At 45.0% G+C, this 144179-nt stretch overlaps 3 protein-coding genes across 8 annotated transcripts; 1 reads left to right on the top strand and 2 right to left on the bottom strand.

The window, feature by feature from the left end:
- Nucleotides 1-33224: 33224 nt before the first annotated feature.
- On the bottom strand, nt 33225-53601 carry LOC115641104 (protein mono-ADP-ribosyltransferase PARP12-like). Its single transcript, XM_030544207.1, has 8 exons — nt 53562-53601; nt 46443-46595; nt 44990-45110; nt 43630-43726; nt 42022-42100; nt 40950-41080; nt 35677-35828; nt 33225-33515 (listed from the first exon to the last, which is right to left on the bottom strand). The coding sequence occupies exons 2-8, from the start codon at nt 46524-46526 to the stop codon at nt 33235-33237; spliced, it is 945 nt and encodes a 314-aa protein (XP_030400067.1). The 5' UTR covers nt 46527-46595; nt 53562-53601; the 3' UTR covers nt 33225-33234.
- On the bottom strand, nt 53601-99333 carry LOC115641072 (cystine/glutamate transporter-like). Of its 5 annotated transcripts, none has more exons than XR_003998013.1 (12): nt 98366-99333; nt 92103-92229; nt 86540-86655; nt 85456-85581; nt 80981-81080; nt 80823-80867; nt 80506-80629; nt 79868-79971; nt 79238-79334; nt 78277-78426; nt 74664-74789; nt 53601-53628 (listed from the first exon to the last, which is right to left on the bottom strand). XR_003998013.1 is itself a non-coding variant. In XM_030544192.1 (12 exons), exons 1-12 carry the CDS (start codon nt 98559-98561, stop codon nt 53621-53623), a joined length of 1368 nt encoding a protein of 455 aa, XP_030400052.1. In that variant the 5' UTR covers nt 98562-99333; the 3' UTR covers nt 53601-53620. The 5 variants fall into 5 exon arrangements, 3 of the variants coding, with proteins under 3 accessions (XP_030400052.1, XP_030400046.1, XP_030400056.1); XM_030544192.1 differs by having other exon boundaries at nt 74664-74838; XR_003998012.1 differs by lacking the exon at nt 53601-53628 and adding an exon at nt 71821-73432.
- Nucleotides 99334-109832: 10499 nt separating this feature from the next.
- On the top strand, nt 109833-142684 carry LOC115641054 (cystine/glutamate transporter-like). 2 transcript variants are annotated; one of them, XM_030544170.1, is made up of 12 exons: nt 109833-110211; nt 116459-116585; nt 125011-125126; nt 126997-127122; nt 128034-128133; nt 129164-129208; nt 136634-136757; nt 137339-137442; nt 137980-138076; nt 140110-140259; nt 141115-141292; nt 142391-142684. In XM_030544170.1, the coding sequence occupies exons 1-12, from the start codon at nt 109995-109997 to the stop codon at nt 142453-142455; spliced, it is 1449 nt and encodes a 482-aa protein (XP_030400030.1). In that variant the 5' UTR covers nt 109833-109994; the 3' UTR covers nt 142456-142684. The 2 variants fall into 2 exon arrangements, with proteins under 2 accessions (XP_030400030.1, XP_030400036.1); XM_030544176.1 differs by lacking the exons at nt 140110-140259; nt 141115-141292 and having other exon boundaries at nt 142391-142472.
- Nucleotides 142685-144179: the final 1495 nt, after the last annotated feature.

Genomic DNA, 144179 nt, shown 5'->3' with positions numbered 1-144179 from the left:
AGCAGTTTCGTGTGAAAATAAAGGAACTGCGACAAGGCATACCAGAACTCAAGGGAGTTAAGTAGTCATAGAGTCATAGATTTTAAGGTCAGAAGGGACCATTATGATCACCTAGTCTGACCTCCTGCACAACGAAGGCCACAGAATCTCACCCACCCACTCCTGTATGAAACCTCTGTCTGAGCCATTGAAGTCCTCAAATCATGGTTTAAAGACTTCAAGGTGCAGAGAATCTTCCAGCAAGTGATCAGTGCCCCACACTGCAGAGGAAGGCAAAAACCCCCCAGGACCTCTGCCAATCTGCTCTGGAGGAAAATTCCTTCCCGACCCCAAATATGGCGATCAGTTAAACCCTGAGCATGTGGACAAGACTCATCAGCCAGCACCCAGGAAATAATTCTCTGTAGTAACTCAGATCCCACCCCATCTAACATCACATCACAGGCCGTTGGGTATATTTACCACTAATAGTCAAAGATCAATTAATTGCCAAAATTAGGCTATCCCATCATATTGTCCCCTCCATAAACTTACCAAGCTTAGTCTTGAAGCCAGATAGGTCTTTTGCCCCCACTGCTCCCCTTGGAAGGCTGTTGGAGAACTTCACTCCTCTGATGGTTAGAAACCTTTGTTTAATTTCAAATCTAAACTTCCTGATGACCAGTTTATATCCAGTCATTCTGGTTTGGCACCACAGTCATACTGCTGTTAAAAGGAGCTGCATGCTATCCTCTGCAGTGACACCTCTCCCTCCCCCACCCCGCCCCAGCCAAAGGCCTTGTGACTACATTGGAGGAGGAGTCACCTGCCACAGCAGTATGGTGACCAGATGTCCCGATTTTATAGAGACAGTCCTGATTTTTGGGTCTTTTTCTTATATAGGCTCCTATTACCCCACCCATCCCAATTTTTTATATTTGCTGTCTGGTCACCCTACACAGCAGGCAGTCCTGAAGACAAGGTGTTGGACAACAAGAAGGAAGATGAGAATGGGGGATAGATGATGGGGGATCCATAGTTGCAGCGACCCAGGAGCTGTTTGTAACCGCAGTGCAGTCCAGCCAGTTGCAGCACTCCAGCACAATTGCACGAGTGAGCATGATGCCGGGAAAGGATCCTCTGGTAAGTATGCAGTTCGCACTGATTTTGCAGGGCCACAGCTTCTCATTTACTGTGGTTACAAAAAGTAGTGAAATAACCAGCAGGAGGTAGAGGGCCTATCTGCTTCTTATTGCCCGGCACTACCAGGCAGAGGGAGCCCTGCGAAACAGTTTATGTGCCGGATCGGGATGTCACGTGACTCCTCCACAGAGATCTCAAGGAAACTTTCCTGTATGTACTCTGCAATCTGTTGCTCAAGGGAAGGCAGCCTTATTTCTTCCACTGTGGTAGGACACTTTCTCTCACCACTCATCTATTAAGTCAGTAGGCATCATTGCAGCACACAGACTAGCAGCATACAGACCCAGTCTGCAGCCGGATACATGAGGCAGCTGTTCCCTTTCTGTCTTCGTTACCCTAAGGAGTGAAATATCAGCTAAAGTCACCACTGCCTGTGGAAAATGGTGCCAGTATTCAGTTCAATTGCCTGAACAGCAAACCCTAGTGTCTATGTGTCATCCCCCACCACACCAAGACTGTACTCACTGTGGATGGGACAACCAACACACTGAATGAATACCTGGCCAAAAAGCAAATGCATCAGTAAAGGGCAGTGATTTCAATATAGCAAGTTTTCCATACAGCTTTTCTATGCACTCACAATAGCACCTCTGTGCACTGTAGCTTTTGCAGCTGCAAATATGGCCTTCACCTTACCCTCCACACCAACGAGGAGGCTCAACCAGCTGGGAGTAGAAGCAAGCAAATGTGGGATGGCATGATTTCAGACATCATGCAAGCCTCTGGATCAGCAGACACAGAGCAGAGCATGAGGAGGATCTCACTCTTGCACAAAATGGACATGGACATTCAGGACAGGAGAAAAACTCAAGAGGAAGGTCATGATGTGCATCAGGAGATGATAGCACTTCTGTTGGAGCAACAGACATGCTGAGGTGTCCGGCTGACTATCAGGTGCAGCGCCTTTGAGGTCTCCTCCCTTTGCAGCTCGTCCAGAACTGCATTCCAGCCCCATCCTACTGCCCCCTCCCACACATACATATCACGTGGCATCAGGGGACGGTGCCCTATCCCGATCACTCAACCCCCGGGGGAAGGTTCAGGCAATCACAGCAGCACCTACACTGATGTGTGGCAAGCAAGGTCGGTGCATGTGATTTTAAATAAAAAAATAATGTGCTTTTCCCCCTCCCAAGTTTATTCCTCAGCATTTCTAAAGTTTACTTCAGTCATGCATGGATTTGTTTGTGCATGCGTGTGCAATTAAAGACCATTTTTGGAAACTTAATTCATCTTTATTAGTTCAAAGCATAGCGGGGAAGAAGGGGATAGGGCAATTGAGGCATTGAGAGGGGGAGGGATGTGAATGAGGTCACACAAGGAGTCAGAGTCAGAGCTGGGGATAGAACCCAGGAGCCCTGGATCTCAGCCCCTATCTCCTCTAACCAATAGCCCCCACTCCCCTCACATACAGCAGCCTGTGGGGTGGCCCCTGTGTGGCATGAGTTGCTGGGTCTGAGCCCTGTCCCTGGGGGGACCGTCACATCAAGCAGTCAATCCTTACCAGCAGTCCCAGTGGAGGGGTCAGGAGCTAAATGGTGTGTGGGGACCCCCCTTCTCACCTAGGGGAAAGTAGTTGGAGGCAGGTAGCTCCTGCTAGCTGCCTCACTGTGGGGGTGTGATATGCCCCTGGGTACAACCTAGACTGCAAAACCACTGAGTTCCCTTAAACTCTTGAGCCTGGGCTGTCTCTCCCAGTGCTTTGCTAGTGATAAGTGGCAAACCCCTCTAGGTGCTGTGATCACTCAGCCATCAACAGATGGAGGCACACACCAGCTGAGTTGCATGAATGCTCTCTAAGCCACATGAATTATATATAGGGAAGCTTTAACCTATTTCCCCAGCCCCCAAGCCTTGCACTGCAGGGTTAGCCCATCTTACACTGCACAAGACCTTCTCTTGCACAGTGCAAGCACATTAATTAGTTCACCACTTCATCAAAGGAAAGTGGACATGCACCAGCCTTTGTACTCTGAGCAGTTTCCCCCCAGGTAGGTGTTGAGATGGGGGAGGAGAGAGGCCAAAGGATGATGTAATCAACCTTCATTTATACTTTATCTCCAGGTGCTAGAAAGATCCATGCCGTGATATGGAGGTTAGGTAGCCCATTGTGTACATGCTCTGTCTCAGGAGACGCTGGGATAGTGGATTCTTCTTGATGGATCATCAATGCTTGTCTAGTCAAATTAGATGTAAATCTGTCTTGTCAGTCGCTCCTTTGTTGCCACTGGAAGGCTAGCTGTGGGCATTTCCCACTTAACACATATTTCAGTAACAAACGTATTAATACCTTATAACTTCACATACAATGACAGTACCTATAATCCAACAGGATAGTAGTGTTCAACAGGGCAAGACTTTTTAACTGATACCTCACAAGGCATGCATTGTACAAAACATATCATATCACTGTGGTGATGGAAGTTCCAGGGTGCTATTTTGACATACAGAGTGTCACAGGGGGTGCCTGGGAAGGTGCGATCCTGGGGCTGCTGCCTCCAACCCAGCAGGAGGAGACAAGCACTGAGTACCCAGAGGCAACAACTCAGCAACACTGAGCATCCTCAGTGTACACCCTCCCCCCAGCTCATGCTGCGTCGGGGCAGAGACTTGGCCAGCTTTGGCAAGGGTGCGGGGTCTGGGGGGGGGGATTTGGGAGTTATGACTCTTGGGTTCTTGCCCCGCTCTGGGAGAGGAGTGGGATGTAGGGACTAGCGTGGGGGTGTGTGTGATATTTTGAGATCACAGCACAAGGTGCATTTGCAAGGTTACGTTACTACACACACAGCACTTACAGGAGAGTGTCAAAAACACATTGGCTGGCACAACACAACACACATTTCTGAGGGTCATTTTTAAAACCATCTTTGAAAGCCTTCCTGAGCTATATAGCTTCCCATTAAGTGCTTATTATAGCCCTGGTATCTGGCTGCTCAAAATCAGCAGCCAGCTGATCCCCCTTCACACTGGCGGAAACTTCTCTCCCTTTGCTCCACAGATATTATGATGCACCCATCAGGCAGCTATAACCATGGGGATATTTTTTTCACTAAGGTCTAACCTAGTGAATAAACTGCACCAGTGCCCTTTGAGATGGCCAAAGGCACATTCAAGAGTCATTCTGCCCTGTTCAGCCTGTTGTTGAAGCACCCCCTGTTGCTGTGCAGGTGTCCAGCTTCATGAGCCCCGGGAGTAAAGGGTAGCCTGGGTCTCCCAGGCTGACTACGGGCATTTCAACATCTCCAATGGTAATTTTGTGGTCTGGAAACAAAGTCCCTGCCTGCAGCTTTCTGAACAGGAATGTGTTTTTAATGATGCATGTGCATGCACATTCCTGCATTGGTGTCGATAAAACATCCCTGGTGATACACCAGTGCTTGCAACACCATAGAAAAGTAGCCCTTTCTGTTTATGTACTCTGTGGCAAGGTGGGCTGGGACCAAGATAAGGATGTGCATGTCATCTACGACCCCACCGCAGTTAGGGAACCCCATTGCAGTAAAACCATCCAGTAGCTCCTGCACATTGCCCTGAGTCACAGTCCTTCTTAACCCTAATGTTCCTGCATACAGAGATCACAGCAGCGCCCATGGTGAATTTCCCGACTCCTAATTGATTCCTGACTGATCAGTAGTAGTCAGGCATTTCAAGCTGCCACGCAGCAATTGCCACTCACTTCTCCAATGTCAACACAGCTCTTATTCCAGGGCTAGGGAGCTCTGTACAAAATTCTAGGAAAGTGGCCTTGTGCATACGAATGTTTTGCAGCCACTGTTCGTCATCCCATACTTGCATAATGCTGTGATCCCACCAGTCACTGCTTGTTTCTTGGGACTAGAACTGGTGCTCCACTGTGTTCAGCTGCTCCACAACTGCCAGCAGCAACTGGGATTTTTTTTTCTTTCCATGGCTTCCAACAGAGCTTTATAAAAGGAATTGCCATATTCTGCCTGGCAGCTCCTCTGGTAGCTGTGGAACTACTGCAGGATCAGGCGCATGGTGTTCACAACGCTCACCACAATAGTGCAGAGCTGTGCCAAATCCATGCTTCTCTACAGGTGGCAGACATGTGGGTGATGTTAGGCTTTTGAAAACAGGCATGAAATATTATGGGCTGTAGCTGAAATTAGGGGAGGGAGAAAACTGCATCATGGGTTATTCACACCATGTTCCCAGTCATCCCTGAAAGAATGTTTTGTCCCCATGGGGCATTGCAAACCCTTCTCATAACACCTTGCACTAGATGGGGATGAGTTGCACTGTGGGATAGCTACCCACAGTGCACTGCTCTCTGGGTCAATGCAAACACTGCTACTGAGGAAGCACTCCACCAACACAAGTCGCATAGTCACAACTAAGTCAGGGTCAGTGCAAGGATGTTTCGCGCCCTAGGCAAAGCTTCCTCCTTGTGCCCTCCCCTGTCCCTGAGCCCCTGCCCTGAGGCACACCCTCTCCACGGCAGCTCCCCCATCTGCCCTGAGGGTTCTGCCCTGTGGCAGCTCCCCACCCCTCACCTTCCACCCTGAGACACCCCCCGTCGCCCCAGCTCACCCCTGCTTCGCCTCCACCCCGAGCACGCCATCGCTGCTTCACTTCTCCTGCCTTCCAGGCTTGCGGTGCCAATCAGCTTAGGTGCCGCAAGCCTGGGAGGTGGGAGAAGTGAAGCAGCCATGGCGTGCTCAGGGAGGAGGCGGGGCAGGGGTGAGCTGAGGCGGGGAGTTCCCCTGCACGCCCCTCCCCTTACTTGCTGCAGGCGGTCCTCCCCGCGCTCCTCTGCCCCAGCTCCCTCTGCCTAAATGCTGGCAGCAACTGGGGAGGCCGAAGATCCGGCCACCACGGTCACTGCCGAAGAAAATGGTGCCCCCCAAATCCCAGCACCCTAGGCGACCGCCTAGGTCACCTAAATGATTGCACCAGCTCTGAACTGACTTACTTACTGTGGTGGCTGCATGTCAACTTAAGTCGATTGAATTGTGTAGCATAGACATGCCCTATGTCATTTAGGCCCTGAGGTTGTGCTCTGTAGGAGTAGTATGGTTCCATGCAAAATATCCTCCATCCCAGCTCCAACTCCAATCAAGCAGGGTGGTGGGTAATGGGCTTGGTTAGTGCAATCGTTGGGATTTCTGAAGTCTCAGGACAGCACCCAGGTATATAGACTCTACTATAGAGACGTCCTGTATGACCTTACATAAGTTACTTGGTCACTGTCTGTGCCTCAGTTCCCCATCTGTAAAACAGGGACAATACTATTTCACGACCTCACAGGGACATTGTGAGGATAAACATGTTAAAGATTGGAAGGGGGGCCATATAAATGTCATAGTGCTCACAGCTTCCACATTTGCATACGCCTAATGGCCAGGAATTCCCACCTCTAACAGGGGTGGAACAGTACTATAATTCTAATACATAGACTGCACTAAAGGGACTGTACTTGCAACCCCTTATTCAGTTGATCAAGTTAATCTCCTCTAGCCCTTGCTCAGTCCCCATCCAAAACCCATTAACATAGGCTTTGTGTAAAGGGATGAATCTCACTGTACAGCATAGAGGGACTCATGATATTTAGACATTAATTTTGTCAGTCTGGAATGGCTATTTTGACTGTTCTTTACTTGGTCAGGTTTTGAAAACAATTCTGAGTAATTTTATCTTCTTTCTTTTAAAGTCCAGGGGTTGTTTAATGACAGATTGGAGCCATTTAAATGAAGGCAATTCAAAATTACTTGATTTTACACAAAATAACTCATTTTAAAATCAGATTGAGGCTTTGTAAAACTATTTAAAAATTTGTGCTATTGCCATTTTATATTCTATTTATAATGAATTAAATTATAAAGGCTTTTTTAAAAGTATGCTGCTAATGGTAAAGGAACACTGAATTTTACAAAAACACTATAAGGCAAAAGACAGTGAAAATTAAGGTCCAGATCCAGCAAACAGGCAGGTACATCACTTTACTCACAGGAATAGTTCCATTGACTATTTAGACTTTCAATAAAGTTGGTGAATATTTTATATACGTGGGCCAAAACTTTCAAAAGGAGCAGCTTAATCTTAAAATCCTAAAACTATATGTGGGCACCTAAGGGAGGGATTTTCAAAAGCAGCTAAGTGATTGAGAAGCACAAGAGCCCACTGACTTCAAATTGCAAATGCTGATGGAGCAGTAGAGCCTGATCAACTATTTCAGCTTTCTTAACTCGTGGAAGTTCAATCTACTGGAGGGTGATATTGGTTGCAAATATATCATGGGCTCTTTATCGGTTTTATGGCTGATTTCGCTGTTGTTTTCACAGTAAAGATACTGATGAGACCTTGCACTTGTCTTTCACAATACAGAAGAGCTTTCTAAGCATGAAACTTCTAAGTAGATTAAAAAAAATCTATGTAAAATCTGAAATTCTACTAACAATTAGGAATCAAATTGAAGGACTCTAAATTCAGCAAACTGGGGAAATGTGGTCTAAATTAAATTATTATGAAGTGGGTGCACAACTGGTTGAAAGACTGTACTCAGAGTACTTATCAGTGGTTCATAGTCAAATTGGGAAGAAATATCTAATAGTACCACAAGGGTCAGTCCTATGAATAGCAAGGAATATAATTTTTAGAACCAGTTTATCAGGGTCCCCATAGTGAAGGTTCTGGATTCAACATCTGAGACTCCATAGGAGCACTCATAGGAGGTAGGGGAGTCAATCTTATGACAAAGAGGAGGAAGCCCCTTTAGATTCTCTTTTTGATGCTTTTCCCAACCATTTATAAGCCTTAATATCCCTAAGAGGGGAGTCTGAGGAGGACAGGGACAACTTGGCAGGGGACTTCTGGTGAGTAATGGTGGGTTTATCGCCTGGGCTTTGGGATAGAAAAGGGCAGGAGGGAGGGGTCAATGAATGTGGAGCAATAGCAACTGGATCCCTCCTGGTAAGATCCCTGGGAGGGGAGAGCACGCTAAGATGGGTTGCGTTGGGTTGGGTTGATCTTTTATTGTAACTGAAAGTAATTGTACCTGAAAAATCTGCCTCTTTTATTACAAGAAATAATGGAAGTTCTTGGTAAGGAATCGGGGTACAGATTAAAGTACTGTAAGTCAGAGATACTATACCTTGTTTCCAAAAGATATTTGAACCATGACAAAGGCCCACTGAAAAAACAGTAGATAACTTAATTAGCTAGTTAGGCATTAATGTATCGGGGAACTGTTTAAATTAAATAATGATCAATTAATAACAATTATTTACAATTACTTAGACAGACATTACCACCATTGACACTTATTGATAAAATTCAAGTATTTAAAGCGAATATCCTCCTGCCCAGGGTCCTGTATCCTTTTTCTATGAATCCTTTTATACACCCAAAAATGTCTTCAATAAATTTTTAAAAGTTATCCGAAGATGCCTATGGTCAAATTAGAAACCAAGAATCCAAATGGAATGGCTGGAATGGCCCACTGAGATGGAAGGCCTAGTGCTACCAGATTTTAAGATATATTATAAAGTGGCACAAATCAGCCTGCTAGTGGAATGGATCTCTGCTGGAAAGAATCCATCGTAGATATAGACAGAAACAAACTGGTAAACCTAATCTCATTTAATTGTGTGCTAGATCCAAAATCTAAAATTCTAGCATCCATAAAACATAACCTTTTACCTAAAAGTGCACTTACTAACTAGGCATATTGGAGGCACTTGACTGAAGAAATATTGGAGATCACCATAATTATCAAAAATAAAAAATAGTGTTTTCATACCCATGCTGAGTAAGAAAGTATTTAGATGTTGGGGCAATTATCACTGTGATAAGTGGAAGAATTTCTTTAGAGATGGACAACCCTTAAAAGAAATAGATGAAAGTGATACACCTCTACCCCGCTATAATGTGACCCATTACAACACAGATTTGCATATAGTGTGGTAGCAGCGGGGCTCCAGCGGCGCTTTAAAGGGTCCAGGGCTCTGGCTGTTGTGGTGAGCCCTGGGCCCTTTAAATCACCACTGGACCCCTGCCTCCCCTACCCCGGGGTTGCGGCAGCAGGGCTCCACCAGTGATTTAAAGGGCCTGGGGCTCCCTGCAGCGGCTGGAGCCCAGAGCTCTTCAAATCACCGCTGGAGCCCTGCTGCCCCTACCCCGATATAATGGGGTTTCAGCTGTAACGCGGTAGGGATTTTTGGCTCCCCACAACCGCATTATAGCAGGGTAGAGGTGTATATGAAAAAATGCACAATACAAGTTGATACAGATTACTTACTTTATTGAAAATCACTTTCAGAGAAGAAGCAGGGTGACCATATTTTTCCAAAGAGAAAATGGGTCACCCCATGGGGCTGGCTCAAGGCCCCCCTCCCTCCCTAGGCAGGGACACCCAAGCCTGCCCTTCCTCCTACCCGCACGGGCTGGTCCAAGCCCCTCTTTCTCCCCCACACGTGGGGCTGGCCCAAGATCCGTCTCCCCCATGCCATCTATGGGGCTGGCCCAAGGCCCACTACTGCCTGCCTCTGCAGGGCCAGCCTGAGCCACTCTCCCGAGTCCTCCGTCCCATGCGAGACTGGCATTGCTGCTTCCCCCTGCACTTTCCTCTGCACCCCACTAGGGGTCGCACCCCACTTTTTAGGCAAAACTCCATTTGTCCAGTTTGCCAAAAAAGTCAAAATGCCTGGGACAGGGCTTAGAAAAGGGAGTGTCCCAGCCAAAACGGGATGTAGGGTCACCCTAAGCAGAAGGGAACCAATAAAGCATTAGAAAATTTCATACAATGGTTGATGGCCTCTTGAGGTCCCTTCCAGCTCTATCCTTTCTATGATTCTGTGATGAAATCATGAATTTAAAACACAATCTTTCAATGAAGTAAAAACTAAAGCAATGCAAACCATAATCTCATTACTAAATATAAGTAATATGGTGAATTTACATCTCCCACAGGGAATGTGCAAGGAAATCCAGTTTTATGTTATTTTCAATTGATTTGAAATGAAATGTTCCAGATGAATTCGAGAAAATGAAACATTCCAGTTCAGATTTGACACCCCCCCTCCCCAAAAAAAGAAAATATATCATTTTGATTTCCCCAACAGAAAAAGAGGGGTGTTTTTTTTTGGTTTGTTTGTTTTTTGTCTAAACTGACATTTTCCCATGGCCGATTTTGATTTTGCATTTTCTGATCGAGAATTCCCGACCAGCTCTATCTTAGAATTTGTGGAGCTAAAGAGTATTAAAAAAATCTGAAATTCAATAACAAAAGAAAACCACAACCAAAAAGAAATATAAATGCCACAGTTTAGGAACACAAAATTGCTGTTCATTACAGAATCACACAATCTGACTCTTCTATACATTGTATTATATATTCTGGATAAATCCAATGTTTCTTAAAGATGACAAAAAATAGAGACATCAGATACATTGTTCACATACTTGTCACAAAACTATTTGGATTGTTAGCTTTAGCAGAAGGATGAAGATAGCTGGAGTCTCCAGAAGTAATGTCTTCCACTAGAACTCTAACTACCAGCATGAGCTCGAATTTGGAGTCAGCCTGACAATAGTGACTAGAATAACTGGCATCTCTGGCAAAATAAATTCCTGAATAACAAAAAAACCCTACAAAACAATTAAGAATTAAACCACTCTTATTTTAGATGCTAACCCAACATTAAGGTTAAGAAACCAGCCTCTCAGAGGTTAGGGAACTTCTATTAGATAAAAAGCAACAAAGAGTCCTGTGGCACCTTATAGATTAACAGATGTACTGGAATTCACCCACGAAAGCTCATGCTCCAATACATCTGTTAGTCTATAAGGTGCCACAGGACTCTTTGTTGCTTTTTACAGATCCAGACTAACACAGTTACCCCTCTGACACTTGACTCCGTTAGATAAGGTTGCCCTGACAATACTTCAGCTAATTTGCACGTCATAAATTTTATGGTATATCTTATCAATAATACAATAAGCTTGTTAAGGAAAATAGAAAAAGCAAATAATTATTTCCAATTTGGCCAAGTTAGCATTGTCGGAGGGACCTTAACAAGGGTAGAATGACAAAGATACCTGGCAAATGGCTCATAATTTTGCTCGGTCCAAGGGCAAGCAATGATTATTTTAAGATATTTTAGCTCAAGAAACAGCAAAGAACATTCTAAGCTATTAGTAAGTTAGAAAGCGTAGGTGATAGCATGCATACTGTCTAGACTGACTTCTCCCTTCCTGTCTCCCCCTTCCCATTCTATGAGCCCTGTTATTTAATATTCATCTTGAGGGCTGATCCTGGTGCTTCTTGGGAGCAGTGTTGGGGTGGGTGGCTTGTGTGTAGGCAAGAAGTCCCAGTGAGTGATCCTACTGAACTTGCTACTTTGACCTAATTGGTAGGACCACTATTGAGAAAAGTTTACTCGTACAAAAACGTAAGTACAGGTTTGCAAAGTGTTTCCTAGCCCTGAGATGACACACAACATTGAACCTATCAGCATGAGTGTCCTCATTTTTATTTTTTACATGTTTTATTACTAGCTGTTAGTTACATAAGATTCCAATAATTTAATAAAAAACGTAATTTGTGCCTCAGTTGCAATTCACCCTTCCAGAACAGTGTGAGATGCTGCTGCTGTCATCAAAAGCAGTTCCTAATTCCACATTCAAGAACTACCACCACAGTCCTATTGGGTTTTAAATGTCCAATATGTTCTGAGCTAACTTCATTAGGCAGTTGTAGCTTCTTTTGAACATGAAAACTAGAAAAGTTTAGAGTGTCGTAATAGGAGAGGTGAATTGAGGTACCTGAACAGAGGAGGGGAGAACTGTGGGTCAAGGGGTGCATGGTGGAGCTTTCTAGAGAAAGTGGGACGTTTCAGTTTCTGGCTGATTTTCATGGAAACTGCTGATTTGACAGGAAAATGGCTGTTCCTTCATTAGCTCTCTGAAAACTATATTAAAAAGAGGATGTCAGTGAGATTTTTTTTTCTGGCTATATTGTAGATTAGAATGAGAAGGTCTTTACAACAGCAAGGAACAAAATTATCAGACACATAGATACACATGATATGCTGGAGAAGAATCAGAACAGCTTTTGTGAAGTAAAATAATGCCTCACTAATCTATCAGAATTCTTTGAGGGTATCAACATGCATGTTTGCAAGGGGGGCGGGGGAGGTGCTGTCCTTCAGAAACCCTCCTCAGAAAGCTGAAGGAAAATATTGATGGTTAAAGCAGTTTTGAGGAGAAAACCCTTGAGGCCAAACAAACAACTGGAGACATTTAGTTAAAGAAAATCTTTTAGAACCCCGTGAAAGCTCTGCTACAAAGGGAGCCCTGCAGGAGTGCAAGTAGAGTGGTAGGCTCCAGTACCGGCAAGAGATTTTTGGCAGGTACGAGGTACTGGAAAGACTTGTAGAGGCTAGCCCTCCCCTCCTCCTTCCCAGATGGGAAGGGTGTAGCTGCACTCTGCTTGTTAAAGGAGTAGAACACAGCTAGGGAGAGCATTAATTCTTTATATGGGTTTGACTACTATCCCATGCTACTCATCCATGTAGGCACAAATGATACTGCGAGGTGTGATGCTGAGCAGATCAAGAGTGACTACAGGGCTCTGGGAGTACGGGTTAAGGAGTTTGGAGCGCAGGTGGTATTCTCTTCAATTCTTCCTGTTGAAGGTAGGGGTCCGGGCAGAAACAGATGCATCGTGGAGGTGAATGCCTGGCTGCGAAGATGGTGTCGCCAGGAGGGCTTTGGCTTCCTCGACCATGGGATGCTATTTGAGGAAGGACTGCTAGGAACAGATGGCGTTCACCTTTCGAAGCGGGGAAAGGCCTTATTTGCGCACAGACTGGCTAACCTAGTAAGGAGGGCTTTAAACTAGGTTCGACGGGGACAGGTGAGCAAAGCCCACAGGTAAGTGGGGAACAAGACCTGGGAGATGGGTTGGAAACAGGAGGGAGCACGGGCTATAATGGCAGAGAGGAAGGAGGGTCAGGGCAAAGCTGGGAGGCGAGATCAAACCAGTATCTTAGATGCCTTTATACAAATGCAAGAAGTATGGGTAATAAGCAGGAAGAACTGGAAGTGCTAATAAATAAATACAACTATGACATTATTGGCATTACTGAAACTTGGTGGGATAATACACACGACTGGAATGTTGGTGTGGATGGGTATAGTTTGCTCAGGAAGGATAGACAGGGGAAAAAGGGAGGAGGTGTTGCCTTATATATTAAAAATGTACACACTTGGTCTGAGGTGGAGATGGACATAGGAGACAGAAGGGTGGAGAGTCTCTGGGTTAGGCTAAAAGGGGTAAAAAACACAGGTGATGTCATGCTGGGAGTCTACTACAGACCACCTAATCAGGCGGAAGAGGTGGATGAGGCTTTTTTTCAAACAATTAACAAAATCATCCAAAGCCCAAGATTTGGTGGTGATGGGGGACTTCAACTACCCAGATATATGTTGGGAAAATAACACCGCGGGGCACAGACAATCCAATAAGTTCCTGGACTGCATTGCAGACAACTTTTTATTTCAGAAAGTTGAAAAAGCTACTAGGGGGGAAGCTGTTCTAGACTTGATCTTAACTAATAGGGAGGAACTTGTTGAGAATTTGAAAGTAGAAGGAAGCTTGGGTGAAAGTGATCACGAACTCATAGAATTTGCAATTCTAAGGAAGGGTAGAAGGGAGTACAGCAGAATAGAGACCATGGATTTCAGGAAGGCGGATTTTGGTAAGCTCAGAGAGCTGATAGGCAAGGTCCCATGGGAATTAAGACTGAGGGGAAAAACAACTGAGGAAAGTTGGCAGTTTTTCAAAGGGACACTATTAAGGGCCCAAAAGCAAGTTATTCCGATGGTTAGGAAAGATAGAAAATGTGGCAAAAGACCACCTTGGCTTACCCTTGAGATCTTGCGTGACCTACAAAATAAAAAGGCGTCATATAAAAAATGGAAACTAGGTCAGATCACGAAGGATGAATATAGGCAAATAACACAGGAATGCAGAGGCAAGATTAGACAAGCAAAGGCACAAAATGAGCTCAAACTAGCTATGGGAATAAAGGGAAACAAGAAGACTTTTTATCAATACATTAGAAGCAAGAGGAAGACTAAGGACAGGGTAGGCCCACTGCTCAATGAGGAGGGGGGAACAGTAACGGGAGACTTGGAAATGGCAGAGATGCTTAATGACTTCTTTGTTTCGGTCTTCACTGAGAAGTCTGAAGGAATGTCTAGTATAGTGAATGCTTACGAGAAGAGGGTAGGTTTAGAAGAGAAAATAACGAAAGAGCAAGTAAAAAATCACTTAGAAAAGTTAGATGCCTGCAAGTCACCAGGGCCTGATGAAATGCATCCTAGAATACTCAAGGAGTTAATAGAAGAGGTATCTGAGCCTCTAGCTATTATCTTTGGGAAATCATGGGAGACGGGGGAGATTCCAGAAGACTGGAAGGGGGCAAATATAGTGCCCATCTATAAAAAGGGAAATAAAAACAACCCAGGTAACTACAGACCTGTTAGTTTAACTTCTGTGCCAGGGAAGATAATGGAGCAGGTAATCAAAGGCATCATCTGCAAACACTTGGAAGGTGGTAAGGTAATAGGGAATAGCCAGCATGGATTTGTAAAGAACAAATCGTGTCAAACCAATCTGATAGCGTTCTTTGATAGGATAACGAGCCTTGTGGATAAGGGAGAAGCGGTGGATGTGATATACCTAGACTTTAGTAAGGCATTTGATACGGTCTCGCATGATATTCTTATAGATAAGCTAGGAAAGTACAATTTAGATGGGGCTACTATAAGGTGGGTGCATAACTGGCTGGATAACCGTACTCAGAGAGTAGTTGTTAATGGCTCCCAATCCTGCTGGAAAGGTATAACAAGTGGGGTTCCGCAGGGGTCTGTTTTGGGGCCAGTTCTGTTCAATATCTTCATCAACGATTTAGATGTTGGCATAGAAAGTACGCTTATTAAGTTTGCGGATGATACCAAACTGGGAGGGATTGCAACTGCTTTGGAGGACAGGGTCAAAATTCAAAATGATCTGGACAAGTTGGAGAAATGGTCTGAGGTAAACAGGATGAAGTTCAATAAAGATAAATGCAAAGTGCTCCACTTAGGAAGGAACAATCAGTTTCACACATACAGAATGGGAAGAGACTGTCTAGGAAGAAGTATGGCAGAAAGAGATCTAGGGGTCATAGTGGACCACAAGCTTAATATGAGTCAACAGTGTGATACTGTTGCAAAAAAAGCAAACGTGATTCTGGGATGCATAAACAGGTGTGTTGTAAACAAGACACGAGAAGTCATTCTTCCGCTTTACTCTGCGCTGGTTAGGCCTCAACTGGAGTATTGTGTCCAGTTCTGGGCACCGCATTTCAAGAAAGATGTGGAGAAATTGGAGAGGGTCCAGAGAAGAGCAACAAGAATGATTAAAGGTCTTGAGAACATGACCTATGAAGGAAGGCTGAAGGAATTGGGTTTGTTTAGTTTGGAAAAGAGAAGACTGAGAGGGGACCTGATAGCAGTTTTCAGGTATCTAAAAGGGTCTCATCAGGAGGAGGGAGAAAACTTGTTCACCTTAGCCTCTAATGATAGAACAAGAAACAATGGGCTTAAACTGCAGCAAGGGAGATTTAGGTTGGACATTAGGAAAAAGTTCCTAACTGTCAGGGTAGTTAAACACTGGAATAGATTGCCTAGGGAAGTTGTGGAATCTCCATCGCTGGAGATATTTAAGAGTAGGTTAGATAAATGTCTATCAGGGATGGTCTAGACAGTATTTGGTCCTGCCATGAGGGCAGGGGACTGGACTCGATGACCTCTCGAGGTCCCTTCCAGTCCTAGAGTCTATGAGTCTATGAGTCTATGAGACAGCACAATACATACACTAACAAACTTAAACAAAGACTTTGTTTAAATTTGTTAGCATATGTATTGTGCTGTTAAGTTGGTCAGGAGTCCTCAAGAGGGGAGGGGTTGGGTGGACTGAAGGTATTTAAACAGTGGTTTTGATTTCTGCTCCAGACTCTGGACTATGAACATATACTAATGGGAGCATTCTACCCAAGGGACTGAGGACTTCAAGGTAGTCTGAAGCCTTCATATTTCCTTGATCCTTTGCAGATGGACTTATGAGTTGGATATGGTAAAAAGACCATTCTAGCCTCATTGACTGCTGATTTCTCCCTTGCAATGGACAAAGATCAGATGTCTGCTGACTTTCTCACACGAGTCAGCAGCCTTTGATAACTGTGGTATAAGCAACATAGCCCTTGCTTGAGTGGTTTTGTTCTTTACTCTCCAAATGTCAAAGCCTGTTCCCAGTTAACTCAATAGCAAAACTTCTTTTGATTTCAATGGGAACAGAATTTGGCACCGAGAAATCAGAGAATGCGATGTTGATCAATTGCTTATCTGTGCAGAGACAGTTCTCACGTACATTCTGCTAGGCTGATTTTGATTGCCCATCCTGTATGTAATGCTGAGGAAAATAATAAAAAAGTTGGGGCTGCAGTTTTATCAAGATGCACATGGCACACACAGTTCTATGCCTCTTTTCTATCAAACCCAAATGGCACAGCATCTTTGCTTTCCTAGTGCCTGGTGGACAGCAATACTTAGGCCTTGTCTACACTGCCACTATACAGCACTGAAACGTTCTTGCTCAGGGGTGTGAAAAAAACACACACACACACCTGAGCGATGCAAGTTTCAGAGCTGTATAGTGGAAGTGTAGACAGTGCACCAGCACTGGAAGCTGCATTCCCAACACTGCTAGCTACTCCCCTCGGGGGTGGGTGGTTAACAGCCACGTTAAAGAGCTACCGCGGTATCAGGAGACATAAGGGAGGCACTGGTAGTGTGTTAAGGGAAAGTGGGGTGATTGTCCTTCCTATCCTTTCATTTCAGAAGTTTTCAGTTTGGGGTGCTGCTGGATCCTCAATGACACCTGGAAGTACAGGTGGCACCAGGGGCCCAAAGCATCATTTTACAACTGTTAAACAGATGCAGTTATAAAATTTTAGACAAGTAAGGGGAGTGTCGGAGGGGATGGGGAGAGTGTGGGGGGCCGGGCTGGATGGGGAGGAATCACATGGAAGGTCATGTGAGGTCACATCCCCCCTTCCCCATGTCCCTCCCATGAGTGCAATACCAGCAAGAAATGATTTCTACATGCACCACTGGAGCCCCACCATGGGTGCACACTTGGAGGCAGAGAGTTCTGGGCGGAGTTCTGCCTGAGGGACAGGGCAAAGGTCAGGCTCCAAGCAAAGATCCAGTCTGCTTCTAGTCACCAAGGAGATGGGAAACACCCCACTGTGGAGGTTGCCTGACATAGAGGGAACTGAGAGTGAGGTAAAGTGCAACTAGCCTATTCCATACCCCCCCCTAGTGCACCCCTCCCCCCCTCAAATCCCAAGATCTATGTGAATCTCTCTTTTTCTGTCCAGTACAAGACTGCTATACACAAGACATTTTCATGTTCAAACTGTGTTAGGAAGTCACATGCGGAAATTATGATATTTTTTCATTTATGGCCTCTAGTCTCACTTCTAGTTCCAGTGAGCCAGGACAAACCATTTTAACCACACAATTCAATTATGAAAAAGTTCTATATGTCTTCAAACTGCAGAGTTTGATAAACCATGTAAACTGTTTCTCTCACACACACAATTACATGAACCCACGTGAAACCAAACAGGCAAGGGGTTGCAAAGCTTTGGTAAAACCCCTCACAGATCGATAGACCTGATAAAGGAAGCCAGAGCTACACATTCATAAAATAGGAAATGTAATCTTTACACATCACAGTTTATATTTAGCACTCAGGAGACATTTATCATTTGTAAAAAGCAACAAAGAGTCCTGTAGCACCGTATAGACTAACAGACGTATTGGAGCATAAGCTTTCATGGGTGAATACCCACTTTGTCAGATGCAGGTGACATAATTCATCATTTGGTGACTCACATTAACAATTATCAACACATATGGAGGGAACATATGGAGCCTCCAGCATTTTTTTTGACCATGCAAATAAAAATTAAAATTAAAATAAATTAAAATTATTTACATACCACTGAAAAATTTGCCAAAGGGATGGGTTCTGAATCCTCTGTAATCTGTAGATCTTAGAGTCTCATTGTCTGCCAAAAAAAAGTCTATGTTTTTTGCATATTCACTGATCTGCATGAATTAAAAATTGTAAAACACAACAGAAATCATGTGTGTCAAAAAAATTTGTTTGAATTAATAGAACACCCAACCTCATCATATCAGACAGAGTGCCACTCTGCAAAGGTAGGATCTGAATTCAAAGTTTCCCCAAGTTTGTGGGGGAGATGAAGTCAGATAAGAGATTACGGTTTGGAGATAAACCAGATGTGAAGTTTGGATCTGGGAAAGTTTGGATCCTTAGTCAGGTGTTTTCAGATCAAGGAGTTTGTTTTAAACCCATCACTACATAGGCCAAGTACAATAGTTGCGATAGTTTTGTTAAGAGGCTACTTACCAGTAACTAAGGTTCTCTGACAGTTGCCTCTATATATTGACATTCGTGGGTGTTGCCCCAGTACTTCATAGATTTCAAGCCCAGAAGGAACCATTATGATCTTCTAGTCTGACCTCCTGTATACCACAGTCTGTAGAACATCTCCAAAATAATTTCTAGAGCAGCTGTTTTAGAAAAATATATCCAGTCTTGATTTTAAAATGGTCAGTGATGGAGACTTCACCACAACCCTTGGTAAATTGTTCGAAAGGTTAATTACCCTCACTGTTATACGTACACACCTTATTTCTAGTCTGAATTTGTCTAGCTTCAACTTCCAGCCATTGGATCATGTTACACCATTCTCTGCTAAATTGAAGAGCCCATTATTAAATATTTGTTCCTAAGGTAGATATTTATAGACTGTCACTCCTAAAGCCTTCTCTTTGTTAAAATAAATATATTGAGCTCCTTGAGTCTAGTTCTATAAAGCATGTTTTCTAATCCTTAAATCATTTTCACGGCTCTTCTCTGAACTCCCTCCAATTTTTCAACATCTTTCTTGAATTGTGGGCACCAGAACTGGACACAGTATTCCAGCAGCTGTCACACCAGTGCCAAATACAGAGGTGAAATAACCTCTCTATTCCTACTCGAGATTCCCCTGTTTATGCATCCCAAGATTTCATTAGATCTTTTGGCCACAGTGTCACATTGGGAGCTCATGTGCAGCTGATTATCCACCACCCCCAAATCTTTTTCAGAGTCATTGCTTCCCAGGAGTGAGTCCCCCATCCTGTAAGTATAGTCTACATTCTTTGTTCCTATACATATATGTTTACATTTAGCCATGTAAAAATGCATGTTTGCTTGCTCCTAGTTGACCAAATTGCTCTGAATCAGTGACCTGTCCTTTTCATTATTTACAGCTCCCCTAATTTTTAAGTTGTCATCTGCAAACTACCAGTGATGATTTTATATTTCCTTCCAGGTCATTGATAAAAATGTTAAATAGCACAGGGTCAAGAGCCAATTCCTGTAGGACTTCACTGGAAACACACCCACTTGATGATGATTCTCCATTTACAAGTACTTTTTGAGATTAGTTGCCAGTTTTTAATCAATTTAATGTGTGCCACATTATTTTTATATTGGTCTAGATTTTTAATCAAATGTTATGTGGTACCAAGTCAAAAGCCTTACAGAAGTTTAAGTATGTTACATCAAACACATTACCTTTATCAGCCAAACTTGTAATCCCATCTAAAAAAGGTATCAAGTTAGTTTGATAGGATCTATTTTCCATAAATTCATGTTGATTTGTATCAATTACTTTATCCTCCTCTAATTCTTTATTCATGGAGTGGCTAACATGGGACTCAATTATCTTGCATGGGATCGATGTCAGGCTGATCAGCCTAAGATTATCTGGGTCATCCCATTTAACCATTTTAAAAATTAGCACAATATTAGCTTTCTTTCAGTCTTCTGGAACTTCCCCAGTACTCCAAGACGTATTGAAAATCAACATTAAAGGTCCAGCAAGCTCGTCACCCAGCTCTTTTAAAACTCCTGGATGCTGATTTAAAAATGTCTGATTTAGTAGTTTCTGCTTAACTTACAGAAACAGAAGTATTTGCTAAACACTTTTGCCTCTTCTACATTATTATTGATAATTCTACCATTTCCTCCTAGCCAAGGAGAGTGGGGCATGTTAGCCATAGTACACGTGCACCATGTTCAGAAAAGATTGTAAGTACTGGCCTCCCTGAATGAAAAATTGTGTGAGATTAAAACATAGAATTTCCATAAGCTACAAAGGAAAACAAATATGAAAGGATATGGGAGAAGCCAAATATTTTTTGAATGCAGCAAACAGACCTGGGGCTCTAAATAGTGGAGGTGTCATAGAAAAATCACCTAGAAATAGCCCAACATGTTTTTTTGGCCTTACTAATGAAACCCTGAGGGAAGACTAAGAACATAGCATATGGGTACATTTGGGAGGACTGAATGAATACCCGTGTGACATCTAAAGTGCTCTGTCTCCAAAAACAGACAGCTGCAGAGGGAGCTGCCTGGCTCAAAGTGTTGTAAAATCATTTCTTTCCTATATTCAATCCATTGGCTGGCATCATACAACCAACATCAGTATACTCTATTGTCATGATAGAATACATGTGCTGAGTGACAGATACCAAAGTGGTGCAGAAGTACAGGTAATCTTCTGGTGGCTTCCTAAACACTAGTATTAAGAACAAAAAATTCAGAGTTAATATTCAGAACTAGAGCTAGAACTATATCTGCTTTAAACTTTAGGAGACTGGTCAGTTGCCTGGGGATTAATTTCTAAGATTTTTAGAGAAACCACTATTTGGTGGGTGAGGGCACGGCCGCTGCTGAAGGCTCAGGATCATCTGTGCCACTGGGAGGCAGTACCAGATCAGAGTTTCTGCACTGAGTGAACCCCAACTTCCCTCTTCCTCCTGTGCAAGAAACCAAATCCCCACTGTAAACTATCACACTAATGCATGACCAACTTGAGTATCCAGCAGCCAAACACACTCACGCTATTAGGCAAATGTGTTCCTGCCTTGCCCATTCCAAGTTATGACTCCAAGCAACTAATATTCTTTCCTTTTTTCTTACTACTTTAGTACATTGCAATCTCTTGTTTAACACTCTCAAGAAATATGCTTTCTAGTTATAGTATACATTTATAATTGGCTTTGTTTTTAGAGGATATTATTTTATTATCTACTACTGTGTCTAAAAAAATTCCAAGAATGATTTTCAAGACTGGTCCCTAGTATCCAATGAACAACAAGGAGAGAAACCTTTCAATGTTATAGACCTTAAAATATTCTAATCTAAATTACAGGATAAAAATTGAAGTGCAAAAATATTCCAGTCTGATTAATTCTGTGAACAAAAAGACTTACAGAATGATTGAAGATTTCTTTTAGTTTCATGAGTTGACAAAATTCACTATTTCAATTCTTTTTTCCTTATTGTTTCTACTGTATCTGTGTCTGCATGTTCCATTCCTCAGAAGAGATAATCTAGGCAGACCATAACATATAAATTTTACTAACATCCGTGGCACTCAGATGAATTCCCGTGACCAAGTGTTAATTAGCCTTGACATTTGATTTTTGGCTCTCAGGCTAACCTCCAGATCTTCTCCCTTCCAGGCACCAGACTATGACATTTCTTATGAGCCTCCATTCTTTTAGCAGAGCCAGCAGCTGTTATTTCCCAGGACAGCTACTAACCCCGTGGAGTCATTAGTTACACACTCCATGCATTTCCCATACTAAAATAAAATATTGATATATAATTACTACATTTCACAGGAGGCTTTCACTGGAGTTGAAAGTGATTTTACCTATTTGACAGTCTCCTCTCCCTCTTCTGGATTTTTAGATTTACCATCTTCAGATACCTCTTCTTCAAGCCAATAAAAAGCTATTTTCAGTAATTATAGTATCAGCTTCGATTTCAGTGTCATTTAAGTTTTGTCACAGTATCTAGTCAATGTGCTGCTTCATTATCTCCCCCTGAGCCACTAAGCATTTGGGTCACTGGGTCTGATGTTAGCCTGTGAATACATTTCTCATGTCCCTTTTTCACAGAGAGCAACTGATTTTAAATTCAAAAGGTTAATTTATAAAAGGCTCAGTAGCACTCCAAGCAGTACCCTCCCTTCATGATCAGATCACTCAATGAGAGTCTGTTCTGATGAGATCTTCCACAGAGCTGGAGCTTCTATGGGCACTAACAAAAGGGAACTCTGTCTTTTTGCTTTGTGCAGAATCCATTAAATCCAATGCCATTATATGCTTCATAAATGAAAGTGTTATTTTTCTAATGCTTGCAGACTAAGTACTCAAACTAATGCCATTTAAGAAATAAAAGACTATAGACATTCCCTGGAGAAGAAAAAAGGCGAAAGGATAGCCTACTTGGGAAAATGAGGCTAGATTATACTTTAAGAAGAGAGTTTTAGGACATATGAGAAAAATCTAAGGTAGCCCACTTAGTGCAGAGCAAGGAGATGAAGGGCTGTGTTCCCCTCCATGACTCAGCCCAGCGATGTTTGCTTTGTTAAAGGCCTTGTGACACAGTGTAACATGGCAGGTATCCTGACCTAAGATTCCTCCCAAACAGCTTTGGACACCTTGTGATTTGTTCTCACCTCTGTGAGTATTATTTGTTACCTTCCCCCAAACACCATCACCATCACCATCTGGTGCACAGCAGCAAGTCTATTTGCTGTTTTTTCTAATCCTCAGCCCTTTCTCCAGGGAGAAGGTGAGCTCTCACCACCCTGAGACCTTTCTTCCTCTAGGCTATACTAACCTTCCCCCTATGCACTTCCTTCCTGTGCTTTTAACTAGCATCCCTAGCTGGGAAGAGGGTGTAGGGGGAATAATTAGCTCACCAAACCCCAATCTACTTAAGCAATTAAGTACTTTCCTCCTCCATCAGGCCTTTTCTGGTAGAACTAATTAATGCTTACGTGAGCAGAGCGGCTCTTAGCACTCTGTCACAGATGGGGAAATTTAGATAAACCTGAGTTCTAATGTTTGTTACGGAGCATCTGAAATATGTAGTTACACACCAATTACAGCCTCCCAGTCCCTGAGTCTGCAAACACTTCCATGCATGCTTAGCTTTACTACCATGAGTAGCCCCATTGAGATCATTACTCTAGATTGTAAAGTTAACCACGTGCATGTGTGTTTGTAGGATCAGGGCCTAAGGATCCGTTCTTGTAATTTATACATCCCTGTACCTTACCTGAGTAGCTCCACTGAAAGCAATAGGGCTGATCAATTATGCACACATGTGAGCAATTATGCACAGGTGTAACTTTACTTGCAGTGTTGGGCTCTAAGGTCCCAGTCCTATAACTATATTCACACAGGCAGACTCCTATGCCCACATTGATCCATTTTCAGTACCAGGAATTAGTGAAATTGGCAAATGCTGGAATAAGAGTTGTCTTAGATCAGATTTAATGTGTGAGTGTACTGGGTTTGGAGCAGGGATGTTTGCAGGTTTATTTTTGGACACTGATATTTTGGCTATTACATAAGGTCAGGCGCAGAGACTTTTAAAAAAACAATCATACATTTTATCAATTAAAAAAATCAGTTTTCCTAAGTTCTCCTTTCCCTCCTGGTTACATGGAAAGTGCCAACTCCTGTTCATAGCTGCCAAGTGGGGGTAGGTCTGTGTGTTATATTTTGTACACATCAGTTAATAAGCTATTTGCATCTGAACATAAAATTCAGCTTATGATCAATAGATGCTACTCCTAACAGCAGCAGAACATGGAACTTCACAAAATTTGGTTGCTAAGAGTCTGGTTACATGGACAACTTTAATTCTGGCATTTCCTAAAGTTGAAGTAATCTAAATAATATTGCATCTAATTTAACTTATCATTGGACTTCCCTATTTAAATAAACAAAAAAACCCTCTGCATTATTAACTATAGCTATTTATAAAAAAATATATAGATATAGATATATCAGAAGTGCATAGTTTAGGGAACCATCCTGCATTCTCAAAGATATAGAATAGGTCTTTTTCCATCTCTAGCCTCAGATGGAGACCAAAAGAACGCTTCTGTTATGAAAAGATTAAAAATAGTGTTCAGTAAGGGAATAGTCCTTCAGCCTTTGCAAGGGCATTACTGTACTATTATGAATCCAAATGCCGGAAAAAAGTGGGCGTGTGATTCAGAGATTAATAAGATAAGGATATTAAAGAGGTATACTTGCATCAAGCCAGTGTCAGTGTTAATTATGGGGTTTTACACCCTTCCTCACCATTTATGTCTTATACTTTCTGTAACACCCACAAGGAGATTACCAAGATTCCTGGGGCTCTGTCTGCTGACAGCTCAGGGGCGAGGTGCACTGTCCCTGGCAGGGCCTGCTCCAGCTTTTTTGCTGCCCCAAGCGGCGAAGTAAAAAAAACAACCCATCACCAAATTGCCGCAGAAGACTGAAGCGGAGCGATTGAGCTGCTGCCGAAGAGGATGAAAGGGACTGAAGGGTCCGCTGCCGAATTGCCACCATGGACCCAAACGTGCCACCTCACTAATGGAGGGTGTGCTACCCTTTTCTTGTTGGCCGCTCCAGGCACCTGCTTCCTTTGCTGGTGCCTGGAGCTGGCCCTGGTCCCTGGTAGGGAGGGGGAACCAAGGCATACTTGGAGTCTGCCCAGCAACCAATAGAGAGTGAGATGCCCCTCCCAGGGAGTTCAGGAAAGGGGAGAAGCCATTTCTGTGTCAGTCTGGAGCCAGCCAAGGCAAGGGCTGGCCTGGGTGTGTGGGGAGCTAGTAAGTCCCAGGCCTGCATGCAGGGTTTCCCCTGAGAACTGGCCTCTAGGGACCTGAAAGCAAGATCCGTCAGCTGGGCTTTTTCCTCTCCACTGATGATTCCCAGTTTGTAGAGTTGCTGGGAAACTCCCCCAGCCAGGCTGAGTTAGCCCTCCAGCTCCCTAGGTGAGACCAGTCACCACATGGTCAGCTCTGCTCTGGCTGCTAGTGCAGGGCTGCTGCCTGCTCTCTGTGTGGGTGGCTGGGTGGGTACTGGGCTAGGAGATGACAGTTTGGATTTTAGTACATTAGTGTAATCTGCACCTTAAGCCCTGCACCCCTTTGTGGTGAGGGGAAATCCTGATTCCTGCCTGAAGAGGATTCCTGCCAGCAGAGATCAGCCCCTCTGCAGTGACCAATGAGTTCAGAGTAATCTCTGAACCTGAGGATCATTCATGGAGTTTGTGAGTGCACCATCTGTTAGTCAGTTGGGGAATTTGTTTTGGGGACCCCCTACTCCCAGAACTGTGTCCTCAAGTAAGGGTTTGGGGATTTTATAATCTGCTGCATATTAAACTTGTGGAGGGATTTACCACCTTCTCCTACTTATGAGTCCTTTGGGCTGTACTGAACCCAGTCAGCCACACAGCTAAACCATTGCAGAGAAGAATTTTGTGGTCATAGGTCATCAAGGGCCCCAACAAAGTACATGTAAGATTAGTGTCCCATTGATACATTTGCTACATCAAGTCACATGACTGGGGAAAATCACAGGTATTAGCAGCGTGGGCACCAGTGACCCTAACAATAGTATCAGAGGGGTAGCCGTGTTAGTCTGGATCTGTAAAAAGCAACAGAGAGTCCTGTGGCACCTTGAAGACTAACAAGTGTATTGGAGCATAAACTTTTGTGGGTGAATACCCACTTTGTCAGACTTTTGTCAGAAATGGAAATTTCCAGAGTCAGATATAAATATGCAGGCAAGAATCAGTCTAGAGATAACGAAGTTAGTTCAGTCAGGGAGGGTGAGGCCCTCTTCTAGCAGTTGAAGTGTGAACACCAAGGGAGGATAAACTGCTTTTGTAGTTGGCAAGCCATTCACAGTCTTTGTTTAATCCTGAGCTGATGGTGTCAAATTTTCAGATGAACTGAAGCTCAGCAGTTTCTCTTTGAAGTCTGGTCCTGAAGTTTTTTTTTGCTGTAAGATGGCTACCTTTACATCTGCTATTGTGTGGCCAGGAAGGTTGAAGTGTTCTCCTACAGGTTTCTGTATATTGCCATTCCTAATATCTGACTTATGTCCATTTATCCTTTTACGTAGGAACTGTCCATTATGGCCGATGTACAAAACAGAGGGCCATTGCTGGCACATGGTGGCGTATATAACATTGGTGGACGTAGATCCCTGATGATGCGTTGGAGAGGTTTAAGCTGAGAACTGTATGTGATGGCCAGTGGAGTTCTCTTGGTTTCTTTCTTGGGCTTGTCTTTTAGCAGGAGGCTTCTGGGTACACATCTGACTCTGTTGATTTGTTTCCTTATTTCCTCATGCGGGTATCATAGTTTAGAGAATACTTGATGAAGATCTTGTAGGTGTTGGTCTCTGTCTGAGGGGTTGGAGCAAATGTGGTTGTACCTCAGCACTTGGCTGTAGACGATGGATCATGTGGTGTGTCTGGGGTGGAAGCTGGAGGCATGAAGGTAGGCATAGCGGTCGGTGGGTTTTATAGGGTGGTGTTAACGTGACCATCACTTATTTGTACTGTGGTGACTAGGAAGTGGACCTCCTGTGTAGATTGATCCAGGCTGAGGTTGGTGGGGTGGAAGCTGTTGAAATCGTGGTGGAATTCATCATCTGGACCAATGGGAAGGAGACTCTGGAAGAAGATGCCGTCAATGTAGTATAGATAGAGAAGAGGTATGAGTGGACGAGAGCTGGGGAAGCGCTGTTACAGGTCACCCATAAAAATGTTGGCATATTGTGGGGCCATGCGGATGCCCATGGTGGTGCCGCTGGTCTGGAGGTATATATTGTCACCAAATTTGAAATAATTGTGTGTGAGGATAAAGTCACAGAGCTCAGCAACAAATTGTGCTGTGTCATCATCAGGGATACTGTTCCTGACAGCTTGTATTCCATCTGTGTGTGGGATGTTTGTGTAGAGATCCTCCACATCCATGGTGGCTAGGATGGTGTTCTCTGGAAGATCACCAATGCATTGTAGTTTTCGCTGGAAATCAGTGATGTCACGGAGATAGCTGGGAGTGCTGGTGGCATAGGGTCTGAGTAGATTGTCCACATATCCGGATAGTCCATCAGTGAGAGTACCAATTCCAGAGATGATGGGGCGTCCAGGATTTCCAGGTTTGTGAATCTTGGGTAGTAGATAGAATAACCCCAGCTGGGGCTCTAAGGGTGTGTTGATTTGTTCCTGTGTTAGTGTAGGGAGTGTCCTGAGTAGATGGTGCAGTTTCTTAGTATATTCCTCAGTGGGATCTGTTTTACCCTGTTATGTTATATTTGTCTCCTGTTTAATATAATTGTTGTGTTGAATATATTGTATGTGTTTGTGTTCTTTCTTGGAAGTCTCCAGCTATCTGGCAAGTAAGTGGGGATTATCCTGTGGTTAAAATTTTCCTCCCAAGCTGCCCTGGTGACCCTGCCAGAAAGGAGTGAGGAGGGTAGAGGCACCACCAAATAAATTCATAGGAAAAAATAAAGAAGACCTGCTGAGTGGGTGGCGGGATCCAGAAGAACTCAGACCTGTCCATCAAAACCTGTAAGCAAATTGGCATTAAAGAAGATAATCAGGTGGAGAGGGGACGCTACATGTTCCACATGAGGTTTTTTTCACAATTGAAGAAGGTGCTCCTTTACTCCAGTTTGACACATTTCTGTGATGGTAAATACTATATTGCTGATGCTAGTATGACAATGATTTATAAATTTGTTAAAACTTTCTAAGTTACAGTACTTAAGAATACTGTAAAGAACACTTCATATACAGTGGATTCTGCTTAATAGCAACTATTGACAACTATTGACAACTTTTTGTTTAACAGCACTTGGCTGGGAACCAATCCTGTCCCATTGACTTTAATGTTAGTTTAGATATTGCTAATGGCATGCCACCTATTAACATTTTTTTTTGTGAGAGAGGCTCTAGCAGCACTGCAACAGGCAGTAACAAACCCCTAATCTATGTCTGAGTTGTTGAAGTCCTCAAATTGTGGTTTAAAGACCTCAAGGTGCAGAGAATCCTCCAGCAAGTGACCCATGCCCCACACTGCAGAGGAAGGTGAAACCCCCCAGGGCCTCTGCCAATCTGCCTTGGAGGAAAATTCCTTTCCGACCCCAAATATGGCGATCAGCTAAACCCTGAGCATGTGGGCAAGACTCACCAGCCAGCACCTGGGAAAGAATTCTCTGTAGTAACTCAGATCCCACCCCATCTGACATCCCATTGAGCATATTTATTGCTAATAGTCAAAGATCAATTAATTGCCAAAATTAGGCTATCCCAACATACCATCTCCTCCATAAACTTATCAAGCTTAGTCTTGGAGCCAGATATGTCTTTTGCCCCCACTGCTCCCCTTGGAAGGATGTTCCAGAACTTCACTCCTCTGATGGTTAGAAACCATATAATTTCAAGTCTAAACTTCCTGATGGCCAGTTTATATCCATTTGTTCTTGTGTCCACATTGGTACTGAGCTTAAATAATTCCTCTCCCTCCCTAATATTTATCCCTCTGATTATATTTAGAGATAACAATCATATCTCCCCTCAGCCTTCTTTTGGTTAGGCTAAACAAGCCAAGCTCTTTGAGTCTCCTTTCATATGACAGGTTTTCCATTCCTCGGATCATCCTAGTAGCCCTTCTCTGCACTTGTTCCAGTTTGAATTCATCCTTCTTAAACATGGGAGACCAGAACTGCACACAGTATTCCAGATGAGGTCTCACCAGAGCCTTGTATAATGGGACTAACACCTCCTTGTCTTGACTGGAAATACCTCACCTGATGCATCCCAAGGCCGCATTAAGCTTTTTTTAACAGCCATATCACATTGGCGGCTCATAGTCATCCTGTGATCAACCAATACTCTGAGGTCCTTCTCCTCCTCTGTTACTTCCAACTGATGCATCCCCAATTTATAACCAAAATTCTTGTTATAAATCTCTAAATGCATAACCTGGCACTTTTCGCTATCACTCCAGTTTACAAGGTCATCCAGATCTTCCTGTATGATATCCCAGTCCTTCTCTGTATTAGCAATACCTCCCAGCTTTGTGTCATTCGCAAACTTTATTAGCACATTCCCGCTTTTTGTGCCAAGATCAATAATAGAAAGATTAAATAAGATAGGTCCTAAAACCGATCCCTGAGGAACTCCACTAGCAACCTCCCTCCAGCCTGACAGTTCACCTTTCAGTATGATCCGTTGTGATCTCCCCTTTAACCAGTTCCTTATCCACCTTTCAATTTTCAAATTGGAAAAGATGGGGATCAATATAACTAATAATTCCCCATGTGGAACTGTATCAAATGCCTCACTGAAATCAAGGTAAATTGGATCCACGCATTTCCTTTGTCTAAGCAGAGGCTCACTATGCAGCCCGCAACTGGATTCAAAAGGCTCTGAGCTGCCCGCAGAGGTGGGGAGCCCAGATCCATTTAAATCTCAGCCGCGGCCGGGATTCAAAGGGCTCTGGGCTGCTCGCAGCGGTGGGGAGCTCAGAGCTCTTTAAATCCCAGCCGCAGCAGGGATTCAAAAGGCTCTGGGCTGCCCGCAGCAATGGGGAGCCCAGAGCCCTTTAAATCTCAGCTGCGGACAGGATTCATAGGGCTCTGGGCTTCCCGCAGCGGAGGGGAGCCCAGAGCCCTTTAAATCTCAGCCGCAGCCAGGATTCAAAAGGCTCTGCACTGCCCACAGCGGTGGGGAGTCCAGAGCCATTTAAATTTCAGCCGCGGCCGGGATTCATAGGGCTCTGGGATGCCTGCAGCGGTGGGGAGCCCAGAGCCATTTAAATCTCAGCCGCGGCTGGGATTCAAAGGGCTCTGGGCTGCTCGCAGCGGTGGGGAGTCCAGAGCTCTTTAAATCCCAGCCACAGCCAGGATTCAAAGGGCTCTGGGCTGCCCGCAGCCGCAGAGAGCCCAGAGACCTTTAAATCTCAGCCACCAGGGCTGGCTTTAGGCCAATTCAACCAATTCCCCTGAATCAGCCCGCGCCTAAGAGGACCACATGCCCAAGCCCCAGTACGGTGTACCAGCAAAAGCCAGTGTGCTGTAGCTGGGTGGCCCAGCTTCCCCAGGGGGGCAATTTAAAAGGCCTGTGGCTCCCAGGCCCTTTAATTTGCCACCAGAGCACCACTGCTGGAGCCCTGGGGTAGGCCTGTGGGGCTCTGGGGGCTATTTAAAAAGTCCAGGGTTCTCGTCGCTTCTACCGCCCCGGCCCTTTAAATAGCCACAGGAGCCCCACCACTTCCCCAGGGTTCCCGTGGCTATTTAAAGGGCTGGGGCGGTAGAAGAAGGGGAGCCCCGGGCCCTTTAAATACCCCCAGAGCCCTGGGGTAGCGGGAAGGGGTTTGTGTCTCCAGATGCCTTTGCTGCCCTGGTCCTTTAAATAGCCCCTGGAGCCCCATCACATCCCCAGGGCTCCTGCAGCTATTTACAGGGCTGGGCAATGGAAGCAGGGGAGCCCCAGGCCCTTTAAATAGCTCCTGAGCCACGGGCTGCTACTGCTACCCTGGTAGGGGAGGCAGGAGGAGGGGGCACTCACCATACAGGATGGGCTGTAACCCCTGTACCTGCACCAGTTGCCCACAGCCAACCCCTGCCACACTTCCTGCCCTGCCTGCACCAGTTCCTGTCTGCAGCCAGCCCTGCACCCCCTTCCCTGTCTCCAGCCAACCCCTGCTGCACCCCCATGCCTGAAGCCAGCCAGTCCTGCACTCCTTTGTCTCCAGCCCTGCCAACCTATGCCGCACCCCCCCGTGGCCCTGCCTGAAGCCAGCCAGCCCATCCCACACGCCATCTCCAGCCTGCCCCACACCCCTTGCCCAGCCTGCAGCCAGACCCTACCTCCAGCCACCTCCCCCCCACCTCCAGCCAGCCCCATGTCCACTGGTGCCTTGTAGTTCCCAGAGAAGTACATATTCAATGAGGTGGGCAGGGAGCAGCTGGGACCCACACGTGCACCCTAGCACACCCTCAGGGAGTGGCGGAGCTCATTTCTAGTTCAGACACATCTTTTTAAAAAAGAACTTTAGGTAGGGTTAACATACATCTGTACTTTCCCGGACATGTCAGGCTTTTTGGATCTTAAAGCGCCATCCAGGAGGAAAATACGGATGTATGGTAACCTTGTTAGTACAAAAAATACATACTGTGGCAGAACTTTTTATAGGGAACCGGTTGCTAAGAAATGAAAGGCTTTTTTTTTTTACATTTTTTTTCTTTCAGTCATCCCTGCTGGGGCCCTGCCAAAAATGTTTGAATTGGGCCCCGCACTTCCTAAAGCCGGCCCTGCCAGCTGCAGATGGGATTCAAAGGCTCTGGGCTCCCCACAGCTGTGGGGAGCCCAGAGCCATTTAAATCTCAGCCATGGCTGGGATTCAGAGGGCTCAGGGCTCCCCGCTGAGATTTAAAGGGCTTAGGGCTCCCCGCCACCATGGGCAGCCCAGAGCCCTTTGAATCCTGGTGGTGGCTCCAGCGGATGTGCTGGGGCTGGGATTTAAAGGGCTCGGTCTCCCCTCAGCAGCAGGAGCTCTGGGCCCTTTAAATCTCTGCCCCAGCCCCACAAAGCTCTGGGTTCCTGCAGCCGCCAGAGCCCCAGGCCCTTTAATTTGACCCTGAGGGCTCCCAGCCACCTCTTCAGCTGGGAGCCCCTGGTTGATTTAAAATCAAGTATCACCTCCCCACCCCCAACCTTCCTTTTTGGCCCACAGCTGTTTTGGTGGGGTGGCGCTGGGAAAGGAGGGTTTGTTTCTGCAGGGCTGGGCAGTGCTGGGGCGGAGTGTTTCTGCTGGGCCGGGGTGGGAGGGTTGGGTGTTTCCACGGGGCTGGGGGTTTTTGGCCCTCAGCTGTTTTCTTTGGAGTAATGTGGCCCTCGCTGCTTTACAAGTTGTGCAGGCCTGGCCTAAAAGATCTGTTACCTTCTCAAAATTAATCTTTCAGTAAGAGAATATTGAAACAGTATCAAATCAGGAGTCCCATGAGACCTTAGTCTATATAATCCTGTAAAGGAAAGTTTATATTTGATCATTTTAGAGTTATTCATGCAAAGTGTAGTGTGTATTTAGCTACCCTTTGACAAATAATTCTTTGCTAGACAGCTGAACTTCTCCCTATACAAGAGAAGATTGTGCAATCTGTGGACACATTTCTTTATACGATACCTTCTCTGATGACTAAGAGTGAAGATTTCAAGGAAATGACAATTCTGCTTCTATCCTTCAGACACGATCACCCCAAATATGACAATTCCAACCCTGGTGCATTGTCTTTTGCAAGTCCCTCAGTCCAAGGAGATACTAACCAACTTTTAATGATTGTTTCTGGCTATCATAGTGTAATATAAAGCCACTCCAGTATTATGATCCTTGTTCCAGAGTATAGAATGTGCCTTAAACATTTGCTCAGGGGATGCTGCAAGTTCTATACTTTGTGTTTTTTCTTATGGGTAAATCCAGGCCTAGTCCCTGGAACAAGGAGAGCAGAGACAACCTGTTGTGGAAAATAGCTGATGAAGGATTTCATCTGAAAGCGGAGATACTGGACTGTGGCATGCAGTGCTACATGTACGCCAGTAGATGCCAGCTGTAGCTGGGTGCTAATAGGTGCTAGTCTCAAGGGGGCAGGGAACAGCGATACTTCTCCAAAGTGCAGGTTGTGAAAATGGGGCATGACTAAACTGAGGCCTCTACACCTCTTCCAGCATTCCTATGCATTATGGGAAACAGGCTCCCTTCTTCTCCAGACCCCAGCTCCTCTCCCTTTTGTGCAAGAGTAACCCTTAGGGTTCTGTATTTTTAATGTATAGACAGTTAATATACCAAAGTGCCAATAATCCATGATGGGACTGGCTACTTCTGTTTTGTTGCATTTCAAAAATTGTTTCATAACACAGGCACACAAAGACAGTAGTTCCAATAAATATATTTTTAAAATAATAAATATGTAAAATCATTTGACTGTCTCAGTGTAGGAAAGTGATATTGCTGTCCATTACAAGATCACACAGCTGTACCCTTCTGCATATTCTATTATATATTCTGGGTAAATCTGGTGCTTCTCAAAGATGACAAAAATGGAGGGATTCACTGGGCTGTCCACACAGCTGTCATAAAAGCTGTTCGAATTGTTAGGTCTGAGTGGAGGGCGAAGGTAGTTATTGCTTCCTTGAACAAAGTCTCCAACTAGCACTCGAGCTACGATCATGGTCTTGGAACCGGAGCCAGTCTGACAATATTGATGGGAATAATGAGCATCTCTGGCAAAGTAGCTTCCTAAGAACAAGAAAAAGCCAAGATAAGAATTATTTCTGTAGGCTTTATTTTATGATTGTATCTACTGCTGCCATAACAGTTGATGCTCTAGCTTATAGCATTTCAACAAGTGCCCTTAACACTGTATGTACCTCCAGGTAACTATAGATATCTCCTAAATCATATTCATAATGTAGGAGTATGATTTAAGGTCAATATGTAATCATGCTTTAAGACATCCTCGATCACCCATAGGAGTAAGTTAGTTAACTAACTAGTGCAACTATTTTGGCTTTTTAATGCGTGTTCTACTTCATGGACTGCATCATGCGCATAGTTAAGTCAACATTGGGGCTTGTCTACACATAGAAGTTGAACCACTTTAACTATACTAGTATACTTAAACCAGCACCAGCCCCTAGCATGGTTGCACTTAGAGTACAACTGTACCTTATTCCAATATAGTTTATTTCTGTACTAGAAGAGGAACAAACTGTACCAGTATAAGATACTAGTAAATTGTGTTAATCAGGGGTGTGACTTTTTCCCCCTCAAATACCAGTAGAACTCCTAGTATGGACGCATGTAAATAGGTATAATACTATCTTATATAACTGTGTCCACACTAAGGGCTGGGCTGTTATTTTGGAAATGAAGTCACACCCCTGACTGACCTAGTTATGCCACTAAATCAGTATAGACCAGACCTTAGCTGGTCAGGAAGTAGTTTTCTCCCCTCTGGGAAAACCTTTTTGTTTGTTTGTTTTAATCTGAAAAGCAAAAGCAAAACTTTGGCATGGCCTATACTTAAAAATGTGTACTAGCACATCTGTGTTGGTCAGGGATGTGAAAAAAACAACCACCCCCATCTTGTAACATAGCTATGCTGACAAAATCCTCAGTGTAGATGCAACTGTGCTGACAAGAGTCTTTCTGCTGGCATCGCTAACCTTGCACAGGGAGGTGGTGTTCCAGTACCAGCAAAAAAACACTGTTCGTGGATGGTGTGTCTACACTAAAGGTGCAGCTACATTGGTAGAGTCAACATAGGCTCCATTAGCATAGACACAGCCTCAGAGAAAAGAAGTCATTTTCTGCAAGAAGTTCTCGTTTTGTCAAAACCCCAATTTTCCAGAGAGAAAAAGCAAAAAATTTTGACCAGCCCCAGTCAATATCCAAGTTCCTATTGACTACAGTAGGAGGAGGAGGCAGCCTTTTCAACAGCCTCTAAAGCAATGTTTCTCAGCGTTTTTGATACCAAGGACTGATTTGCTGCATTCCTAAACTGTATCAGGGAGATCTCCGGGACTGGCACCGGTCCACGGACCATTCATGGAGAAACACTACTCTAAAGCACATGGTTGCCTCAGGAGTGTTTGTCAAACTTCTATTTCTTTGGACTTAAGAAAAAGAGCTTCTGCAAGAGTTCTCAATCCATTTCTTTTACAAGCTAGCCAACAGTAGTTGGCTACAAATTCTGCAGTTAAAATTCCAACAATGGAATCTTGAGACATCATGAACCATGAAGACAAAGCTACAGTTTTAAAGTGATGCACAATAAAAACCTAGTAATAATGTTAAACTTAAGAAATGATGGATTCAAATCAGAAGTTTCCAACAGATAAGGTTGCTCTGAAATTATACAGAACCAGACAAACCCTTCTGCGGTTAACTATTCACTGAACCCCTACCTGAAAGAGAGGATCCTTTCAATATTTCTAAATACCAACACAGAAACTAGTCAAACAGACCAAATGTGTTGCTAGAAAGCAAGCACACATTCTACATGCCCTTTGATATGCCTGACTACCTTCCATTAATATTAGAACACAATCCCGTTAAAATCAGTGAGAGTTTTCAAACTGAGCAAAATAGCACAATTGAGTTCAGAAGGATAGAACAGATCTTTTAAATTTGAAACCATGTTGCTCTGCACTCAGAGTAATCATTTACATCTGTAAAAAGTAGATATAAAATGACAGTTCAATAGCCTTTGCGCTCACTCTGCATTGGTGTAAGTGGCCACTAAAGATGCAAGCAACAGAGAATCAGGCCCAGTCTGTAGGAAGTTGACTTCTGCAGTATTAATTGAGTCCATTTCATTACATTCCAGGGAGAGAGAAAGAGAGAGAGAGAGAGAGAGAGTGTGTTCATGGTGCATGTACACACACTACCTCTATACCTTTTCCGTATAATGTTCCATGGGTCCCACAGATTCTCCAGTCAAAGTTCTGCCCGCAGATGGCATGCAGATGGGATGTACTTGTTCCATGGAATAAGAGCCTCTCATCCACATCTCTTCCTCTGTTTGTCTTCCTCATCTGCTCCTTTTGCCTAGTGATAGAAATGTGTCAGCAGAAAGCAAAAAAACCCAAAACATTTATGCTAGGGCAAAATGAGATTTTCAATCTTCCTCTCTGCTTCAACCATATTCCAGTTAAACCTTAAACTTAGAGAGCGGAACAAAAGAAACACTGAAGGGTAAGTGGGTTTACCTTGGTTTTCCTCTTCCCACATTATGCAATAGATCCCTTATACCACGTGTTATGGCTCTACCTACCAGAAAGCAAGGAGGCCACCGGTCAAGACAATATAAGGCAAGGAGGCTGCCAGGTTCACTTCAGTCTAGAAACTTCTACAGCAAGAACAGAAGTATGAGAACACACTGAGTACAAAGAAAGAAATGCCACCATGGAAGAACGAACCTCAAGAGGATATAGGAGAGACCATGACACACAATTGCTGGTAAGAGCTCTTGTTGCAAGTCTCCTCATCCTTAGCCCAAGCTTCCTTATACTAAAGATATGTAGCAATAAGCTAAGAAGAGAGAGTTTCTTTAAAACCAGCATGTGTGAGCACACCATTACAGTGCAATTAAGATCCCCAATGTCAGGGTATTCTGAGGTAGGGTTTAAGCCCACCTGAAGCATTCCAGTCCTCTAAATCGGTCTCCTATTTTGAACTAAGAAATATGGCAATAAAGTAAAAAGGCCTGCAGGACTTCCTGACAAATGAAATGACCCATGGCACAAAAGGACTCAGAGCAACTTCTTAATACCAGATTTCTAGCTTTTTAAGTTTCCTAATGGAGGAGGGAAGGAATGCCACCACCAGTACCCTGACTGAACTAGTTACAATGGCATTTGAAACAAGAATAGCAAATTCAGGTCAGAACTCTCTTTCTGAACCCAAGACTTCATCTCACACACATTAGAGGAACCGTAACAGGGAACCTACTCAGCTGAATACAGCTTCTGTTCAGCTATGGCATATAGCATGGTGCTCACAGATCAACCTTTCTCAGCTCCGCTTCTAATGCCAATCTTCCTGGTATCCATTTAGTTCAGCTTCAGGGATACAGGATTCAATTAATAAAGAATTAGAGGAGGATAATATAACTAATACAAACCAACACAGGTTTATGGAAAATAAATCCTGTCAAACTAGATAGATTTTTTTTGAATGAAATTACAAGTTTGTTGATAAAAAGTAAAGCACTGTATAATAAATTTTTGTAAGGCATATTGCAAAAGATTTTGATTAAAAAACTAGAATGATACAAAACTAACATGGCAGATACTACATGGATTAAAAGCTGACTAACTGGGAGGTCTCAAGATGTAATTGTAAAGCACAGAATCATCAAGTAGGTGTATTTCTAGTGGGATCTCTCAAGGAAACTGATCACAGCCCTTTGCTAGTTAACATTTTTATCAGTAAGCTGGAAGAAAACAACATTATTTCTGATAAAGTTTGCAAATTAAGTTTGGGAGTGCTAAATGATGAAGAGGACGGATACAGAGCAATCTGGATAACTTGGTGAGCTGGGTGCAAGCAAATAATATGCATTTTAATTCAGCTAAATGTAAATGAATACATCTAGGAACAAAGAATGTAGGCCATACTTACAGAATGGGGACTCTATCCTGGAAAGCAGTGACTATGAAAAAGATTTGGGAGTCATGATGGACAATCAGCTAAACAGGAGTTCGAAGCTCAATGACATGGCCAAAAAAGTTAATGCAATCTTTGGCTAAATAAACCAGGGACCTCCAGTAGAGTAGAGAAGTTACGTTGCCTCTGTCTGGCATTGGAGTGACCACTGCTGGAAGACTGTATCCACTTCTGGTGTCCAGAATTCAAAAAGGATGTGGATTAATTGGAGGGGGTTCAGAGAAGAGCCACAAGAATGATTAAAAGATTAGAAAACATGCCCTTATAGTGATAGGTTCAAGGAGCTCAGTCTGCTTACTTTCCCAAGAGAAGCTTAAGGGGTGACTTGACTTTACTACAATCTATGAGTACCTACATGGGGGGAATTCAGTCTAATGGAGAAAGATATTACAGGATCCAACAGCTGGAAGTCAAAGCTAGACAAATTCATACTGGAGACGGGGTGTAAATTTAACGATGAGGGTGTTTAGCCTTTGGAACACTGTAGCAAGTGTTGTGGATTTTCCATCACTGGTCATTTTTAGATCAAGATTGGATTTTTTTAAAAAAACAAGATATGCTCTAGTTCAAATGGGATTATTTTTTTGCGGGGGGTAAACTATCACCTGAAGTTCTACAGAATGTCAGACTAGAGGATCACATGGTCCCTCCTGGGTAAAAAGTCCCTTTAGCTTGGAGTGGCGCACATTAAAGGAACAGTTGTATCACACACGCACAGCTTCACACTAGTGTAGCTACACTACACTACGTAGCTTTTAGTTAGTTACACTACGATAGCTCTGAAAATGCACTAGTCAACATAAATACACATGCAGGAAGACAGTCCCAATCCTGAAGAAATTCTAATACCCCACTCTATGGGCAAGTCTACGCTACAGTGCTACATTGGCGCAGCTGCACTGATGCAGCTCTGCTGCTGTAGAGTGTCTGGTGGAGAAGCGCTATGCCGATGGGAGAAGCATAAGCTATGTTGGCATGAGAGTGCCTCCTGCTGACATAGCGCCGGCGTGGACAGCATGAAACTTGTGTTGCTCAGTGGAGGAGGGAGGTCCACACCTAACATACATTGCTCAGGGATCGACTTAAGCAGTAGTCGAGACCTGCCCTATATCTTCTTTGAGTGGCAATCAAATGAGTGAGGAAAGTATAACTGTCTCACTTTAGTTATCTTCAGACTTTTCATCTGGCACATCAAGGGTTACCCGGTATTTTCCACATGACTTGCTAGTTAGAAACGCAATAGCCTCTCTTTTTGTCGTTCTTCTCATTCTCCATCCAGCTACTTGAAATCCTAACTTTCCTGCTTTCCTCTAACTTTTTCCGTCTGAAGTGCTCACTTCTGGAATCCTAACAAGTACTGATGAACGGGTACAATGCCATCTTCACTAAGTTCTCAGGTCCAATGAGCCAAGAAACTTGTCCCTGGAATGATAGTATAACATGCAATATTTCAGGAAGAGGGGTTTATTCTGGTGCGGGAGATGGGAGAATTAAAGAGGAAACAAAATGTCCAGGTTATAAGGGGAAGCAAGCAAGCTACAGCCACTCCCTCTCCCTCTCCCTCTCTCTCTCACACACACACACACACACACACACACACACACACCTCTCTTACAGGGATAGGGACAATAGACTAAAGAGCAAAGTGTGGCCTTGCTCCCAAATAGGAACACTGTTGCACACATGCTTTTGCAGTTGTGCTTTCTACACCCTCAATCACTCTTCCCCAAGAGCTGCAGGTTACTAACTGCTGTTCTCCAAATCTTCATTTTTTTCCTAATATAACTGTCACATTTGCTTTAATGTTCATGTGCAGGTTAATAAGCAGATCAAGAGCCTCTGAAACACTAGTGCAAACCTTGACTGTATCAAATCTTCCTTGAAAGCTCTGCAATTTCAGATTAGTGCTTTCCACAAAGATTTTCACATCATCCAACCCTGCTGTCATTAGGTTTTGCTGCTGGTAGATTTTGCCAGATCAATCTTGTCTTCCTGGTCCAGCCTCTGTGCCACCTTCTCCTCTTCATGGCTGCTGCTCTTTGATTCAGCCAGGGTACTCCAAGGAAACATCTCTTCGAGCAAAAGTGTTTGGACTTAGCACAAATTACTTCTCCTGTCTTAGGGTTCTGATGTTTAAAGGCCAAATTCTGCCCACAGATATACCCATGCAACCCCATCAGTGTACCTAAGTGCAGAGTGTTGTTGTTTTTTAAAGTTGAAACAACTTGTCCAGATTTATGCTGTGGCTTTCAGCAAGAAGGAGAGGAAGTGAGACAAAATGAGTCTAATCAATACTACGCTCCCTAGTGGCCTCTAAAATCAAACCTTAGTGTGATCTCTCTCTCTCTCTGGGCACTGGCTTGCTGACCACAAGGAAATTTCAAGATCAAATTAGGTTTCTTTGGGAAAGGCACATGGAGGGAGTCATAGTGTTTTCTATTAACCCCACTTCTAGTTCCACTGGGTTAGTACAAACCTATCTAGCCACAAGATTCAACCATAAAGTAACAGGCTCATAGGAGCATGATCCTTTTTATATCCTGCAAAGCCACGTAAACTGTATTCTGACAAGAAGATCTACAGACACATTTTAAATCAAGCTAGGAATGGTTTGCAAAGTTTCAGTAGAAAACCTCACCAACCCATAGCCTTAATAAAAGGGACCCAGAACTGCACATTCAAGAGAAATCGGCATACATGCTGGAACTAGAGGTGCTACTTCACCCCCTGGCTTGACATGGTTTCCATCATATCCAGGGTTTACAGTTAGTTCAATGGCCCTCAGCACCCCCACTATACAAATTGTTCCAGCACCCCTGGAAAAAACAGTCTTGAGCTACTTCAGTTATGGTGTTTAGGGAGGATAGTTTCTTCTTGGTTAGAGTTAGTGAGACTCATCAGCACATAATGAGAAAGAGAACAAATTCTAGAGTTATCAGAATTACTCTGCTGCACCCAGTTAGATTCATAGACTTTAAGGTCAAAAGAGACCACCATGATTATCTAGTTTGACCTTCTGCACATCGCAGGCCACAAAATCTCACCCACTCCTGAAATAGACCCCTAGCCTCTGGCTGAGTTACTGGAGTCGTCAAATCCTGGTTTAAAGACTTCCAGTTACAAAGAATTCACCATTTACACTAGTTTAAAACCTGCAAGTGACCCATGTCCCATGCTGCAGAGGAAGATTAAACCCCCCCCAGGTCTCTGCCATATTTTGGGTTGGGAAGGAAGTTTCTCCCAGGTCAGATTGGCAATCAGTTAGACCCTGAGTATGTGGGCAAGACCCACCAGGCAGATACCTGGGAGAGAATTATCTGTAGTAACTCAGAGCCCTCCCCATCTAGTGTCCTGTCTCCAGCAGTTGAGGATTTTTGCTACTGGCAGTCACCAATGGGCCACATGCCATCATTGGCAGTCCCATCATACCAGCCCCTCCATAAACTTATTGAGCTCAGTCTAGAAGACTGAGGTTTTTAATTAAATAAAATGGATACAAACCACTGGAAAACTTGCCAAAGTGATGGGTTCTGAATCCTCTGTAATCTGCAGATTCTATAATTTTTCATTGTCTTCTCAAATAGGTCCTTGACTTCCTTGTATTCACTGGTAGTATCACGCAGCTCCACCAACTAAAAACGATAAGCATAACAGAAATCAAGATGTTAACGTGTTTTCAATGAGCTCTCCCAGGCCTTTGACAAAGAAAGCACCCAATCACACTGCATTAGAGATGGAACTACCCTGCAACTACACTCACAATTCAAGCTGCGTGAATAGTTTTTTATTTGAACCAAAGAAATCAATTTTTTTATTTCATCAAATTGAAACCATTTTTTTCTCAAGTTTTGAATCAAAATGTTTGAATCTACTCAAAATGAATTTTCTTCGAGTTTTTCATTTAGTTCTAGTCATTTTTGAGTATGTTTCACCCACGTGTGCAAGTGTGTATTTTAAACTGGTCAAATTTCAAAAAAGCAAGCAAGCTGTACTATACTCCAAACTTTCCCAGAGCCCACACTTACTTAGAGGTCTTTTCACACTTGAAAAGTAATACTAACTGTACTGTAGCAAATTATTTTAAAATAGCTTTGTAACCGTAGTGGCAGACATTTTAATGAGGAAAGCTTTGTAAGTGTCTCTACAATATTTTTTTACATGACTTGATAATCTTCAGAATTCCTCTCACTATGAATTCTTCAGTGTGTTCATTTTTTAAAGAAAAATACTGCTGAGTATTAAAAAAAAAATCTGCATTGAGCTATGGAGCATCACGCTCTAAGTCATTAGTTGGAGTCCAGATCAAGTCAGTAGTGACCAAAAAGTCATTATGATCTGATGGCTGTTCAGTCATGTGCTCTTGTGGAATGAGCTGGTGGTCTTAATTCGCTTCCCAGTGACATGTCTGTGTCAAACATGTCAACTGTATATTTCCTGCTTTCACATGTCACTGGAAACACCACATGAACCTCATCTCTTGAGTTTGAGGGTTGAATTTTAAGTAGTTTACCTTCCACAAGAACTAGTATAGGAAAGATCTCTTCCTGAGTAGAGCTAACCAGTCAAAGAGTACCTTGTACCCTATTTCAGGCAGTGCCGACTGGTCCCAGTTTGGAGGAAACAGATGAAATGGATAAGTAGTTTCCAATTGGCTGTTTGCAAACAAAAGAAATGAACAGGAGTGAGCATACGGCACTTCCACACGGATTATCCTGCCCTGGAGCTTCAATCAGCTCTAAACGCTGTCTTGAAGACACAAGCCACATTAACTATTTTATCTTGATAACACTAGTTGCCAATTCATGCATATTACAGTGACCAGCTATAATAGGGACAAGAGGTAACTTGTTGCCAGAGAGAATAAAGGGTACTGTAAGAGTCAGGCAGCACAATTAAGAGGAGGTAGAATGGGTAAGAAAGCTGTTGAAACTTAATCTTAAGGACACTTCACATAATGCTTCCAGAGCGAGTTCCAATAGCTGCTTGAACCCCTGGGAAATTAGGATGTTACCCCTTTCTCTTCGCCTGGGCTATGCACACACAAAGTGGCGTGCCAGATCAGATTAGTGGTCTGTCTAGCCCACTATCCTGTACCAGACCCTTCAGAAGGAGGTACAAGAAACTGAAGTGGACAGTTACAGCATAACGAGTCTATAAGGAAAGTTTATTCTAACCTCCATCAAATAATTGTGAAACTCTCCTGATTCAGGGTGTTAAATAGTCCTTCCAAAATACAATTATTTTATGTTAGATAATATGACTGTGGCTATTCTTATCCATATAAATCCTTTTTTTAAATCCTGCTGAACTCTTGGCTACAAAGATATCCCGTGGCAGTGAGTTCCAAAAGCTGGTTGTTTTGTGTAAAGAGAAAAGAGGCACTGTAACACTGTAACACTTGTAAAAGCAGCAAAGAGTCTTGTGGCACCTTATAGACTAACAGACGTTTTGGAGCATGAGCTTTCGTGGGTGAATACCCACTTCATCAGATGCATGTAGACGAAGTGGGTATTCACCCACGAAAGCTCATGCTCCAAAACGTCTGTTAGTCTATAAGGTGCCATAGGACTCTTTGCTGCTTTTACAAATCCAGACTAACACGGCTACCCCTCTGATACTGTAACACTTGTTTTCCCAGCTGGGTCCGAAATTTGTTGAACCAAATCATGCTTTAAATTTCCTATTGCTAATTTTATTGAGCCATATGCTGGAACTTTCTCAAATTAACTGAAGTTCCTTAAATCCGAGCGTATGATTCACTGCACATCACAGCATCCCTGAGCCTCCAGGGAAAACATTCTCTGGCTTCCTCCTAGCTCTCCAGAGTGGCATTCCCCAGCTCCTAGTTTTTTGTATGAAGCAAATAATTTTATTCCTGTGGTCCCATACATTAAAGAACAAATAGATACTTGCTCAAGCAACAGAGAGATAGGGTTACCAATAGTAGCAAAGAGTACGCAACTGCTCCAGCTATCTGCAAGCCATCAGTCGCCACAGAGTACCATCAAAGCCTACATCCTGGAGGTGCTGGGGAACCTACGCTCACCATCACATCCACAACACAGCCTAGCGTTAACCCAAACTAGCGTATGCCAGAGGCTTCCCTATGAACTGACACTCTGTGTAGGGCACTGTTTGGCAATAAAATGAAAAAGTAAGTAGTGAACACACTCGCCAATACCTTCTCTCGCTCTTGTTTCCCCCGCCGAAGAATGCAAACTTTGGCCACCTACAGACTTTTCTCCGAGTTTGATAGTGCAAGTTTATCTGGACCATATCTTGAAAGAAAAAAAACACTTAACATGGCAGGAGTTAAAGAACCTTCACTACCCGGTAACTCTGTTTATTTAAATAAAGATATAGTACAGCTATGTATTGCTCCTACTCTGGCCTTCAATGCTTCACAGGTTGGGGTCACTCTTTCACCTGTTCTACTCCTACTTGAGGTCCCTTTTGTTATTCTGACCCATTTCCAGTTCTTCTGTCTCACTGTCATTAGGACTTTATGTTGGAAATCTGACTAGATGTAGTGCTATATCACCATCATCAGTTTTCCTGCAATTCCTCTTACCATCTGGGTTTCTGTTTATGGAATTATACAGACTAAAAGAGGAAGATGCATTAGGTCATCTAGCCAGTGCATTTTTCCTGGCCATACGGGATCGTTCCTTAAGGTTTGAACAAAAGGTTCCCCCTTGTTTGCTGTTTTTTTAATCCTGTACTGATCTCACAGATAAAGCATTATAACACCACTACCACCTTCGTAGTGAAACACAGACTATGCCACTTATGGTATTCTATGTGCACATCAGGGCCGGCTCCAGACCACAGCGCACCAAGCGCGTGCTTGGGGAGGCATGCTGTGGGGGGCGCTCTGCCGGTTGCTGGGAGAGCGGCAAGCGGCTTCAGTGGACCTCCCACAGGCATGCCTGCGGAGGGTCCGCTGGTCCCGCGGCTCCGGTGGAGCATCTGCAGGCACGCCTGCAGGAGGTCCACTGGAGCTGCTGGACCGGCGAGCGGCAGAGCACCCCCCACGGCGTGCCGCTGTGCTTGGGGCAGTGAAATTGCTAGAGCCGGCCCTGGTGCACATGCATTTTTTGGGAGCCACACTCCCTTTTTTATTCATGTGTCAGATACCAAGTACTTTTGAGACATTGGAAAGCCAGTTGAACTTTTAATTTATTTCACAATATTATATCTATGTCACAAACAAAAAGATCTCTGGATCTACTGTTCATTTTCACCTTAGTCCAAGCAACTGACTCCTACCCTGGCTGCATCCTTTATGCCTTCCCTCACCATAATCAGTCTGCAAGAATATCCACTGGTCTTTGCATCTTCACCATGTTTTAAGGTTCAGTTCTCCTCTTTTACTTTCCCCTTTGTTCTTGCATGAGAGTGGCTGTCCCAGAGTTCATAGAGAGTTCACTCACTAGTGTATTTATCAGCAGAGAGCATCTGGAGAGACTTTGTATGAAGGAAGCTATGTTTAAGTCAATCATGTTGTAATGTGTTAAACTTTAAACAAGCCGGTATCTTACCTTGAAAGTTTATCTCATACTGCCAAGAACCAGCTTGAAACAATACAATGCCTTTTCGGTCCGCTAGAAATGCTGCCTCCAGATCTGCAGAAGTCACCGTGGCAGCACAATAATTTGCATGCTATAGAATGAGAGCATGGGAGAATTCCACCCATTACAAATGGACCTTTGGTTTCAATAGTATTATATGCATGCAACAGAGCAGAGGTTAGCCTATAATCTATTCATTTTTTTTAAGTCAATGATAGTGTTAAATTAGGTCAGTTTGGCATGCTTCCTCCTACCACTGAGCAGAGCTAAATACTCTTCTTCCAATGACTATTAGTCTGGTTTAAGGTTGAGTTAGTGCACAAGAGATAGAAAGGATTTACTCAAGAGGAGCCAACTAGGACTCACTCGAAGAGGCACCAGCTGAAGATCTGTTACAGATTTTGATTGAAACGGTGCTTACAAAATGCCAACGCTATTCCTGAGAAACAGCATTAAACTCTCCCTTTCTTTGGTCCTGCACAGAGTTCCAATAGGATCAACTATAAATCCACTGTGACAGATTAGTGGATATAGCACAGCTATAGATCCACCATGTTCAGAGGAGATTGACAGCACTCTACAGAAAAAAGGGCAGTTGAGCTACTAGGATTTCCATAGAGCTACAGGGCAAAACAAAGGTGAAAGGATATGAGAAGGCAGGATCTTTTCTGAATGCAGTAACTGGAAATGGGGCTGTGTAACAGAAAATACTAGAGCAGGTCAAAAGATAATTTTCCAGAGGGAAGAAACCTTTCACAAAAATGGTTTGTTTATTTTCCTTAATTTTCTGCAGAAGTTTTTGACTTTTCAGCAAGATATCAAAACCTAAAATATTTTTATTCCAAGGGGCGTTGCTGTGCCTCCTGGGAGTTGTAGTTTGGGTGCCTTATACTCCCATTTTGTTCTATGGATTAGGCTGTCTGGTCAGACTACATCACTGGTGATGCCCTGTTCTCTCCTCTTTTGGTAGGGAGGAAGGAGCGCAACATAGGAGATGTAGTAGATCCAGAAAGCCCAGCCCACAGTGAGAATGGGAACACTCAAATGATAACTCCCAAGGTGCCATTTTGAATCGGAGTGCAGTATTTTGGTTTTCATGCTTTCGGCTGTCTGTGAAATATCTACATTTTCCTTGGAAACCCAATACCTTTCATGGCACAATTTGTTTAGCTGAAAAACAGTTTTTGACCAAAATTATATGACCAGCCCTAGACAAATACACCAATTTTTAGAGCTATTTCTCAGAAACTTCTACAGAGTATTAATGAAATATTGAGGAACAACTAAAACACAGAGGCACACCTGATAATACAGTAATACACCTGTGCACACAGAGAGCAGTGAGAGAATATCTGTGTGACATCTAGAATGGCTCAGAGCTGGCTGGCTCAGAGTGTTGGGTGTCAGTCGAACACAAGCTCACCTGTTTCCCATATTCAATCCACTGCCCAGATCCATCCAACCAGTACCAGATGTATTCCATTCTGACAATAGATTGCACATGCATGACAGATGGTGCAGAGAGATGTCAAAGTGGGGTAAAAGAGCAGATTGGCTTCAGGTAACTTCCTGAACTCTAATATTGAGAGAGAAATCTTAACTTAACACAAGCCTTAACAGAACTGTTCAGATGGTATCTTATCTTCTTTAAGCATTAGCACATTGGCCATTTTTGAGGTAGGAGCAAGGCTCATTGCATGCTTGGCAAGAGCTCTTTCAACAACAATAGCAGAATCTGTACAGTGCTTGAAAAAAAAAAAAAGGCTCTATTTAGACTGTGATGGATCTCTGTGGGAATCAGGTTGCAGACCTTTTCTGGGGTGCCCTGGATGAGTATACCAGTCAGTATATCCATGCAATGTAATGAGTATACTTATCCTCAGGAGTCCTCCTAAGGAAAAACTGGCTTAAGTCAAAGTACATCCCATAATAGTGGCTTGAGGATTCAGATCCAGTGATTTGTCCTCTCTCTCTCTCTCTCTCAAAGTGCCTGCTAAGCCAGTTAAGAATACAGGATTCCACAGAACAAAGGAAGTGTAATCTATGCATTTATAGGTCCAAAATGTATTTTGAGAGAAAGCCATTTTGGTGGAGGTAGGGGTGGTACAGGGAGGCAGGGTTAGGCTTAATCCCTTCCGTAAAGACCAGCTCTTCAGTTTGGATTTGAATCAGACTTCCATAAAGTTCATGTTTGGCTCCAGGGATTTTGTTTGGGTCCATATCTCGAGGCTAGTAGCAGAAGGCCAATGATGAGCAACATGGCTATCCATCAGCCAAATATTAATAATCCTACTATTTGGAGAATGTGGGGTTTTCTTTTGTTTTTTTTTTTAAACTTGACCATCTCAATTTTCGAATCCAAACAATATCCTCTCTGTACTTAGTTGCTTTGCTATCCCGTGTACAACTTTTGCTTATAACTAGTTGCACACACATTCAAGAAGTGCCTATCTGCTTAGAATGCAAGTTTACAAGAGGCTGTGGCTGAGATTTTTCAAAGCTGCCTAACAAGTCTGCATACCCAATTCCAGGAGGATTTGGGTTTCCATCTCTCTTAGTAGGCTTTGAAAATCCCACCAAACCTGCTTCTAGATCTGAAAAGAGCACCTTTCAAGACCCAAGTACCTGATTAACAAGAAGAAACCCAATCACTCAATTTAAAAAACATATTAAAAGAAAGCTCCCAGTCTAAGTTTATCTGAGTACAAAGATTAGAGCACAAAGGTCCAGTCTGAGTAATTCCAGGAACTAAAAGGCCTGTGAAATGATCAGAGTTCTCGTCTTTTGATTGCCTTGACAAAATCCTTTATTCAGATTCTTACCCCTGCATTGTTATTCCTCCTTAATCTATAGTAATATGTGCAAGGTCCATTCCTATAAAGACGAACCTTGTTTGTTCTCATTCAAACCGCACTGCAGTGGATTTGCTAGGCTTATATTAGCACCAGTTTCTTTTCCAAAGCCTTCCAGGGTGGCACTTGTGCCTGTTATTTGCACTTTCCAAAGTTGTGCCTGTCACTAAAGTTTCTCAGATCTTTAGTTTACTATAAGATCATGCCAAAATTGACAGTTTTAATTTTTTTTTTAGCTCATAAAAACAAGCTTTCATTTTGGAAGCACTTCAATGGATAGACATCCCTCACCTTGTAGTAGAGCCTAAAAGCAGCCAAATAAAGGGGTCTTCTTAAATCAGAAAGCCAAGTTCTCCCTTAAATATAGATGGTTTTTGTGCTATCATATACTGTGCACATCAAAAGCAATCTTACAGTACATTTCTTACTGACAGTAGAATTCAGATAGAGAAGTGAGAGGCAAGCAATTAAGGAAAATATAGTTTCTTAACAGACACATCATTATGTTACTCACTGCAAGCAGGCATTCTTCCCAAACTATATTTAAAACAAAATCCACATGCTGTCTAAACACACTCACTCCCCTTCTCCCTGGATTGGCTTTACTAACAAAGCCCAGAAAAAGCTATTTTCTCCAGACTTAAGTGTTCATAGGGTTCTTACCTAAGCACTATCCTGTCATAATCCTCTGCAGGCAGGGAGCCCCTCCCACCACTCTTATACACAGGTGGGGTAGTTAGTCACCTGCCTCTGAGTCAGAAGAACCCACTTAACCCCTTCTCAGCAGAATTAAGATCTTCAGCTTGGGAAAAATGTTTCAGAAAAACACTGTCATTGTGTTACACACAATCTAACTACACCTCTGCATGCTGTCACCTTTTCTCAAGTATTTCCCTTTCTGAGGTGCTAGGCTATCCTTTATATTTAAAGTAGTATTCCTTAGAAAACTGAAGCCAATAACATTTCATAAGAACATAAGAACGGCTGTACCGGGTCAGACAAAAGGTCCATCTAGCCCAGTATCTGTCTACTGACAGTGGCCAATGCCAGGTGCCCCAGAGGGAGTGAAGCTAACAGGTAATGATCAAGTGATCTCTCTCCTGCCATCCATCTCCATCCTCTAACAAACAGAGGCTAGGGACACCATTCCTTACCCATCCTGGGTAATAGCCATTTATGGACTTCACCACCATGAATTTATCCAGTTCTCTTTTAAACCCTGTTATAGTCCCAGCCTTCACAACCTCCTCAGGTAAGGAGTTCCACAAGTTGACTGTGCGCTGCGTGAAGAAGAACTTCCTTTTATTTCTTTTAAACCTGCTGCCTATTGTTTTCATTTGGTGACCCCTAGTTCTTGTATTATGGGAATAAGTAAATAACTTTTCCTTATCCACTTTCTCCACATCACTCATGATTTTATATACCTCTATCATATCCTCCTTAGTCTCCTCTTTTCCAAGCTGAAGAGTCCTACCCTCTTTAATCTTTCCTCATATGGGACCCTCTCCAAATCCCTAATCATTTTAGTTGCCCTTTTCTGAACCTTCTCTAGTGCCAGTATATCTTTTTTGAGGTGAGGAGACCACATTGTACACAGTATTCGAGATTTGGATTTATATAAGGGCAATAATATATTCTCAGTCTTATTCTCTATCCCCTTTTTAATGATTCCTAACATCCTGTTTGCTTTTTGACCACCTCCACACACTGCATGGACATCTTCAGAGAACTGTCCATGATGACTCTAAGATCTTTTTCCTGACTCGTTGTAGCTAAATTAGCCCCCATCATATTGTATGTATAGTTGGGGTTATTTTTTCCAATGTGCATTACTTTACATTTATCCACATTAAATTTCATTTGCCATTTTGTTGCCCAATCACTTAGCTTTGTGAGATTTTTGAAGTTCTTCACAGTCTGCTTTGGTCTTAACTATTTTGAGCAGTTTAGTATCATCTGCAAACTTTGCCACCTCACTGTTTACCCCTTTCTCCAGATCATTTATAAACAAATTGAATAGGATTGGTCTAGGACTGACCCTTGGGGAACATCACTAGTTACCCCTCTCCATTATCAGAATTTACCATTAATTCCTACCCTTCGTTCTCTGTCTTTTAACCAGTTCTCAGTCCATGAAAGGACATTCCCTTTTATCCCATGGCAGCTTAATTTACGGAACAGCCTTTGGTGAGGGACCTTGTCAAAGGCTTTCTGGAAATCTAAGTACACTATGTCCACCGGATCCCCCTTGTCCACGTTTGTTGACCCCTTCAAAGAACGCTAATAGATTAGTAAGACATGGTTTCCCTTTACAGAAACCATGTTGACTTTTGCTCAACAGTTTATGTTTTTCTATGTGTCTGACAATTTTATTCTTAAATATTGTTTCAACTAATTTGCCCGGTACTGACGTTAGACTTACCAGTCTGTAATTGCTGGGATCACCTCTAGAGCCCTTTTTAAATATTGGCGTTACATTAACTAACTTCCAGTCATTGGGTACCAAAGCCAATTTAAAGGACAGGTTACAAATCTTAGTTAATAGCTCCGCAACTTCATAATTGAGTTCTTTCAGAACTCTTGGGTGAATGCCATCTGGTCCCGGTGACTTGTTAATGTTGAGTTTATCAATTAATTCCAAAACCTCCTCTAGTGACACTTTAATCTGTGACAGTTCCTCAGATTTGTCACCTACAAAAGCCAGCTCGGGTTTGGGAATCTCCCTAACATCCTCAGCTGTGAAGACTGAAGCAAAGAATCCATTTAGTTTCTCCGCAATGACTTTATCATCTTTAAGCACTCCTTTTGTATCTTGATCGTCAAGGGGCCCCACTGGTTGTTTAGCAGGCTTCCTGCTTCTGATGTACTTAAAAAACATTTTGTTATTACCTTTGGAGTTTTTGGCTAGCCGTTCTTCAGACTCCTCTTTGGCTTTTCTTATTATACTCTTGCACTTAATTTGGCAGTGTTTATTTTCCTTTCTATTTGCCTCACTAGGATTTGACTTCTACTTTTTAAAGTCTTTTTATCTCTCACTGCTTCTTTTACGTGGTTGTTAAGCCACGGTGGCTCTTTTTTAGTTCTTTTACTGTGTTTCTTAATTGGGGGTATACATTGAAGTTGGGCCTCTATTGTGGTGTTTTTAAAAAGCACCCATGTAGCTTGCAGGGAATTCACTTTAGTCACTGTACCTTTTAACTTCTGTTTAACTAACCCCCTCAATTTTGCATATTTCCCCCTTTTGAAATTAAATGCCACAGTGTTTGGCTGTTGAGATGTTCTTCCCCCCACAGGGATGTTGAATACTATTGTATTATGGTCACTATTTCCAAGTGGTCCTGCTATAGTTACCTCTTGGACCAGCTCCTGCGCTCCACTCAGGGTTAAATTTAGAGTTGCCTCTCCCCTTGTGGGTTCCCATACCAGCTGCTCCATGAAGCAGTCATTTAAAGTATCGAGAAATTTTATCTCTGCATTTTGTCTTGAAGAGAAATGTTCCCAGTCAATATGGGGATAATTGAAATTCCCCACTATTATTGGGTTCTTAATTTTGATAGCCTCTCTAATTTCCCTAAGCATTTCATCATCACTATTACTGTCCTGGTCATGTGGTTGATAATAGATCCCTAATGTTATATTTTTATTAGAGCATGAAAATTCTATCCATAGAGATTCTATGGAACATGTGGATTCGCTTAAGATTTCTACTTTATTTGAATCTACATTTTCTTTCACATATAGTGCCACTCCCCCCCCCCCCCCGCACACCTGTTCTGTCCTTCCAATATATTTTGTATCCCGGAATGATTGTGTCTCATTGATTGCTCTCAGTCCATCAGGTTTCTGTGATGTCTATTATATCAATATCCTCATTTAATACTAGGCACTCTAGTTCACCCATCTTATTATTTAGACTTCTAGCATTTGTGCACAAGCACTTTAAAAACTTGTCACTGTTTATTTGTCTGCCCTTTTCTGATGTGTCAGATTCTTTTTTATGTGACTGTTTATCATCTGATCTGGCCCTTACATTATCCTCTTCCATCCTCTGCTCCTGACTATAACCTGGAAATTCTCTATCATTAGACTCTCCCCTAAGAGAAGTCTGTGTCCGATCCACATGCTCCTCTGCAGCAGTCGGCTTTCCCCCATCTCCTAGTTTAAAAACTGTTCTACAACCTTTTCAATGTTTAGTGCCAGCAGTCTGGTTCCACTTTGGTTTAGGTGGAGCCCATCTCTCCTGTATAGGCTCCTCCCATCCCAAAAGTTTCCCCAATTCCTAATGAACGTAAACCCCTCCTCTCTACACCATTGTCTCATCCAGGCATTGAGACTCTGAATCTCTGCCTGACTACCTGACCCTGCCCGTGGAACTGGGAGCATTTCTGAGACTGCCACCATAGAGGCCCTGGATTTCAGTCTTCCCTAGCAGCCTAAATTTGGCTTCCAGGACACCTCTCCTACCCTTCCCTATGTCATTGGTACCTACGTGTACCATGACCACCGGCTCCTCCCCAGCACTACACATAAGTCTGTCTAGATGCCTCGAGAGATCTGCAACCTTCGCACCAGGCAGGCAAGTCACCATACGGTTCTCCCGGTCATCAAAAACCCAGCTATCTATGTTTCTAATGATCGAATCTCTCATTACTAACACCTGCCTTTTCCTAGCAACTGGAGTTCGCTCCCCCGGAGAGCTAACCTCAGTGTGAGATGCAACCCCAGCACCATCTGGAAGGAGGGTCCCAACTATGGGAAGGTTTCCCTCTGCTCCCATTGACTGTTCTGGTTCCCTGGGCCTTTCATCCTCCTCAACAGCACAGAGGCTGTCTGACCGGAGGTGGGACAATTCTACAGTGTCCCAAAAAGCCTCGTCAACATACCTCTCTGCCTCCCTTAGCTCCTCCAGTTCTGCCACCCTGGCCTCCAAAGTCCGTACATGGTCTCTGAGGGCCAGGAGCTCCTTGCACGGACTGCACACATACGCCACCCGCCCACAGGGCAGGTAATCATACATGCTACACTCAGGGGCAGCTCTAGACATTTTGCCGCCCCAAGCACGGAGGGTCCGCCGAAGCCGCGGGACCAGTGGACCCTCCGCAGGCAAGCCCCCGAAGGCACCCTGCCTGCCACCCTAGCGGCGACTGGCAGAGCGGCCCCCACTGCTTGCCACCCCAGGCATGCGCTTGGAGCGCTGGTGCCTGGAGCTACCCCTGGCTACACTCAGTGCAATAAACCGGATAGGCCCCACTCTGCAGCTGGGCTTCTGCCTGCATTGTCTCCTAGTTTATGGAAGGGTTGTTTAAGGCAAGAAGTTTTAAATGTAGTTTGGTTTATAAGTTTTAAGGGGACTAAAGGGGAACAGGTAGAACCAACAAGGGACCCCTGGTTCCTTCCCACTCACCGGCCAAACTCCCTTGTGAAACTCCCTATTTCCAGCCCCTGGTTGCTTGTGCACGGCTTTATAAAGCCCTGGCCTGTGTGAATGCCCCTCCCCCTGATTAAGGCTCAGCCAATTACCAGAGGCTTCTAGCTTTCAAACCTTCCTTTGAAGCTCACAGCCTCCAACTGCCAGCCACAGCACACGGTCCTTCAAACAAACAAACAAACAAACAGAGTGACAAACACAAGCTCAACACACAGCAAGTAACCCCCAAACACAAACACACACACTACAGACAATCACTTACCCCACAGATGCTGTATTCGCTCCTCCTTCACCTGGAGAACTCCCTTGCGAAACTCCCTGTTAGCAGCCTGTTATAAACAGATAGTTAAGGGTTAATAGAACAGGAGTACTTCATGTCTCTTTTGCCTGTAAAGGGTTAACAAGTCCAGTGAGCCTGGCTGTCATCTGACCAGAAGACCAATCAGGGGACAGGATACTTTCAAATCTTGAGGGAGGGAAGTTGTGTGTGTGCTGTTAGTTCTTGGTGATTGTTCTCTCTGGGTTCTGAGAGTCACCAGATGTGCAACCAAGTTTCTCTCCAATCTCTCTGATACAGTCTCTTATGTGTCCAGAATAGTAAGTACTAGGTAGATAAGGCGAGTTAGGCTTATGTTTGTTTTCTTTATTTACAAATGTGTATTTGGCTGGAAGGAGTTCAAATTTGTATTTTGCTGAAAGGATTTTACTTTGTACTTGTATACTTAGGCTCGGAGGGTATTCCCAGTGTCTATAGCTGAAAGACCCTGTAACATATTCCATCTTAAATTTACAAAGATAATTTTTACTGTTTTTCCTTCTTTAATTAAAAGCTTTTCTTGTTTAAGAACCTGATTGTTTTTTTATTCTGGTGAGACCCCAGGGGACTGGGTCTGGATTCACCAGGGAATTGGTGGGGAGAAAGGAGGGAAGGGGGAGAGAGAGGTTAATTTCTCTCTGTGTTAGGATTACTTTCTCTCTCAGGGAGAGTCTAGGAGGGAGAGAGAGAAGGAGTGGGGAAGGTGGATTTTCCTCTCTGTTTTAAGAGTCAAGGAGTTTGAATCACAGTGATCTTCCAGGGTAACCCAGGGAGGGGAAGCCTGAGAGAGGCAACGATGAGGGAAAGGGTTTACTTTCCTTGCATTAAGATCCAGAGGCAGGGCCATCCTTAGGCATAGGCAACATAGGCAGCTGTGTACGGCACCTGAAAATTTGGGGCACCACTGGGTCTTAGTGTCCACCCTCTTGTTTTCCTATCCCTGTTCTGACCCTTCCTGCAGGCTCCCACAGATGGCTGCTCTAGCCTGGTGAGTCTTCCTTGGGAGGGAATCTAGTAGTTAAAAGTGAAAAAACCTCCAGCCTGCCAGACCTATTAGCACAACATTGAAACTGTTAAAGAGACATTCAAGGGGTAATAAAGCCATTTAACAGGCATTTGCCAACCCCAAGGTATATACTGACAGGTTTCAGAGTGGTAGTCCTGTTAGTCTGTATCAGCAAAAACAAGGACGAGTCCTTGTGTCACCTCAAAGACTAACAAATTATTTGGGCATAAGCTTTTGTGGACTAGAACCCATTTCATCAGATGTCCACGAAAGCTTATGCCCAAATACATTTTTATACTGTCAGTTTCTGACTTTACTGACAAAAACAGTTGTGCATTAATGTAATATTTACACAGAACATGTCAGTCTACAGGACCTTAGTTTAAAATTTGCTTTAAAAATATTTCATTAGTGAGCTGGTGAAGATTATAAAATCACATTTCTAAAAAATGCTTGCATAGAGTTTTAGATGCACAATCATCTTTAGCCTTAAATGTGTGGATCTTCAGACATAGTTTTTTAAATAAATCCTTCAAAAGACCTCCCTTATCTGAAATACACATTTTAATTACTATAGTTAAAAAAAAAAGTGCTTCCAAGTCTTCCTGTCCTTTCTGTCCATCCCTTCACCACCTCTCCCCCCACTCCCCACTGAAGAGAGCCCTTAAAGGGACGACAGTCCTTCCCTTCCAGATAGCTGGACAAAGAGTTCCCTTTCTTTACTTCTGACTATCCGACAAACTAGTTTTAAAAGAACCCTCCAGCAAAATCAGTACCTTAGTAAGACAAAATCCTTGTTATACCTAAAATCTTTGGAAACATATTTTTTTAAAGTTGGTGAAATTTCATAACCATGTCTTTTGTTATGGAGATCACACAAAGTAAATTACTGTTCCCTTTTTCTAAAAGCAATGAACATTGTTATGAACACACTAAACCTCTCTGATTAATTTAAAAGAATGTCTTTGTTTCAGTGAGTTAAATATGTAGTAATCTGGAATGCTGGCTTAAGATTTGAGTACATTTAAAATATAAATTCAACTTAGAAATACTGATGAAGAAAATGTAAAACAGAGAAGAGCTGCATCATGTATTCCATTATATGTAATGTTGTATTCAGCAGGACAGCTAACTCACCCTTACTATGAAGTTTTTGCAAATAAATCTCTGACAAACTTCAGGGCATATCAAAAAACCTGTGACTGACATTTTTTATTCCCAAATTTTAGTGCTTTTAATTAGGTACTTTCTTCATGTCCATTCTGTATGAGGGAGAGTGCATGGAAGTCTCTGCGGGGAACTGTGACTCTCCGCCACCACGAGGCTGGCTGGGCATCTCATTATCCTTTGCTGTCAAGTCCCTCCTCCCCCTCCCCCATCAGGCTGTGAGCTTGGGCTGCCATCCAGCATAGGGGCACCAGTTTAATAATACTGCCTAGGGCCCCATAAATCCTAAGGATGGCCCTGTCCAGAGGGTCTGGGTCTTGGGGGTCCCCGGGCAAGGTTTTGGGGGGACCAGAGTATACCAGGCACTGGAATTCCTGGTTGGTGGCAGCGCTACAAGTACTAAGCTGGTAATTGAGTTTAGAGGAATTCATGCTGGTACCCCATCTTTTGGACACTAAGGTTCAGAGTGGGGGTTTATACCATGACAGAGCCCCTGTTCGCAAAGCTCCCTTGCACTTACTGTCACATACAGTAACACATGTTAGAAGGAAGTGCAGATGGGACAGATGGCTTTGGCAGGTATGCTGATTCCAGTCTCCATGCATAAGTCAGTATTTTTACCTTTATTATTGGATTCCTGTATCTCCTACAATGTGCTCAAACTATAAAAAGAGGCTCGGACCCTGCTTGCTGTCTGTGGACTGCTTGCTGCCCTGCAAGGAGAGTGAGAGCAGACCAGGACTTTGTAGCATCTTCTGATTCTTTTAACACTTCCTTTGTTTCTGTTACTTGCCCCACCGATTTTGTGGCAAGTTGTCTTAACCATTTAACAGCAGTGGTTATAGTTTGCAATATTTTATATTTCAAGACTACAGTTTCTTCCCTAGCCTTACAAATTTCATTCCATGTTTCGTCCCTGCTTTTTTAACTTCATATTGACATCTTTTGCTAGCAACCCAGCAGGTCCACAAATTATCAAACTCTGTGGGGATTTGAAGGGAGGGGATAAGGGGGTTCCCTAGTTCGTGGTTTTCCGTCATGTTAAATCGTGATTCCTACAGCGGACAGCTCGTTTACTCACCAGATGAGCTGTCGAGGTCACCAATATTGTCAGACTTTAACAATGTGGTGCTCTGCTCTGTTCAATGTTGATAACAGTTGGCTGCATGCATGCATTCCCTCTATGTGCTACCCTGGTTCTGCACAGATAGCAGACATGGACACCACAGACCCTGAAAGAACCCGCAATGACCATAGACTCTGATAAGGTACAAAGGTACCTGGCCAGGTTTATTATCAAACGAAGCACAGTAATAGTTTCCTGCAGACTCTTCAGGATAGACTACGAATATGTGCCCCCTGCCAATGGACCGGCTCAGTCAGTGGCAGGACTCTCCACTGCCCCCCAGGCCAAACAAAGACAATACCTCAGGGGTACACTTTTATACACAGGTACAAACAAGTTACACATCACTCCCGATGTATTGAGGTACAACCCCTCTTCGTGTTAGGGTGCAGCCTCTCACCTTGTACATATTGGTTTGAACAAAACAATTCTATCAGATTACCCTTCTGCCCGTCTTTAGGATGGGTCAGCTTTTTCCTTGTTATCTATCTGGAATGTGCTCATGCTGGAGTGTTCTGGTACCATCCTGGCATGTGTTTGCATCACTTGTGCCCAGTACCCTGTAGATATGTGTGGTTTTGCAGCATTAGCCCTCTTCATACCAGATTCTGTGAGCAGGGCCTGCCTCTTGCTCACAGCTTAATTTTGCTTTATGTCAGCAAAGTCTTGACCATTACGTTAGTTCAGGACTTAAGTTTCATACCAGGTCTTTGATATAAGGATTTATGTTCCATGGCCTCATCCTACAACAACTGGATTCATAAAATATTTTTTAGAATTTGTTCTGTTGGCTTGATTTTGGTATCTTTTTCTTCCTGGGATGAATAGTTCCCTCAATGTGTTTTCTCTAAATTAAAATCTTTGTTTCTGCTTGTTTCGGTCTAACTCCGTCCTTCTGTTCTCTATTACAACTTTTCCCTCCTGGGGGTAGGTGTTGTCTTTTGAGTTCACTTTTGTTTCTCTTTTGCTGGGCTCAATCCACCTCATTAGGAGTTAGACTGAGTCAAGACCTCCAGAATTTAGCCTACCTTTATTATAGCTCTTTATCTAGTGTCCTGTGTATTTTTTATTCCTTTACCTTGAGGTTTAAGCCCACTTCACCCAGCTTTCCCCACTGCATCCCCCTTTCCTTCCAACACTGCCCTCTCCACAATAGTCTGGATCTCCCCAATATTTTGTCTCCATAAAGGGAAGAGAGGGGCTGAACAGGATGTAGCCGGTGGTTGTAAAGTTACTGGGACAGCAGTTATGAGTCCTTTTACTTCCCTTCCCTTGCTGTCTGCTCAACACGCCTCCCATCAGAGCACCAATTTAGATTTCCTTCCTGTACCTACCAAGGGAATCGCAGGGTAGGAAAGAGAGAGGATTCTAATCCAGGGATACCATAAATCATGGGAAACCTGAACATTCTGACTGTGGCTCTTAGCCAGAGTAAAGACGGGGCCAGCTTCGGCTTTAGGGAACACTCCCTCATTTGGCTCAGAGTGTTGAGACTACAACCACAATTACTTAACTTTCTTTTTTTTTCCCAAATATCATGGATTGCAAGTGAGATGCAAAATTGTCAGTACTAAGCCTGAAGCCCTCTGTGAATCCATGGAACAGGTACAACCAGCAACACCAGCAAGTTTCCCTAAAGACAGTATAATGATACAGAGACCCATTGGTGGTTCTCTGCCAGCGACTCTTGTCATGTCTGACCTACTACACCTCACATACTGTTGTCATAATCTGTATCTAAAAGGTGTCATTTAGGGTATCAGATACAAACAGGTAACACCATGGTCCAAACAATCATTGTATGATGTATGTAGGTGTGTGTCCAAGGAGTTATGGGCTAGAAATAGGAGCTTAAAATGTGTTTGGCAAGAAATGTATAAGCCCAGTCTGCCCTAGGCAGAGGAATGTACATTTGCTTGTATGACCTGCCTGGTCATCAGGCACAGACAATGAAGGCACATTTACATGCAAGATGAACAAAGCCATCAGGACAGCAAGTGGGGAAAGATGACCACAATCTCCACAGAGTGTGGAGACTGCCGCGTCTCCATCCTCCAAGATTCAAAGAAACTGAGCACTTTGGACGCCATACAGGATCCTGGCCAGAAAGGCTGCTCAGCGGTTGCTGGAAAAGAGAGTCACAACTTTTCAGAACAACAGACTCCAGCAGAGGTGAAAGTAAGCTGGTACGGCATACTGGTAAAAAGTGTCCACCGGTACCGGCCCCTACAGCTGACTTTAAAGTGCTGCCGTGGCAAAGGACCCTGCTTAAAGTGCTGCCACTTTAACATCATTGCCCCTTTTGCCACCCCCCTGCTGCCGATGGGGGCGAGGCCAGAAGGAGCAGCTGCCCCAAGGCCAGCGATTTAAAAGGTCCCAGGGCTCTGGCCGCTGCTGCCGCTACTGCTACCCGGAAGGACCAGGCAGCTTGGAAGGACTGGCTGCAGGGACACTGACACCCCCACCCCCGCCCCTTCCACCTGAGGCCCTGCCTTGTCCAGGGGCCAGAGCCGGCCCCTGTACCAGTAAATCTTTGGTGTTACTTTCACCGCTGGACTCTAGCTTGTTAAATCAGGTTTTAATCTTGTTTTTGTTTGCGTGTAATCCTTTGTATCTTTAATCCCTTTACTTGATATCACTTGAATCCATGCCTTTTTGACTAATAAACTTCCTTTATTTTTAATATAAACTAACAGTGCACAGTGATTGAAATAAGAGTGCTTGTTAAACCGCAGTTAAATTAATGAGCTACATAAGAACATAAGAACGGCCGTACCGGGTCAGACCAAAGGTCCATCAAGCCCAGTATCAGAGGGTAGCCGTGTTAGTTTGGATCTGTAAAAGCAGCAAAGAATCCTGTGGCACCTTATAGACTAACAGACGTTTTGGAGCATGAGCTTTCGTGGGTGAATACCCACTTCCTCAGATGCATGTAATGGAAATATCCAGGGGCAGGTATATATATGTGTGCTAGCAAGCAAGCTAGAGATAACGAGGTCAGTTCAATCAGGGAGGATGAGGCCCTGTTCTAGCAGTTGAGGTGTGAAAACCAAGAGAGGAGAAACTGGTTCTGTAATTGGCAAGCCATTCACAGTCTTTGTTCAATCCTGAGCTGATGGTGTCAAATTTGCAGATGAACTGAAGCTCAGCAGTTTCTCTTTGAAGTCTGGTCCTGAAGTTTTTTTGCTGCAGGATGGCCACCTTAAGGTCTGCTATAGTGTGGCCAGGGAGGTTGAAGTGCTCTCCTACAGGTTTTTGTATATTGCCATTCCTAATGTCTGATTTGTGTCCATTTATCCTTTTCCGTAGAGACTGTCCAGTTTGGCCGATGTACGTAGCAGAGGGGCATTGCTGGCATATGATGGCGTATATTACATTGGTGGATGTGCAGGTGAATGAACCAGTGATGGTGTGGCTGATCTGGTTAGGTCCTGTGATGGTGTCGCTGGTGTAGATATGTGGGCAGAGTTGGCATCGAGGTTTGTTGCATGGATTGGTTCCTGAGCTAGAGTTATTATGGTGTGGTGTGCAGTTACTGGTGAGAATATGTTTCAGGTTGGCAGGTTGTCTGTGGGCAAGGATTGGCCTGCCACCCAAGGCCTGTGAAAGTGTGGGATCATTGTCCAGGATGGGTTGTAGATCCTTGATGATGCGTTGGAGGGGTTTTAGCTGGGGGCTGTATGTGATGGCCAGTGGAGTCCTGTTGGTTTCTCTCTTGGGTTTGTCTTGCAGTAGGAGGCTTCTGGGTACACGTCTGGCTCTGTTGATCTGTTTCTTTATTTCCTCATGCGGGTATTGTAGTTTTGAGAATGCTTGGTGGAGATTTTGTAGGTGTTGGTCTCTGTCTGAGGGGTTAGAGCAGATGCGGTTGTACCTCAGTGCTTGGCTGTAGACAATGGATCGTGTGATGTGCCCGGGATGGAAGCTGGAGGCATGAAGGTAGGCATAGCGGTCGGTGGGTTTTCGATATAGGGTGGTGTTAATGTGACCATCACTTATTTGCACCGTGGTGTCAAGAAAGTGGACCTCCCGTGTAGATTGGTCCAGGCTGAGGTTGATGGTGGGGTGGAAGCTGTTGAAATCATGGTGGAATTTTTCCAGAGTCTCCTTCCCATGGGTCCAGATGATGAAGATGTCATCAATGTAGCGTAGATAGAGAAGGGGTGTGAGTGGACGAGAGCTGAGGAAGCGTTGTTCCAGGTCGGCCATGAAGATATTGGCATATTGTGGGGCCATGCGGGTGCCCATAGCAGTGCCACTGATCTGGAGATATATATTGTCATCAAATTTGAAATAGTTGTGTGTAAGTATAAAGGCACAGAGCTCAGCAGCCAGTTGTGCTGTGGCATCATCAGGGATGGTGTTCCTGACAGCTTGTATTCCATCTGTGTGTGGGATGTTTGTGTAGAGAGCCTCTACATCCATGGTGGCTAGGATGGTGTTTTCTGGGAGGTCACCAATGCATTGTAGTTTCCTCAGGAAATCAGTGGTGTCGCGGAGATAGCTGGGAGTGCTGGTGGCATAGGGTCTGAGTAGAGAGTCCATATATCCAGACAGTCCTTCAGTGAGAGTGCCAATGCCCGAGATGATGGGGCGTCCAGGATTTCCGGGTTTGTGGATCTTGGGTAGTAGATAGAATAACCCTGGTCGGGGCTCTAGGGGTATGTTGATTTCTTCTGGTGTTAGTGTAGGGAGTGTCCTGAGTAGATGCTGTAGTTTCTTAGTGTATTCCTCAGTGGGATCTGAGGGAAGTGGCCTGTTTCTCCTCTCTTGGTTTTAACACCTCAACTGCTAGAACAGGGCCTCATCCTCCCTGATTGAACTGACCTCGTTATCTCTAGCTTGCTTGCTAGCACACATATATATACCTGCCCCTGGATATTTCCATTACATGCATCTGAGGAAGTGGGTATTCACCCACGAGAGCTGAGGAAGCGTTGTTCCAGGTCGGCCATGAAGATATTGGCATATTGTGGGGCCATGCGGGTGCCCATAGCAGTGCCACTGATCTGGAGATATATATTGTCATCAAATTTGAAATAGTTGTGTGTAAGTATAAAGGCACAGAGCTCAGCAGCCAGTTGTGCTGTGGCATCATCAGGGATGGTGTTCCTGACAGCTTGTATTCCATCTGTGTGTGGGATGTTTGTGTAGAGAGCCTCTACATCCATGGTGGCTAGGATGGTGTTTTCTGGGAGGTCACCAATGCATTGTAGTTTCCTCAGGAAATCAGTGGTGTCGCGGAGATAGCTGGGAGTGCTGGTGGCATAGGGTCTGAGTAGAGAGTCCATATATCCAGATAGTCCTTCAGTGAGAGTGCCAATGCCCGAGATGATGGGACGTCCAGGATTTCCGGGTTTGTGGATCTTGGGTAGTAGATAGAATAACCCTGGTCGGGGCTCTAGGGGTATGTTGATTTCTTCTGGTGTTAGTGTAGGGAGTGTCCTGAGTAGATGCTGTAGTTTCTTAGTGTATTCCTCAGTGGGATCTGAGGGAAGTGGCCTGTTTCTCCTCTCTTGGTTTTCACACCTCAACTGCTAGAACAGGGCCTCATCCTCCCTGATTGAACTGACCTCGTTATCTCTAGCTTGCTTGCTAGCACACATATATATACCTGCCCCTGGATATTTCCATTACATGCATCTGAGGAAGTGGGTATTCACCCACGAAAGCTCATGCTCCAAAACGTCTGTTAGTCTATAAGGTGCCACAGGATTCTTTGCTGCTTTTACAGATCCAGACTAACACGGCTACCCTCTGATACTTGACACCATGCAAGGCACTGCATTTAGCCGTATGGAATGGAAATCCATCAACCTCATGAAGAAACTTGCACAAATACAGACAGATATCATCTTCCCTTCCAAATGCAAACGGATGGACATCATACCAAATGGACTAAAGGTAAAAAATCCACTGCTATCTACATACTACACGGACCACAGTGAGAGATTATGTCATACTCTATCAAAAAAACTGAGGAACCACCTGATCAGCATCCTATACAGCAAACAGGAAAACATCAAAAAAGAGCTCTCCAACCTGGAGACTCTCATTAATAACCAAACTTCTATACAAACGGACTTCACTAGAATAAGACAGGAGATCTACATTACTCACTTCACCTCTCTTCAAAGGAAAAAGGACTGTAAGCTGTCTAAACTCCTACCTGCCACATGGGGCCACAACAGTGGTACCCCTAACCCACCCAGCAATATCGTCAATCTATCCAACTACACACTCAGCCCAGAAGAAAAGTCTGTCCTATCTCGGGGACTCTCTTTCTGCCCTGCCACCCCCACCAACATGATACAGTTCTGTGGCGATCTGGAAGCCTACTTTCGCCGTCTCCGACTCAAAGAATACTTCCAGGACAACACTGAACAGTGCACTGATACACGGGTGCCCTCCCACCAACAGCACAAGAAAAAGAACTCCACATGGACTCCTCCTGAGGGTCGAAATGACAGCCTGGACCTATACATTGAATGCTTCCGCCAGCGTGCACAGGCAGAAATCGTGGAACAACAACATCGCTTGCCTCACAACCTAAGCCGTGCAGAACGCAATGCCATCCACAGCCTCAGAAACCACCCTGACATTATCATCAAAGAGGCTGATAAAGGAGGTGCCGTTGTCATCATGAACAGGTCTGACTATCAAAAGGAGGCAGCCAGACAACTCTCCAATACCAAATTCTACAGGCCACTTCCCTCAGATCCCACTGAGGAATACACTAAGAAACTACAGCATCTACTCAGGACACTCCCTACACTAACACCAGAAGAAATCAACATACCCCTAGAGCCCCGACCAGGGTTATTCTATCTACTACCCAAGATCCACAAACCTGGAAATCCTGGACGCCCCATCATCTCGGGCATTGGCACTCTCACTGAAGGACTGTCTGGATATATGGACTCTCTACTCAGACCCTATGCCACCAGCACTCCCAGCTATCTCCGCGACACCACTGATTTCCTGAGGAAACTACAATGCATTGGTGACCTCCCAGAAAACACCATCCTAGCCACCATGGATGTAGAGGCTCTCTACACAAACATCCCACACACAGATGGAATACAAGCTGTCAGGAACACCATCCCTGATGATGCCACAGCACAACTGGCTGCTGAGCTCTGTGCCTTTATACTTACACACAACTATTTCAAATTTGATGACAATATATATCTCCAGATCAGTGGCACTGCTATGGGCACCCGCATGGCCCCACAATATGCCAATATCTTCATGGCCGACCTGGAACAACGCTTCCTCAGCTCTCGTCCACTCACACCCCTTCTCTATCTACGCTACATTGATGACATCTTCATCATCTGGACCCATGGGAAGGAGACTCTGGAAAAATTCCACCATGATTTCAACAGCTTCCACCCCACCATCAACCTCAGCCTGGACCAATCTACACGGGAGGTCCACTTTCTTGACACCACGGTGCAAATAAGTGATGGTCACATTAACACCACCCTATATCGAAAACCCACCGACCGCTATGCCTACCTTCATGCCTCCAGCTTCCATCCCGGGCACATCAAACGATCCATTGTCTACAGCCAAGCACTGAGGTACAACCGCATCTGCTCTAACCCCTCAGACAGAGACCAACACCTACAAAATCTCCACCAAGCATTCTCAAAACTACAATACCCGCATGAGGAAATAAAGAAACAGATCAACAGAGCCAGACGTGTACCCAGAAGCCTCCTACTGCAAGACAAACCCAAGAGAGAAACCAACAGGACTCCACTGGCCATCACATACAGCCCCCAGCTAAAACCCCTCCAACGCATCATCAAGGATCTACAACCCATCCTGGACAATGATCCCACACTTTCACAGGCCTTGGGTGGCAGGCCAATCCTTGCCCACAGACAACCTGCCAACCTGAAACATATTCTCACCAGTAACTGCACACCACACCATAATAACTCTAGCTCAGGAACCAATCCATGCAACAAACCTCGATGCCAACTCTGCCCACATATCTACACCAGCGACACCATCACAGGACCTAACCAGATCAGCCACACCATCACTGGTTCATTCACCTGCACATCCACCAATGTAATATACGCCATCATATGCCAGCAATGCCCCTCTGCTATGTACATCGGCCAAACTGGACAGTCTCTACGGAAAAGGATAAATGGACACAAATCAGACATTAGGAATGGCAATATACAAAAACCTGTAGGAGAGCACTTCAACCTCCCTGGCCACACTATAGCAGACCTTAAGGTGGCCATCCTGCAGCAAAAAAACTTCAGGACCAGACTTCAAAGAGAAACTGCTGAGCTTCAGTTCATCTGCAAATTTGACACCATCAGCTCAGGATTGAACAAAGACTGTGAATGGCTTGCCAATTACAGAACCAGTTTCTCCTCTCTTGGTTTTCACACCTCAACTGCTAGAACAGGGCCTCATCCTCCCTGATTGAACTGACCTCGTTATCTCTAGCTTGCTTGCTAGCACACATATATATACCTGCCCCTGGATATTTCCATTACATGCATCTAGCCCAGTATCCTGTCTACCGACAGTGGCCAATGCCAGGTGCCCCAGAGGGAGTGAAGCTAACAGGTAATGATCAAGTGATCTCTCTCCTGCCATCCATCTCCATCCTCTGACAAACAGAGGCTAGGGACACCATTCCCTACCCATCCTGGGTAATAGCCGTTTATGGACTTAACCACCATGAATTTATCCAGTTCTCTTTTAAACGCTGTTATAGTCCCAGCCTTCACAACCTCCTCAGGTAAGGAGTTCCACAAGTTGACTGTACGCTGCAACCCCCTAATCATTTTAGTTGCCCTTTTCTAAACCTTTTCTAATGCCAATATATCTTTTCTGAGATGAGGAGACCACATCTGTACACAGTATTTGAGATGTGGGCGTACCATGGATTTATATAAGGGCAATAATATATTCTCAGTCTTATTCTCTATCCCATTTTTAATGATTCCTGCTGTTTAGTATCTCTTTAAAGGGGCAGCAAACTTCTGTGAGTAACCAGGACAGGGCTGGACACTGCAGGGCTGATGGTGTGGGGGAAATTCAGGACTGGGGGATGTTGGGGCTCACTCTGCAGAAAGTCACTGGGCAGTGGAAGCCAGGGTGTGACTTATATGCTTGTCTGCTGGCTGTTGGTGTCAGAGCTTTGAGTCATAGCAGCATAGCATTTAAGACATCCAGAGCTTCAGGGCAGGTGGTAATGCAGTCCTTCCTACGTTGGCTTGAAGCCCAAAGCATCACAATTACCTCCCAGAGTGCTACTGTCCTAACTTACAAAACCATCTGCTGTGGTGGCAGGATAATTGTGACACCGAGCCCCCTGTCTTCACATCCTACGCACTATTGCAATAATCTTGTACAAACTAAGCCTTGTGAGGTATTATTTAATAACTAATACCTCACTGAGCATTAATATTCTTGCATGATGTGTGTACACAATGGGTATTAAGAGTTATGGACATATGCTGGAATTATAACTAAAGCGTGTTGAAACCAGGCATGGTAAGTCTGCACTATACAATGGAACGTATCTTCCCCAACTGGGAGTTACCTGCAAAGTACTTTAAAAGGCAGAGAATATATTTACAAACCACATAAACAGACCCACCGAGCTAGCGAAGGGTGGAGGCAAATTTCACACTAACAAACAGAAGATGACAGCATAGAATCTACACCCAGCAGGAGAGAGAAGCTTGGTCTGGGTTTTACTTTTCAAAGCATACACTGCAAAGGTTTACTGGTCTATAAAGACTGGGGTGGGGGGGTTGATTCTCAAGTGATAAGCAATTGAAGCCACTGATTGTATAAAATTTACTGTATTATAAAAGTGTATAGAATATGGTCTTTTCTGAAACCTAACGATGCTAGTAATTAATATAATGATTAATTTTATGCATTAACACTACATAAGGAATTATGGCTACTCGTTAATATTAGGCCATATGCTCTATGGCAGGGGTCTCAAAGTCCCGGCCCATGGGCCAGCTGCAGCCCAAGAGCCTCCCCACTGCAGCCCGCAGAGGAGAGATGCTTTCAGCCACGCTGCCGGCAATGTCTACTGCAGGCACAGCCCCCCACAGCTTCCATTGGCTGGGGAAGAAGTACAGAGATACCATCACTAGTTGCCGGGCAGAGTCAGCCATGGAGGCAGCGTCACGTTTTTCCACCATGACCATAAAGTCGCATGACAGTTTTATTATTTCTAAGAAATTCAAAATAAAAAATACAATATAAACATTTTCTTTTCTGAACACCATCTTCAGTCACATTATTGGCCCATTGGGAGGATTTGAGGACTGGCCCTGGCCCTAAAGTAAATTGAGTTTGAGATCCCTGTTCAACGGCCAAACAGGGAACAACAGGCTCCCTCCCAGACAAGAGAGAAGGCAGCTATACCTGTCTCTTATGTAAATTAAGCATGGTTGAATCAAAACAATGGAAGCCCTGTTTACATACAAGGGGATGGGAAGCCCACAAGAAGGGAAGAACAGCATGTCATCTTGCTGCTTCTTGAAGCAAAGTCATTGAACTATGGAAGTCATAGCCAGGAAGAGAAGCCATCTTTGGTATCCATCACTAGACAGACATAAGAGAACAGAGCTTTTGCAAGCTGAGAATGATGGATTCTTCAACTGAGGGCGGGGATTGAAATCTCTGGGATCTGAATATAGGTGAGAAACCTGCTTAGGCAGAGATCTTTCACCTAGGAAGACAAGGGAAACCAGGTCCTTGTGCTTTTGTGGAAGATCTTGAGAGAAACCATCTCGAACAATACCTTTATCTTTCTAGATTAAGTTTTAGATGCATGTTTTCACATTTATTTGCTTGTAACCTTTTCCAACATTATTCCTTTTACTTGGCATCACTTCACTTGTGGCCTATTGTTAATTAGTTTGTTTAATTTTAACTATAAACCAACTCAGTGCAGTGTTAAAATGAAAGCATCTATTAACCCCCCGTTACGTTAATAAGCTGGAGCATTTGGGGCTTTTCAAGAAGAAACAGAGTCAAGACAAGAGGGGATATGGGGGGTCACAGCCCCACCTCCCCCTATTTCTGTCAGAGTTTGCCAGGCTGCTCAGTCACTGAGTGTAGCTGGAACTCCTCCCAGCACTGCTGCTACTGGAGCTGGCACGCTGCGCCCTGCAGGGAGAAGCAGGAACAACAGCTGAGAGCTGCAGGGAGGGACCGCTGCTTTCTGAGAGGGGAGACTGAGGGGAAGGGGGGCCTGCCTTTGTGGGGGGGGGGGTGGATGTTACTCGAGCTGTTCTGGAGGCAGCTGAACCTTTAAATTGTGTCCCCGCACTATCAGCAGGTCTGGGTCATCTGAGAACAAGTGAACCTTATTATTTCTCTGAACTGTCAAGGAGATGCACACAATACTGGGAAAATTCAGCACGGGGAGTGTGTTGCAGTCACTTTCTGGTTGTGACCAAGGCTGGTGGCAGCCAGAATGGGGCTGTACGACAGGCTGCTGGGGTCAGAGCTGCTGAACCAGCGCTGTCTAGCACACAGACACATAGGGTGTGACCTGCTTGCCTGAAGGCTGGTTGTGAGCAGCCCAGGTTGGAAGCTACAGCAGCAAAGCATTGTGAGACGCCCAAGGTTATAGAGCAGGCAGTGACCAACCCCTCAGTGGTCTAGATTTCACCCCCCAACCACCGCCACCTACCCCAAACTGAACTCTGTAACAGTATTTCAGTTCCCACACTCATTCCATTGTTGGTTTCTCTGCTAAAACTGGCTAAAAGGAGACCAACTCTCATGGAAATGTTTGTGATCTGGGCACTATATGCTAAAATCTGCATTGAAACCACCAATTGATTTTTAGGCTGTAGAAAGGTCATCAGATGGTATTGATTTGGTGATAGTACAGGCCTGGGTTGTGTTCACGGCAGCAACTTAGTAGAGGAGAAAGAATCGGCAGATTGTCATTGAGTTGTCTTCTACCACTAGTGTGACCAGACAACAGATGTGAAAAATCAGGACAAGGGGTGGGGGGTAATAGGACCCTATATAAGAAAAAGACTCAAAAATTGGGACTGTTCCTATAAAATTGGGACATCTGGTCACCCTATCTACCACCCCCAAATTTTACGATAAATGCTGACCCTATGAGTTACCTGGGCAAATATAGCTCATTCTAGGAAAATGTTTCCCCCTCTTGTGACTGAGCTATATAAAAGGTCAATGAGTCTTCTTCAGCTTGAGGACTTCAGGTTAGTAGAGATCCATGTTTTTAGTGGTAAAAGTCCCAAGTACAAACCACACCAACAGTTCAGTTATACATACCCACTCAGATACAAATAGGTTTTTCGCAATTAAGTTTGACTGAATTGACTGAAATAAAATTTGTTGTAAGTAAGCTGTTCAGACCAAACCAGTAACCACTGAGGTTTATTCAGCCCTAGTCTGACTTTCTGGGAATGTTAGTTTGTGTTATGAATGCATCTTGTGAGCACAGTTTGATAAAGCCAATATAAGGATCAAGTAAACTAGTTTACAAGGCATGTCAGCGTACAGACTTTTCTAGTTCATCTCCGTCTAACCTTTTCCAGTAACTCATGACCTTTCCCATAGAACTGCTCAATCACTTCCTTGTTTCCCAAACTCTAGCTTTTTATTTAATCCATGAGCTATGAAGTGTCAGATGCTGCAATGTTATTGTAGGTGAGTTGGTGCCAGGATATGAGAGAGACATGGTGAATGAGATAATATCTTTTATTGGACCAATTTCTGTTGGTGAGAGAGACAAGCTTTCGAGCCACACAGAGCTCTTCTTCAGGTGACAGGTCTGGGAAATCTACTCAGAGTGCCACAGCTAAATACAAGATAGGACAGATTGTTTAGCATAAGTAGTTAACACACGTTTCAAGGGACAAATCAAGGTGAAATGGCCAGTTAACACCCCTCTAGTCATAGGGAGGAAACGGGGGGGGGGGGAGAAGCAACTGGGAATTGGAGGAGGTTGTTAGTGGGTTACAGATTGTTGTAATAAGCTATAAATCCAATGTCCTTATTAAAACCATGATTTTTAGTGTCTAGCAAAGTTACGAATTTAAGCTCCCGGGCTCATGTTTTGAAAGTGTTGTGCAGGCTGCATTTGCGGCTGAGGACGGATAGGTCAGACATAGAGTGGTCACATTTAGTGCCCTGGATGAGGTACACCATACGTGTAGGACCAATAGATCTTGAAAGGTGCGTTGTGGGGGTGTTGATCATTGTAGCAGTGGAGTTATATTTGTAGATTTTGCATCCTTTGTTTGGGCAGGGTCTGGTGCTGCTTTGAGTTGGTGTGTCCTGGTCTATGGGGAAACCTGTGAGGAAGAGCTCTGTGGAAGCTTGAAAGCTTCTCTCTCACCCACAGAATTTGGTCCAATAAAAGATAGAAACACAAAGCTGGTGAGGTAATAAGATGCTGCAGCTTCATTTTCAAAAAGTGAAGCTATTGGCAAAAGATTCTCCTGAACTGAGACCAAGAGCAACAGTTAGATGCCAGGTCTCAATTCTAGCAATTTCTGACTCGATGGAAAAAATTTTTCATTCCTTGCCAGGAACAGCCCAACTCACTTTCTAAAACAAGCAAGTGGCCACAAATTGAAATCACTGAGCTCATCCAATACTGGTGTTAATTTTCTGTTGAACATTAAGTGATTTGATGCTTTTAATCAAAACAGAAGCCTCCATCCTGCCATAAGATTGATGGTGGTAGACCCTTGCACCTATGGATTTCTAGCGTCAAAAGTGCACATAGACTGCAACAGTTTTAAAATTTCCGGTGTATAAAACAGCTGCTTGAACTATTTTCTTTTGTAATGCAGCAGGTAAGGACTGATAACCTGCCTCATATGTTGTAGGAGAATTTCTGGAGCACTATCAGACTGTTAGCCATTGAATTGAAATGGGGTTTTCCTTTATTTAGCAACTAATTTATCATCGGTAAATGATGTTCCATAAGAAGAAACTTGACTTAAACACACAAGATGTGCCTATTTCACACACTCATTCATTTTTCCCTATAATGGAGAAAAGGTTTTATTTCATTCACTTAGGGATTCCTCTGTATTGGGGAGGTGGAACTGCTCTGTAGTAGTTTAGGAGTGTTGACCTGGTTACTGGGATAGTTACTGTATGAATGTTGGTTTAATTTAATAGCAGACTGTTGGAAAAACAGGCAGGAAGCAGAGCAATGGCTTAAAAGCCACCATCTACCAACACTTACAGGACAATACAAGAGTCATTCACTCTGAAGTTCTACCTCTGCCCCCATCCTGAAATCAGCAGACCTTCTTCATCAAGGAGGAGTCCAAATCTGTGTACACAAGAGAAGACCTGACTGGATTTAAAAAGAGACTCCCTCCATGGAGAGAGAGTTAATGAGAACCAGATTCAGACTGACACCCAGATGTCAGAGGTTAAGGGACACTGGGAAAGTGAGGCCTGCATAGGGTCCCTACCAAAGGATGGCAGGACTCTAAGTAAAATAGACATGCAGATAGACCTTTTGTTATTTTAAAATCCTCTCTGATGTCATGCTGTCTTCATACTGTAATACTTTGGTTTAAGAAAGCTGCCTGGTCACAAGCTCCTGAAGGGAAGACCCACAGGTACTGACCCCAGTCAATACACAGGGTGCTGTAGCCCAGGGTACATTCTAAGAGTGGTAGAATCACGCTGTTCCGCTCCAGGAGAGAGAAAGGTGTGAGGCCTGATACCGAAGGGATGCACTCAGAGACCAGATGGGTCAGAGGTGCAGCTAACCCTGCAACTGAGATAGTCTGTTCCAGTTCCACTTTAGCATGAAAACAGACAGACCTCAACAAAAGGAATGACTCTCAATCACATTTGAAAACTTTATTTAAAAAAGTCTTGATAGTACATTGAATAGGGTTTTGATTGATTATATTACAATTCTGTAAATGCTACTTTGGTTTTGATCTAAATATTTAGAGGCTTAACATGAAGTACTTAAAATCTTCACGTTCTGGCCTTCCCCTCTTCAGAGAGCTAGATGGACAATTCCTGATATACTGATTCTCATCTTTTAAAATTTGAGTCACACTTTTAAAAGTTGTTGTAAATAACTGATTACTGTGGCACCTGGACAGAATTTTGCAACATCAATATTACACTGTAAACCAAAAATATTAACTTAACAGAAACTTTGTTCAAATGAGCCTTTAGGTCCTGATTCACCAAAGCATCTGAGCATATGCTAACAATTAAAGCACATGCTTCAGTGCTCTACTGAATCAAGACTTTAATATCTGTGCATTCTTATTGCATTGAAGGATTGTTTGTTAAAATCCCTGCTCTCAACTCACCGACAACTTCTGGTTGAGATTCCTTTAAGATGCAGTTATATCCTGAAAGTGACGATATAAAAATTGCACCTTCTTATTCAGACCTGCTCCCTATGTGAATTCAGGGTCATGGGTGCTGGCTTTAGTGACAAGAGATTCTAGTATTTACTCCTCTTAGGCGCATTGGCTGTGAGGAACTCCAAGAAAGTGAGGTGTGTTCTAGTTTAACTCATGCATCATCTACAGGAATTGTTAACTAAACCTTTGCAGAGCCAAATTCTACTATGCTACTTGATTATACCTGTGCAACCTCACTTCTGTGGGGCTGCACAGATGTGAGGTCAGAATTTAGCCTGGAGAATCTTTACTACTAATGATGCTTAAGGAGGAGAAAAAAGGTCAACTTTCAGATTTTGGGCAGGGCTGGTACATCAAAAAATGAATAGGTTTTGTTCTTGTAAACCAAGCAAATTTGATTGGGAAATCACTGAGACATAGCAAGGCATTTTTGAGTCATTTTTCAAAGTAGAGCTGAACTCTAAGTCCCAAAGATCATTTTGTCCAATGGAAGGAGAATGGGAGTTCACCTACCACTCTGCTTCTCTTAAGTAGTTCTCTTATTGATTTTCCCGCTCTCCGATTTTACCTTAAAAGCATTTGACCATCCTCAGCACATCATTTCAGATCTCCATAACCTTCTATCTGAAAGCTGAACTTGTTTTCCATAGCTGTCAATTTAAATGATATTTGGATTGTGAAAGAGGCACTCTTCTTCACCTTGTCTTTTCTCAAGGTCTAGGAAGTCAAAAATCTTGTGCGTCACTGAGAGATGAACCAACCTACAAAATTTGAATCCTGATTTTGAACACATCCAAAAGTCAGCTGGTCAGATGTGAAGTTTGGGTTTAGAAAGATAGAAGCAGATGCAAAATCCAGATCATCAAAGCTTGGAGGTGTTTGGATCTAAGTTATTTGTTCTGGACATCTCTAGTTGCACCGCAGTCACTGCAAAAGTAAGAGTGCCTCCTGGTCTCTTAGCAGACCAAAAGGATCAGAAATGGGACTAGTGGCTTTCATTGGACAAGTCACTATGTGTCTTCTCCAATAAGATGTGGTCTTCAATAAGTCCTGATTTCCTGTCTGACTACTTCCAGCAGCACCTGAAGTTTGACTGTAAGATAATCTGCCACAAGAAAAAAGGGAGAGAGGAATGCTTAATTTGGTTTTTGAACTATGTTAAAACTGGTATTTGGGTTGAGTAGTTTGTGTGGAGAAACAATTTATTTCAATACAATTGAAACTATGTCTAATACAGCCCATTCTTTAGCAAAAGGTATCTCTGCTACCTTTCCTTCTGTGTCTTCTTAGACATTTTCAATGGTTGTTGACAGTACAGAACCCAGGGGCAATTTACTAATGCACCAAGTCTAAAGAAGTCAGGGTGCAGGATAAAACACAGATGTGATCAATGCTTTATCTGAGAGACAAACATTGTATTAAAAGTGGCAGAGCTACCCCTGAAACTTTGTGCTTGATACCACATGGGGAAATCCTCTCAAAATATATCTTATTTGTATTCCAGATCCATTGTCTGTACATACTTCCTAAGATTTTTCTAAAGACAGGATAAAACTTTTGGTGTTCCATGACCAACATGTATATTTTGCCTGTTTACAAGTATATCCGGGGAACTAGAGAAAACAAATACAGTGTTTCCCTTCTCTTCCTATCAATGCTTTCCCCAGGCTTTCAGCAGAAATCAGTATGTACAGCATCATTGGCATCTACCAAATTCGCAGGTGTGAAAATCACATCACGGATCGTGAAATCTCGTCTCCCCTATGAAATCTGGTCTCTGCCCACCCAGCTGTGAAGGCAGAGGAGAAAGTTGTGGCTGCTGCCCTGGTGCCCAACTCTGAAGGCAGTGCCACCCGCCAGCCACAGCAGAGAAGTGAGGGTGGCAATACCATCACCCCCCCAATAGGCGTGCGATCCCCTTTTGGGTCCAGGCCCCTAGTCTGAGAAACACTGCAGAGAAACGACACCATTTTCATGGGTTGGTCATGGCATAAATTGCAACACATCCAAGAAATTTGCTATTTATGCCATGGCCAACCCATGAAAATGGTGTGATTTCTCTGTGAGTTAAGTAGACCCCTTATCACAATACATTTTTATTAGAGACGGGGCCAAATTGCAACCCGAGAACCAAACCCCTGAAATTTGGTGACATTCAGATCTGGAGCCAATCACTGCAGCTTGGGTCATCCTCTTAATTTTAATTTCTATAGTTCCTTGTATTAAACCCAGACTTAGAATACACAGCCTCTCATAGGTGGTAATTTATGAATCCTGAGTAGAACCTAATGCTACATTATGTTTAAGGTTATCCCTTTTAACAAATTTATACTCACAGAATGTGGTACGGCAACAGTCAGGTATGGGCCTGCTGATCATCAAGAAGTAGACTGGAAAACCACTCAAAACCATGGCACAGCCAATGCTGACATACACTGGGTCTGAGCAGAAAGACATTCCCACTGCAAAGAGGCAGATGACGGTGAATGAGAGAGGAATGAAGAGGGGAACCTGGGGAAAAGAGCACAGACCTTTCTAATCATATATGACCATTGTAATTTGTCTTAATTTGTCCAAACACATTATGTGTTAGCTTGTACCCAAATATTTATCAATAGGTAGATTCCTGTGTCCAGAAGACAAGAAAGCTGGCCAGTTCAATCTTTCTGTACAGTCTGTCTCCAACAAGTGGGATGCATGATCTCTTTGATATTGTCAAATTTGCCATCTACTACATTACAGTAACACCACCAGCGCATACTCTCACCTCTCTTGAGGCATAGAAGCAGTCATTAGTGACTATCTCAGGAGTCGCCATATATAAAATTTAACACCTTATGCAGCCAGGAATTTAGCAGAAGGTAGAAATCAACCATGCCCCAAGCTTCTTTCTGAGTTTATTACGGACTGGTCTTAGCTCTCATCTGTTGCTCATGATTTTCCACCGGCAGTATCATGTGCTACCATGAGTAGCGTGTGCCCTTTCAAATAAATGATTTTCAATATGCTTATATAGCGGTGTAATTCATTTTCAGCAGTCTCTAGTTTGCCTCAAGGAAGGCCAAATAAGCTTGAGAGACTGTTTCATGCTAACAGCACCATACTTCAGTGTACAGTTTAGAGTAGCTACCACCGTAACTTAACTCTCTGGGAAGCCAAATGACCTGGGCTGTTTAAAGTTCAGGATAAATTAGCAGACCCTAATAGAACTACAAAGTGATTTTTTTGGACTGTGGATCCAATCTCACTCAGTTTCCATACAATCCAATTGAAAAAATGTGATCCTAATCTCTGGAGAAATCTGAGAGTTCACCTAAAAATAAAAATCTCCCTTCAAGCTCTTTTAGACTCTAGTCTTTTGTAGTCAAAGGTGATCTGCTGTTCATGCCATGACTGCTATAAATTAACAAACAACCCACAGACTAGTTCGGTTCTCTTTCCTAGTCTGTGTTCCTCAGGGTCAGCACACTTTAGCACAGATAGCAGTTAGTTAACTAAGTAATGAAAAAAGCCAAAGTAATCACCTAGGAAGAAATTAAACAACTGGTTGGGAGTTAGTAAAAGAAACTAACTAGCCTCCTGCATCTTCCATATGTTCTGAACCCCTAGTAATGGAGACCATGGTAGCCAAACCAACTCGGGATTCAAATTGCAGTTCAAGGATCTCATTCCCATGCAACTACCAATAGTACTGCTCCTCTGATCAGGGGTGGATGAAGCTTCTTGCTTTTGTTAGTTTTCTATTATTATTAAGCATAAAATATTACAGAAAAAATCAGCAATCATAATAACTATACAAATAAATGGAACAGTATCAACTGTAAGGATTTTCCTCTATGGCCACTAGAGAGCAGCATCTGTACGTATCATACTTAAACTGGTCTTTCCTCTTAGAAAGGCAGTTCCTCAGGCAGAAGAACTGTTATCTGTTCTATTCAATTTATCTCTTTTCAAACTCTCAGAAGTGGCTTAAAGCCCAAATTTAGACCCAATAGAATGAGGTAAAAAGCTTGGGAGGGGGGAAATCAGTATGTTGCTGATTTCTTTGTTAAACGCTCATACTTTATCAAATGATTCTAGTTCAAGAAAATATATTTTAAAAGGTGGTTCTGGGTGAATTTGTGGGTGCAGCCAGCATGCTGTCTGGGAAAGTTGAGGGTGTCTTTTAATACATTCCTTTAGCAGGGACTTGGAGTGGGGTGGCAGGCTGGGATGAAAAGAAAATTCTGGTTGGGGGTGCAGGCTCCGAGGTGGAGCTGGAAATGAGTTCAGGGTGCAGGAGGGAGTTCTCGACTGGTGGATGGGGTCGGGGGTGAAGGCTCTGGCTGGGGATGAGGCGTTTGGGGGGTAGGATGGGGCTCTAGGCTGGGACCGAGGGGTTCGGAGGTGGGGGGAATCAGGACTGGGGCAGCGTTTGGGGGCATGGGAGTGTGCTGGCTCCAGCTGAGGATGCAGGTTCTGGGGTGGGGCTGAGGGGTTTGGAGTACAGGAGGGTGCTCCACGCTGGGGTTAAGGGATTTGGAGGGCAGGCGGGAGTTCAGGGCTGGGGCAGGGGTTTGGGGCACAGGGGAGGCTCAGAGGTGCAGGCTCTGGGTGGCGCTTACCTCGAGCGGCTCCTGGAAGTAGTGACATATCCCATCTCCGGCTCCTATGCAGAGGCATGGCCAGGCAGTTCTGCGCACTGCCTGTCTGCAGGCACTGCCCCTGCAGCTTCCATTGGCTGCAGTTCCCGGCTAATGTGAGCTTCGGGGCCAGAGCTTAGGGCAGGGGCAGTGTGCAGAGCAGAGTTCCCTGGCTGCCCCTAAACGTAGGAGCTGGAGAAGGGCCATGTCGCTGCTTCCAGGAGCCACAGGGAGCGGCTCCTGACCCCACTCGCAGGTGGAGCACCAGAGCAGGGAAAGCCCCAGACCCTGCTTCCCAGCAGGAGTTCAAGGGCTGGATTAAAATGGCTGGTGGGCCAGATTCACCCTGTCGGCCAGTTTGCCCATCCCAATCTAGATAAAACCTCATCCATGCACTTAGAGCTCAGGAAACTGTCCATCCATGACACTCAACCTGGGGCTGGGGGGTAGACCTGACAAGAATGGCATGGGGCAGAGAAGAGAAGCATTGTGGGAGCCAGGAAAACTGCATAATCCAGAATCCACTTTGATTCCCCATTGCAAACATGATGCAGCAGGGAAAATGGTAGGCAAGTTGAAACCTACCTTCCCTTCCTGCTCCTAAGGTGGTCCCTAATATAGCTGGAAATAGGAAATGCTCGCACATACAGGACTATGGGCTCAGGATGCAGCCCAAACTTTGTTGCTCTCATCTGCCAGAGTATGTCTCTCCTGACCCCAAAGAGACGGACGATGCACCTGAGTTGAATGGGCTAGATCAAAATTTCGCCTTCTGTAAGCTGCTGTTGGTTGATTGCTGTGCATTTCTTACTCCTCTAAAGCCTGTATTAGTGGTGGCTGTACTTGAGAAAACTTACAGCACAATATTGGAGGTGGGATGGAAAAGCTGTTGGAGGACTACTCTGGGGAGAGGAAACTAGGGGCTGGGATAGAGGGGTCTTGCGGGGAGAAGATCTGGGAACAAACTAAGCTCAGGAGGAAGCTTTAGCTGAGGCTTGTGCTTTGTTGCAGCAAACCCCACTACCCTTCTTGTGTGCGTATCAGAAAGTGGGGTGGGGGCTGTCTAGTCTTATCAGGTCTCCTGACTCCCAGTCTGACCCCATACCCACTGGACTATACTACCTTCTTAATTAAACCTGACTGTTCACACCTGGGTAGAACACTGCTTTACTGAAGGCAGACAAAAGGTCCCATATACCGGGTTACCTCTCCTAAGTCTAAATGGAACTGAGGCAATGTGCTGCATGTTCTAGCTCTCAGTGAATGATGCAGAGAGAAGCCAGTTATAAAAACGATGGGCCTGGCTTTGAAACCAGTTATGTGTTACCTTGAATGGCCTGGGCAGCTCCGGGTGACGGTAACGATGGATGATGAGCCCCAGTGTGGCTAATCCTATGAAGAGCCATCGGGAAAAGCTGAAGAAATTCAGGAGGTGATAGATGTCTCCAACGCACACCATGGCGGTAACCAGTGGCAACTGGGGGTTGTAGAAATGAAACACATTCATTAAATCCTCATCCCAGCCTTTAGCAATTTAAACATGGCTGGGTCAGAAACTCACGTTTACAGTCAGCTGCAGTAAGATAAAGCTGGCACTCTCTGGTTAGGGACCGATTTTAATGCTGAGCTGAGACCACTATATTCTCTTTATATGAGGTTTCAGGTGAGAAAGCATGGTAGGTAAAAGGCTGCATTTTTAAATATAGGAGTTTTCACTGCTTCAATCAAAGAAGACACTGCTGGTGTTAGAAGGTACCTAACCATGGCCAGGCAAAATTGGTGAAACATTTTGCACAAAAATTCATTCCATGTGATTTCACTCCATCCCCGAAATGTCAGTGTTTGTAACATCTGAAGGACTCAATTATCGACAAAGAAAGCAGACAAAGCCTGGAAGAGACATTTTTGTGGGATATTTCTGAGAAATTGTTGTGGAAGGTGGAGGCAGCAACAACCCTCTTAGTTTAAGCCACACGTTAAATGGATTTTAAACTCAGGACAAGGAGCCAGGAAGTCTTGAGTTCAAATCCCACTTCTGTCACTAAGCAACTTTGATAATACTTTGCAATATGCAGTCAATGTAAACTTGTTTGCAGGTGTCAATGAATATCCACAGAAACCTGTCTGCAGTGTTCTCTCCTTTTTACTCTTTAGAGACCTGAGAGTAACTTGATTCTCTTTAAAATCTCACACACCTATCCAGACTCTGCATAGTGACATGTAAAATAAGAAGCCAATCAGAACTGCAGGACAGTAGAAATTCCCATTGTAAAATCGGATCTCCTCACCATTAACATGACGGCTGGAAGGGGAGTGTGCCTTCGGATGTGGATCATGGAGAAGAGAGGAGGCCATTGACCCTCCCTTGAAGCCACAAATAGGGTCCTGAGGGAAGACATGGAGCAGTACAAGAACCTGAGTTCAAGTCTCCTGCATCTGCACTAGAGAACTGAATCACTGGTAGTTGAATGAGTGACATAAAGCCAGCATAAGTACCGACAATACAGGCTGTCCACACTAACCATGCTCATTAGGGTGCAGTTTTGCCCCAAGTCCACACTTGTACTTGACTACATCCTTGTAGCTGCACCATCCTCTGCTAATCTATCCCACAGTTCCTGGCACAGCTTCCTGAAACAGTAGTTTGTGGGAGATTTTGAAAAACAAAGTCAAACTCCCTTTATTCTCTGGGAACTTCCCATAAGTCCCCAAGAAGTGGCCCCGTTTCCAAGTTCATTTCTCATGTTAGAGGCCAGGATGTTCTGGCACTGCCTTGGAGAACCAGCAATTCCCAGGATTGCTTGTGTGTCAACTAGCTGATGAGTGATATCTACTTGTGAGTTGTCAACAGATTTGGTGCCAGTGTTCTCCTCCTATTTATACTACGAATCAGTTAGCAAGATTTAAAAGAATCTGACCTTGAAAATGTAAAGATCCCCCCATTCATGGTTCCAAAGCAGGACAGGGCAACCAGGATGGGAATCACGGAGACAAGTCTTTGGAAAGCTTTTTGTGCAAAACTCTGGAGGAAAGACACGCTTCAGTTCAGAAACAACCTAGTAATCCCTGAATGGCATCAGAATTAATGGAAAGAGCTGGATGGCCTTCCATTGAAAGGCTTAAAAACAGAACTCCACTTACTCTCCCAAGTCTGTATTACCTATTCCTCTTCCCCCACTGCCATCTTGTCTCTATTTCTTATTCCATCTCCTCAGGCAAAGCTAAGAGATGTTCATAGACTCATAGACTTTAGGGTCAGAAGGGACCAACATGATCATCTAGTCTGACCTCCTGCACAAAGCAGGCCACAGAACCCTACCCATCCTCTTCTATAACAAACCCCTAACCTATGTCTGAGTTATTGAAGTCTTCAAATTGTGGTTTGAAGACCTCAAGCTGTTATTGCTTGGTGATACTCTTGAAAAGTGACAAAGCTGAAGGCCTTTCCGCTATAAAATCCATTATTATTGTCCATATCCTAGAAGCCTCCCCATCCCCACCCACTTAATGTAAATTGATCCCTCCAAAGAAAACTAATAATGGGCTTACAACTCACCACAGCCACAGCCTGGGAAGCCAGCACATCCTCTGCTGTCAAGACTGTATAATAGGAAACGTTGGTGAGCATGTACCCCACAATTACAGCGACCACAGACACTATCACAGCCAGTGGGTTATTTCTACAAAAGCAGGAGAGAGACAAAGCGCTAATGAACAAAGCTGTTGGGTTTTTTTTTAACTCACAGATCACTACTACCATGCCAGGCACTTAGAAGAACTAGCACTTATTTCTCTTTCCATTTAAAAGGCAGCTTATTTTGAAATAATGCTGTCTCCAGTGGCTGATCTTAAAGGCCCCTCTCCTATTCTTACCGTTCAGGTCGGACCAGTTCTTCTCGCACAAAGCTAGTTTGAAACCTGCAGAGCGAAAGAAGACAGGTTATGGCAGAGTTTAAATGATGGCTCAGGAGAAGCACCGTAGACTTAGGACTAGATGCTGCCATTCGTTAAAGGACCCTGACTGCACATACCAGCCTGAATACGCAAACATCCCAGCATAAAAAGCCAAGGGCAGCTTGTCCAAAGCCAGCGATTGACTACTGAAAGCATCCTGGAAATTTTCAGTGTGGCCTAAAAAAGAAAAGGAGAGAAACGCAGGGTTAGAGAGTACTGGAGACAGAGACTTCCCCTCTAGTGTTGCAAAAAAACATTTGCAGAAGAGGTTCAATTTCTCTCTATTTCTCATACAACCCCAGGATTTGTGGATGCAGGAGCTTCAATTATTTATAATGAATTTCAGATTTGTTTTGTTACTTTAATTCACAGAGCTCAGTTGCCTTGTTAGTGCACAATACAAGCTCTGCTGTAGAAGAGATTTTTGAAAGGGGAGTGATAGTGATTGGTTCCCTCTCTCTCACACAGTCTGCTCTGGAGAAAGCAGATCATAGAGCTGAGGAGGCCAAACATGGCCTGAGAGAGTCTGTACTTGTAGAAAACCTCTTTCTAGACCTGAAATGAACTCCCTGACCCCCAGCTCTGGATGTGTGCTCTACTTCGAGGTTTCGCAGCCAGCTAACGCTGCTCAAACTGTGCTACCCTGGCTCCTCAGCACAAGCACCGACCCCAGCCTCATGATGAGAACCACAAAACGAAGAGCTCTAGGAGGTAGCACAAAGAGTGGAGTTAGTGGTCCTTTGGAGCAACTTCATGAAAGCACACTTCCCTGCCTACACTGCCCTGCTCTCTCTCCACTGACTGCTGGAGAGGGAAGAAAAATTGAAGAGATGGTTGAGATGGACAGAAACAAAGGTGGTTTGGATGGGGATCCCATTTTATTAGGTGATTGAGAAAACAAAGCTCGTGGAATCAAAAGAAAGCTGAGGTTGAAGAAAACTAAGCAGCCTAGATATTAAAGAGCCTAGAAAGAAGGGACAGTGTTCTTTAAAACACCTAAGAAATGGTAACTACAATAGAAGGACAAAAAGAAAGGCAAGAAGGAAAGGAAGAGAGAAGATAGGACAAAATTCTCTGCTGGGATCAATTGAAAGGTGAGGGGTACAATGGAGAAAGCTGCCTATGTTTGGGGGAGGTTATGTATCTTCTAACATATTTGCTGATTAATAAATACATAATAAAACGATTTATTGCAGGGGTGGCCAACCTGTGGCTCCGGAGTCACATACGGCTCTTTAGAAGTTAATATGCAGCTCCTTGTATAGGCACCGACACTGGGGTTGGAGCTACAGTTGCCAACTTTTCAATGCTAACTGTTTAACCCCTGCCTCTGCCACAGGCCCTGCTCCCACTTCACTCCTTCCCCCAAGGCCCTGCCTGTCCCTCCCCCTTCCCCAAGCCTGCTGTGCCCTTGCTCTTCTCCTCACCCCCTAGAGCTTCCTGCATGAGGCACAGGGAGGGAGGGGATGCGCTGATTGGCAGGGCAGCTGGCAGGCAGGGTCGGGGAGCTGATGAGGGGGCGGCTGATGTATTATTCTCTCTCTTTGGCCATGTACATTAGCAAATTCTGGCTCCTTCTCAGGCACAGGTTGGCCACCCCTGATTTATTGTTTGTGATGATTTACAATCCCTATATAGTTACATTAAGTACAACCTGTAATTCTGAGGTCTCTGACCACACTTCTCAGACATCACTAGCGTGACTCCTTCTACCACAGGGGTGGTGCCAGGCATCCAGAGTGTCATTTGAGGGCATGCTGAGCAATAAATTGCTGAGGATTTTCTGGGTTCAGGTCAGAAGCACAGCCGGCCTGATTGGCTTTTTGCATGTCCCATGAAGCTAGTTCCAGATGACATCCAGAAATATGAACGTTCACCCCAATCCCCTTATTCTCTCAGTGGAAGATATAAAATGAGGACACAAGATTTATTATCCCAACTTTATACACTATGGAGGACTGGTCTACAAAGGAAAGGTATACCAATATAAGCTAAGGTGTGAATTTAAACCAATATAGTTTTATATATAACCAGTGTAACTCCCAATGTGCCCACTATTGTTCTGATATGAGTGCCCTTTTTCAGTTTAGCTTATGTGCTTTGGAAGGGGTTTAAGCTAAACAAAACAAAAAAAATGACACACATTTCAGAATATGAGCATCTACACTGGGAGCTATACCAGTGTAACTATATCTGTTAAACTAAGGGTATGTCTACACTAGGGGATTATTCCAATTTTACAGAAACCGATTTTTGGAAACAGATTGTATAAAGTCGAGTGCACGCAGCCACACTATCCCATAGTTCCCACAGTCTCCCCCACCCATTGGAATTCTGGGTTGAGATCCCAATGCGTGATGGGGCCAAAAATTTGTCCCGGGTGTTTATGGGTAACTCAATCCTCCCTCCGTGAAAGCAATGGCAGACAATCATTTCACGCCATTTTCCCTGGATTGCCTGAGTAGACGCCATAGCACAGCAACCATGGAGCCCGTTCAGCCAGTTTTCACTGTCACTGTATGTCTACTGGATGTTGCTAACAGACACTATGGGTATGGCTACACTTGCAGCTGTATAGCGCTGCTGCGGGAGCGCTCCCATGGCAGCACTTTGAAGTGCAAGTGTGGTCGCAGCGCCAGCGCTGGAAGAGAGCTCTCCCAGCGCTGCACGTACTCCACCTCCCCATGGGGATTAACGTGCAGCGCTGGGAGCCGCGTTTCCAGCGCTGGGGCAGTGTTTACATTGGCGCTTTACAGCTCTGTAACTTGCTGTGCTCAGGGGGGTGTTTTTTCACACCCCTGAGCGAGAAAGTTGCAGCTCTGTAAAGCGCCATAGTAGCCAAGGCCAGTACTGCAGCGCTACACAGCAGCATCCCCTTGCCTTTGCAAGTTAGCAAAGATGGTTACCAGTCATACTGTACCATCTGCTGCTTTGCAAGTTGACAGTGATGGTTACCAGTTATACTGTACCATCTGCTGCTGTCATGGGTGCTCCTGGCTGGCCTCGGTGAGGTTGGCTGGGGGCGCAGGGGCAAAAATGAGAATGACTCCCCAGGGCATTCCCTTCTTTATGTTTTGTCTGATGAAGAGTCGGTCCTGCCTAGACTATCAGGCAAGCTTACTAAAGAACCAGAGAGGCAAATGACTGTTCTGGGTCAGAGCCCCAGACATCCCGCAGAAATGATGAGCTGCATGCCATTCTAGGGGTGCACCTGCAACAACGTCACCCATTGCTTTCCTCCTCCCCAACCCCTCCTGGGCTACCGTGGCAGTGTCCCCCCATTTGTGTGATGAAGTAATAAAGAATGCATAAATAAGAAACAACACTGACTTTATTGCCTCTGCAAGCAGAGATCAAAGTGGGGAGAGGAGGGCAGCCTCCAGCTGCCATGATATTCCAGGCAGGAGTGAATCTCCATTAGACAAAACTTAAAGAAGAGAATGACCTGGGAGTCATTCCCATTTTTGCCCAGGCCCCCCCGGCCGACCTCACCAAGGCCAGCCAGGAGCACTCACAGGATAACAATGACGGATATCAGTCATACTGCACCGTCTGCTGTCCGGAAGGGAAGGGAAGGGAAGGGAAGGGAAGGGAAGGGAAGGGAAGGGGATGCTGCTCTGTAGCGCTGCAGCACCGCGTCTGCCAGCAGCATCCAGTGGACATACGGTGACATTGAAAAAAGGCGAGAAAGGATTTTTTTCCCTTTGTGGGGGTGTGGGGGATGACGATATATACCCTGAACCACCCGTGACAATATTTTTGACCCTTCAGGCTTTGCAAGCTCAGCCAAGAATTCAAATGGTTTTCGGAGAGTGCGGGAACTGTGGGATAGCTACAGTCGTCAGTCGCCCCTCCCTCTGTGAGCGTCCATTTGATTCTTTGGCTTTCTGAGAGCCTTGTCTCAGCTCCTTAAGTTTCACACCGCACTGTGTTGAGTCCCTGTCATAGCCCTGGGGATTTTTTCAAATGTTTTGGCATTTCATCTATTGGAAGGAAGTTCTGATAGAACAGATTCATCTCCCCATACAGTGATCAGATTCAGTATCTCCCATACGGTCCATTGTGGAGCTCTTTTTTGATTCTGGGACTGCATGGTCACCTGTGCTGATCAGCTCTCCATGCTGGGCAAATAGGAAATGAAATTCAAAAGTTTGCGGGGCTTTTCCTGTCTACCTGGCCAGTGCATCCGAGTTCAGATTGCTGTCCAGAGCGGACACAATGGTGCACTGTGGGATAGCTCCTGGAGGCTAATACTGAAGAATTGCGGCCACACTAACCCTAATTAGAAATGGCAATGCTGATTTGAGCGCTACTCCCCTCATCGTGGAGTATTACAGATATCAATATTAAGAGCCCTTTATATAGAATAAAAGGCTTCTTTGTGTGGACAGGTGCAGGGTTAATTCAGTTTAACGCTGCTAAATCCGAGATAAACTCATAGTGTAGAGCAGGCCTAAGCCAGTAGAATTATACTAGTGAAAAGGTAAGACCTTCCCATGTGGACAAGCCCTTAATGAATGCCCTCCCACAGATCACAGTTGAGCAGACCCACCTTGGGCCAGAAGCATCATCCCTGGCACAATGATGAGTGTGAGAGCCAGGAGTTTGATGACAGATAGGACATTCTGAAGCCTGGCACTCCAGCTGACACTCCAAGAGTTCAGGATGAGGACTATGTCTGGAGGAGAAGGCAAAGAACACCATATATAGCTGGGGCTCAGAATAAATTAGACAAATTTTACTCTCGTGCTTTTCCCATTGTCTCAGCCTATTGCCCTGAGTACACTGAATAGAGACAGCAACACTCCCTGCCCTTGGGGCTGGGAAGAATTCTTAGAGACCAGAATGTTCAGAGTGACAGATATTTTAAGACCATATAAATGACCCAGAGCATGACATTTCAAGGGGAAAATGAGGTTACAACCTTGAGAGTGGAGCACAGTCTAGTTCACTTCCCTCACATTTCCTGTTGTGTAATCTGTGCCTGGCTGATGAAATAATCCATTAGTGCAATTTCATTTTTGCTTCTCTGCCTCAGAGTGGTTCTTGAATTTGAATCTACTGGGACTGGAAAAACATGGAAGCTTTCAACTGTCAACTGCACTAGTTGGCATTCCCAAGTCTGAGCCATATGCTGCTACATTTTGATGGAGCTTGCACCATATACAGAATCTCTGCTCCCAGCATCACTGTGCATAACCCAGACATCTCCAATTCCTTTCTTCCAAGATGTCATCAGCCTGACGCAGCATCTAGCCACTACTAGACCATAAGTAAAAACAGACCTTGAAACTTGCTGGCTACAGCTCTGGTTTCATTTCCCAGCCAATCTGATAGCAATGCATGGCCAGTGATGATTTCTACTCTCCACCCAGCTTCGCAATCCACAGACCCATTTACATCAGCTGTGTCACTTCATTTCCTTTCTGCGTTTTTCCAGAGATGGGCCCAACCCAGAACTCCAGACCCTGAACTTTGGGTGGCTCAGCATTTACTATGCAATCCAAGTTTCACCGTTTTATCTGTAATGGGACAAGCCCAAACCCTGGATGTAAACACCTGTGAATTTAGGGAAAAGGAGTTCAAAATCTGAATTAAAATTTTGTGGCTTAGACCTATATCTGCTTTATACTTACAGTACCCCAGGAGAGCAACGAGCTTCACAGCAGGAAGTGGGGCTGCACAGGGGGCAAAAAATGGTTCCAATATGTAGTTTCCAAATGCCAGAGAAATCACTGCACTGTTGGCTGGCCTATCAGGAGGGACAGATTCATGGAGTTAGAAACTGACTTTCTGGTGTTAAGCTATTTTATATGCAAACGGCTACATTAAAAGAATGTTAACATTTGAAAATTTAAACTGGACAATAAAATCAGGAAATTTAGACTTAAATCAAGCTGGAAGGGCATGTCGATTGGGGTGGGATCAGTTCTGGGTCCAGTTCTGTTCAATATCTTCATCAATGATTTAGATAATGGTATAGTGCAAGGTTGGGTAAACTACGGCCCGGGAGCCGCATCTGACCCTCCAGACATTTTAATCCAATCCTCGAGTTCCTGCCAGGAAGCGGGGTCTGGGGTTTGTCCCACTCCAGCTCTCCAGCTGGGGAGTGGGGTCAAGGTCTTGCTCCACTCTGCATGGCTCCCAGAAGCAGCATCATGTCCCCCCACCAGTTCCTACGTGTAGACAGGGCCGGATCTAACTTTTTTACCGCCCCAAGCAAAAAGTAAAAAAAGAGTGCTGCCCTTCCGTAACACACACACACCCCCTCAAGCGCCGTGCTGCTGAACCCCACCCCCAGCACAGTATAGCACCGCGGAAACCCCCACCTCCCGAGCACCGTGCCACCTGAAGCCCCCGCCCTCCTGAGCGCCGTGCTGCCTGAAGCCCCCACCCCGCCGAACGCCGTGCTGCCCAAACCACCCACCCCACCGAGCGCCATGCCACCCGAAGCCCCCGCCCCACCCCAAGTGCCGCCGAAACACTCCCTGCTCCGAGCGTCGCCCAGCCAAAACAAACCAAAAAAAAAACCCGAGTGCCGCCCCGCTCGAAAGTACCGCCCCAAGCACGTGCTTGGTCGGCTGGTGCCTGGAGCTGGCCTTGCATGTAGGGGCAGCCATGGGGTTCCACATGCTGCCCCTGCCCCAGGGGCTGCCCCCGCAGCTCCCATTGGCCAGGAACTGCAGCCAATGGGAGCTGCAGGGGCAGCTCCTAAGGACAGGGCAGCGTGCAGAGCTGCCTGGCTTCACCTCCACACAGGAGCTGGAGGGGGAACATGCCACTGTTTCTGGAAGCTGCTTGAGGTAAGTGCTGTCCAGAGCCTGCCCCCCAACCTCTTCCTATGCCCCAACCCCCTACCCCAGCCCTGATCCCCCTCCCACCTTCCAAACGTCTCGGTTCCAGCCCAGAGCACCCTCCTGCACCCCTAACCCCTCATCCCACGCCATACCCCAGAGCCCCACCCCCAGCTGGAGTCCTCATGCCCTCCTGCACCCCAGCCCCCGATTTCATGAGCATTCATGGCCTGCCATACAATTTCCATATCCAGATGCGGCCCTTGGGCCAAAAAGTTTGCCTACCCCTGGCATAGAGAGTACGTATATAAAGTTTGCAGACAATACCAAGCTGGGAGGGGTTGCAAGAGCTTTGCAGGATAGGATTAAAATTCAAAATGATCTGGACAAACTGGAGAAATGGTCTGAAGTAAATAGGATGAAATTCAATAAAGACAAACGCAAAGTACTCCACTTAAGAAGGAACAATCAGTTGCTCATATACAAAATGGAAAATGACTGCCTAGGAAGGAGTACTGTAGAAAGGGATCTGGGGGTCAGAGTGTATCACAGGAGTCAGCAACCTATGGCATGCATGCCAAAGGCAGCATGTGAGATGATTTTGAGTGGCACTCATAGTGCCCAGGTCCCAGCCACCGGTCCTGGGGCTTCTGCTGTCATCCTAGAGTCCCGGATGCCAGCCACCCAGTCCTGTCCACAAGTCCCACTCAGCCTGCTGCCAGCCCCCGGTCCCAGCCACTGGTCCCGAGGGCTCTGCTGCTGGCCTAGGGTTCTATCTCCAGCTCGGAGCTCTGCTGCTGGCCTCAGCCCAGGGCTCTGCAGTTGCCCCCAGATCAAATTGGCCGCCCAACAGTCAAATTTCACTGTATCATCCATCAAGAAAACCTGTATGCTAAAATTTCTAATTCAGAGCTTAAAAATGTGATGAATACAGTAGTGCAAATTGTGAATGTCCTTGTTGCTCAATCTGCTTTGACACACAGATAGTTTCAAGCACTGCTAGAAGAGATGGACTGTTCTGGTAATAACATTCCACTTCACAGCAACATTTGGTGGCTAAGTCGTGGCAAGGTTTTGTGCGCTTTGTAAACTGTTTTGATGCAATCAAGGCCTTTGTGTTGGAAAAAGGACAAAACTACCCCAAACTGGATGATGACAAATGGCTGTGTAAGCTCATGTTTCTAACTGTAGAGGAGCAGACTCACTCTTGCGGCACCTCTTGCCGGTCTCTCAGGGAATTGGTTCAATTTCCAGCCTCTGCAGCGCCCTCTGCAGGCCGGTGATCTGCTGCGTCTTGGCCCCCCGTGTCCCTCTCAGGACCCGGTGCCCTGTTAGCTGGGGTGCTGCCCCCTGGTAGTAACCTCTTTCTCTCAGGACCTCCCCTCCCTGGGGAACCCCCACCCACTATCCCCACCTCACCTCAGTATCAGGCTACTGCCAGTCATCGTCTAGCCCCCATGCCCTGGGGCAGACTGCAGTATCAGCCTACTCATAACTGGCAAGGTTGGGTTTGGACCTGCTGCCTTTGCCTCCCCTGGGCTGCCCTCTGCAACCCCCAGTACCTGTTGGCCTTGTCCTAGGCCGCAGCCTGGGCCTTTCCAGGCTGGAACTCCCCAGCTACTCTGCCTTTTCCCAGCCCTGCTTCACACAGGTACCCTGTCACTAGCTCCCTGCAGTCAGGCCCTTCTCCCTCTACAGGCAGAGGGAGACTGTTGTCTACCCCTGGCTTCTCTGCCTTTATAGGGCCAGCTGAGTCTGTTTGGGGCATGGCCCCAGCTGCAGCCACTTCCCTCAATCAGCCCAGCCTTTTAGAGCTGCTTTCTCCAGCCACAGCCCCCTCCCAGGCCTGGTTTAAGCCCTTTAGGGCAGGGGTAGGATAACCACCCTGCTACAACCACTCACCTAAACTAACTCAACCTCCGTCTCCAGAGTGCAGAGCAAACGGTTCTGAATCTTTATGAAGCCTGGAAGGCATTTGTTGTAAAACTAGCAGTTTTTTCTCGGGATATTCAAACTTAAACTTTCCGCTACTTCCAACACATAAAAGAGCTATTGACATGTTGCACTGTCAGTGTCAATGAGATTGGAATGTACATGCAAGAACTGGAACCAGAATTTTCTCACATATTTCAAGATTTCCTGTGATTTGGCCCAATGCTTTCTTTTCTACTTAAACCTGAAAAGTTCAATGAAAGCGACTTAGATTTGTCTGTATTTCAGTGGATGGGTGTTGAAGATTTTGAAATGTAATTCATTCAGTTAAAAAGCTCAGAACTGTGGGCATCAAAGTTTGGAGTTCTGCGGAGTGCACTTAAAGCTTCCGTTAGAGATCATGAGGCCTCTATTCTGACCTGCTGGACGTCCCTACCAGTGAAATTTAACTGTTTGAAGAAAATTGCATTTGCAATGCTTTCAGCATTTGGATCCACATACTCGTGTGAACAGGTATTTTCACACATGAAATCTGTCCTCTGTCCCTCTCAGAGCTGGTTAACTGATCATTCAGAAGCCTGTGTGTAGCTTAAAGTATCCAAATACGTGCCAGACATTGGAAAACTCATCAGCAAGGAAAAGTAAGGGCAACGATCACACTAAACTGATAAGATCTGCATTTTAATTTAATTTTAAATGACGCTTCTTAAACATTTTAAAAACCTTATTTACTTTACATACAACAATAGTTTACCTATATATTATATAGAGAGACTGTCTAAAAATGTAAAAATGTATTACTGGCGTGTGAAACCTTAAATTAGAGTGAATAAATAAAGACTTGGCACATCACTTCTGAAAGGTTGCTGACCCCTTCTGTATCACAAGCTAAATATGAGTGAACCATAGGTGCTGACTTCCTCTCTACCTGGAGGTGCTAGACACCACCCTTCCACTCATAGGCACCCACTTCTACTGGCGCTAATGGGTAATCGACCTAGGGTGACCAGATGTCCCAACTTTTAGGGACAGTCCTGATTTTAGGGTCTTTTTCTTATATAGGCTCCTATTACTCCCCACCCCCTTTCCAATTTTTCATACTTGCTGTCTGGTGACCCTAGCTCAACCCCCGTCTGCCTCTGGCCCCACCCTGACTCCACTCCTGCCCTCTATAACACCGACAGACAGATATGCATAGCTGATTGCTCCCCCTTGCTCTGGGTTAATTAATAAGCAAAAAGTGATTTTATTAAATACAAAGAGTAGGATTTAAGTGGTTCCAAGTAATAACAGACAGAAAAAAGTAAATACCAAGCAAAATAAAACAATAACACACAAGTCAAAGCCTAATACATTAAGAAACTGATTACAGATGAAATCTTACCCTCGGAGATGTTTGAATAAGCTTCTTTCACAAGACTAGACTTCTTTCTAGTCTGTGCACAATCCTTTCCCCTGGTACAGTCCTTGTTCCAGCTCTGGTGGTAGCTAGGGGATTTCTCATGACTGCAGCCCCCTTTCCACCCCCTTATATAGCTTTGGCACAAGGCAGGAATCTTTTGTCTCTTTGGGTCCCCACCCCTCCTAAACGGGAAATACCCAGGTTTAAGATGAATTCCAGTACCAGGTGACATGACCACATGTCCTGTGGGACCCCAGCCTCCATTCTTCCCAGGATGACTCACACGAAGGCATACAACTAAACAGAGCCATCTACAGTCAATTGTCCTAGCTGATGGGAGCCATCAAGATTCTAAACCCACACTTTGCATAACTACAGTAGGACCTAAGAGTTATATTTTATATTCCTAGTTTCAGATACAAGAATGATACATTCATACAAATAGGATGAACACACTCAGTAGGTTATAAGCTTTGTAATAATACCGTATAAGAGACCTTTTGCATGAAGCATATTCCAGTTACATTATATTCACACTCATTAGCATATTTTCATAATGTCATATGGAGTGCAGGGGACAGTATTAAAGTTCAGTTTTTGCTCTCTCATGTGTCATGTTTACCTCACCATCCATGTGGGATTTTTTTCTAGTCATAAATAAAATATGGGTGAAAGTGATTTGTTTTACTTATTTATTATTATTTATTCCAAGGACTGGCGCAATCCAGAGAATTTTCAGCACAAGAGAAACAAGAGAAAGCTCAAAGTGACTGAAAATAGAAGGCTTAAAATAAAACTAGCCTCTAACTTCAATTATAACATTGTTATCACAGTGCTATAATGAGGGTACCAAATATCCTGGAGAAGAGAGTTTTTTGGACATGCTGGTCTAATGTGCATATGTGGCTATTTACCTCTTCTGCCTTCTTTTTATTTTAGAAGACTTTCGAGGTAATGTGTATGGTTTCTCACTTTATGCATTTTTTAAAATAATACGAACTGGTTATCCATTTGCATGGCTTTCCCAGGTCTCACTAACACCTCATTTCAGGTAGCAGAAAAAAATCTTACCTGATAGCAAAGTACTCGGCCCACAGATACAAGAAACTTGGCAAAGGCCCCAGTGTCTCCAGTACATAGATATAATGTCCTCCAGACTTCGTGATTCTTGTTCCAAGTTCTGCATAGCACAAGGCACCTGGAACAGATGAAGTAAAAATGCATTTAATAAATTGTCCCATGCAATTACCACTGCACATAGAATTTATTGAGAATTAAAAGAATCTGTTTAAAATGAGCTAAGAACACAGAATCTAAGAGCTGCCATACTGGGTGAGACCATGGTCAATCTTACCCAGTATCCTGTCTCTGACCAGAGCTTCAAGGGGAGAGTACAAAACAGACAATTTTGGAATGATCCACTTCTGTCTTCCAGTTCCAGCTTCTGATAGTCAGAGATTTAGGGTTGCCCAAGCATGGGTTTGCATCCCTTATCTTTTGGCTAATAGCTATTGATGGACCCATCCTCCATGAACTTATCTAGTTCTTTTTTGAACCCAGTTATACATTTAGCATTCACAACATTCCATGGCAATGAGTTCCACAGGTTAGTTGTCAGAGACGGCTCCAGACACCAGCAGAGTAAGCACATGCCCAGGGCAGCACATGCTAAGGGGCAGCATTCCGTCCATTCTTGGGGCAGCCCAGTCTGAGCAGGTTTTTTTATTTTCCTTTTTATTTTTTTAATTTTTTTTGCTTGGGGCAGCAAAAATGGTAGAGCTTTGTTTGTATTAAACCTGCTGCCCATTAACTTAACTGGGTGACCCTTAGGTTTAGTATTGTATGAAAGGGTAAATAACACTTCTGTATTCACTTTCTCCCATCAGTTATGATTTTATAAACCTCTATCATATCTCCCATTCATTGCCTCTTTTCTAAGCTGAACAGCTCTAATCTTTTTAGCCTCTCCTCATACAGAAGCGATCCCAAACCCTTGATCATCTTTGTTGCCCATCGCTGAACCTTTTCAGATCTACTATATCGTTTATTGAGATGGGGTGACCAGATCTGCGCTATGGATTTATATAGCGGCATTATGATATTTTCTGTCTTATATTCTATTCTTTTCCTAATAGTTCCTAACATGCTGTTAACCTTTTGACTGCTGGTGCACATTGGGTGGAGGTTCTCAGAGAACTATCCATAATAGAGGAAATAAAGGCTTTTAGGAGAAAGCTTTTAGAAAATGAAGGGTAGGAGAGATGTCCTGGGGGCCAAATTTAGGCTGTTAGGGAAGAGGCTGAGATCCAGGACCTCTATGGTGGCATTCTCAGAAAGTCTTCGAGTTCCACATGCAGGGCCAAGGAGGCAGGCAGAGCTTCAGAGTCTCAATGCCTGGATGAGATGATGGTTTAGCTTTATTAGGAACTGAGGAAACTTTTGGGATGGGGGAGCCTATACAGGAAGAATGGGCTCCACCTAAACCAAATTGGGTCCATACTGCTGGCACTTAACATTAAAAAGGTTGCAGAGCAGTTTTTAAACTAAGAGATGGGGGAAAGCTGATTGCTGCAGAGGAGCAGGTGGATCGGACAGAGACTTCTCTTAGAGGAGAGTCTATTGATAGAGATTCTCTAGGTTTTTGTCAGGAGGAGAGGATGGAAGAGGATAAAGTAGTGGCCAGATCAGACAAGAAACATTCACATAAAAAAGAATCTGACACATCAGAAAAGGGCAGACAAATAAATAGTGACAAGTTTTTAAAGTGCTTATACACAAATGCTAGAAGTCTAAATAATAAGATGGGTGAACTAGAGTGCCTAGTATTAAATGAGGATATTGATATATTAGACATCACAGAAACCTGGTGGACTGAGAACAATCAATGAGACACAATCATTCTGGGGTACAAAATATATCGGAAGGACAGAACAGGTCGTGCGGGGGGGGGGGAAGTGGCACGATATGCGAAAGAAAATGTAGAACCAAATGAAGTAAAAATCTTAAGTGAATCCAAATGTTCCATAGAATCTCTATGGATAGTAATTTCATGCTCTAATAAGACTATAACATTAGGGATCTGTTATCAACCATCTGACCAAGACAGTGATAGTGACGATGAAATGTTAAGGGAGATTAGAGAGGCTATCAAAATTAAGAACCCAATAATAGTGGGGAATTTCAATTATTCCCATATTGACTGGGAACATGTCACCTTAGGACGAAATGCAGAGACAAAATTTCATTAAATAACTGCTTCTTGGAGCAGCTGGTATGAGAACTCACAAGGAGAGGGGCAATTCTCAATTTAGTCCTGAGTGGAGCGCAGGATCTGGCACAAGAGGTAAATATAACAGGACTGCTTTGAAATAGTGACCACAATATAACAACTTTTAACATTCCTGTGGTGGGAAGAACACCTCAACAGCCCAACACTGTGGCATTTAATTTCAGAAAGGGGAACTATGCAAAAATGAAGGAGTTAGTTAAACAGAAATTAAAAGGTATGATGACTAGAGTGAAATCTCTGCAAGCTGCATGGACCCTTTTCAAAGATAATAAATGCCCAACTTAATTGTATACCCCAAATTAAAAAACACAGTAAAAGAACTAAAAAAGGGCCACCATGGCTTAACAACCATGTAAAAGAAGCAGCAAGAGATAAAAAGGCATCTTTTAAAAAGTGGAAGTCAAATCCTAGTGAGGTAAATAGAAAGGAGCATAAACTAATTAAGTGTAAAAATGTAAGAAGAAAAGCCAAAAAGGAGTTTGGAGAACAGCTAGCCAAAAACTCCAAAGATAACAACAAAATGTTTTTTTAAGTACATCAGAAGTAGGAAGCCTGCTAAACAACTAGGGGGGTGGGGCCTGGACTATCGAGATACAAAAGGAGCACTTAAAGACGATAAAGTCATTGCAGAGAACTAAATGAATTCTTTGCTTCAGTCTTCACGGCTGAGGATGTTAGGGAGATTCCCAAACCTGAGCCAGCTTTTGTAGGTGACAAATCTGAGTAATTGTCAAAGATTGAGATGTCACTAGAGAGGTTTTAGAATTAATTGATAACAGTAACAAGTCACTGGAACCAGATGGCATTCACCCAAGAGTTCTGGAAGAACTCAAATGTGAAATTGCAGAACTATTAACTATGGTTTGTAACCTGTCCTTTAAATCAGCTTCTGCATTCAATGACTGGAAGATAGTTAATGTAACACCAATATTTAAAAAGGGCTCTAGAGGTGATCCCAGCAATTACAGACTGGTAAGTCTAATGTCAGTACCGGGCAAATTAGTTGAAACAATAGTAAAGAATAAAATTATCAGACACATAAAAGAATATAAATTGTTGGGCAAAAGTCAACACGGTTTCTGTAAAGGGAAATTGTGTCTTACTAATCTATTAGAGTTCTTTGAAGGGGTCAACAAACATGTGGACAAGAGGATCCGGTGGACATAGTGTACTTAGATTTCCAGAAAGCCTTTGACAAGGTCCCTCACCAAAGGCTCTTAAGTAAATTATGTTGTCATGGGATAAGAGGGAAGATCCTTTCATATATTGAGAACTTGTTAAAAGACAGGGAACAAAGAGTAGGAATAAATGGGAAATTTTCAGAATGGAGAGGGGTAACTAGTGGTGTTCCCCAAGGGTCAGTCCTAGGACCAATCCTATTCAACTTATTCATAAATGTTCTGGAGAAAGGGGTAAAAAGTGAGGTGGCAAAGTTTCAGATGATACTAAACTGCTCAAGATAGTTAAGACCAAAGCGAACTTCAAAAAGATCTCACAAAACTAAGTGATTGGGCAACAAAATGGCAAATGAAATTTAATGTAGATAAATGTAAAGTAATGCATATTGGGAAAAATAACCCCAACTGTACATACAATATGACGAGGACTAATTTAGCTACAATGAGTCAGGAAAAAGATCTTGGAGTCATTGTGGATAGTTCTCTGAAGACATCTACTTAGTGTGCAGCAGCAGTCAAAAAAGCAAACAGGATGTTGGGAATAATTAAAAAGGGGATAGAGAATAAGACAGATAATATCTTATTGCCCTTATATAAATCCAAGGTACACTCACATCTTGAATACTGCGTACAGATATGGTCTCCTCACCTCAAAAAAGATATACTGACAGGCATTAGAAAAAGTTCAGAGAAGGGTAACGTAGAGCAGGTTTCATATGAGGAGAGATTAAAAAGGCTGGAACTTTTCAACTTGAAACAGAGGAAACTAAGGAATATATGATAGAGGTTTATAAAATAATAAGTGATGTGAAGAAAGTGAATAAGGAAAAGTTATTTACTTGTTCCCATAATATAAGAACTAGGGGCCACCAAATGAAATTAACAAATAAACAAATAAAAGGAAGTTCTTCTTCACACAGTGCACAGTCAAATTGTGGAACTCCTTGCCTGAGGAGGTTGTGAAGGCTAGGAGTATAACAGGGTTTAAAAGAGAACTGGATAAATTCTTGGAGGTTAAGTCCATTAATGGCTATTAGCCAAGATGGGTGAGAAATGGTCTCCCTAGTCTCTATTTGTCAGAGGGTGGTGATGGATGGCAGGAGAGAGATCACTGATCATTACCTCTTAGCTTCACTCCCCCTGGGGCACCTGGCATTAGTCACTGTCCATAGACAGGATACTGGGCTGGATGGACCTTTGGTCTGACCCAGTACAGCCGTTCTTATGTTCTTGTTATGTTCTTGGTGCAAATCCATTTATTTGCAATAATGCTGTTTCCAGGGGAGATCTATTTTCATCTGGTAAGACCTGCTTGTCAGTTTAATGGCAAAACTTCTCCGCTGACCTTATGTGGAAAGGTCCATAGAAGGAAGGTTGTCTTTGCCTTAGAGATTTACTTTAAAACTCTTCATTTCCCCCATTTACCTAGCTCTAAGTCTCAAACACACACACCTTCTCCCTCAAATATAGGTGAACCAAGGACGTGGAAACATCTCTCTGATCAGATCCTTGAAGCAGCTACATAAGAAGAAGAAAAACTTGTACAGAAGAATATTGAGAATTTCTAATCAAGTGGTTCAAATACTCTCTATTTCCCCTCCTGTATCTATGTAAAGATAGATTTTAAAACTGGCCATTTCTGTCCCAGCTGTAAACCCCTCAGAACCTACCTACATGCAATGGAAGGAATATAGGCCCTGATTCACCAAAACACTCAAATACATGTTTAATTTGAAGCACATGTGGTCCCAATGATTTCAAGCATATGCTTAAGAGTTTTGCTGAATTGGGGCCATAACCATGTATCAATCTTGCATTTCAAGGGAAAACATAAAAAGGGGGTAAGCATTATTTAAGGCACTATATCAAAGATTAATAATGTGACATTAATAAAAGGAAGTCTTCAAGCTGGACATTTGGGGAAAATAGTTGAAGAGTGAAGTCAGTTAGAAAATTTAATAACTTGACAAGGGAAGCCATTTGGGTGCCACCAAGACAGGTTTTCAAGAATACACAAGATACACTATGTGTTTAGTGGAGAGAATAATCCTTCAAAGTACAGATGGTTTGGCTAGCTGACCAATAAACACTTTATCATTTATTATCCTGCTCAGTTAAAAAGAAACCTACATTTGTGATGTTATGGTTTGAGATTTTACATATGCAAAAGAATGACATTTTAAAGTTGATGTTTGCACAGTAACCTCAACTAAGCCACATTATACATATATAGTAAGTATAAGTGTGACAACATCTCCAGTAATACAAAATATTACATACGAGAAACACTAGAAGGAAGAGTGACAATTGTTGTGGGATCTATGATTGAATTTCCTGAGTCTTGTGGCTTTTTAAAACTCTCAACCACAGAACTATAACGAAGCAGTTTTTTGCACACACAAAGCAGGAAAATTAACTGTTAAGGAAGAAAAAAAAATTTAAAGTCACATTCTGAAATAAACACATGTCTCCTAGGTCCCCAGAATTCTGTGGTTCTCCATCTAGTGCCACTAGCTAGAGGCCTAACCTCCTCCAGCCCCCATGCATCTAGAAATTCCACAGATAAGAGAACTACTCCCATGTCTGTGCCCACATGTGGCACCACATTCATAGATCTTAAGTCTTGGGTTTTCCCCCAAGTCCCTCAGATAAACCAGTTACACAATGGATCCTTGGAACCCTCTGGACATGGGAGCTTATTACGGCTTCAATTCTATGGCATTAGGAGATAGGAGTTTTGGTCCTTGTTCCCAGCTTATTTTTCTTGGAGAAGTAAAGTTAGGCCTTTGTTGTAGATATATATCATTTGCTAGCTTCCCCATCTACCAAGAATTTAACAAGAAGGGTAAAAAAAACTCACCACCCACCAAATAGAGAGAGAATCCCACAGGCAAACCAAACGATTAAGGAGACACCCACGTTGCCGGAGTGTTTCAACACCCCTTTTGGAGAGATAAAGATGCCACTGCCCACCATGCTGCCAACGAGGAGTGAAAAAGCCCTCAGCAAAGTGATCTTTTTCCTTAGAAAAACAGCCTCCTCTTCTTTCTTGGCTTTTCCCATGGCCTCTACAATTTCAGGGCAAGGGTGGACATTCAGAAGTTAAGGTTTCCTTATGGGTCCTTCCCAGTCCCACAGTCAACAGAGCTTACCTGTGATAGGGGAAAAGAAAATCAGGGATTTGTGGGGCTTCTTTGGGGAATGACTATTAAAGCCATTTTACCAATAAACCATCAAAATCTAATGGATCTACTCTCCTCACCCATTGGATATCACTGGACAAAGAAACCCCAGGTGCATAAAATATGCTATGTAACCATGCAATCACTTATGTCAGAACACCTCTGGGTATCAAGTTTGCTAATTAACTTTTGCACCTCCTGCTGCAGTAGAGCATAACACACTGTAGGCTGTATATAAACAGTCCTTTAGGCCAAGATTTTCAAAAGTGATGAGTGATTTGGGGTGCCACTATAGCTCAGTATCCAACCTGAGTTGCCCTCAAGGGACCCAATTTTCATAAATGGCTGAGCACCCACACTCTGAAAATCAGGCCTCTTTAAGATGCTTCAAGTTGGGCACCTATAAGTTTAGGCCAAGCCAAATCACTAGTCACTTTTGAATTTTTTGGCCTTAAAACTGTTTTTTCTTTGGCAACAGCAGAGCAAAGGGTTTAGTTTAATAGACATTTTGTATAAACATGTCCAGGGCATCTGGTCTTGAGCCAAAATTGGCTGCTGAGTCTTTTTAAACAGTGGTGGGCCACCTGCGGCCCATCAGGGTAATCTGCTGGCGGTCTGCAAGACAGTTTGTTATATTTGCACAGCCACCCGCAGCTCCCTGTGGCCATGGTTCACCGTTCCTGGCCAATGGGAGCTGTGGAAAGCAGCAGCCAGCAAGTCTCTGCAGTCCGCACTGCTTCCCACAGCTCCCATTGGCCGGGAACAGTGAACCGCAGCCACTGGGGGTTGTGGGTGGCCATGCAAATGTAAACAAACTGTCTGGCAGCCTGCCAGCAGATTACCCTGATGGATCATGTGCAGTCCGTGGGCTGCAGGTTGCCCACCACTGCTTTAAAAAGTCAAAATAAGCTCTTTGGGTCTCTGATGTGCCAGATTATCTGCTATCGCTCATCAGGGCAGGGAGTAACTTCATGAGTCTTCTAAGGCTCAGACAGGTTGCTGGAACTGAAGAGTCTATGGGTTGAGGGGTGGACAGTAGCAACCACCAAGGCTCCTGAGCTGTGAATTGCAACATACGACTGATGTTACAAGTGGATGGTCTTACTCGGTATCTAACTAATGTGTGTGAAACAGCTACAGTCTGGTATGTGTTATATCTCTGAAAGTAGAACTACAAAGCAAGTGGGTCCGATATTCAAATGTAGGATTGGTTAAAGATCTATAGAATCAATCTAAACTAAGGAGTCCTTTTGAGCACAAATATTATTGCTAAAACTTAAAAAGTGCACTTATCTGGTTGGTTGATTTTGAACAAAGCAGAGACGTTTACAGTCTGTCCCAGACGGTCATCCCTTGCTGGAGTCTCAGTGCAGTTTGATGTACAGTAACCAGTAGCTTCTTTTAGTTAGCTGTGAACTTTCATAGTAAAAATAAAAGAAACAGGATGTAAAACCAAATATATAGACCAAGTTAAGGTTTTGAAGTAACTCTTGAACTCTACATGTTTAGCCACATGGTCTGAGACACCAATGCCAGCCAGGAATATCTGGAAACATAATGGACAAACACCACAGATTTCAGGAATGTAAAATCAACTGAGATTTGTTCTACAAGCTATTGTGGGGAGGGAGTGAGAGTAGAAGAATAGGGTGATCAGACAGAAAGTGTGAAAAATCAGGATGGGGGAGGGGTAATAGGAGCCTATATAAGAAAAAGACCCAAAAAGACATCTGGTCACCCTAGGGGAGAAACAGAGAGCTATTGCATACCACTTCAAACAGACACCTAGCAATGAGCAGAACAAATTGTTCCAGCTCTGCTTTCTATTTGAATTTCTGTGCCTGACGCATTAAAATACAGCTATGTTAATCCTTGTGGCAATGCTTAATATGCACTTTAGTATTAAAAAAAATGTACAAAGCTGCTTTTTGTTCACCTTTTTAGTTGACTACTGGCTCAAATGCTTCTCATACAGTACCTTTGCATCTACCAACAGCATTGCTTAAAATTACAGCCCCTCAGGTTGCACTTCAACCCAGTGTTTCAAGCAATTTTTACCAACATTTCAAAACAGAATAAAGCACTACTCATCTTACCTAGCAGGACCTGAAGCCTGGCATGGGGTGGAGATGGAGAAAAAGCAACTGAGAGTAAGGGGAAAAATGTTATATTACCATAGTGCCCCTAGAGGCCCAAGCTGAGATGGGGACCCCATTGTGCTAGAGTCTCCAGCCCCCGCCACCCTACACACACACACACACATAGTAAGAGACCATTCCTGTCCTGAAGGGCTTACAATCTAACCATGCAAGACAGATCCAGGGAATATTCTTATCTCCATTTTATTGCTGGGGACCTGAGTCAAAGACCAACTAGCCAATACTACACAGGAAACATGTGGCACAGCTGAAACTTAACCTAGATCTTCTAAGTCCCTGTCCAGTGTCTTAATCTCCAGACTGTCTTTCCTCTCTACCACAAACTGTATAAATATGTATCCAATTATGTCCACAAACCTAATTTATCGTTTCTGAGGACTATTCCTAACTATTTTCACCTATATTTTCTTTGTACAGACCTCAGTTAAAATGACACCACCAAGAAATTTTTAACTACATCCCCTTCCTTTTCATACAATAAAAGATGTAGTCACTGAGCTGTGCTAACCAGACCTGCTTCTTCCTTTTTTCTGCCACAAATCAGCGCCCTGTTTCAATGCCCATTAGAAGATGCTGAGTCCAACTAAAAACCAACTGGGATATAAGCTTGTTCATTCATGTATTAAAATAATGTGGATAAATTGGACTGGTGGCATTGTGGTCTGCGCACCTGACTGGACAATCTATTTAGGAAAACTGAGAGTCATTTGTTTATGAAACTGTAATTAACACAAGAAACCAGGCTAAAGAAGAGAAGTCTGAATAGACTTACTTTTGGCTTTCTTTATCTACATCAGACTCACTAGCTTACTGTCCTAGATTTAAAAAAACCTGGAGGAATAGTAGCTGGTAAAATCAGACGTGAATTTGCAGTGCCAGATGCTGGAAATAAAGCCAATGTGATCCCAAGGTTCAATATGAGAGCAAACTGAATAATTCTTAATGAATGCTTTATTTAAGGAATTTCCACCTCTTTCTGTTTATGAATTGTCCATGCTCAGATTGGAATTTTCTCAAATTTCTTTAATTAAAATTACTTGCCAAGTAATTATGGGAAATTATCCTTGGGCTGGGTCACATTTATCCCCTTGACCTTGGTCCTTAAGCATTTCCTGGTCCATTATACCACAGCCTGGCACATCACATCTTCTGCAAGAAGACATCTTAGTCTATGACCTTTTAATGAAGAACCCAGGATGGAGCAGGCTCCACTCACCCACCTCCCTTGGTGAGAGATTGAAGTAAACTAAGGTTGTCCTTAAAACCACATTTTCATATAGTTGCCTCTTACCAGAATTTCTATTCTTCACCAAATATAACATTTTTGATTAAAGCCAATCTGTCAAATAGGTCATTGCAAGTATTCACTATTTTAATTCTAGCTGTATTGATTAGCTTTCACTGGCTATATAGATCACATGGTATTGTTTCTGATCCTCAGTTGGCTGAGTGTAATGGTGAGTTTTAAATTCATGGCAGAGAGAACTTACTTTGGTAATCTAATAATTCATATCCCATTAATATTCTGCAATATTTGCTTAATATTGATTCTTTTCACAAATGTGCCAGCCCCTAAATTCTTTCATTATATTAGCAAAAAGGCAACACAAAAGAATAGCGTGTCAGATTAAAACAGAATACTTCCCCCTTCTATACCACCTGCTGCTAAAGAATCTCAATGCATTTTACAAATATTAAGCCGTACAGCTTCCCTGTGAAGTAGCTAAATATTTTCTCTGTTTTTACAGTGGGGAAAACTGAGACTGAAAAGGTTAAGTGACTTGTCACAATGGGATGAGTGGGGTGTAGAACCCAGGATTCCTGGTATCCTGTCCCAGATACACAGCCAACTGGAAGGCAAGCCAGCTAATATAGATAAGAACTTCAAGAGATTAGCATTCCGGTTTGACTATATTTATTATGGGATGCTACCATGAACGTGCTACACTTTCCCCTGTGACTTGTCCTCCTTCCATTCTCAGGAACAGGCCACATGCAGGCACTGAGACTATTTGTCCAGTTTTTAAATTGTTTTCTCAGCTGCAAAGGACAAAATAAAAAAAACAATCTAAACATTCCCAGCAGCAAGATCCCACAGAGGGGTCTGATCCTCCTTCAAAGCAGAGCAAATCCTTCCTGAAATTCTCAGTCCCTTAAACACGTCAGTGCAAAACGAGACCTCAATCACAGCACTCCTATGTACAATTAGAAGATTGTTTGCTTAAAACTTTGACCTAGCGCTGAGCAATGCTAAGGCCCATCAGGGCTAAATCCTGATAGAGAAACTCCTTCCACAGCTAGTTCTTTGGTTCAGATCTGACCTAGGGTGGCAGTGATAACAGGTGTTAATGCCTGATGGCTTACTGGTGGCTTACAGGAAGTGCCTTGGTGGTTTCAGTCCAATTCCCAGGAGCCATGCGCCCACCTCACAAATACATGCATTACCATTAGCACCCCCAGAGGCCAAGGGCTGAATGGGCATGGAGGCTGAACTACCTTCCCCCCACCTCCAGAAGCAGTTTTCTCCAAGTTGAGGCACAGTGGCAGGGCAGCACAGGGAAGCTTGCACTGTCAACGATCACGCTGTACCTGTTGTTTAGATAAAGGACTCCAGCCTTTAGATCTCGCTGACACTTTTTACCAGCAACTTAATTCCTAAAGTAAATAAAAGATTTCCAGCAATGTCTGTCTTGTGAGACCCAGCATTACTCCAGTGGGGCTCTAAAGTGGCCACACACCCTGCGACTTATACACTTAACGACAGAACTCCCTGCCACTGTCAACTATCTTACCCGGCTACTTAGTGCATTCCCCAGGGCCCATTTTTTCCAGGAGAAACTTTTTCTTTGTATGAGAGAAATCATTCCCCACCTCTACTGCACTATCCTGTTATTGGAAGATGGGTCACCTCTAATGAAAATCATCTGTCTACTCTCACTCTGTTTTAGCTCTGTGTTGCTTCATTCTTTCATTTATCCACTCAGAGCCCAGAGTTGCTGGTACTGGAATGGTATTTTTCTGGGTCCCCTCATATTTACAGTAAGTGTACCCTTAATCTAACTCAACTGCTGTTGAGCTACAAAAAGAGGCAATGCATGTGTGTGTCCCCCCCCACCCCGATTTCTGCCTTCCATTTAGCGCAGAGGTTTTCAGTCCCACAATTTTAAAACCATCAGCTCATGCCAGGAGCCAGAGGATCGGAAGTTGGTGGGAGCTGCCCAGCTCACTGCAGCCCCTGACTCTCTGTGCTTTGGGAGCTGGGGCACCGGCTGCCTGCCTGGCAGCCCTCCCTGCTCCGCTGCCCGAGCCAAGATTTCTCTGCACGGCCAGAGGCTCCCCAGGCAGGACAGGTGGCACAGTTCCAAGCTGCGCTCCTGACATGCTCTTGCCTCTCCCCTAAAGGAGCCAGGATCCAGCTGGTGACACCACCAGGACCTGGTCCGTGCCTGCAGAGCCTGACTGCCATGAGATAGTCTCTGAGATGTTCTCTTGCCGCTGCCCAGGTGGTCTAGCTGGCTTTGCTGCTGCTCCTCAACCCAGAGGTGACGTGTGGGGTGATCACGTGCCCCCACCATCAAGAGTTAAGCATCTACTCTGGATCTACCTTCCTGAGCTGAGGTTTCTCCAAGACCCTCTAGGTTCTAACTCAGAGCCTGGCTGTTTTCCCCGTGCCTATAGATAATTCCTTTTGACTCTAACCTCTTAGCCACTCACCTTTAGTCGCTGACTCAGCTTCAGTGCAAACACCTAATTCATAATTACTCTACCGCATATACGTACTAATTCACTCAATACTGTACCTAGCTCCTCCTCAGCCCAAACTCCTCCTCAGCCCCGATCTCTGGAGTGCCTCTGTGCTGCTGGCCTCAGAGTTCAGCTGTTATTGATTTATTACAACACAAGCTAAACACAACTATAACCAAGCTAGCACAGTTTCTTTTTAACCCATTGAGGCTTTTTTTTCTTTTGTTCAACACTTCCCAAGCTGTTGGTATTTACTAGACACAACTTCATCCACTGTTTTGCAGAGCTGTGCTGGGGAGCTTCCCTGTCACAACCCACTCAAGTCCTTTGCCCAGGCTAAAGTGACAGTAGCAGGATTAAGACATTCCTCAGACAAATTAACTAGCAATTGTTGATACCGTAAATTGAACAATACACAGAAGACCCAAAGCACTAACATCAGCTAATTAGTCTCTTGTAAGGTAGAGAGGTGAAATGGTGAAACCGAGGTAAGGAGAGGTAAAGTTTCTTGCCTGCAGTCACACTGCAGCCAGAGGCAAAACTGGGATTAGAACCTAGGAGTTTCTGGTTCCTAGTTCCAGTGAACCAGGTCAGTAGTTCTCAAACCTTTTTTGGCTCAGGACCCATTTGTAAACAGTGTCCTGTCATGGTCCAGTCAATTGCTTGAGTACCAATAAAATCTGTCTTATTAATTACACATTAACGCACTAAGTACACTGTATCAGAGCAGTGAGTCCCTGTAGCTTCTGTCCCCAGGGTGGGCTGGGCTCTGAGGTAGCAGCACTGCTCAGATTTGGCCCCAACTGGGCCAAATTTTTGTGAGCGGAATTGCAACCTGATGCATGACCAAGGGGCTACTGGGCCAAAGCTGAGCAGCGCTGCAACCACAAACGCCAGATCGCAATGCCCGGAGCGGAGTGCCAAGCCCAGCCTGCTCTATGGGACTACAGCTGCAGGACAAGCATGAGGCTGGCTCTGCAACACTCCTCGCTTCCCTCCGGCTTCTCATGAGACCCTTTGTCGCATTCTGGTGACCCAGTTTTGGTTGCAACCCACAGGTTGAGAATCCCTGAGCTAGACCACGTGGCCTCATAGAATGAGAAAAGAGGGGAAACCCACAGAGCTGGAGGGGGAGGGTTGAGGTGGGGACGCCACAGGAAATGTAGAAGGCCTTTCTAGTTGAACTTTGAAGAGAACCAGCAGTAGCAGGGAGCTTCAGGTTGGGCTCAGTAGTGGATTAATGATTTTGCTGCCCCTAGGCCCTGAAATAATTGCCACCCTCGGCCCCATACGAACTTGTTTTAGTTTTTTTACAAATTCGTTTGAACTAAAATGAATTTAAATATCATTAAAATAACTGAACATTTACAAGTTTTATTATAAATAAAATTACAAGTACAGCCGACTCTCGCTTGAACGCCTGTCTGTACAGCGTGATTTCACTTATAGCACGGGACCACACATGGATCCAAAACTGAGAACCACTTCATTTCTTCCTTCCAGCCATATTAACAACGTTTAGGATTCTCACGAGTATGTTTACTAAATGGCGTTGCATTGTCATTGGTGGTTTCAATACGTGCTATGACTGGTAGAATCGTGGTGTCACTGATGCCATGATTACAAAAATGCTGCTATTATAAATTTGCTGCCCCTGCAAATTTGCCACCCTAGGCCTAGGCCTTGTCAGCCTAGGCGATAATATGCTGCTGGTTGGGCCTGAGCTGCATTGGCAGCAGGCGGGGCTTGGGTCTGGACTGAGGTGCCAAGGAGGAGGAAGGGGCTAAATTTCAGGAGTGTAGAGGGATCTGGTTCAGGATTAAGGGGTATTGGCAACAGTGGTTTGGAACTAAAGTCAAGGTATGCAGTCAGAGCTGTGGGTGAAGAAGGGAGGCCTCCAGTGTTGGAAAAGCATTTTATAGAATACTTAAGCAGAGGCTGGAGGCTATTTTAAAAGAGACAACTATTTAAGGACCAAAAAAAAAAGAAAGTTTGATTTAAAATTAAATATGAACTGAAAACATGTTCATGATTGTGTTTGAAAGCATCAGATCAGGGGTTTTTTTCCAGTAGAAAGACTCCCACTCAGTGTTGTAAAGCCACACACAATGATCTTACATTAGTGCATGAGAGACGGGAAGCAAAATGAACTCTGAAGAGAAAGTGAACCTTATCCACCTTTCGTGGTCCAAGCTAAGTGAAGTTCAGAGGATAAAGAAATAGTGTAAGTGGTGTGAAAAAGTAGAACCATTGTCTATTTGTTCTTGTAATTAATGATTCAGGGTGTTCCCTGGCAAGGAGTTATTCAGAGATGATTTTAGCTTCACAGCAACCCTTTAATCTGTTGCTTTTCATTGTCTCCTGTGGGAACCATTCCCTGCGCTCCCCTGTCCTCCATTTTCAGCTATTTCACCAATGACTTACGGTATGATCCCTTCCGCCTCACCACCTGTGAGGGATCAGCTTCATCCCTGGATTGGCCACCCTTATGTTATAATGACAGTAAATGCTAAAGGGAAACACATCCTGAAGAGTTTGTGAAGAACTATAAACCCTCTGCTTACGGGCATAAGCCAACCTCTAACTGCTGGGGATTCAGAGGCCTCTTTCCCTGGGAACAGTTTATCCCATCACTGTGTGCTGCAGGGTTTTTTGTGCCTTCCTCCAAAGCCACTGGTGCTGGCCATGGCCAGAGACTGTTACCATGGGACTGAGTATGCTACTGTGCTACTTTCCAGCACCTGCAGGAATGGGAGATGAGAACCAAATCAAACCCAGCTCAGCCACATACCTGTACAGATTCCTAGTCCACCTCTAATTTTCACCTCGATCAGTACCTCTAAATGGGATGCTTATACTCAAGGGGTCAAGGCATTAATAAAGCCTGCCTTATACCTATACTGAATGAAGCTAAATCAGTACAAACATAGGCACAGTCTTTTACTGGCACCAGTGGGTGCTCAACCCCCCCATGCCCTCGGCCCCAACTCGACTCCACCCCTGCCCCGCCCCCTCTCACTCCCATTCCAACCCCTTCCCCAAAGTCCCCGCCCCCAATTCCACCCTCTCCCATCCCCATTCAAACCCCTTCCCCAAGTCTCCGCTCCAGCCTCGCTTCCTCCCCTGAGCACGCTCCTCCCCACTCCCTCCAGAGCTTGCTACAGCTATTTGGTGGTGGCAAGCGCTGGGAGGTAGGCAGAGGAGCGGGGGCCCGGCGTGCTCAGGGGAGGAGGTGCAGGAGGAGGCAAGACAAATGCAGGAGGAGCTTGGCTGCCAGTGGGTGCTGGGCACCCACTAATTTTTTCCCATGAGTGCTCCAGCCCTGAAGCACCCACAGAGTCGGCACCTATGAACACAAAGAAACCTTTGTTCAGTTTAAAAGTGACAACAAAAAGGGTTGCACTGACTTAACTAAACTGATTTAGAAATCCAGTTAGTTAAATCAATGCAAGTGATAGGAGCTGGTTGCCAGAACTGCCTGAACACCCACAACTCCAGTTAAAGTCAGTGGGAGGTGCTGCAATTTCTCTCCTCCCATTCCTGGTGAGTTGAACATTGCACATACACTACACGACCCTATGCATTTGTACAGCAAGTCAGAATGTTACAAACCCCTTAAGCTTCCCTTTGTGATTTTGGGCCTGATCCAAATTCCACTGAAGTCAGTGAAATGGCTCCTACTGACTTCGGGGCACTTTGGATCAAGCTATATAGAACTGGATGCAGAGAGGTGCTTGAGGGGTACCTACTACCACTTGGGTGGGACATTACCTGTGGAGATTAGGCCTCTACTCTCACCACTGCTCTCCCTTGTTCCATTTCTCTTGGCTGTTTAGGCCTGCATTCCATGTCCTGCCTTAGACTCTCTTCTCTTTATTTTACCTCTGGACTTTGAGCCTCTTTGTTGTCTTTGCTTGTAATAATTGCATCATTAATGGCAGGTAAATTTAGAACAAATAGCAGTAAATGCAAACTGGGCTTCACAAAGTCTGCAGGCAGCTGAGGGGATTCACTGCTGCCAGAGGTTCTGGACCCTAATTGGCTTTACTAGAGAACCAAATCACTCAGGGACCAGTAATTGCATTTGTAAGTATGCATATTAAGACAAAGGGAATCAAATCTCATGTTTCAGGGGCAAATTTGATCACCTGGGGAGGTGGGAGATCCAGAAGGAACTTTTCCTTTGCATATAGCATTGCACAATAAGCTTGGCCAGCCTTGCAAAATTCTATTTGTGTACAGCAAGTAAAAACATAATTTTTCACCATAGCAATGGATGGTCGAGCAGATTCGGTGCCTGGGCTGGTTACTTTTATAGGGATCTTTATGTACCCTGATATAACTGCACCAGAGAAAGCCATGACACCCACTGGTCTCGTTTGAAACTGGAATAAGCTGCACCAGACCAGCGCACTAGTGCCTTGGATTTGCATCAGTGCCACCAAACTGGTGGGTAAAACCTCAGTATAGACGAGACACCTTGTGATAGTTGTAGGCAGGGTAACTGCCTTCTGAAGTATTAGGCATTGGCCACCATTGAAGATAGATTTGCTGGGCCAGGATTCTGATCCACCGTGAGATGCCTTATGTTACTATAACATTTTGCACCAAATAGAGCTTTAGCTCTGAGCCTGCTTGTGGTTTCTTCTGGATTTTGAATTAACACTATAAAGCCAACAGGGAAATGTACGGGTGTGATTCTGATCTGAATTACATTAATGTAAAACAGGAGCAAGTCCTCTGAAGTCAGCATAAGCGGGATCAGAACTGTGCTCTTTGGGTACATCTAAACTGCACACTAAGCCAAGGTTCTGACTCAGGTTTGAGCCCAAAGCCACTTCTCAACACCCACAAATCAATCTGATTCAGGTCAGACCCCAGGTCCTAGGATCTTGTTGGGGGTAGGTCAAAGCCATGTAATTTTGCAGTGTGAACGCAGATCAAGCTGCAGACCTGAGTCAAACGGTCTGCAGCATGGAGTGTGGATGCATGAGCACAGCTGAGAGACCCGGCTCCAGCAATTGTGAATCCAGGTTTACAATGCGGTTTGGCTGCTCAGGCACTGGCTTGGGACCACCAAGTCCACAACCTGGAGTCCCACTGAGCTGGATTTACAGTGTAAAATTCAGAATGTGACATGTCACCTCCCCCTTCTGCCTGGGCTACAGAGCACTTCTTTCACCTTCTCACTTTGCTGTTTTTGTTTGTATGTTTCATGCTTGTTATACCTAGAGGATTCCAGCCAAGGCCATTCTCTGGCAGCCTGAAAGCCTAGAGGGAGGGGAGCCTGCATAGGGCTGGGGAAAAAAACTGCAGAGGGTATGTCAATCCTAGAAGTTGGGTGTTAGACACAGAGCTCTCGGGAAGACCTGCGCTTGCAGGGCTCAAACAGAGAAGGCAGTCAGAGAGCAATGGGATTTTGCAGAAAGTCAAATGCGAAGGAAGGCAGGGGAAAGGAGGCAGTGTTCCTGAGAAAGAAGATCACCCTGGTGAGGGCCATCGCACTGATTATCGGCACAGTCATTGGCAGTGGCATTTTTATCGCTCCAAAAGGGGTATTGCAAAACTCCGGCAATGTGGGACTCTCCTTGGTTGTCTGGCTGGCTTGCGGGGTCCTCTCTCTATTTGGTGAGTTGCTTTTTCTAATTCTCCTGCGTGAGCCAGCAACAACGTTACAACATTGCAAACATCTGTGTGTGTTCTAGAGACGCGCAGATTTTCACATGAAAACACAGAGGAACTATCAGCAATACATTGTAAAAAGACTGCAAAGCAAATAGAAAATAACCTGGAGTAATGTGGACTAGACCAGGGGTGGCCAAACTTACTGACCCTCTGAGCCGCATACAACAATTTTCAGATGTTCGAGAGTCAGGATGTGCTGCCAACGCTTGGGGCGTCAGCCCCGCTGGAGGTGCTTGCCCGGGGCCCCACTACTGCTGAAGTTCTGAGCCCCGAGATCCCCCTCCCCGCTGGGCACAAGCCAGAAGCAATGTGGGGGGGGGGGGGCTGCTGAGTGTAAGAAAGGGAAACTCAAGCCGCTGGGGAGCCGCACTTTAACTTTAAAAAGAGCTGCAATTTGGCCACCCCTGGGGTAGACCCTTGGCAGATGTTAATCTGTATAATTGAAGCTCCATGCAGCAGTGGAGCCGGTCCTGTAAATCCAAACCCTATTCAAAACCTTTGGCTCCACAGCACAAAGCCTGCTGAGGCAAGGTGGCCTCCCTGGGTTTCTGAGTTGTGGGAAAAGCCAACTTTCAGAACCCACAAAGCATGCTGCCATGGCAACCCCACGTGGCTGGAATTCTAAGGGCTTATCTCAGCTTTTTTTCTTTTTTTTTTTAAAGGATGTTTCTAGTCCATTTCCTCGTGAGGGCATGTAGGAAAATGTAAAGCAATTGGTGGGATTAAAAAGCTGTAAGGTTGGAGCTCAGGCCCTGAGACCCTATGAGCAGAAGGGTCTCTGGAGCCCAGGGGCTCCAGACTGAGCCCAAATCTCTACACTGCAATTTTATAGTTCTGCAGCCCAAGCCCCATGAGCCTGAGTCACCAGCCCCAGACCAGATGCAGCAATGCCTCAGGTCTTTTATTGCCTTTTTATCTATCTTAAGGGTATGTCTAAGCAGCGAGCCTCAGAACTTGGGCTGACAGACTTGGGCTCATGCTATGGTGTTAAAAATAGCCGTGGAGACATTGCAGCTCGTGGTTCCCAGCTCAGGTAGCCAGACACACTAGCTCTGCTCGTGTGTTAAAAATAGCTCAGGCTAGCCACCTGAGTACATAGGCAGAGGCTCCAAGCAGGTTTCTTACCCAGATGGTTAGCCCGAGCCACAACCCTTTCTACTGCTGGCTACACTGCTATTTTTAGCATGCGAGCTCAAGCAGAGCGAGCATGTGTCTGTCCACTCAAGGTAGGAAGCACGCTCCCACTTGCAGGATAGACGTATCCTAAGTCAAAGACTCAGCCTGATTCTTCACTTCCTTACACCTTTTGGCGCCAGATGCACCAGTGGAAAGGAGGTGCAAAATGATGTCAGTCTGATTTTGTACCGTCTTACACTCACTTTCCACTGAGATGAATGATTCATAGATTTGAAACCCAGAAGGGACCATCGGGATCACCTACTCTGACCTCCTGTATAGCACAGCTTGTCAGTATTCCCTGAATTCGGCTCTGTTTGAATTAGTCTCTTTTAGAAAAATCTCCAGTCTTAACTGGCCAGTCATGGAGAATCCACCCCAATACTCGGTAAAATGTTCCACTGGTTAATTACCCTGTTACAAATGTGTCTAGCTCCAACTTCCAGCCATTAGATCATGTTAGAACTTTGCCTGTCAGATTGAAGAGACCATTAGCAAATATTTGTTCCCTGTGTATGTATTTATAGACTGTGCCTAAGTGATGCTTAATCACCTCTTGCTGAAGCTAAATAGCCTGAGCTTCTTGAATCTGCCACTGTAAGTATGTCTACACTGCACCTGGAAGTGAGCCTCCAAGCCCAGGTTCACAGACTTCTGCTAGCAGGGTTCACGCTAATATGCTAAAAATAGCTGTGTAGAGGCTGCAGCTCAGGCTCTGAAGCCTAGGGGGAAGGGAGGAATGAGGGTCATGTTTTCCAATCCTTTACTCAACCTTGTGGCTCTTCTCTGAACCTTCACCAATTTCTCAACATCCATTTTGAGTTGTGGGCCCCAGAACTGAACACCGTATTCCAGCAGCGTCACATTAGTCCAAATCCAGATGTAATATAATGCCTGTAGGGTCTGACATTCCCCTTTCTATGCATCCAAGGATTGCATTAATGCTATTGGCCATGGTATCTCACTGGGTGCTCACATTCAGCTGATTAGGCACCAGCAGCCCCAACTCTTTTTCAGGATAGAGGCGCCAGTCCTTTAAGCATGACCTGCATTCTTTGTTCCTAGATTTATACATTTACCCCTATTAAAACACACATTGCTTGCTTGTGCCCAGATCTCTCAGTAACCAGACTACACAGAGATACCAGTCAGTGGAGAATCAGGCCCATAGGCTCCGGGGATGGAGTGGGTAGGGAAGGAGAGAAAGAGTGAGGGGAGGTAATAAGACTCCACAGGGAGTGGAAGGCAGCTAGCTCCAGGCTAGGAAGGAGGGTTTCAGGGATTTCTACCTGCTCTCAGACCCTGCTGGATCCAGCTCTTGCTTTGCCCCCTCCCCCAAGTGTGCATGAACTCACATGGGGGCAGATCCCCCATAATATTTTCATTGCAGAGGTGCTAGCTGTACCTGGCCCCCAGGTCTGCTGCCCCTACCCATCAGATTCTAATCCGATACTTGATCAGAATGGGAATACGTATCCTTAACCTGGAAAGCGAGGCTGCACCCCTGAAGCCTGTTTTGAGATCCCCAGAGGGAACCCAGTGGAAAGGATTACGATGAGATCACAGACTTTTCACTAGCTTGAGCAGAGATCTCTATATATGCAGTTCCCATGGCTCCATCCTCTATCCCCAGCCCTGGCTCTCTCTGTCTTCCACACTTGCTGACATGGGGTTGGTGGAGAGACCTGCTGTAGCCTATAGAGATGATGCTTGGTTATGTTATATAGAAACCTAAGTAGGCCCAATAACCTATTTCCTAAAAATAGGCTTGACAATAGTCAAATGCGGTCTGATAAAATCTGAGTGAAGTGAAGTGAGACAATTCAGAGGCAAGTCAGAGATAAATTAGAGCCGGGGGCAAACATTGTTGGCCCTCACTGGATTTTACAAGTGTTTTAGATAAAATGTTATGGAAAATGCTCTCTCTGCATAATGACAGTTACTAATATGGCAGCATTTACACAGCTGTTAATTAAAGATGAGTTCAATATTAAATACCCTCTTCTACTCCCTCATTGACTATTTTAAATTATGGCAGTGGAAATATAGATATGGTAAAAGGCAGGCTTGATGCTAATTAATGTGGGTGTTAATAGTGATTATAAAAAGGGTAGCACCCTATTTTTAAATTATGTGCACTCATCTATCAGGAAGGAACCATTAGAAAAACGGTTATAGGCTAGCCATTCTTACCCTCCGGGGAGGGTCCAGATGCATCGTCTCATCTTAGAGCATTAGTATCAACGCAGTGTATTGTCACATTGTGACGCCTGTTCGCTTTAACTAATTATTTTAAATAAAGTATAATTGTCTCACTCATTGTGTCATTCATAGTCCTCCACTAAATTAAATCATGTGTACCACACTGGAGGCTTGATCCTTAAAGAATTCAGTAGTTTGAAGGACATGGCATAAAACCAAACGAATTGGGGACACAGAAATCAAGTTCCAGCTGTAACTGAAGATGTGCAGGGAGAGGGGCAAAGCTCTCACACTTGTGTAGTACACAGAACACTAATGAGGGCAAGGTGGTAGAATAGCTTAGAGGTTTGTAGTTTTTTTAAATAAATAGAAACTTCAGTAAATATATATATATATTTTTTAAATCATAGCTGTAAAGCGAAGGCTTCAGTTAAGTGGCGATTTTGAAGCTGACTGAAAAGCTCATTGAAGTCAGTGTCTTTTCATGTTAGAACAGGCCCCCTCATTTAGACAAAAATTCTCTCCACCAAGTAGAGCAAGCCAGGAAAACAAAAAAACCAAAAAAAAACCCACCACTTTTATCTGGGACCAAATGAGGATTTGAACACACACTTCCAGAAACAAAATACTTATTCATTAGCTCACTGGGATGCCCAGTCCCTTGGGGAACTGACGTCCCAGGTTAAGATAGTGTGTCTGGCAGCATATTCTTTAGTAACAGTGCTGAGATGGCAGGCCACAGCCAGGGGACAAACTAAGCACTAGTTATTTGTACTCAGGCTGCAGCTGTCCTCTGCAGGACTCCGAAGACAGCGTAGGCGTTCTAGGTCCAATGCAGAATTTTTCAGCACATTTAATGAACCCCACTACTGGCTCAGGGTCCTGCTGCTGTACAATGCCAAGCCCACATTAGGCACTGTATAATAAATACTCAGCACTAATAATCTTAGCACTAAGTATCACCATAGCACAAACTTGCCAGGTTCCAGCCTTTTGCCTGCCTTTACATAACCCCTGGCCTGGACATGGCTCAAGCCAACTTGACAGCACAGACAAACAATCCAGTGAAAAATGTGAACCCATCAAACAAGCCAGAGGAAAAGTGCCCTATTTGAAAAGAAAAAGGGGTCTTTCTATAGTGAATGCTAAGGACTTGAGAGAATAAAGGTGCATTGTAATACTTCATATTTCAGCATCCTCAGTGTTCCTATCTTTGTTTGCTTTTGTCCTTCCCAGGGGATAAACATTTAGATTATTAGTATAATGAAAAGTTCACTACTATCTCATATGTAATCAGTGGCAGGTGGTGTGTAGAGGGCATCAAAGCAGATAAGCACACACACATACATACATACATACGCGTGTGTGTGCGTCACTCAAAACGAAACACAGACACAGTGAATCTATAGGAACCTACTATATATTTCCTTTGTTCGCAATTCATATTTAGCAGCAGGTGGTTGTTCTCTACCAGTCCTGTGGCACATGTTCAGTCTGCACAGTCAAGGTCGGACAGGAGCAGCAAAAGTTTCCAGTAGGGCCTGCAGCATTAGATTCACTGCTTAAGCCACAGGCAGTAGCGACCGTAAAAAGTTCTAAAGGCTTTAACTGCCCTGTATAGACCCTGCTGGTGAAAGAGGTACCATTTAGAACACAATGCCAGGGTCTACACGAGGGAGGTAAAGTGCAACACTTTAGAGTGCTCTACAGCTTACACCCCTCCAATCATCAGGATGGACTCCTGGGAGCAGGTAGGTCCAAGGGCACATCACAAGGGGAAGTCAGACACCCCCCCTTCCCATACCCCAGACCTAGTGGGAGCAGAGAGAGAGAAAAGTCTCACTCATTTCTGGCCTTTCTGGTGTGAGGGGAGTGGGAGAGGTCACAGCCAGTACCTCTCCTCCTTCCCCTCCCAACCCCCCACTTCCCCAGCAGTGCTAGGCCAGGGTGGGTGGCATGCAGTAGCAGGTCAGCACAGAGGGAGTTGGAATACTGCAATCAGGACCAAGCAGGGGAGTGCTGGGGCCAGAGCCACCAGAAGCACAGGCCAGAACCACCCAGGCAGTGCAGCCCCCTGCAGGGAGTGGGATCTGGGCACAGGACAGGCTCTGTAGGGAGACAACCCCAGAGCCCTCCCAGCTCTCTTGCTGCCTCTATCTTCTTCACAACTCCCCCAGCTACAACCCTGCTCCTTCCAGCTGTGCAGGTAAAGTGCCCCACTTGCCCCAAAATTCACCAGCCACCACAGTACATAATCAGGCTGTTGTATATTATATGACCTCTTTACAGTCATTAAATCCCAGTGCTCCATCGCAGCGACTTATCTCAGAGGAAGGGTGATCTCATAGACTAGGATGCAGTAGATCTGGGTTCAGTTCCAAACCATTGACTTCCTGTGTGACCTTGGCAAGTCACAATCTCTCTCTGCCTCAGTTCACCAACTCTGAGGGGAGACTGTAATATTCCATTCTTCTTCACCTTCTCCTGTCAGTCAGGATAGATAGCTCTTGTTCTTTGTCTCCAGTCATTCCTGTCAAGTACTCCTTCCATGCTGACACCAGCCTTCTGGAGGAGGCATGAAGCTTCACAAACCACCGTTTCCTGGGTCTTCATCATGGTCCTTGTCCTGTGACTAGAAGGCCTTGTACTCTGTGATCAACACTTTGGCCATGACAGCTCTCCAGGAGCTCCCATCTTGTTTATATAGACCAAGTTCTTCAGGGTGGGGACTATCACTGTGTTTGTATGTTTAGGGTCCGGAGGCACTATTGTAATATAAATAAATAATTCCCCCTCCTTATTTTGTGTCTAGGTGCTCTGTCTTATGCAGACCTGGGAACAAGCATCACAAAGTCTGGGGGCCATTACATCTACCTTCTAGAAACCCTTGGGCCTTTGCCAGCCTTCTTAAGATTGTGGGCTGAATTTGTTATGATCCGGTAAGAACAGTTCTGCTTTTCCATAGGTGTGTAAGGACAGGAGTGATATGTTAATGCTGATTTGTATTTATAGTCTCCTCTCTTTAAAACTCTAATTGGGGCAGATTCCAGCTGTTCGGCTAAACAAGTAGCAGTAGCAAACACATGGACTTTCAAATGGCTAGAGGGAGGCTAGAGGGAAAGAAGGGGGGAAGTGGGACCCTAAGACAGGGAAATGGAGGGGGAAAAGGAGGCAGAGGGGGAAAATGAATGGGTAAAAGGTAAAAAAAAAAAGAGTGAGATGAATAAAAAAAATTAAAAACAAGGAACAGCTTGCAGCAAACATGGTAATGAGATAGATGGACATTTTCCTGCAACCTGCCAACACAGCTGGCTTTTCTGGAAAAAGGCTCCATGCTTCTTAGAAATCTGTTTGATATGTGACCTCCTCCTCTCCCACCCGCCCCCCTCCACTCCAATAGCTGCTGCATAAACAGAAATGTCTGCCACAGCACATCTAGGCTTGGCCATAAGGTCTGCCCCCATAGAGAATGAGATCACAGCTTACATAACTGAACCCCTGCAGAACTAGGACAAGGTAACTGACCCCCCTACTAAATGGGTACAATAAATATTTAAAAAAACAAAACAAAACAAAAAAAACAACATTGTTTACCCTTTTAACCTTGCCTGTGTTTATGGCCATAAAAAAAATGAGACGGCACAGGCTGAATGGAAATGGAGTCTGAAATATCCTTTCATCCGTCTAGATTCTACAAAGCCACCATCAGCAAAGTAGCCCCAGTTCTGGGTGATACCTCCAGGTTTGGAGGGAGGGAGAAGAGCACTGGGGGGCGGGGTGTGCTCTCTAGCTTTTTCTGTGGTTGGGGGCTGGAGAGAAGGCCTCAGATTTTCACCTCAAGGTTACCAGTTTAAATCCCCTCCTTAGGGAAGCAGGACCTGAAAAACAGTCCCACTCTAATGGCTCTTCAGCAACCTCATGGTGATGTATTAGTAGCATCAACCCATTTCCTACACAAAATAAAGATGGTCCAGTGGGTAGGGCACTAGCCTTCAACTCAGGAGACCTGGGTTTCATACCCTGCACCATCACAGCTTTTCTGTGCAACTGTGTCTCATTCCCTCTCTGCCAAATGGAGATACTCATACTTCCCTATCTCCCAGGGGTGATAGGACAGATACATTACAGGTTGGGAGGCACCTGGATACTAAGATAATGGGAGACATAAGTACAATAAATAAATAGATTGCAAGAACTGCTGCCCACACAATAGGCTCCCCAGTCTCAGCAGAAATGCTGGATGGGCCATGAAGACAATTCCCTTCCTCCACCTTGTGGTGGGCCCTTTCAGGTACCTTGGTGGGGCAGCGTGGGAAGCTTACACAGCTCCAGAACAAGCATGTATAAAGCACTTCCGTTTCCAGAGCTGCCAGCTGGCAACTTCCAGCAGCACTAAGTTCTCTGAAAAATGGGGCTGGAGAGAAATTCAACACAGGTCCCTAACCCGTCTCAGCTGGAAAGCAAAGAGGGCATCGATAAAGCACATCTGCACTTTGAGCTGGGAATTACACCTCCCCGCCTGAGTAGCCATACTGGCGCTAGCTCTGATCCAGCTGGCATATAAAAAAATCATGTCTTCACAGCAGTGTGAGCGGCTAGCTGTCCCGAGTACATACATCGCATCTCGAACAGGACTGAAATCAGGGCGGCTAGCCCCTTGCACTGCTATTTTTAATAGGCTAGCTCAGAGCGAGCATGGATAAATCTCAGCGAGCAGGGAACCACACCCCCAGCTCAGAGTACAGGAACACATACCCTTACTGTGGCAGGGACAAAGACATTGATTGTCCCTAACCTCCCACAGCGAGAAAAATCCTATTCCCTCCAATCTCAGAGGGGGAAAGAGAACAGACAAAGCTGAAGAAGTACCTGCGCTCTGGAAAGAGAGTCTCCAGGTCTTCACCAGCGTTAAAAGAAATCTGTGGATGTTTTTCCTCTCTGTGAGGGGGCACGTCCACACCCTATTAAGGAGGAAGCTAATGAGGTTGGTGATCCCTAACTAGACACACCTGAAATGCTTGCTCTGTGTGAAGGGAAGAAGCGAAAAAGGGAAGGTCTGCCACACAAGAGGTGGTTACAGGAGAAGACTGCTGTGCCGCAGGCACCTGATTACAGGGATAGATCAGCAAAGGAAATGGGCACTGAGTCAGAAATCCCTGAGACTGCTTGGACCAGGTGTTACCAAAAAAAGAGGGCGTCTAAGGAAGGACTCCAACCCTGATCAGGACAATAAAAAGCCTACAGACAAACCAGAACCCAAAGGGGTGAGGAAGAGAGAGACCGAGAAACTGAGCACCTTTTCCCCCACCCTTCCTTTCCTTACCTTACCTTGTTCCTTCCTGCCCTCAGAGAGGGGAATGGAACTCTCTGTTCTGGGAGACTCTTGTTCAGGCTAGCCCAAGCAGGGGAAAGACTCAGGGCTACTCTACACTAGAAGTCCTACATCGGTGCAACTGCATCACTGCAGAGAGCTCTCCCATCTGCATAATAAATGCACTTCCGCAAGCAGCGGTAGCTAAGTAAGTGAGAGAAGCTCTCCTACCGACATAGCGCTGTCCACACCAACACTTAGGCTGGTGTAACTTAGGGTAAGTCTACACCATGAAATTAGGTCAAATTTACAGAAGACGGGTTTTTTGAAATCATTTTTATACAGTCAATTGTATGTGTCCCCACACAAAATGCTCTAAGTGCTTTGAGTCAGCAGACTGCATCCACAGTACCAAGGCTAGCGTCAACTTCCAGAGTGTTGCACTGTGGTAGCTATTCCATGGTTCCTGCAGTCTCCGCTGCCCATTGGAATTCTGGGTTGAGATCCCAATGCCTGATAGGGCAAAAACAATGTCATGGGTGGTTCTAGGTACATGTCATCCGGCCCCACACTCCCTCTCTCCCTCCCTCTGTGCAAGCAATGGCAGACAATCTTTTCGCACCTTTTTTCCTGGGTTACCTGAGCAGACTCCATACCATGGCAAGCATGGAGCCCGCTTGGCTGACCGTCACCGTATGTCTCCTGGGTGCTGGCAGACGTGAGACTGCATTGCTACACAGCAGCAGCTCATTGCCTTTTGGCAGCAGACGGTGCATTACAATTGGTAGCCATCATTGTCACATTCCTGAGTGCTCGTTTAGTCAACCTCGGTGAGATTGGTCAGGGGCACCTGTGCAGACGTGGGAGTGACTCAGCCAGGCCATTCCCCTCTTCTGTCGAGCACCCAGGAGATGATGATGGCTACCAGTCCTACTGCACCGTCTGCTGCCAGCCTAAGATGTAAAAGATAGATGGATCAAAACAAGAATTGACCCGATTTGTTCTGGCCTGCTAAACCCAGGGTTTTGAGTTCAATCCTGGAGGGGTCCATTCTGTGTGATAGTTGTTTGTGTTTCTCCTTGATGCAAAGCCACCCCTTTTGTTGATTTTAATTCCCTGTAAGCCATGTCGTCAGTCGCCCCACCCTCCGTCCGAGCAACGGCAGACAATTGTTTCATGCAAAGCCAGGCGAGGAGGCGATGGCATCGCGGTGATGAGAGGAACAAGGTCATAGACTTCTCACAAAGTACGGGCCAGGCAACGTGCACATCATCCTAATGAGCTCTGCATGAGCTCTGCAAACATGCCGGCCAAACAGGAAATGAAATTCAAAAGTTCGCAGGCCTTTTCCTGTCTACCTGGTCAGTGCATCTGAGTTGAGAGCGCTGTCCAGAGCGGTCACAATGGAGCACTCTGGGAAAGCTCTCGGAGGCCAATACTGTCGAATTGCGTCCACACTATCCCAGATTCAACCCAGCAAGGCTGATTTCAGCTCTAATCCCCTCACGGAGGTGGAGTAAAGAAATCGATTTAAAGAGCCCTTTAAGTAAAAAAAAAAAGGTTATTTGTTGTGTGGGGCTCAGTGTGGGGCAAGGTCTCTCTCTCTTTTACTACAGCTTTTACCAAAAAAACAGATTTACATTTTTTCCCCATTTTTCTGACTTTGACTGCCCTGCTACAGCCATGAGTTTGGTCTTTATTTAAAACATTTTAAATTGTGTAAAGCATTGAGTTACCTTAAGGGTTAAATGCGAAATACCAAAGTTAAACAACACTAGTTACCTGGGTTTGGCAAAAGTGTTTTTTGGTTTTGCAACTTTGAATGGAAAATTCAAAGGGATTTCAGTGGTACTGTTTAAAACACCACCAATTTATTTTAATCCACAAAACAAAGACTGTACGCACCAGGAGTGGGGGTGGGGGTGATTTTTTTAGCAAATTTGAATAACTTGTTCATAGTCTATAATGATTTTACTTAGATAACCTTTTTGCCTGGATTATTTACAGACTTTTTTTTTTTTTTTAATAAAAGGGCCTGTTTTTCCTTCAGAGTGGCTGCAAAGAAACCAAGAATTTTTTTTTAAATATTTTTATAAAGTTGTACTGCTTAATTCCCTGCAGACTCTCCAGAGTTAACTTCTGACTTTTTTTTTTTTTTTTATTTCTGCCACTATGCGCTCAGGGCTTGCAACCTGTTTAATTATTTTTTTTAAACTGTTGCCTGCCTGCCTGCTTGTCTGGGCCCGATTTTGTTTTTCTTGTTGAACCATTTCTTCCCATGGGCACAGGCTTTGTTTCACTACAATTTAGCAAGGAAGGTAGGCTCCTTAACTAGCCCCCACCCCTCCTGGTCCCTTTCCTCTTTATAATCACCCCCACGGGGTGCTCTTCTTATAGTTGAGGGTGCCAAACATATGACTTTCTCCTCCCCCTTCACCCGATAGACCTCTCCTCAGTCTTAGGCCTGGTCTACACTATGCATTTAAAACGATTTTAGCAGCGTTAAACCGATTTAATGCTGCACCTGTCCACACAACGATGCCTTTTATATCGATATAAAGGTTTCTTTAAACCGGTTTCTGTACTCCTCCCCAACGAGAGGAGTAGCGCTGAATTCGGTATTACCATATCAGATTAGGGTTAGTGTGGCCGCAAATCGACGGTATTAGCCTCCGAGCGGTATCCCACAGTGCACCATTGTGACCGCTCTGGACAGCAATCTGAACTCGGATGCACTGCCCAGGTAGACAGGAAAAGCCCCGTGAACTTTTGAATTTCATTTCCTGTTTGCCCAGCATGGAGCTCTGATCAGCACGGGTGGCAATGCAGTCCCAAATCCAAAAAGAGCTCCAACACGGACCGTACGGGAGATACTGGATCTGATCGCTGTATGGGGAGACAAATCTGTTTCATCAGAGCTCCGTTACAGAAGACGAAATGACAAAGCTTTTGAAAAAAATCTCCAGGCTATGATACAGACTCCACAGCACAGTGCTGTGTGACAAGCGTAATGGAAAGCCGAAGAATCAAAAGGATGGCTCAAGGAGGGAGGGAGGGGGTACTGAGGACTCCAGCTATCTCTCAGTCCCCGCAGTCTCCAAAAATCTTTTGCATTCTTGGCTGAGCTCCCAATGCCTGTAGGGTCAAACATATTGTCCAGGGTGGTTCAGGGTATATCTTGTCAATTTACCCCCATCCCCCCCCCGTGAAAGATAAGGGGAAAAAATTGTTTCTTGACTTTTTTATGTCACCCTATGTCTACTGCATGCTGCTGGTAGACACGGTGCAGTGGCAGTGAACAGCAGCATCCTCTCCCCTCCCTTCCCCAGTGGCAGACGGTACCATACAAAAGGACTGATCGCCATCCTTGTCATCATCCCGTGAGTGCTCCTGGCTGGCCTCAGGTGAGGTCGGCCAGGGGCGCCTGGGTAAAAGAGGAATGACTCTCAGTCATTCCCAGTAGATGTTACAGAATGGCTGGTAACTGTCTTCATCATAGCAACTGGGGGCTGAGCTCCATCAGCCCTTCCCCCCCTTTTCAAGTCTAAAGAAAAGATTCTGTACTGCCTGGACTATCATAGCAGCTGGAGGCTGCCTCCCCCTCATTTTATCTCACTAAAAAGACAGTGTTTCTTATTCCTGCATTCTTTATTACTTCATGACACAAATGGGGGGGACACTGCAACGCTAGCCCAGGAAAGTTGGGGGAGCAGGGAAGCAATGGGTGGGGTGCTTGCAGGGGCACCCCCTAGAAAGGCATGTAGCTCATCATTTCTGCGGGATCTGACACAGAGCGGCTGTGCTCTCTGGTACACTGGTTCTCTAGCACACTCACCCCATATTCTAGGCAGGACTGACTCTATTTTTAGATACAACATAAAGGAGGAAATGACCCGGGGAGTCATTCCCATTTTTGTCTTTGCGCCCCTGGCCGACCTCAGCCAGGGACACCCATGACAGCAGCAGACTGTATAGAACGACTGATAACCGTCATCTCCTCGTCAATTTACAATGGCGCAGCAGATGGTACAGAAAGACTGGTAACCATCTCTGCTGTCTTGCAAAGACAAATGAATGCTGCTGTGTAGCGCTGCAGTATCGCCTCTGTCAGCGGCATCCAGTACACATACAGTGACAGTGACAAGGCAAAACGGGCTCCATGGTTGCCATGCTATGGCAACTGCCAGAACAATCGAGGGAAAAAGGGCGAGAAATGATTGTCTGCCATTGCTTTCATGGAGGAAGGAATGAGTGACGATTTTTAACCAGAATCACCCGCGACACTGTTTTTGCACCATCATGCATTGAGATCTCAACCCAGAATTCCAATGGGCGGGGAAGACTGCGGGAACTATGGGATAGCTACGGGATAGCTACCCACAGTGCAACGCTCCAGAAATCGATGCTAGCCTCGGATCATGGACTCACACCACTGAATTAATGTGCTTAGTGTGGCCGCTTGCACTTGACTTTATACAATCTGTTTTACAAAACCAGTTTATGTAAAATCAGAATAATCCCATAGTGTAGACATACCCTGCGTGAGGGCCACTATAGGGGTACAAGGTTCTGCTCAAAATTGAGAATCTTCACAAAGGGAGAGATCAAAGCACTTACAAGGGTCACCCGAATCATCCTCCATGAGGCTCACCGCCTGGACCGAATGCACGGCCAATTGGTGTTTTAACTGTTCTATTTTCTTTTCATGGCAAGCACACTGCCGTTGTGACATATGCTTGGCACAAATGGTCAAGTCTTTGATGAGTTCCTGAAGAATCAGTATCTGCTTAGCCAGTGCTTCCAGGCGGGTGTGTTCCGCCTTTTTTGCCTGGAAGTCCTGTCTCAAAGCTTGCAACTTTGTCCTGGGCACTGGCTTGGGTTGCTGCCTGGTTAGTAATCTGCGCTTTCAGTTGCTCAGTTCCTCCCCTCAACAGCTGTCGGGTACACACCTCTTCCCTTCTTCCCAACTCCCTTTTTTGTCCCAACAACACGAGATACCACATGGCTGCGGCAGCCCAGATTAATCCTGCAGCTAGGATAAACCTAAATAAATCCCTAGGTTTTTACCCTTCTGCTTTTCATACTCAGTATATAGATCTAACAAATCCTGCCAAGAATGCCCTGTCCTCTGAAGCTCCATCACAGAACCCCAGGGATTGTATCCCTCCTTGGTGAGAGCCCTCTCCAGACAGGAGAGGTTTTCACCCCTCCCCCCCTTTGAAAGAGGCAACAGGGTTCTGTCCCTCTTTGCTGCCTCCCCCATGGCTCGGGCATCAGGTCCACCTGCTTCCTGTGATGCCAGCTGACCGAGCAGCCAGACTACCCTGTCTGCACTCCCTAAGCCCATACTTCCAGCATTGAACCCTTCGTTGATGCCGTCACCCACGACTGCAGGACTTCCGAGCCCACAGCTGTACCCTTGTGTTTCCTGAACATGTTGACCCAATCGGTTGGTCCAACTTCACTTGAGATTTCACATTGCTCACCTCGGCACTGGGGCTTACAGTGTTCACCCCCCTGGGTCGGAGGGAGAGATGCTAAGGTTATTGGCATTTAAAGAAACTAATGAAAAATGCCCACATAAATGATATGACATTTCAATAATCTGCAGGCAGATTTTCACCTTTATGGCTTTCTGCTTCAGTTGGACAGTTTAAATATTCGCTTTAATGATTAATTAGGATATTCAACTGGAGATGAAGGTATGAGCTTATAAAACATTATAGATATGTTGAAAACATTTCCACACAATATACAGTGTGGATCTACCTTCCCAGGGGACTCCCTAAGGGGAGGGGGCCATTGGGTTGTAACAACAGTTCCGGTGATGATCCAAAGGAAAAGCGTTCAAGGACTCTTGGACTCTGGCTGCAGTCAAATAGCATCCAAGTCTCCTTGGCATGAGATGATGACACCCAAAGAAGGCATCTGAAGTAGATGAGTGGGCCAAGGAAGGAAGGGTGGTAGAAGAGGAGATATAATGTGGATGGGGGGGGGGGCGGGAAGTGTTTTCCCCTGTCTAACAGGCTTTGAATTTCTATTTTGCTTTCCAGTCCTGCCGTCATTGCCGTGGTGTCCTTGGCTTTCGGTCGTTACTTAATTGAGCCTCTCTTCGCCCCTTGCCATGCCCCTGCCCTGGCTGTGAAGCTGGTCACCATCACTGGCATCTGTGAGTAACCCTCAAAAACAATCAAAGCAAAAGTGGGGAAGGGGAAAAGAGCAGGATTAACTGGCTATTCCTGGTATGATTCTGCCCTACCTCATTTTCTGCCTGTGTCAGCAAGAATTGCCCTTTTCCATGTCTGTCAAGCCCCATACAAAGCAATGGGATGCTCTATAAATATTTATCTGTAATGTCACCTCCCTATAGTAAATCGGGGCGTAGCTACAGGTGGGCCTGAGTGGGCTGCAGCCCACCCACTTAGCCTCCACGCCCACCTGAGCATCACTCAGGCATCTGAAATCCAGGATGGACCCCGGGCGGGGCCGGAGCCCCCCAAATCCACAAGCTAAGAGGGAGTGAGTCATCCCAGGTGTGGGGGGAGTGCCTTGGGGGGGTGGATCTGGGTGTGGCTAGCACTGGGGCCAGAGCAGAGCCAGGCCAGACACCTAGACACATGACTGGGCTGGGCTGGGCATGAGCAGGGCACCAGAGAGTGGGGCAGCAGCAGGCGGTGCAGGATGCACAGACACAGCAGCACCGGCAGGACAGAGGAACTCAGCAATGTGGGTGGATGACATTAAGCCAGGGTTGGGAGGGGCAGGCAGAGCTTGAGCACCTGCAACCACACCTCTCAGAATAGTCAGTGTTTGCCTCCATTAGGCTAAGTAAGGGGGGATTGAATTTCCTTGGGCAGGAAGTGTCACTTCCTATGCGTTTGTATAGAGCCTGGTACAACAGGGTCCCGATCCTGACCGGGGTCTCTGGATGTTACATACAAACAAATAAATCCAAAGCTAGCGCAGTATTGACCAAGAACACATTGTGTACATAAAGCACATAGGCTGGTACAGTATATTCAAAGGCGTGTAAGGCAGTTAGAGGCCCAAGTCCCTTTGTTTCAATGGAGATTGAACATCTCACTCACATTTGAGAGTTTGAAAATCTCCCCCATAAAGAACAAGAGTCAAACCCCTCCTTGGATGTAATGTTCAGTTACAACAGGACCCCTATCTGTCTCATCATAAGCATCAGGCTTAGCACTCTGGGATCATGTGAGATATTACACTACGAAGTTCCAAACACGTGCACTCACTCCCAGAAACTAGAGACTAAAAACACCTGTCAGGCCAACTAGCCTATCCCCTCATGTTTTCCAAGAGGATGAGGACCAGTTTACAGTGATTTAAGACATGGGATTTGTACAACTGCCCCAATACTGGACTCTCCATGAACGTAAAGCTCCCATTGTGGAGAACATCAATACCAGGCTCCCTGAAGAGGAACTTCCAAGATGCGGGGTCATAGTACAAAATAGTGACCTCACACTAGCCCTGCCCAGAAGCGAATTCAGTATATTCCAAGTAGGCTTTTTGGAGCCATAGAGAGAAACTATCACTTCCCTCCTTCTGGAGGGCATTGCCAGCATGCATGAAACTCTAACAATATTGAAAACCCGTGCAGCCGGTTCCCAGCTCTCCTCAGCCCTGAATATCAGGGTTTGGGATTATTTTAGATCTCATCTTAGTTATTTCCTCCTCAAGTTGCTAATGTCTTACTATCCTCACTGGTGTTTTCAACATGTCACAGTTCAGTATCCTCTAAAAACATAATTAACAAGCCACTGTGCTTACACTTTATTCCAGATCATTCATGAAGATGTTAAACAGGACAGGCGCCAATTTTATTTCCTACTGAACCTCAACTAAATACCTACCCACACATCCATACCTTGCCATTTACCATAGAACTGTAGGGTTAGAAGGGACTGCCAGGGTCATCTAGTCCAACCCCTGCCAAGACTCTTGACTTCATGCCTTCGACTTAGATTTCAGTCTACATGAATAACACTGTTCTGCTTCTTTTCCTTCCCTCCAAGCCTTAATCATTGCTCTGAACTGCTGGAGCGTCAGCTGGTCTGCAAATACACAGACCGTTCTCACAGTCCTCAAGATGGTCACCATTGGCCTGATTATTGTCCCAGGGATGCTGGTGCTAGCTGAAGGTAAGACAAGTGCAGCCTGTGTCTAATATGAGACAGGAAGGGGATACTAGCAGGACACAGAGGTAGGGGAGTCCTAGGGAGAGGCACAGACAGATGAAAAGGGAGATAAAAAGTGGAGAACAGAGTCAGAAAGAGAGAAACCAGAAAAAGAAAGAGGACTTGAGAATTTTAGCCAGGAGAAAAACCTTTACTGGGAGAGGGCGGCAGTGTCAAATACCTATTCCCAGGGGACAAGGCGATGAAGGCTGCATGTCCTTGAATCAATTGCTAGTTCAGCAGATGATGCGGGCCTTGGAATGTTCCATGCAAGCTCAATGCAGGTTTGAACTTATCTTGCTTTCTGAGAAATATGAAATGGAGGCACATTCCGGTTGCAGCAGAGCTCCGACATTGATGGATTGCACATCATTTTAAAATAGTATTTCTGTGCAGACTGATGTTGGATCAGAGGCATCTTTAATCTAGCAGGCAAAGGCATAACAAGATCCAACAGCTGGATGCTGAAGCTAGATAAATTAAGACAGGATGTAAGGCCTCTTTTTAGCAGTCAGGGTAATTAATCACTGGAACAGATTATCAAGGGATATGGCGGATTCTTCACCCTTAAAAATCAAATGGGATATCTTTCTAAAAGATGTGCTCTAGCTCAACCCCAAGTTATTAGTGGGACTGCATTAGTTACTGGGTGAAAATCTGTGTGTTCTGTTATGCAAGAGGTCAGACTAGATCAACCATCAATTTCGTCCTTAAAAATCTTTGAAATTTGAAGAGTCATTTTAGACTGGCTCTGTAAAGTCTCTCTGAGCTAGCACTGTGCTGTCAGAGCTATGGCAGTGGCTTTGCTGGTTGAATTCTTAGCACCAACTTCTCAGGGACCATCAGATTTATTTGTTGTATTTCTCTCCTCTCAGGTCACTATGAGAATTTCCAGCATGCTTTTGACACTAGCTCGCTGGCTCTGGACAAGCTGCCTCTGGCTTTTTACTCTGGAATGTTTGCATATAGTGGATGGTAGGCTTCCATATCTGTACTGGACCACATCTACTCCAGTCACTGATGAAAGCCAGATAAGTCCCAAAGAGTTCAAATCGCTGCAGTATGGAACTTGTGTGGAGCCTGTCTCATCGCAGTTACAGATTCAAATGCACCCTGGATCAGCAATGGCCAAGTCATCATAGTGGCTGTTTACCTGTCCCCTAGAGACGGGACTGACACCATTTTACTTGGGCAAAACATAATTCGAGTGCCAAATGAAGTAATGTTGGCAGGGCCGGCTCTAGCAATTTCGGCGCCCCAAGCACGGCAGCACGCCGCGGTGGGTTCTCTGCAGCTCGCCGGTCCCATGGCTCCGGTGGACCTCCCGCAGGCGTCCCTGTGGAGGGTCCAATGGTCCCGCGGCTCCGGTGGACCTCCTGCAGGCGTGTCTGCGGGAGGTCCACCGGAGCCGTGGGACCAGCAAGCTGTCCACAGAAATGCCTGCGGCAGGTCTACCGAAGCCACGGGACCAGCGGACCCTCTGCAGAAATGCCTGCGGGAGGTCCACCGGAGCAGCCTGCCGCTCTCCCGGCAACTGACAGAGCACCCACCGTGGTGAGCCGCCCCAAGCATGCGCTTGGCGCACTGTGGCCTGGAGCCAGCCCTGAATGTTGGAGACCTCCAAAGAGCACCTCTGCTCTATCTTGCATATTACAAAGGAAGCTCATATCCAGAAAGTAAAGACAATGATTTTGCAGGGTGAAACTCAAAGCATCTAAATCCTTAATATTGGGGGGGCAAGGGATGGAGGGAACTCCGATCTCAAAAGATGCTTCCCTAACTACTACCCTTAAGAGGAAACATTTGACTTTCTTTGTAGAAAGTCTCTCTATAGTTATGTAGTAAAACACATGGTCTAAGAAAGGATGCCCCTCTATTCAGGAAGCAAACACCCAGATGCAGCTCAGGAACAGTGACAGATAACCTGTTCCATCTCACTCTTCATTTTCCACGTTGGGCTTTGGAGTCTCAGGTCCAGACAGACACTTTTCTCTTCTAATTGCAGGTTCTATGTCAACTTTGTAACTGAGGAAATCATAAACCCTGAAAGGTGAGTACCATGGCCAGCTGCTTGAATTCACATCTGGTAGATAAACAAGCCACTGAAGAGGATGTTGATTCCCGTGCTCCAAAGCTGGAGCAGCGTAATAATACAAGCTGTTAAAGGGCACAAACTCACTTCAGCACAACAACATGCCAGTTCATTGAAGTCTGAATATTTTTCATATTGAGATTTGACTCGGGTGCAATTCATTTAAGTACATACCAGCTGTTGTCATACTGGAGCAGACTACAGGCCGATTAAGGCCTGTTGCCTAGCCTGCATGGTGGTAGTAAGCCTGATGGTTCAGTGGAGGAGGCTGTGTTGGAGGGGCGGAATTTCTTCTTGATCCCATCAAGGAAAAATGTACATTTTTAACCAGCGGGGTCAGTCCCAGGATAACCACATTAGCTGAGAATTGGGTTTGGTTAGTGTTCTCAATGCCTGTTATGCTGTGCTGTACAGCATAGTCTGACTCAACGCTCTTTGAAGCAAAGTTACAATGAGCACCAGTTGTTGTTGTAGACATGTGGGTCCCAGGATATTAGAGAGACAGAGTGCGTGAGGTAATCTCATTTATTGGACCTCTTTGTAAGGTTGAAACCTTCTCCCTCTCACCAACAGAAGTTGATCCAATAAAAGATATTACCTCACCCACCTTGTCTCTCTAATGAGCACGAAGGCAGGAATTTCATCCCATTGCCAGTGGATATGTAGGGATGAAAAAAGTGACTCTCAGAAGGGGAGAAGAGATATTTAGAATGAAGAGACTCTTTGGTTTTCCCCTTTACAGTGAGGTTTATTCTCATTGTAAATAGGGTTTTTAAAAAGGGACCTAAAACGAGCTCCAATTCCCATAGCACTTCTCCCTCAGCGACTGGGTGCCTAAAATTAGATGCTTTAGCCTACCAGATTTGGATCTTCATAGGATGTCTTGCTGATGCAAAAGAGGACAAAGGGGACCTACCCACATTTAGCACCTCCTGATTAGAAAGTATTATTTTAGGTACAGTGCTCTTCTGCCCAAGACAAAAGACGGTTACTCACCTTTGTAACTGTTGTTCTTCGAGATGTGTTGCTCATATCCATTTCAGTTAGGTGTGCGCGCCGCGCGTGCACATTCGTCGGAAAACTTTTACCCTAGCAACTCAGTGGGCCGGCAGGTCGCCCCCTAGAGTGGCGCCATCATGGCGCTTGATATATACCCCTGCCGGCCCACCCGCTCCTCAGTTCCTTCTTGCCGGCTACTCTGACAGTGGGGAAGGAGAGCGGGTGTGGAATGGATATGAGCAACACATCTCGAAGAACAACAGTTACAAAGGTGAGTAACCGTCTTTTCCTCTTCGAGTGATTGCTCATATCCATTCCAGTTAGGTGAATCCCAAGCCTTATGTAGGCGGTGGGGTCGGAGTGAAATGTGGCAGAATGAAAACTGCTGAGCCAGAGGCTACAGCATCTCTTGACCGTTGAACCAGGGCATACTGCGAAGCAAAGGTATGGACCGAGGACCAATGGAGCTGCGCGACAGATCTCGTGGGAAGGAACACGAGCCAGCAAGGCGGCAGATGAAGCCTGAGCCCTGGTAGAATGCACGTTGATGTGGCTTGGGGAAATATGAGCCAAATCATAACAAGTGCGGACGTCCGTCATCACCCAAGATGAGATCCTCTGAGAGGAAAACAAGCAAGCCCTCCCTTTGGCCCGCTACCGTGACAGAGCTGGGGCACCTTACGAAATGGTTCTGTCAGCGCAATATAAATGCGAGCACTCCACAGATGTTCGAGTGCAATGGTTGTGCCCATTGCGTTGAGCTGTGGGTAACATGAAAGGCTGAAACCACCTTAGGGAGGAAAGCCGGGTGCGGTCATAACTGCACCTTGTCTTTGTGAAACCTAGTGTACGGCGGAAGCACCGTAAGAGCTCTGAGCTCGGAGACCCATCTGGCCGATGTAACAGCTACGAGGAAAGATGTCGTCCAAGACAGGTATAGCAGAGGGCCAGTCGTGAACGGCTCGACTGGGGGAGACATAAGTCTGGTTAAAACTAGGTTGAGGTCCCAGGTTGGGGCTGGGCGGCGCACCCGAGGGTGCAAGCGCTCCAAGCCCTTGAGGGACCTCGAACCCATAGAGCGTGAGAACATGGAACGTCCACCTTAGCCTGGCTGGAAGGTAGAGATGGCTGCTGAGTGTATCCTCAGCGATGATACCGCCAGGTCCTGCCGCTGAAGGCCAGAGGCAGGCCAAATAGAGGGGATCGAGACCTCAGCAGGAGCAAGATCGAGCGTATTGCAGCTGTAGAAGAAACGCTTCCACCTGGCCCGGTACGTTGACCAGGTGGAAGGATTCCTGTCACCCCGGCTCAGTTACGCAGCAGCCAAACCGTGAGGCGAAGAGGCTGCAGGTCCGAGTGACGAAGCGTGTCGTTGCCCTGAGTGATGAGGTCTGGGTGGGGTGGCAGGGTAATTGGGTCTGTTATTGACAGGCCGAGCAACGTGGTATATCAGTGCTGCCTGGACTACTCTGGAGTGATCATGATGATGCGCGCTCTGCCCCTGCGGAGTTTGAGCAGGACCTAATGAACCAGTGGGAACAGTGGGAAGGCATAACGGAGTTGGCCTTTCCCCGGCACCAGGAATGCGTCCAAGATCGATCCCGAGGAGAGACCTTGGAAGGAGCAGAACATCTGGCATTTTCTGCTCTCGCGGTGAGCGAACAGGTCTATGTGAGGAAACATCTCCACTTCTGGAAAGCAGAACGCCTCATATGGGGCAGAGTGATCACTCGTAAGACAGGAAAGACCTGCTGAGTCAAAGCGCCAAGACGTTCCGAACGCCTGGGAGAAAGGACGTCACCAGCTCCATCGAGTGGGCCATGCAAAAGTCCCGGAAATGGATGGCCTTCTGACAAAAGGGGGGAGGACAATGTCCCTCCCTGGATATTCATGAAGCACATGGCCATTTTGTTGGCTGTAAACACCGAGATACAACGGCCTCGCAGCTGCCGCTGGAACCCCTGGCACGCCAGGCGGACTACTCTCATTTTTGGGGCATTGATGTGGAATGCCAGCTCCCGAGAAGACCAAAGGCCTTAAGCTCGGAGGTGACCATGAGCACTCGAGCAGAGAGATGACGCGTCCGTCGTCAAGGGCAGTGAGGGCTGGGGCGGATGAAACCGCATCCCTGCCCACACCAGGGAGGGAGTTAGCCACCACTCTAGGGAGCCTAAGGTGCTCGAGGGAACGGTGACTACCATGACCATCGGCTCCCTGTCCGGGTGGTACGCCGAGGTGATCCGGACTTGGAGAGGACGGAGGCGGAGCTTGGCATGTTTGGTTACAAACTTGCGGGCAACCATGGACCTAGGAGACTGAGACAAGTACGAGCCGAGGTCGTTGGGAAAGCCTGCAGACCTCAGATGATTGTTACCATCGCCTAAAACCGCAGTTGTGATAAGCAGGCTCCAGCTAGGTAGGAGACCAGGATAGCCCCTAGGAAGTCCAACCTCTGCGTGGGAACCAGAGTGGATTGCTCTATAGTAATCATCAGGCCTTGACCCGTGAATAAGACCGTGACGATGCCCACGCACTGAGTGGTTTGTGTCTCAGAGTCTCCTCGGATAAGCGAATCGTCCAGATACAGAAAAACGCATATCCGACATCAGCGAAGGTAGGCGGCGACTATGGCCGTAAATCAGAAGTACTGACAGTTGGCTAGAAAGCGGAGGTATCTCGTGTGCGGAGGGAAGATGGCATTGTGAAAGTTCACGTCCTTCATATCCAGGGCGGCATAGTAGCCTCCAGGAGGCAAGGATGGAATAATGGTTCCCAGGGATACCGTGCGGAACTTCAACCTTATCCTAAACCGGTTGAGTCCGTGCAGGACTAGGAAGGTCTGAGACCTGCGTTCGAGTGGGGGACTAGGGCATAACGGGAGTAAAACCCCTTGCCCCTTTCGTCCGCCGAAGGGGGACAGGGCTGGAACAAATTAGAGGTGGTACCTATGCTCCACCGTGCGCAGGACCCAGCGATCTGAAATTAACTGGGGCCACGCCAGGAGAAAGCGGGACTGGGATCCCGGCCTGTGACTGGTACACCGCCCTCAGGCGCACCTTGGAAGGTTCGTCTTTGGTCCCAGTGGTAATTGCGAGGGACCTTGACCTTGGCTCTTTAGGGGTCCTGACGTTCATCTGCGACCACCTTGGCCTTGCCGTTTGCCAAAGTCCTATCTCTGGCTAGGCACAGAGTATGGCGGCTGGGGACAGAAAAGGCCTGCGTTTGGTCGCTGGCATATGCATGCTGAGAGAGCGCATTAGGACCCTATTGTCCATCAGGCTTCGCAGCCTGGGGCTGTCTTTGCCGCGAAGAGGCCTGTACCAACAAAGGGTAAATCCTGAATGGCATACTGCAGCTCTGGCCGGAGGTTTGAAACCTGAAGCCATGAGATGCACCTCATGGCAACACCAAAGGCCAGAGTCCTGGCTGCAGAGTCTGCTGCGTCCAACGAGGCCTGGAGGGACACTCTGGATACCTTTTTTTTTTTCCCCCGTCCTCCAAGACGGCAGCAAACTCTTGGCGGGAGTTTTGAGGGAGAAACTCCATAAACTAAACTACCTTCACCCAGGTGCTACAATTATTGCAGCTAAGCAAGGCTTGTTGCTTTGCTACCCAGAGCTGCAGGGCCTCTGCAGAGTACACCTGGCGGCCAAGCAGGTTCATTCACCAAGCCTCTTTCGGTTTCGGGGCTGGCGCCCGCTGGCCATCATATCAGAATCGTGGTCCTGAGCATAAGATCTGCGCATGTGGGATGACACAGATGCGTGTCCGGATGACCATGGAGGTACTAAAAGAAGGCACAGGCAGAGTCTCTGACTCTATCAGACCTTGCCCAACTTGGCCCCGGGGACCGGCACTGGGAGGCGTACCGGTACCTGGAACGAGATCCAGACCCGCAACCAGAACGGTGCCGGGAGGTCGACCGAGATCTCAAGGCTCGGGGAGAGGCTACAGGAGTCAAGGTACCTGTCGTGGTGCCGGGAGTCGGAACGGTGCCGATAGCGGGTCGGCGAACGGGATACCGACCGGTGCAGCGAGTGCGACCAGTACCGATGAGGAAAACAGCACCGGGACTGTAAGTGGTGTCGGGCGTGCCGACAGGACCTGGAGCATCTGCGGGACCGTGATCATGAACGGTGCCACTCTGCTGTGCTGACAGAGGACGGTCACATGAAGAGACTGTATTACCCACACCGGCGGTGCCGGGGTCAGGCAGCATCGACTCTGTCATGGCAATGAGATCCCTCGCCGCTGGTAATGTCTCCAGCGTGGAGGGAACAGCAGGCTCAACCACAGTGCATACTGGGGAGCTGTCAGGCACCGGATTCGATGGCCCTCGTGGGACCGGGATCGATGGTACCGAGGTCGTCAGAGCTTCGGTAGGTGTCGGTGCCGGGCGATCCGAGTTAGATGAGCTGTCTGGCTGCGGTGCCGTCAGCACGGAAGCAGCAGGAGCAATAAGCTCAACCACGGCGCGTGCCGGGGAGCCATCAGGCACCGGATTAGATGGTCCTTGTGGGACTGGAATCGACGGTGCCGACGTTGTCGGTGCCTCCGAGGTGTCGGTGCCGGGCAATCTGACTTAGACGAGCTCTCTGGCTGCGGTGCCGTTGGCACGGAAGCAGCAGGAGCAGTAGCTCAACCACGGCGCGTGCCGGGGAGCCGTCAGGCACCGGATTCTATGGCCCTTGTGGGACCGGGATCGACGGTGCCGACGTCGTCAGTGCCTCAGCAGGTGTCGGTGCCGGGCGATCCGACTTAGACGAGCTCTCTGGCTGCGGTGCAGTTGGCATGGAAGCAGCAGGAGCAGTAAGCTCTACCATGGCGCGTGCCAGGGAGCTGTCAGGCACCGGATTCAATGGCCCTGGGGGACTGGAATCGACGGTGCCGACGTCGTCAGTGCCTCAGCAGGTGTCGGTGCCGGGCGATCCGACTTAGACGAGCTCTCTGGCTGCGATGCAGGTGGCACGGAAGCAGCAGGAGCAGGGGGCTCAACCACGGCGCGTGCCGGGGAGCCGTCAGGCACCAGCAGGAATCGTAGGCTTTCTCGACCTCGGAGGAAGGGAGCGGTGCCGAGTCGACTTTGGTGCCGGCGACGGCCGGTGCCGAAAGGCCGTGGCAGTACCGGCGGGGTCCGGTGCCGAGGAGGCGCTTCTGCCAGCCGCTTGATCATCGCTCGGCGCCCAAGGTGGAGGGATAAGTGAAAGTCCTGCTCCTTTTTGTTCTCGGCTTAAAAGCCTTGCAAATGGGGCACTTAGCTGTCAAGTGTGATTCCCTGAGGCACTTCAAACAGGAGTCGTGTGGATCTCCCTTTGGCATCGGCTTCTGGCAGGCCGAGCCCATTTTAAAACCCGGTGAGCCGTGCATGGGCTCCGGCACCAGGTTCATGGAAGGGGCTACTTCCTGAACCCCGCTAACAATTACTAAACTAACTATGTTAGCAAACAAAAACGTATAACTATACAAATATATATATAAAAGGATTATAACTGCATAACTATATACGAGAACTACGAGTAGCTAGGGAAGTGGAGGTCAGCTAAGCCGCGCTCCACTGTTCCAACGACCGACACGGGCGGTAAGAAGGAACTGAGGAGCGGGTGGGCCGGCAGGGGTATATATCAAGCGCCATGATGGCGCCACTCTAGGGGGCGACCTGCCGGCCCACTGAGTTGCTAGGGTAAAAGTTTTCAGACGAATGTGCACGCACGGCGCGCACACCTAACTGGAATGGATATGAGCAATCACTCCAAGAAGAAGGATGGGTATTTTGGAAAAAGGTCTGAAATGAGAGCACAAGAAAAAATGTCACCACTAGGGAATTTAACAATTGTTTGCTATATCCTCATTCTCACGATTCTGTATTTACATAATCCGCAACCTACAATCATAATCAGGAGATGCAATGCAGGTTCTGGAGCTGGGCAGGACCCTTTTTTCCCATCCTGCTCAAAAAGATTCAAAATTTCAGCTTTTCTTATCCTGAATCGGGACGAAACGTTGAAATCTCAAATTTTCATGAACTAACAACTGAGAAAACAATTTCACTTTTGGTCAAAAACATTTCATGTAACCATTTTGAAATGTTCTGTTTTGTCTTTATTTCTCTATACTTAGCTTAGGTTTCTAAACAAAAAAAGTCATTTCAAACCAAAACCAGATTTTTCCATTTTGGAAGTGTCAAAATGGGATGGTTTTACAATTTCAAAATTTGTCCAAACTAAACCTTTCCCACAAAAGTTCTGGTTTAATATCTGCATTTTTCAGTGAAAAAATGTGATGTTGCAAATTCCCAACCAGATCTACTATCTTCACATGGGATAGAGGTAAACCTGATGGACAGTTGAGAGGTGCAATAAAAGGGTTGTTTTTATTCTATTGTAGGAATATCCCACTGAGCTTGATAGTGTCCTTGCTCATTGTTACTCTAGGGTACCTTCTCATTAATGTCTCCTACTACGCAGTCCTGACAGCAGAGGAAGTGCTGGCGTCTGAGGCTGTGGCTGTGGTGAGTATGGTCCTTTGTTTTTCTTTGATATTTTCAGTGTAACACAGATAGTTCACATCTGGGACCAGAGGGGCTACTGGAGAGAGACCAGAGATTCATTAAATGAAGGAACAGATTGCAGATTCTTATGCCGGGGCAAATGTCTGTTTAAACATATGGCAAGAAGGAAGAAGTATAAAGGAGATGATCTAGGAACAGTATACCTCTCATAAGGAGTCTGTCCTCTTTAGCAAGAAGAAATATACTTACAGCCACTGGATTGCAGGGGTTTGCCCCCAGTTTTTCATAGGGGTTATATGATCCATTACCCCTTCCACTTTTTGTCCCCCAGTCTTGCAGGCTATAATTTTATATAAAGTTCTTTATACTGATAACTTTGCTCCTGCCTCCCAGCAATTCTTCTGAAATGATGCACCTGTTGGATTGCTTGTAAGGTTCTCTTCCCTCTCAGTAATAATGGAGATGGGATTACCTTGAGGTGGTGATAAAACCTGGCTTTTCCACCAGCGCAATTATAGAAAGAGACATGTGAGACAGAGGTAACTAACCCTGAATAACTGGGTTCTCTATTTCCCCCCCAGAGCTTTGCAGATAGAGCTTTTAAGAGCATTTCCTCAGCAATTCCCATCCTAGTTGCTTTGTCCTGCTTTGGTTCTCTGAATGGAGGAGTCTTTGCAGCTGCAAGGTAAAAGCCTGACCTTTCTAAAGCCAAACATCTCTTCCACACTAAAACCAGCTAATCTTCAGTTCAAACACACTTTCTGCAGCCCTTGATCTGCTAAAAAACATTCATCAATCAATGGACACCCTATCACTAGCGAAAGCTATATTAATGCTATAACAAGTATCATGCCATCAGAGCAATTCACACTTAAGGTTGCCATCTATGTTGTATTCCTCTTTTGGCTTTTCCTTTTGCTGGTGTGGTTTGATTTCTTTCATTGTGTAACGTGAAGCTTAAGGGGAAACTCAAGAGCCACGGAGCTGCAAAAACACATGCTGTATCATGAGCTCCCCCTGCTGGTGACGAGTAATATTGTATCTTTGTTTCTACAGCTGGTCAAAATTTTTTTTTTTTTGAAAAAAGGCACAATCAGAAATATTTTCATTAAAAAAAAAAAAACCAAAAACCTAAAACGTAACTGAAAATTTTGTATAAAATGAAAGTTTTTCACAAAATATACTTACCTTCTTTTCATCCAGTTCTGCTTCTTTCTAACAGGATGTTGTTTGCAGCTTCCAGGGAAGGACAGTGGCCTCTACTCTTCTCCATGATCCATAGGCGAAGAAACACCCCCTTTCCAGCCCTTTTATTAATGGTGAGCAGAGCTTTCTGGATGCTGAATGAAGCTTGGGGTTTTTTTTAACTCTCATTCTTAGAGAATGAACTCATCTGCCCTCCCCACCCCACACTAAGCCCATTTCATTAATGGACTATGATAATATAAAAAATTCGAATGTGTCATTTACTATGGGGTAGCTCCTAAAGCTCCACTGTACAAATGTATCACAAGTAACGGCTCCTGTCCCAAGCAGCTGATGGTCTATGGGTGTGTCTGCACTCCATGCATTTTGGGGGGGGGCTTTTTTGTGGTGGTGGTGTAGACCTGTGTCGCCTCTGCCCCAGCACAGGTATCAAGAGCAGTGTAGCTGGTGAGACACAGCATAGGGGAGTAGAGAACAGATAGACCTGAAGGGTGTGATGGGTATGTGTGTGAGGACCTACTTTACAGGCTCTCTACTCACCCAAGACATGTCTCTCTGTCTACACTGCTATTTTTAGGGCTGTAGTGTCCCACTGCCTCCCTGCAGCTGGAGCCTCCCCACAAAGACACTGGCTGTGGGAAGTTAGCAGGGAAAGACTGTTCCAACTCCCTGTTGTTGGAGCCTATATCTGCAGCAGGGAAAGGTCATGTCAGAGGGGTTTCCTCGTTGCTTCCCCCCACTAGAACCTTTCCCTGACACATGAAGCTACACACCTCGGTGTGGATGCAGCCCACTTTTAACTATGGCACATACCTACATGTACCCAGCGTGCTGTGGGCAGCCCTGTGCAGAGCTGACGTAGCCTAAAAGACAAGACTACATAGGTGAATGAGACAGGAGAAGGGTACAGGGTAGCAATACCAATGTTTTTGCACAAACTAGCTGCGAGTGTCATTCTTAACCAGTCACTAGCAGAGATCACAACTCCCACCTGCCTAGCCCTTAACAGATGGCATTGTTTGGTCTGCCCCCACAGACTGGAATTCTTAACTGGACTTTCCACTGTCCACATAAAGCCCCTGCCATTATAACTGGCACCGTTCAGTGCCCTCACTGCCCAAGAACAGAATGGATATGCTGGCTGACTACTGTACCTTCTTCAGAGCAGGGTTCGAGACTTTGGTGGGACAGCGTATGGGACGCTTGCACTGTTACTTCCCATGTTGTAGCCGTTCATTGCCTAGACAGAAGACGTCAGTTGACAGCACTATCAAACCTACTGCTCTGTAGGAGTGATAAATGCACATTAGCACATTTTTATAGAAGAAAAAACTCCTATTTGGAATCCGATTGTGCAGTAACTAATCTATAGGACAAGTGATCTGATTTCCGAGCCCTTGCACGTCACTTCCTTCCTCCCCTTTGTTGGTCACAGGAAGGTGTTGTGTCTTGTTTCATATTAAATTGTAAGCTCTTCAGGACAGGGGCTGTGTTACCTGTTTGTTTCCACACATCATCTAGCACAGTGCAGCCCTGGTGTCTTCAGTTGCTACCACAATATGATAAAGCCCTCCAAAGAGCCTTGTGGCACCAAGTAACCTGAGACTAATAAAATGCTTCCTGGAGGGGTCCAAATTCTAGCTTTGGTGGACTTTGCATCAAAGGAAAGGGTTGGCTTTTCATCTATTTCACATGAGAGAGAAATTTTTCAAAGGGCAATTTGACACCCAACTCCCATTGACAATCAGTGGGAATTGGAAACCTAACTTAACTTCCATTTGTTCCTTTAAAATCTCCTCCCAAGCTAAGTTTTTGTTTTTGTTTTAAAAAACCTTCTCAACTCAGGATTTCTTATAGTGTCCCATGAACACAGGATCTAAGAGTTTCCCAAGCAAACTAAATTTGCACAGTAAGGACTTAAATCTCCTGCTCTTTTCACTTGTAGGAGGCTCTGTGATTTAGTTAATACCATATTTGCACATGTTGAGAAAAGGCACCAGCACCACTGCGGAGACAGAGAGAATATAAGACAATAGCACTTTATAGCTGTTGTAAGACCTACACAAATAACATGGGGTGGAAAGGAAAAGCATCTTCCCTAGGTGTTACTGCAGTGCTTAATACTGCATTTTTGTCTGTGTCCTAGTTGCCTCTGATCTTTTTGATGGTGTTGATTGGCGATCTCTATGGCCTATTGAGCTTCTTTAGCTTTTCACGCTGGCTCTTCATAGGACTGGTGACCCTGGGGCTCATGATACATCATTATCGACATCCTGAGATACCGAGGCCCTTCAAGGTACAAAGAGATCCAGCTAATGACAGCTACGCAAAACCACACAATGTGGGGATTTTGAAAAAGGAGTTTAGATGTGAAAGGATAGAGATAGGCAAAAGCGGCTGCATGAGATCAAATGGTCCTCCAGTATTCTGTACTTGTTTCATCTGGAGACAAGGAACCCAAATGGAAAACTATTGTAATTATAGTGAGTTAGATAAGGCCACTAATTTGTTTCTGCTTATAGAATAGCAACAATTGCAGCCTCCTGGCTATTTCATAGCTTGCAGGAGTTCGGTCCTGATATAGTTAAGACAGTAGTAAGACATGAAAAACATAGCTGATTTTGCTTAAGTTTTGTATCTGAGCAGACAAATGCTCCTACTGACACACAAGTGACAGCTGCAGTGTAGAAAATGACCATGTGATGCTTCCCCCCCCCCAAGCACAGCAACACTGTAAAATGCATAGTTTTCATTCAGCTGGTTGCATGTCAAATGTTCAGAACAGCTCTCTCAGCTGCAACAACTGATTGAAGTCAATGGAAATCATGCAGGTAAAACTGCAGAAATCTGAAACTTAGCCCAGTTATGTTAAGCTTTGTTGCAACAAAAAACAAAGCTCAGTACAAAAACAATCTAGTTAAGTGAATCCCAGACCAGAATAATGCTCTCTGTCCTCTGAAGTTCAGATATTTTCAGGACCACTGTAGCTTAGAAAGTGAAACACTACCATGCAGTTTCAGTGCTTTGTACAAATGTCTTGTTTGCTGCTGCTCGATATTATGACAGCAATCTATTCGGTACATGACTGCAAGCTCTGCCAGCTGACTGCTTAGAAAGACCTTCCATTTCTTAGATTTCCTCTCTTTTCTAGGTGCCTCTATTCATCCCACTGGTTTTCACAATAATATGTTTCTTCATCGTGGGAATGTCCCTTTATTCGGACCCTGTGAACACTGGCATTAGCTGTGCCATAACTCTGACTGGTCTGCCTGTCTACTATCTGGTGGTCCAGAAATCAAGAATACCAACCAGCTGCAGTGCAATGTTCAGTAAGTACAGGCAGTAACTTTAGATCTAACCCTGAATGTCCTTCTAAAAAATAGGCTCTTGTTCAAACGTGTAATACAGGAACCTCACTGCTAAGGTTCTATGGCCTGTATTAATGCAAGCAGTCAGACTTAGATGATCACCATAGTTCCTTCTGACTTTAAAAAGGAAGAGATTCATAGACTCAAACTTTAAGGTCAGAAGGGACCATCATGATCCTCTAGTTTGACCTCCTGCACATCGCAAGCCACAAAACCTCATCCATCCACTTCTGTTACAGGCCTTAACCTCTGAATGAGTTACTTGGTTTAAATCTTGATTTAAAGACTTCCAGTTACTGAGAATCCACCATTTACTCTAGTTCAAACCAGCAAGTGACCCCTGCCCCACGTTGTACTTGTGAAGCAGGGATATTTTAAGGCAAAAGTGTGAGTCTTGCATATTCCCATGCAAAATTATGCATACACTAGCAGTGACTCACCACAAACATCCAATTCTAGGATTAAGAAGCATCATGGCCCTTCCAACCACAGTCAATAGCAGTAGGCTAGACAGCACTGCAATTATAATCTCTTCACCCTTTAGCCACTAGTCATATTCTGTCCAATTCAGGTTCTTATAACTTATCACGATGCATCTGAGAATCTCTTGTCCTGGCCCACCGTCAGGCCTATTTGGGAAATAAGGAAGAGTTCTCCAGAAAAAGCACACACACAAGACCTTTCTTATGCAACAGGTTACAAGTCATATGTATTGTTCTAGTACAGCAGCACCTTGACGCCATAAATCAGGGCCCCACTGTACTAGGCACCCCCTGGTAAGTAGAGGTCAAACAAAACTGCACTGGAAGCCACATAGGAATACATTAAGGTTGCTATTTAAGACAGAGGGTTGTACAGGGGAGTTGGTCCTTGGTGCAGTTTTCACTAATTCTGTATAAGAGGTGTGGCAGAAGAAAGGCTGGGGGAGTCTTTGGACAGAGATTGCCCTAGTTCAGCAGTTTTCATTTATGGAATAAACTTCCCCCTTCCCCACCCCCAAATGGGCTTCCTTTTCAGACAGTGTTTTCTCCTCTCACCTCTTCATTCCTTTGTGTTTAGATTCCATGACGGTGAAGCTACAGGTCCTGATGGAAGTCATCCCACAGGAAATCCAGACCTACTGAAGGTCTCTTGCATCACGGCCCAGACTTCAAACTTAACACAAGAAGGCCTATTCTTGGGAGCAGCTGGTAACGAATCCAAACAATAGGATCCACAAGACCTTCAATAAGATCAGACCATAAGTGGGAACCCAAGGCTATTTTAATGTTAACATTACCGTAGTCACTTTCATGAACCCTTACCTAATGCTGGTTTGTTCAGATACTCACATATAAAAAACACTTCTTTTTAGAGTCAGATTACTTCAGTGATGTTACAGTCCAGTACTCCCAACACCAGTAATTCACTACTGTGGGGGTGAATCTGAAGTCAAACTGGTTGGTGGTGTTTTCTGATAAATGGAGCAAAGGACAAAGCTACCTTCAATGCATATTATATGAAGTAATAACAGGAAAAGGGAATAAGAAAATATGATCATTTATAGAGAAGAAATCGTTTTCCAAAACCCTTAAAGTATGTCTGAGCAACTTTCACGTGGAAGCTGCCCAGCATAGACTAAGCAGAGAGTAGCCATGGAGTCTTTCAGTGTATGGAGGGACAGTCTTCTCAATACAATTTGGTTCAACCCAGCCACAATGTGGGAGATCACTCTCCTATCAATAAACTTCCAAACTTCACAACCAAGCAAAAGAGGATTGGGAGCGGTGTTCATGATAAAATTATTGTGCAGGAGGTCACTACTAGCCCTAGCCCTTAGGCATTAAGTTTATTCTCAAAAAGGATTATTTAAAGGTGATGCTGGAAAATGATAGTGGCAGCAGAACTGTTGTACTTAGCAACTAGAATTTTTCCTTCTATTTTAAGAAAACGGAAATTGAAAGAAAGGGAAAGACGAGGGTGGAGGGTAAGGATATGCTGAATGTATTATTTTGATGCTGCTGTCTGAGGACAATTTGAGTTTTGGAAAAAAGTTTAGAAACAGCTATGGTTAGGGTTTCTCAATCCAGAGTCTGGCAGTGCTGCAGAGGGGCTGCTCTCAGCTTCAGAATGTTATCTTTCCAGCCACTTTGAGCAACTGCACAAACTACAGGGAATCCTCCCAGTAGGCATTATAAACATGTATTCTACATATGCAATACACATGGATGTTTGTCAAGAACACTACTGAAGACTGAATTTTTAAACAAAAACCCACAAAAACAAAAACTCTGTCGGCAGCCACTTCATTATTGAAAAATGTGATTTCTAATCAGGGCAGCTGAGACACCCACTGGCACATCCTAAATCATTACCCATTGTGCTTAAATATTGTGGATTTAACTTTTTAAAAGGTGAATTTCATATAGGTAAAAAAGTTGGGTTAATAGTGTTGAAGCTTGACATTTTATTTAGCCAAAGAAAAGGTACATTAGATACACTGCATTTCCCCCCAGTGTCCCACTAGTGCCTCAGTCTAGAGCTGGAGAAACAGTTACTGGGAATGACAATTCAGACTGATGTCATTTAATGCTTTATTTCCCTGCTAAGATTGGAAACTTCAGTGTCACTTGTGGCACTCATTTTATGATGTGCAAATCTGTCCAGTAGCATTTGGAGTATGATCAACTCATTTCACATCCATGAGATAGATAGTAACCTGATCCCCACTGATACAGGCTAAATGTGAACTGACCATCCAGAAGCAAAAAACTACCTATTATACATCTGAGCCAGTGGTTCTCAAACTGTGGGTTGGGACCCCAAAATGGGTCACAACCCCATTTTAATGGGGTTGCCAGGGCTGGCT

This window comes from Gopherus evgoodei, chromosome 1 (genome assembly GCF_007399415.2).
Source record: "Gopherus evgoodei ecotype Sinaloan lineage chromosome 1, rGopEvg1_v1.p, whole genome shotgun sequence".
NCBI classification, from domain to species: Eukaryota; Metazoa; Chordata; order Testudines; family Testudinidae; genus Gopherus; species Gopherus evgoodei.
The sequence above is the reverse complement of the archived record's forward strand: the minus strand, read 5'-3'. Positions and strand labels throughout refer to the sequence as shown.

Coding starts and splice junctions, on each gene's coding strand:
- LOC115641104 (XM_030544207.1), bottom strand. CDS start 46,526: ATGCATGTGCAATCTATTGTCAGAATGGAATACATCTGGTACTGGTTG. Junction 43,727..44,989: donor GTATGAGATAAACTTTCAAG/GTAAGATACCGG, acceptor TTTTCTTTCAAG/ATATGGTCCAGATAAACTTG. Junction 33,516..35,676: donor TGGAACATTATACGGAAAAG/GTATAGAGGTAG, acceptor TCTTGTTCTTAG/GAAGCTACTTTGCCAGAGAT.
- LOC115641072 (XM_030544186.1), bottom strand. CDS start 98,561: ATGGGAAAAGCCAAGAAAGAAGAGGAGGCTGTTTTTCTAAGGAAAAAG. Junction 86,656..92,102: donor GCCGAGTACTTTGCTATCAG/GTAAGATTTTTT, acceptor CCCTCCTGATAG/GCCAGCCAACAGTGCAGTGA. Junction 81,081..85,455: donor GATGATGCTTCTGGCCCAAG/GTGGGTCTGCTC, acceptor TTTCTTTTTTAG/GCCACACTGAAAATTTCCAG.
- LOC115641054 (XM_030544170.1), top strand. CDS start 109,995: ATGGGATTTTGCAGAAAGTCAAATGCGAAGGAAGGCAGGGGAAAGGAG. Junction 110,212..116,458: donor CGGGGTCCTCTCTCTATTTG/GTGAGTTGCTTT, acceptor TTTTGTGTCTAG/GTGCTCTGTCTTATGCAGAC. Junction 128,134..129,163: donor ATGTTTGCATATAGTGGATG/GTAGGCTTCCAT, acceptor TTCTAATTGCAG/GTTCTATGTCAACTTTGTAA.